At 45.2% G+C, this 144,179-nt stretch overlaps 1 protein-coding gene across 1 annotated transcript; it reads left to right on the top strand.

Annotated features, from left to right (window-relative positions):
• Positions 1-138,167: 138,167 nt before the first annotated feature.
• Positions 138,168-139,562, top strand: LOC135050764 (paraneoplastic antigen Ma1 homolog). The gene has a single exon (XM_063957119.1). The coding sequence runs from the start codon at positions 138,168-138,170 to the stop codon at positions 139,560-139,562; it is 1,395 nt and encodes a 464-aa protein (XP_063813189.1).
• The last annotated feature ends 4,617 nt before the right edge of the window (positions 139,563-144,179 follow it).

Raw genomic sequence — 144,179 nt, 5'->3', positions numbered from 1 at the left:
GTCTCCTGCGGAGCCGCTATTCCCCATGGTCCTTACGGAGTCCCAGCATCCACTAGGACGTCAGAGAAAATAGGAAGCGGAATCTCCTGCATTGCAGATGTTGCGGGAGGGGGGCAGTCTGGCACGTTTAGAGTTGGGAGCTCAATTATAAGTCGCAGTGTTCCTTATGTACTAAGTGGGACATGTATTAAGCAGTGATAAAAGTGGAGAAGTGAGCCAGTGGAGAAGTTGCCCATGGCAACCAATCAGCATTGATGTAACATTTCTAATTTGCATACTATACAATTGTACGAAGCAGCTGATTGGTTGCCATGGGCAACTTCTCCACTGGCTCACTTCTCTACTTTTTATCACTGCTTAGTACATGTCCCCCTAAGTGAGAGTTATAAAGTGGAGTGAGATAAAGTACCAGCCTATGAGCTCCTAACTGCCATGTTACAGGGTGTGTTTGAAAAATGACAGGAGCTTTATTTCCATCCACTTTATCTCTCTCCAATTTTTGATACATCTTCCCCTAGCTGAGGCCCATAGTGTATATCATGTCTAGGTTTACCCCCTGCCTGAATACCATGTATTTGTCATAGTTCCATACACCCGCAATACAATTATGAGGTTAATTAATTATCTGCCTGGCAGTTACCACCACCCACCAGAACCGTCTCGGTCGACTTGGCGTTGTACTGTTCAGATTGACTAATTAACCTCTCCTATTCCCTGGGACTCACTACAAGATCAGCTCCATGTTGATGATATAATTATTATTAATTTAGTTTCTGTGTTTCATTGTCATTGTTAATTACTTGTCGGTAATCAGCTAATGTTTAATCTTCCATGTTAGATAGCTTTTTAAATTGCTGTCTGATGTAATTCTGATGCAGGCTCCAGCCTTTTCTTGATATTAACCTGATAAATACCAGCCCAGCCTTGCAATGCAGTACTGGAGAATCTCCATTGGGCGGGATGTATCATGCATCGCATGTTGCATGCGATACATCCGGTCACTTATCGCATAAATAAATGTGAAGGAAAGCGGAAAGGAAAGCTCTTCCAATAAGAGTTGTCCTTTGTGTTGTGAAGGCTTCCGGGTTAATGACGGGTGTGGATCAGTGGGTCAACCTGAAATAAGTGGACAGTCAGTAGGTCGACCCTATATGGTCGACGTGCTGCAGTAGGTTGACTAGATCAAAAAGGTCGACAGAGTCAAAAGTTCAACATAAAATAGGTAGACACTACCAAAGGTCGATAGGTACAAAAGGTCGGCAGAGTGAAAAGGTCTACATGAAATTGGCCGACACAAAAAATGGTCTACACTATTTTTTTGGTGTGTCATTTTGTATGTTAAACCATACGTAAGCCAAATTAGTGGAAACGTATACCCTTGTGGGCTCGATTCGCTCGCAACGCTCTCTGCTACCATGGAATATGGAAATAGTATATAATACACTGTAAGAACAAGATAAGGCAATTTCATTTGTAGCACAATTTCTTTAAGCTTTGCTTATCTCAAACATGCTTTCTTGCCAATGCTCAGTGACAGAACAGTGCCTTGCCATGGGGCCCCTAAACAAATTTGGGCAGCGGCCCGGCATTGCTGCTCTTGACCCCTGATCCCCCTAATTTGTTCTATAACAAGCACAATGTTTATGTCAGACTAGCGCTTGCTCACAGGAGGTCTCTGCAAGATCGACAGTGGGTGTAGGTGGCACGTGGGCATCAGAGGCGCTGGGCCTACTTAATCTCCGAGCCCTGAAGTGGCTGCACCACATACAGACACTGTAGTTCAGTCACGGCAATGGGGGTGGGGGTACTCAAAAGAATGGAGTAAGGGCCAGAGCCGACCATAGGCCTAGGCAAACTAGGCAATTGCCTAGGGCATTTGATATGCCTAGGGGCATCAGCAGCTTCTGCTGATTAAAATGATATGTGGCATGCCTATATTCTGTATGTAGCATTTCATATGCAGCTACAGTCTCACACAGTATATAAGCATGCTGCATATCAGTTTCATCAGCAGAAGCTGATTGTGCATCCTAGCCACATAGCAATGCAAATAAGATGCATTTTCATTAAAAAAAAAAGGTGCCCGACGTTAGCATTGAGGCAAGATTTATGAGGACACATCTGTATCCAAGCAGAGGAAGAGGTCACAGTGTTAGTGGAAGTGTGAGTGCTGTGTGCATGTGAGTGGGTTGGTTGTGCAGTAGTGTTCGGAATATGTGTAAGGAGCATTATGTGTGTCATGTAAAAATGCATTAATAATGTGCAACATATGTTTAAAGGGGCACTATGTGTGTCATTATGTGTATAAGGGCATTAATAATGTGCGGCATATGTGTAACAGGGTACTACTGTATGTGTGTCATTATGTGTATAGGGGCACTAATAATGTGCAGCAAATGTGTAGGGGGCACTATGTGTGTCATTCTGTGTATAAGGGCATTAATAATGTGCGGCATATGTGTATGGGACATTATGTGTAAAAGGGCATTAATAAAGGTTGTCATAATGTGTAAGGACATTAATGTGTCTCATATGTGTAAGGGACATTACTGTGTGGAATTGTGTATAAATGCATTACTAATGTGTGACATTATGTGTATAAGGTGCTCTACTATGTGGCGTTGCATATAGAAAGGGCACTACTGTGTTGTCTAATGTGAATAAAGAGCAATAGGGTGTGGTGTAATGTGAATAAGGAGCAATACAGTGTGATGTAATGTGAATAAGGGGCTCTACTGTGAGGAGTAACGTTTCTAAGGTAAAGTGATACTACTGTGGGATGTAATATGAATTATGGACACTATTGCATGATAAAATGTGAATAAAGTTACAGTACTGTGTGGCGTAATTGGAATTGGTGTTACTGTTGTGTGGCCATGCCCCTTGCCAGCAAAAACACGCCCCTTTTTAGGATGTGCACCAAATGTGCAAACTGTTCCTATTTAAAATATAGGGGGTGCAAACACCAAAATAAGGACTGCTATGGGTGAGGGGGGATTGTGCTGGGAAAGAGGTGCAAGGTTAGAGGCGGAACCAGCAGTGGTGCTAGGGGGCACCAGCCAAAATCTTACCTAGGGCATCATATTGGTTAGGGCCGGCTCTGAGTAAGGCAAAGATTAAATTAATTTGCAATTAGCCATTGGCTTCTATAGCCGCAAAACCACACAACAGCGCTATACCTGTGTTTTATAAATGGGTTCAGTATAAATTACCGACTGACACAATACCGGCGTTCATAATCCCGACAGCCATTGCCCTACCGTCACAATACCGACACGGTCAAAATACCGACATTCATTATGCCGACATGTTCAAAATGCAGACATAGTCAGAATACCGACATTTGAAATGCCGCCATGTCAAAATACCGACATGGATTTATCTTGTTTTGTGCCAATGTCGACAAATGTTGACGTGGACACCATCTAAGTGTACCGCGTCCCCTCGCACGGCTGGCTGTGCTCGCCATGCATCGGGCACGGTGGTTTGCTGCGCTCGGCACACTATTATATTCCCCCTCCAGGTCCACTTGGATGGTAAAGTATGAACAAGTTTGTTTTTGGGTAAAAACTTCCTTAAAAGTGCAGTTCGGCATTTTGACATGTCAGCATTTCAAATGTCGCTATTCTGTCTATGTCGGCAATTTGAACATGTAGGTATAATGAATGTCTGTATTTTGACTGTGTCGGTATTTTGACTGTCGATCAATGGCTGTCGGGATTATGACTGTCGGTATTGTGTACGTCGATAAATCAGCTGCTACCCTTATTAATAATATTTACACGTTTCACCAAGCAGGTGCTACTTGGCACACATTTATTTATTGCAATTACAGATTTCCTTTGGGTCTTTTAGCACAAATGCAAGATGTTCATCTAGACTGATTACAAAAAAAACTTACAGAGCCGCTAAGTAATATTTGGTACCTGTAGTTATCCTGCTACAACTTAAACAGAACTCGCAGTCTGATATGCCCTATTTTAATAATCTGCCAATTTATTTCACCAGCGTCGGTAGGGTAAGTGAGGCTCATCCTTGCTTAGTTAATGTCTCAGCGTAAAATATGTAGTTTCGCCAGTATAATGTGGTGCAGCTGAATGCAAAATATAATGGGAAATAGAAAAATTGTATTCCTTTTGTTTCATTATAGGAGTAATAAAAATGTGCATGGGCGAACCTATTGCGGAATGCTTTATACTTTACATATCCAGGATGGGATAATAGAATCCAGGACGGCATAAATTACAGCTAGATATTGAGTGAGGTCGAGTTGCAGACTTCTCTATTTCATAATATTCCTCATACTTTAAGCAATGTGACATATCAATTTACTTTTCCCCATTGAAGAACTCAGTATGATGGAACGGAATCCTATTTACCATATAACCTCTTAAAGGGTATAATTAAGGTTAAAATAATCATAACGTAACAAATTGTATTTTCTCCTAGTGCACATTATTAAAGTATGATATGCTCTTAATACGTGAAGAGGGTTCTATAAAGCAATAAGTGAAAAGGGCTAGAAAGTACAGAATTTTGTGATTAAAGGCTTACCTTTCCTGCTGTGGAAAAATCTTACATTCACCGGTGTAATGCTATTTGTCAAAGTAGAAGAAACTTTTTTTGTATGTTTTTTAGATTACACTATTTAATAAGAGAAAATGGCATTGTTTCTTAATACAGTATTTAAGGAAATTCATAATATCGGTAGGATGGGATGGTATCGGGATCCCAACGTTTGAGATGCCGGTGCTCAGAATACCGACATCGGCATCCCGACACACAGGATCCCGACCTACTAGGTAAGTATACTAATCCTAGCCTCTTACCTCGTTAACCCTAACCCTCTCGCCCCACAGCCTGACCCTAACCCTCCCTCCCCGCATCCTGAGCCTCACCCTTCCCCTGCAGCCTAACCCTTCCCTGTGGTGCCTAACCCTCCCTCACCGCAGCCTACTCTAACCCTTCCACCCCCCACAGCCTGATCCTAACCCTCCCTCCCAGCAGCCTGAGCCTAACCCTCCCTCACCGCAGCCTGAGCCTAAACCTCCCTCTCCACAGCCTGAGCCTAACCCTCCCTCACCGCAGCCTAACCATAACCCCTCCCCCCCCCACAGCCTAACTCTAGCCCTCTTCCTGCAGCATAAACCTAACCGACGCCAGCTTTGCGATCAATGTCAGGATCCTGGCATCGGTATCCTGAGCAGTGTCAGGATTCTGGCATTGATATTCTGAGAGCTGGTATCCCGAACTTGGCCCCTCTAATCTGCCCCCTTTTTTTTTATCTTCAACCCTTTTTGACCCTTAGTCCTTGAAAAGATACCGTTATTCCAGCATAGAGGTAGTTTATGCTTAGGAAGGGGTACATGCAGGTCCTGTGTTACTGGCAGCCGGGATCCAATAAGTGGGATTAGTCCCTTTTAGTCAGTATGCCGACAGTTGGGATTGTAATGTTCGGGACGCAGTGGGAGGTATTGTGACCAGCGGTCACATAACTACTTCCCCCTATAGGCAGAGGCACATAGCTGTTTTACCATAAAAAGTAGTACAGTTATGTTTCAGTAGAAAATCTACCATCTCCACTATAAATTTGCAATTCTCCAAATCTCCAGTCCTCACACCTCCCCCCTCCCCCCCCCCCCCCATTAAAAGAACTAGTGTCATCAAGAGCGTAATGGGTGTATTAAACTTCATGGGGAGTATTCAATTGTTTGAAAAGTCGGATGGGTGTCTATTTTTTCCTGTCTATTAGATACCCAACTGACTTTTCAAACAATTGAATATCCCCCCATGTGTGCAGATACGTGTCACAAATATGCTGAAATTGGTGGGACTAAGGGTGTGTACACACGGTGAGATCCTTGCTTTGTTCGATTTTTACTTGCGATTTCCCTTGAACTCCCCGGAGCCCAGATAGGACAGATTTTGACTAACTTTTCTTGAGATATGGACTATGTGTGCTTACGATTTTGGCTTATGTGAGATTTTGGCTTATGTGAGATGAACTAGATAGTACACCGATCTAGCAAGGATTGACTTGCCTGCACAGTCTACCTTTTCTTGCGATGCCGACCTGGCGGGGCCGCGCATCGGGATCGCAAGGTGACTTTCACCTTGCGATTTGCACTAACTTTTCTTGCGATTTTGACTATATAGTCAAAATCTCAAGAAAAAATCTCACCGTGTGTACACACCTTAACAGCTAGGACTGGCTCTACCTGAACCAGAGTCTAACTCACCAGTGGTTTTCACCAGGTGCGCACGTAAGAAGGTTTGTGTGTTGTAACTGGTCGCCCACACAGTTTTCCTAGCATGCTATGCTGTTGTCACAAAGAATTGGGAGCAGTCATCTAGCCAAGCCCTTGTGCAAAGAAAGGGAATGTAGCTTAGAGTATGAAGTCAAAATTTAGAGCCAAGAGAGCCAGGGATCAGTACCAAATATAGATAGGGAAATGGGAGCACAGGATGTGATGTGGATGGGGAAAGGGGAGTCACTGGTGCAAAGAGGGGAACTGGTACTATTTATGAGGTCCCAGGCTTCCTTGAGGGGCCTGGTGGGGGTCCAGGTCCGTCGCTGACCACCATGATGACACTAGGTCACTTTCTATGTATCTAGTTGATTCATAAATAAACACCTGATACATTCACCCTGATTTTTGTCAGTCTAGTTCATGAGTTTCAAACTAGATCTGAACCCCAAGTCCATGACAATATACTGTGCATCCAGACTCATGGAAGGACAAGACAAGGAAAAACAAATGGGAAGCGTAATCTATAAAGAATATAGTTTGTGATGTCAATAGTAACATTATTATAAAAGCTATCTATATATAAACGTCAAAATATCTGATAAAGAAGAAAAATTGGGACTGATAAACCTTATACAAAAATACTAACGCAGTCATAATAAATAGATTTTTTTCCCTTGATTTTCTGGTGTAGAGTTTATACTTGACTTTGTCTACTTATTTCTGTATAGTGTTTATATAGTATCACCCCACACGCATATTGCTTGGGACTTGATATATAACAGTATTGGTCAGGACTCAGACCTTTGCTATTTAGCTGAAGAAACTTCAAGATATTTATTACGAGTTTGATAACAATCTGATTCTACATTGCTTTATCTGATTTCTTTCTGTGTAGATTTTATACATGTTTTTGAATATGTATATGATTTTATATTGTCTCACCTCCACCTCCGCATTTTTGTCTTGATATTTGAGGTTTAATGATATGGGTCTGAACTTGTACCTTTGCTATATTTAGCGGAATAAACTAGGATGTCTAGTAAGCAGTGACGTGCGGACCTGCCTCACCCCACCGCACGTCACTGCTAGTAAGGAGTTTCACTATATGTTTATGTACTTACCTCTGCTTCAGTATGAGTCTGTGAGATTATATTATGAATATCATGTTTAAACAATGTATCAGTAATGTTGTAATCTGTATTGTTAATATTGGGGGTAATTCCAAGTTGATCGCAGCAGGAAATTTTTTAGCAGTTGGGCAAAACCATGTGCACTGCAGGGGGGGGCAGATATAACATGTGTAGAGAGAGTTAGATTTGGGTGTGGTGAGTTCAATCTGCAATCTAAATTGCAGTGTAAAAATAAAGCAGCTAGTATTTACCCTGCACAGAAACAAAATAACCCACCGAATCTAACTCTCTCTGCACATGTTATATCTGCTCCCCCTGCAGTGCACATGGTTTTGCCCAACTGCTAAAAAATTTCCTGCTGCGATCAATTTGGAACTACCCCCATTGTTGTTATCTCGTACTGTTAATCTCTATAATTTTTTCATATTGTTTTTATTCTACTGTTTTTTTTAATAGTTACTATGGCAACCAGGTACAGGCAGGGCTGTCTTAACAGCAGTGTAGGCCCCTGGGCAAACCAATTCACTGGAGCCCAGGGCCGTTTGTAGCCAATTTGGCTCCCAGCGCGAGATTTAAAAAAGCGCCCCCCCCCCCATATTCACATAAGAAAAAATCCCCCCCCATAGATATAAAGAGGAAAACCATGCGAGCGACGAAGGCGCGCGTGCTCCCGGCAAGGGGGCGTGGCCTCGTTAAAATGGGCATGGCTTTAAGGTGGGCGTGGCCTCATCTGATCTCATCATCACGGCCACCACAGGATTAAAAAAAAAAAGGCCTCATTTTACACATTGCGGCAGGAAAGTGCCCCCATTTTACACATTGCGGCAGGAAAGTGCCCCCATTTTACACAGTACGGCAGGAAAGTGTCCCCATTTTACACATTGCGGCAGACACGTGTCCCCATTTTACACATTGCGGCAGGCACGTGCCCCCATTTTACACATTGCGGCAGACACGTGTCCCCATTTTACACATTGTGGCAGGCACGTGCCCCCATTTTACACATTGCGGCAGGCACGTGTCCCCATTTTACACATTGTGGCAAGAAAGTGCCCCCATTTTACACATTGCGGCAGGAAAGTGTCCCCATTTTACACATTGCGGCAGGCACGTGTCCCCATTTTACACATTGCGGCAGGCACGTGCCCCCATTTTACACATTGCGGTAGGCACGTGTCCCCATTTTACACATTGCGGCAGGAAAGTGCCCCCCTTTTACACAGTACGGCAGGAAAGTGCCCCCATTTTATACAGTACGGCAGGAAAGTGCCCCCATTTTACACATTGCGGCAGGAAAGTGCCCCCATTTTACACATTGCGGCAGGCACGTGTCCCCATTTTACACATCACGGCAAGCAAGAGTCCCCAATTTACACATTCCGGCAGACTGCGTCCCCATTTTACATATTATGGCAGGCAAGTGTCCCCATTTTACACATTCCGAAGACAGGTGTCCCCAATTTACACAGTACGGCAGGTGGTGGTGGTGAGGGGGGAGGGACGGAGGGAGAGAGAGAGAGAGAGAGGGAGAGGGGCTGACTTACATTTGAAGCGGTTCTTCCCGCTCTTCAGCCGCCTCTCCCTCATCTGCGTGGCGCCGGCTGGCTTGGCTCCCCCTTCTCCCTCCTCCCGAGCGCCCAGCTCGGGGGGTGGGGTTTCGCGGAATGACGCAATTGCATCGTGACGTCACGACGCAAACACGTAATTCCACGATACCCCTCCCCCCGAGCTGGGCACTCGAGAGGGGAGGGGGGATTTAGTGAAGAAGTGCCGCGGCGGGCGCCCCGTGCGGTTGCACGGCTCGCCCGCCGCAAGAAGCGGCACTGCTGGAGCCCCTAACCATCCTCCAGCAGTAGGGGTGGGGGGTGCTATCAGCGGAAGCTTTGATGTCCTGCGGGCGGTAAGGGGTGTTCTATCTTCCTCTCAGCACGGAGGACCTGGAGCAGTAAGTTCTGCTAAATACTCCTTTACTGCACAGATGGTGGAAGATGGGGCAGGCGTGAGAACACTAAACTATTGAAGGGGGCATTGGGCTGAATGAAGGGGCCCCGGTACATGACTTCCAGGGCGGTAGGGGGTGTATAATACACAGAGGAGAGGTGGATGGTAGACTGGACTTAATATTCATCATTTCGCAGTGGGAGGGCAGCTTGCTTGATTGCAGATATCTCCAGTTCCTGGGAATAGATTTCTTAGCTTTCAATTGGATAAAAACTAGAGAGTCCCACCTTTCAGGAGGTACTGGGGATCAGAGTTCAGGAGTCAGAGCAATGCACCGACGAAAACATAAAACTGCATACCAGGCGTGTGGAGCTGGAGCAGTGACCAGCTGCTGGAAGGCTGATGATATCTCTGGATCTGGGCCAGGGGCGGATTTAGCGGGGGGCGATCAGGGCGAACGCCCCCCCTAGATTTACCGGCAGCGGGATGGAGGCCGGGTCCCGCCGCGGTATTGGGAAGGGGTTGTAGAGCGATGCAGCTCGGCGGCGGAGGAGGAGAGAGAGGAGCGTCCTGACGCGCGTACAGTGGCCTCTGTTGTGAGCACGCCCCCTCCTCCCTGTACGCACGTCAGGACGCTCTCTCTGTCTCCGTTCCTTGGCGCGCTGCACAGCTCTCCAACCGTTCCGAATACCGCGGCGGGACCCGGCCAGGTCTGTACGGAGGAGGTGTGTGCTATGCTAAAAGGTGGATTTAGGATCATTTACTGTGCTGCACTGTTTTTTTTTTTTTGCCTTATTCAGTGTGTGCTGCAATCTGAGTTTTGGATCATTCCGTGTGCTATCATGTTAATTTAGGATCATTCTGTGTGCTATCATGTTAATTTAGGATCATTCTGTGTGCTATCATGTTAATTTAGGATCATTCTGTGTGCTATCATGTTAATTTAGGATCATTCTGTGTGCTATCATGTTAATTTCGGCTCATTCGGTGTGCTACAATGTGAATTTCGCCTCATTCTGTGTGCTATAATGGGAATTTCGGCTCATACAGCGTGCTATAATGGGAATGTCGGCTCATTCGGTGTGCTATAATGTGATTTTCAGCTCATTCTGTGTGCTATAATGTGATTTTCAGCTCATTCGGTGTGCTATAATGTGATTTTCAGCTCATTCAGTGTAGAGATGAGCGGGTTCGGTTTCTCTGAATCCGAACCCGCCCGAACTTCATGGTTTTTTTCACGGGTCCGAGCAGACTCGGATCCTCCCGCCTCGCTCGGTTAACCCGAGCGCGCCCGAACGTCATCATGACGCTGTCGGATTCTCGCGAGACTCGGATTCTATATAAGGAGCCGCGCGTCGCCGCCATTTTCACACGTGCATTGAGATTGATAGTGAGAGGACGTGGCTGGCGTCCTCTCCATTTAGATTATAAGAGAGAGAGATTTACTGGAGCTTAGGACTAGGAGGAGTACTGTAGAAGTGTAGAGAGTGCAGAGAGTTTACTAGTGAGTGACCACCAGACAGTGCAGTTTATTTAATATATCCGTTCTCTGCCTGAAAAAAGCGATACACACAGTGACTCAGTCACATACCATATCTGTGTGCACTGCTCAGGCTCAGCCCAGTGTGCTGCATCATCTATATATATTATATATCTGTCTGACTGCTCAGCTCACACAGCTTATAATTGTGGGGGAGACTGGGGAGCACTGCAGTGCCAGTTATAGGTTATAGCAGGAGCCAGGAGTACATAATATTATATAGTGAGTGACCACCAGACAGTGCAGTTTATTTAATATATCCGTTCTCTGCCTGAAAAAAGCGATACACACAGTGACTCAGTCACATACCATATCTGTGTGCACTGCTCAGGCTCAGCCCAGTGTGCTGCATCATCTATATATATTATATATCTGTCTGACTGCTCAGCTCACACAGCTTATAATTGTGGGGGAGACTGGGGAGCACTGCAGTGCCAGTTATAGGTTATAGCAGGAGCCAGGAGTACATAATATTATATTAAAATTAAACAGTGCACACTTTTGCTGCAGGAGTGCCACTGCCAGTGTGACTGACCAGTGACCTGACCACACTGACCACCAGTATAGTTAGTAGTATACTTATATTGTGATTGCCTGAAAAAGTTAAACACTCGTCGTGTGACTTCACTTGTGTGTTGTTGTTTTTTTTATTCTATAAAAATAAAACTCATTCTGCTGACAGACAGTGTCCAGCAGGTCCGTCATTATATAATATATAATATATACCTGTCCGGCTGCAGTAGTGATATATATATATTTTTTATATCATTTATCATCCAGTCGCAGCAGACACAGTACGGTAGTTCACGGCTGTGGCTACCTCTGTGTCTGCACTCGGCAGGCAGTCCGTCCATAATTGTATACCACCTAACCGTGGTTTTTTTTTCTTCTTTATACATACATACTACTACGACATCTCTTTATCAACCAGTCTATATTAGCAGCAGACACAGTACAGTACGGTAGTTCACGGCTGTGGCTACCTCTGTGTCTGCACTCGGCAGGCAGTCCGTCCATAATTGTATACCACCTAACCGTGGTTTTTTTTTCTTTCTTCTTTATGCATACATAGTTACATAGACATCTCTTTATCAACCAGTCTATATTAGCAGCAGACACAGTACAGTACGGTAGTTCACGGCTGTGGCTACCTCTGTGTCTGCACTCGGCAGGCAGTCCGTCCATAATTGTATACCACCTAACCGTGGTTTTTTTTTCTTTCTTCTTTATACATACATAGTTACATAGACATCTCTTTATCAACCAGTCTATATTAGCAGCAGACACAGTACAGTACGGTAGTTCACGGCTGTGGCTACCTCTGTGTCTGCACTCGGCAGGCAGTCCGTCCATAATTGTATACCACCTAACCGTGGTTTTTTTTTCTTTCTTCTTTATACATACATAGTTACATAGACATCTCTTTATCAACCAGTCTATATTAGCAGCAGACACAGTACAGTACGGTAGTTCACGGCTGTGGCTACCTCTGTGTCTGCACTCGGCAGGCAGTCCGTCCATAATTGTATACCACCTAACCGTGGTTTTTTTTTCTTTCTTCTTTATACATACATAGTTACATAGACATCTCTTTATCAACCAGTCTATATTAGCAGCAGACACAGTACAGTACGGTAGTTCACGGCTGTGGCTACCTCTGTGTCTGCACTCGGCAGGCAGTCCATAATTGTATACTAGTATCCATCTCCATTGTTTACCTGAGGTGCCTTTTAGTTGTGCCTATTAAAATATGGAGAACAAAAATGTTGAGGTTCCAAAATTAGGGAAAGATCAAGATCCACTTCCACCTCGTGCTGAAGCTGCTGCCACTAGTCATGGCCGAGACGATGAAATGCCAGCAACGTCGTCTGCCAAGGCCGATGCCCAATGTCATAGTACAGAGCATGTCAAATCCAAAACACCAAATATCAGAAAAAAAAGGACTCCAAAACCTAAAATAAAATTGTCGGAGGAGAAGCGTAAACTTGCCAATATGCCATTTACGACACGGAGTGGCAAGGAACGGCTGAGGCCCTGGCCTATGTTCATGGCTAGTGGTTCAGCTTCACATGAGGATGGAAGCACTCAGCCTCTCGCTAGAAAAATGAAAAGACTCAAGCTGGCAAAAGCAGCACAGCAAAGAACTGTGCATTCTTCGAAATCCCAAATCCACAAGGAGAGTCCAATTGTGTCGATTGCGATGCCTGACCTTCCCAACACTGGACGTGAAGAGCATGCGCCTTCCACCATTTGCACGCCCCCTGCAAGTGCTGGAAGGAGCACCCGCAGTCCAGTTCCTGATAGTCAGATTGAAGATGTCAGTGTTGAAGTACACCAGGATGAGGAGGATATGGGTGTTGCTGGCGCTGGGGAGGAAATTGACCAGGAGGATTCTGATGGTGAGGTGGTTTGTTTAAGTCAGGCACCCGGGGAGACACCTGTTGTCCGTGGGAGGAATATGGCCGTTGACATGCCAGGTGAAAATACCAAAAAAATCAGCTCTTCGGTGTGGAGGTATTTCACCAGAAATGCGGACAACAGGTGTCAAGCCGTGTGTTCCCTTTGTCAAGCTGTAATAAGTAGGGGTAAGGACGTTAACCACCTCGGAACATCCTCCCTTATACGTCACCTGCAGCGCATTCATAATAAGTCAGTGACAAGTTCAAAAACTTTGGGTGACAGCGGAAGCAGTCCACTGACCAGTAAATCCCTTCCTCTTGTAACCAAGCTCACGCAAACCACCCCACCAACTCCCTCAGTGTCAATTTCCTCCTTCCCCAGGAATGCCAATAGTCCTGCAGGCCATGTCACTGGCAATTCTGACGATTCCTCTCCTGCCTGGGATTCCTCCGATGCATCCTTGCGTGTAACGCCTACTGCTGCTGGCGCTGCTGTTGCTGCTGGGAGTCGATGGTCATCCCAGAGGGGAAGTCGTAAGCCCACTTGTACTACTTCCAGTAAGCAATTGACTGTTCAACAGTCCTTTGCGAGGAAGATGAAATATCACAGCAGTCATCCTGCTGCAAAGCGGATAACTGAGGCCTTGACAACTATGTTGGTGTTAGACGTGCGTCCGGTATCCGCCGTTAGTTCACAGGGAACTAGACAATTTATTGAGGCAGTGTGCCCCCGTTACCAAATACCATCTAGGTTCCACTTCTCTAGGCAGGCGATACCGAGAATGTACACGGACGTCAGAAAAAGACTCACCAGTGTCCTAAAAAATGCAGTTGTACCCAATGTCCACTTAACCACGGACATGTGGACAAGTGGAGCAGGGCAGGGTCAGGACTATATGACTGTGACAGCCCACTGGGTAGATGTATGGACTCCCGCCGCAAGAACAGCAGCGGCGGCACCAGTAGCAGCATCTCGCAAACGCCAACTCTTTCCTAGGCAGGCTACGCTTTGTATCACCGCTTTCCAGAATACGCACACAGCTGAAAACCTCTTACGGCAACTGAGGAAGATCATCGCGGAATGGCTTACCCCAATTGGACTCTCCTGTGGATTTGTGGCATCGGACAACGCCAGCAATATTGTGTGTGCATTAAATATGGGCAAATTCCAGCACGTCCCATGTTTTGCACATACCTTGAATTTGGTGGTGCAGAATTTTTTAAAAAACGACAGGGGCGTGCAAGAGATGCTGTCGGTGGCCAGAAGAATTGCGGGACACTTTCGGCGTACAGGCACCACGTACAGAAGACTGGAGCACCACCAAAAACTACTAAACCTGCCCTGCCATCATCTGAAGCAAGAAGTGGTAACGAGGTGGAATTCAACCCTCTATATGCTTCAGAGGTTGGAGGAGCAGCAAAAGGCCATTCAAGCCTATACAATTGAGCACGATATAGTAGGTGGAATGCACCTGTCTCAAGCGCAGTGGAGAATGATTTCAACGTTGTGCAAGGTTCTGATGCCCTTTGAACTTGCCACACGTGAAGTCAGTTCAGACACTGCCAGCCTGAGTCAGGTCATTCCCCTCATCAGGCTTTTGCAGAAGAAGCTGGAGACATTGAAGGAGGAGCTAACACAGAGCGATTCCGCTAGGCATGTGGGACTTGTGGATGGAGCCCTTAATTCGCTTAACAAGGATTCACGGGTGGTCAATCTGTTGAAATCAGAGCACTACATTTTGGCCACCGTGCTCGATCCTAGATTTAAAGCCTACCTTGGATCTCTCTTTCCGGCAGACACAAGTCTGCTGGGGTTAAAAGACCTGCTGGTGACAAAATTGTCAAGTCAAGCGGAACGCGACCTGTCAACATCTCCTCCTTCACATTCTCCCGCAACTGGGGGTGCGAGGAAAAGGCTCAGAATTCCGAGCCCACCCGCTGGCGGTGATGCAGGGCAGTCTGGAGCGACTGCTGATGCTGACATCTGGTCCGGACTGAAGGACCTGACAACGATTACGGACATGTCGTCTACTGTCACTGCATATGATTCTCTCAACATTGATAGAATGGTGGAGGATTATATGAGTGACCGCATCCAAGTAGGCACGTCACACAGTCCGTACTTATACTGGCAGGAAAAAGAGGCAATTTGGAGGCCCTTGCACAAACTGGCTTTATTCTACCTAAGTTGCCCTCCCACAAGTGTGTACTCCGAAAGAGTGTTTAGTGCCGCCGCTCACCTTGTCAGCAATCGGCGTACGAGGTTACATCCAGAAAATGTGGAGAAGATGATGTTCATTAAAATGAATTATAATCAATTCCTCCGCGGAGACATTGACCAGCAGCAATTGCCTCCACAAAGTACACAGGGAGCTGAGATGGTGGATTCCAGTGGGGACGAATTGATAATCTGTGAGTAGGGGGATGTACACGGTGATATATCGGAGGGTGATGATGAGGTGGACATCTTGCCTCTGTAGAGCCAGTTTGTGCAAGGAGAGATTAATTGCTTCTTTTTTGGGGGGGGGTCCAAACCAACCCGTCATATCAGTCACAGTCGTGTGGCAGACCCTGTCACTGAAATTATGGGTTGGTTAAAGTGTGCATGTCCTGTTTTGTTTATACAACATAAGGGTGGGTGGGAGGGCCCAAGGACAATTCCATCTTGCACCTCTTTTTTCTTTTCTTTTTCTTTGCATCATGTGCTGATTGGGGAGGGTTTTTTGGAAGGGACATCCTGCGTGACACTGCAGTGCCACTCCTAAATGGGCCCGGTGTTTGTGTCGGCCACTAGGGTCGCTAATCTTACTCACACAGTCAGCTACCTCATTGCGCCTCTTTTTTTCTTTGCGTCATGTGCTGTTTGGGGAGGGTTTTTTGGAAGGGACATCCTGCGTGACACTGCAGTGCCACTCCTAGATGGGCCCGGTGTTTGTGTCGGCCACTAGGGTCGCTAATCTTACTCACACAGCTACCTCATTGCGCCTCTTTTTTTCTTTGCGTCATGTGCTGTTTGGGGAGGGTTTTTTGGAAGGGACATCCTGCGTGACACTGCAGTGCCACTCCTAGATGGGCCCGGTGTTTGTGTCGGCCACTAGGGTCGCTAATCTTACTCACACAGCTACCTCATTGCGCCTCTTTTTTTCTTTGCGTCATGTGCTGTTTGGGGAGGGTTTTTTGGAAGGGCCATCCTGCGTGACACTGCAGTGCCACTCCTAGATGGGCCCGGTGTTTGTGTCGGCCACTAGGGTCGCTAATCTTACTCACACAGCTACCTCATTGCGCCTCTTTTTTTCTTTGCGTCATGTGCTGTTTGGGGAGGGTTTTTTGGAAGGGACATCCTGCGTGACACTGCAGTGCCACTCCTAGATGGGCCCGGTGTTTGTGTCGGCCACTAGGGTCGCTTATCTTACTCACACAGCGACCTCGGTGCAAATTTTAGGACTAAAAATAATATTGTGAGGTGTGAGGTATTCAGAATAGACTGAAAATGAGTGTAAATTATGGTTTTTGAGGTTAATAATACTTTGGGATCAAAATGACCCCCAAATTCTATGATTTAAGCTGTTTTTTAGTGTTTTTTGAAAAAAACACCCGAATCCAAAACACACCCGAATCCGACAAAAAAAATTCGGTGAGGTTTTGCCAAAACGCGTTCGAACCCAAAACACGGCCGCGGAACCGAACCCAAAACCAAAACACAAAACCCGAAAAATTTCAGGCGCTCATCTCTAATTCAGTGTGCTATAATGTGATTTTCAGCTCATTCGGTCTGCATTATTTTGTCTCATACAGCGTGCTATAATGTGCATTTTGCAGCATTCACTGTGCTAAAAGGTGAATTTCGGATCATTTAGTGTGCTACAATTTTATTTTGGCCTTATTCAGTGTGTGCTACAATGTGAGTTTTGGATCATTCCGTGTGCTATCATGTTAATTTCGGATCATTCAGTGTGCTACAATGTGAATTTCGCCTCATTCAGTGTGCTATAATGGGAATTTCGGCTCATACAGCGTGCTATAATGGGAATTTCGGCTCATTCTGTGTGCTGTAGAAACAGAATTTGTCGGCAGATAAGAACCACTTGGCCCAGCTAGTCTGCTCCTTTTTTTTCTTTCTTTTTTTTTACATTATTTTTTTATCTCTAACCTTATCTGATCCTTATTTCTTTGTAAGGATATCCTTATGTCTATCCCATGCATGTTTAAAATGCCCTACTGTCTTAGCCTCTACCACCCCTGATGGAAGGAATGGCGATTCGCCAGTCTGTATCACCAGTGCGCAGGGTTCTCTCCACTAACTGGCAACATTTTATTAGTAATGGCAACAATAGGAAATTTTAGAAGCGAACGGGAAGGGCATTACTAAGTGGGAGGGGCTATGATTAGGGGGAGGAGTCATAATTCTTAAACCGCCCCCCCTAAAAGTTAAGTCTAGATCCGCCACTGATCTGGGCATAGTAGAGACAAAAGCTGCCAGTGTCCACCGAAAGGGAAAAGTCTCAGCTTTTTGAGTATACCCTCAGTATACTCTTAGTATACCCTAATCATACAGAACCCGAGATATATGGCTGGTAAGTGCAATTAACATGTTCAAAAGGGGCCACTGATTTGAAGTCAGATATCTCCGGTTCCCCAGGGCCGAATCTCAAAAATCTGGTACCCCTGGAAAAAGGGGGAGTCTCAGCTATCAGCCTAAGGGGGTAATTCAGACCTGATCATAGCAGCAAATTTGTTAGCAGTTGGGCAAATCCATGTGCACTGCAGGGGGGGGGGGCAGATATAACATGTGCAGAGAGAGTTAGATTTGGGTGGGGTGTGTTAAAACTGAAATCTAAATTGCAGTGTAAAAATTAAACAGCCGGTATTTACCCTGCACAGAAACAATATAACCCACCCAAATCTAACTCTCTCTGCACATGTTATATCTGGCCCCCCTGCAGTGCACATGGTATTGCCCAACTGTTAACAAATTTTCTGCTACGATCAGGTCTGAATTACCCCCTAAGGCCCTTATACTCCTGGGGCTATTGGGCAACCTCCCAATGAGCCCATATGAAAAGACGGCCCTGGGTGCAGGAAGTGACATCATCTGTGGACACCTCTCCTCAAGTCCCAAATGCTGCTTATACATGGGGTGGGGTACAGGGAATAAGGTAAGCACACTATTTGTCATGTTGGGGCAGTACAGATGGTGTAATGGTTAGCATTACTGCCTCACAACACTGAGGTCATGGGTTCGATTCCAACCATGGCCCTAACTGTGTGGAGTTTGTATATTCTGCCCATACTTGCGTGGGTTTCCTCCGGGTACTCCGGTTTCCTCCCACAATCCAAAAATATACTGGTAGGTTAATTGGTTCCCAACAAAATTAACACTAGCGTGAATGTGTCTGTGTACATGTGGTAAGGAATATAGAATGTAAGCTCCACTGGGGCAGGGACTGATGTGAATGGGCAAATATTCTCTGTAAAGCGCTGCGGAATATGTGTGCGCTATATAAATAACTGGTAATAATAATAATAATAATGTTTTATTCCCTGACGATGATGATGATGATGATGATGATGTAGTAAAGCAACAAAATGTTGGAATATACAGTATCTGCATGTGTGGACTATTTTATTACCTGAGTGCCACCGAAACTGTTGCTATATATATATATATATATATATATATATATATATATATATATATATGTATAAAATGAGAAAGGCATCTGGCATAAAAGTCTCACTTGACAACGCTCATCGTTTTTACCACAGTCTCCAGAGTGCCGCCTCTTCTTTGATACATTGCATATACAGACTGCATAGCCTGTTAGGAGGGCACCGGAGCATGAGCCTCGCTCAATTAGCCCACGGGGGAGTGCCAGAGATAAAGTCTCACTTGACAACGCTCATCGTTTTTACCACAGTCTCCAGACTGCCGCCTCTTCTTTGATACAATATATATATATACTAGGCGATTCATCGTGCCCTTCACACCTTTGTAAGGGGCTATGCCCCCTTAACCATTGCACGCCCTTGTGGGCAGAGCCGTCTTAACAGCAGTGTAGGCCCCTGGGCACAGCAATGCACTGGGGCCCCTACGCACCCATCAGTGGTAGGGGTTGGGGGTGCTATCAGTGGCAGCTTTGATGTTCCGCGGGGGGTAGGGGGGGGTTCTATCTTTCGCTCAGCATGTAGGACCTGGAGAAATAATTTCTGCTAATTACTCCTTTACTGCACAAATGGGGCGGGAAGGAGAACACTAAACTGTAGAAGGGGACATTGTGCTGAATGAAGAAGCCCTGGTACATGACTTCCAGGGTGGTAGGGGGTGTTTAATACACAGAGGAGGGGTGGTAAGTGGAGTGGACTTAATATTCATCATTTTCTGGTGGGAGGGCAGCTTGCTTTACTGCAGATATCTCCAGTTCCTGGAAATATATTTCTTAGCTTTAATGGGATAAAAAAAAAAAAAACTAGAGAGTCTCACCTTTCAGGAGGTTCTGGGGACTTGGGGATCAGACTTCAGGAACCAGAGCAATCCACCAACAAAAATATAATACTGCATATTAGGCGTGTGGAGCTGGAGCAGGGACCAGCTGCTTGAAGGCTGATATCTCTGGTTCTGGGCATATTAGAGACAAGCTGCCAGTGTCCTCTGAAAGGGGGGAGTCCCAGCTTTTGGAGTATACCCTCAGAAAAAATAAGAATTTACTTACCGATAATTCTATTTCTAGTAGTCCGTAGTGGATGCTGGGGACTCCGTCAGGACCATGGGGATTAGCGGCTCCGCAGGAGACAGGGCACAAAAGTAAAAGCTTTAGGACTAGGTGGTGTGCACTGGCTCCTCCCCCTATGACTCTCCTCCAAGCCTCAGTTAGGATACTGTGCCCGGACGAGCGTACACAATAAGGAAAGATTTTGAATCCCGGGTAAGACTCATACCAGCCACACCAATCACACTGTACAACTTGTGATCTGAACCCAGTTAACAGCATGATAACAGAGGAGCCTCTGAAAAGATGGCTCACAACAATAATAACCCGATTTTTGTAACAATAACTATGTACAAGTATTGCAGACAATCCGCACTTGGGATGGGCGCCCAGCATCCACTACGGACTACGAGAAATAGAATTATCGGTAAGTAAATTCTTATTTTCTCTGACGTCCTAAGTGGATGCTGGGGACTCCGTCAGGACCATGGGGATTATACCAAAGCTCCCAAACGGGCGGGAGAGTGCGGATGACTCTGCAGCACCGAATGAGAGAACTCCAGGTCCTCCTCAGCCAGGGTATCAAATTTGTAGAATTTTGCAAACGTGTTTGCCCCTGACCAAGTAGCAGCTCGACAAAGTTGTAAAGCCGAGACCCCTCGGGCAGCCGCCCAAGATGAGCCCACCTTCCTTGTGGAATGGGCATTTACAGATTTTGGCTGTGGCAGGCCTGCCACAGAATGTGCAAGCTGAATTGTACTACAAATCCAACGAGCAATCGTCTGCTTAGAAGCAGGAGCACCCAGCTTGTTGGGTGCATACAGGATAAACAGCGAGTCAGTTTTCCTGACTCCAGCCGTCCTGGAAATATATATTTTTAGGGCCCTGACAACGTCTAGCAACTTGGAGTCCTCCAAGTCCCTAGTAGCCGCAGGCACCACAATAGGTTGGTTCAGGTGAAACGCTGACACCACCTTAGGGAGAAACTGGGGACGAGTCCGCAGTTCTGCCCTGTCCGAATGGAAAATCAGATATGGGCTTTTGTGAGACAAAGCCGCCAATTCTGACACTCGCCTGGCCGAGGCCAGGGCCAACAGCATGGTCACTTTCCATGTGAGATATTTCAAATCCACAGATTTGAGCGGTTCAAACCAATGTGATTTGAGGAATCCCAGAACTACGTTGAGATCCCACGGTGCCACTGGAGGCACAAAAGGGGGTTGTATATGCAGTACTCCCTTGACGAATGTCTGGACTTCAGGAACTGAAGCCAATTCTTTCTGGAAGAAAATCGACAGGGCCGAAATTTGAACCTTAATGGACCCCAATTTGAGGCCCATAGACACTCCTGTTTGCAGGAAATGCAGGAATCGACCGAGTTGAAATTCCTCCGTGGGGGCCTTCCTGGCCTCACACCACGCAACATATTTTCGCCAAATGCGGTGATAATGTTGTGCGGTCACCTCCTTCCTGGCTTTGACCAGGGTAGGTATGACCTCTTCCGGAATGCCTTTTTCCCTTAGGATCCGGCGTTCAACCGCCATGCCGTCAAACGCAGCCGCGGTAAGTCTTGGAACAGACAGGGTCCTTGCTGAAGCAAGTCCCTTCTTAACGGCAGAGGCCATGGGTCCTCTGTGAGCATCTCTTGAAGTTCCGGGTACCAAGTCCTCCTTGGCCAATCCGGAGCCACGAGTATAGTTCTTACTCCTCTCCGTCTTATAATTCTCAGTACCTTGGGTATGAGAGGAAGAGGAGGGAACACATACACTGACTGGTACACCCACGGTGTTACCAGAGCGTCCACAGCTATTGCCTGAGGGTCCCTTGACCTGGCGCAATACCTGTCCAGTTTTTTGTTGAGGCGGGACGCCATCATGTCCACCTTTGGTTTTTCCCAATGGTTCACAATCATGTGGAAGACTTCTGTGTGAAGTCCCCACTCTCCCGGGTGGAGGTCGTGCCTGCTGAGGAAGTCTGCTTCCCAGTTGTCCACTCCCGGAATGAACACTGCTGACAGTGCTATCACATGATTTTCCGCCCAGCGAAGAATCCTTGCAGCTTCTGCCATTGCCCTCCTGCTTCTTGTGCCGCCCTGTCTGTTTACGTGGGCGACTGCCGTGATGTTGTCCGACTGGATCAGCACCGGCTGACCTTGAAGCAGAGGTCTTGCTAGGCATAGAGCATTGTAAATTGCCCTTAGCTCCAGTATATTTATGTGGAGAGAAGTCTCTAGACTTGACCACGTTCCCTGGAAATTTCTTCCCTGTGTGACTGCTTCCCAGCCTCTCAGGCTGGCATCCGTGGTCACCAGGATCCAATCCTGAATGCCGAATCTGCGGCCCTCTAGTAGATGAGCACTCTGCAGCCACCACAGAAGAGACACCCTTGTCCTCGGAGACAGGGTTATCCGCTGATGCATCTGAAGATGCGATCCGGACCATTTGTCCAGCAGATCCCACTGAAAAGTTCTTGCGTGAAATCTGCCGAATGGAATCGCTTCGTAAGAAGCCACCATTTTTCCCAGGACCCTTGTGCAATGATGCACTGACACTTTTCCTGGTTTTAGGAGGTTCCTGACTAGCTCAGATAACTCCCTGGCTTTCTCCTCCGGGAGAAACACCTTTTTCTGGACTGTGTCCAGAATCATCCCTAGGAACAGCAGACGTGTCGTCGGGATCAGCTGCGATTTTGGAATATTTAGAATCCACCCGTGCTGTTGTAGCAGTACCCGAGATAGTGCTACTCCGACCTCCAACTGTTCCCTGGACTTTGCCCTTATCAGGAGATCGTCCAAGTAAGGGATAATTAAGACGCCTTTTCTTCGAAGAAGAATCATCATTTCGGCCATTACCTTGGTAAAGACCCGGGGTGCCGTGGACAATCCAAACGGCAGCATCTGAAACTGATAATGACAGTTCTGTACTACGAACCTGAGGTACCCTTGGTGAGAAGGGCAAATTGGGACATGAAGGTAAGCATCCTTGATGTCCAGGGACACCATATAGTCCCCTTCTTCCAGGTTCGCTATCACTGCTCTGAGTGACTCCATCTTGAATTTGAACCTTTGTATGTAAGTGTTCAAAGATTTCAGATTTAGAATAGGTCTCACCGAGCCGTCTGGCTTCGGTACCACAAATAGTGTGGAATAATACCCCTTTCCCTGTTGTAGGAGGGGTACTTTGATTATCACCTGCTGGGAATACAGCTTGTGAATTGCTTCCAATACTGCCTCCCTGTCGGAGGGAGACGTTGGTAAAGCAGACTTCAGGAACCTGCGAGGGGGAGACATCTCGAATTCCAATCTGTACCCCTGGGATACTACCTGTAGGATCCAGGGGTCCACTTGCGAGTGAGCCCACTGCGCGCTGAAACTCTTGAGACGACCCCCCACCGCACCTGAGTCCGCTTGTAAGGCCCCAGCGTCATGCTGAGGACTTGGCAGAAGCGGTGGAGGGCTTCTGTTCCTGGGAAGAGGCTGTCTGCTGCAGTCTTTTTCCCTTTCCTCTACCCCGGGGCAGATATGACTGGCCTTTTGCCCGCTTGCCCTTATGGGGATGAAAGGACTGAGGCTGAAAAGACGGTGTCTTTTTCTGCTGAGAGGTGAGTTGGGGTAAAAAGGTGGATTTTCCAGCTGTTGCCGTGGCCACCAGGTCCGAAAGACCGACCCCAAATAACTCCTCCCCTTTATACGGCAATACTTCCATCTGCCGTTTGGAATCCGCATCACCTGACCACTGTCGTGTCTATAAACATCTTCTGGCAGAAATGGACATCGCACTTACTCTTGATGCCAGGGTGCAAATATCCCTCTGTGCATCACGCATATATAGAAACGCATCTTTTAAACGCTCTATAGTCAATAAAATACTGTCCCTGTCAAGGGTATCAATATTTTCAGTCAGGGACTCCGACCACGCCACCCCAGCGCTGCACATCCAGGCTGAGGCAATCGCTGGTCGCAGTATAACACCAGTATGTGTGTATATACTTTTTAGGACATTTTCCAGCTTCCTATCAACTGGCTCCTTGAGGGCGGCCGTATCAGGAGACGGTAACGCCACTTGTTTTGATAAGCGTGTGAGTGCCTTATCCACCCTAGGGGGTGTTTCCCAACGCGCCCTAACTTCTGGCGGGAAAGGGTATAATGCCAATAATTTCTTAGATATCAGCAATTTTTTTTCGGGGGAGACCCACGCATCATCACACACTTCATTTAATTCTTCTGATTCAGGAAAAACTACGGGTAGTTTTTTCACACCCCACATAATACCCTTTTTTGTGGTACTTGTAGTATCAGAAATATGCAAAGCCTCCTTCATTGCCGTGATCATGTAACGTGTGGCCCTACTGGAAAATACGTTTGTTTCTTCACCGTCGACACTGGAGTCAGTGTCCGTGTCTGTGTCTGTGTCGACCGACTGAGGTAATGGGCGCTTTAGAGCCCCTGACGGTGTTTGAGACGCCTGGACAGGCACTAACTGACTTGCCGGCTGTCTCATGTCGTCAACAGTTTTTTGTAAAGTGCTGACACTATCACGTAATTCCTTAAATAAGACCATCCAGTCAGGTGTCGACTCCCTAGGGGGTGACATCACTAATACAGGCAATTGCTCCGCCTCCACACCATTTTCCTCCTCATACATGTCGACACACGCGTACCGACACACAGCACACACACAGGGAATGCTCTGATAGAGGACAGGACCCCACTAGCCCTTTGGGGAGACAGAGGGAGAGTTTGCCCGCACACACCAGAGCGCTATATATGTATAGGGACAACCTTATAAATAAGTGTTTCTCCCTTATAGCTGCTATATATGTTTTTATATGCCAAATTAGTGCCCCCCCCTCTCTTTTTTACCCTGTTTCTGTAGTGCAGGACTGCAGGGGAGAGTCAGGGAGACGTCCTTCCAGCGGAGCTGTGAGGGAAAATGGCGCTTGTGTGCTGAGGAGATAGGCTCCGCCCCCTTCACGGCGGCCTTTCTCCCGCTTTTTATGAGGTAAAATGGCAGGGGTTAAATACATCCATATAGCCCAGGAGCTATATGTGATGTATTTTTTTACCATAAATAGTGTTTTCATTGCGTCTCAGGGCGCCCACCCCCAGCGCCCTGCACCCTCAGTGACCGGAGTGTGAAGTGTGCTGAGAGCAATGGCGCACAGCTGCAGTGCTGTGCGCTACCTTTCTTGAAGACAAGATGCCTTCTGCCGCCGATTTCTGGACCTCTTCACTCTTCTGGCTCTGTAAGGGGGCCGGCGGCGCGGCTCCGGGACCCATCCATGGCTGGGCCTGTGATCTTCCCTCTGGAGCTAATGTCCAGTAGCCAAGAAGCCCAATCCACTCTGCACGCAGGTGAGTTCGCTTCTTCTCCCCTTAGTCCCTCGATGCAGTGAGCCTGTTGCCAGCAGGACTCACTGAAAAAAAACAAAAAACCTAAGTCTATACTTTTATTCTAAGCAGCTCAGGAGAGCTACCTAGATTGCACCCTTCTCGGCCGGGCACAAAAACCTAACTGAGGCTTGGAGGAGGGTCATAGGGGGAGGAGCCAGTGCACACCACCTAGTCCTAAAGCTTTTACTTTTGTGCCCTGTCTCCTGCGGAGCCGCTAATCCCCATGGTCCTGACGGAGTCCCCAGCATCCACTTAGGACGTCAGAGAAATGCTAAGTCAGACAGAACCCGAGATATCTGGCTAGGAAGAACAATTAACAGGCTTGGATGGGGACCACTGCTATGAAGTCGGATATCTCTGGTTCCCCAGGGCTGATTTTCAAAAATATGGTACCCCTGGAAAGAGGGGACCCTCAGCTATCAGCCTAGGGTCCTTTTACTCTTGGGGCCCTTGGGAAAGAGCCCATTGAGCCCATACAAAAAGACGGCCCTGCTTGTGGGGGTGCCGCGGATGAGGCCCAGGGGTACTGCGAGTGGGGGAGGGGCGGGTAATGCCCCCCCTGCGCCTTCTTCTGGAAGCAGCTAAGCTGCTGTCCTCCCTTTGGCAGTTCGAATTTGAAGCGATTTTTATGTGTAAATTGTTGGAGGGTTGGTTGCTGCAGATGCAGTGGGCCTATTTTGGGGTGTGGACCTGAAGCTGCAGCTCTATCGGCCCCATTGTTAATCCTGGTCTGGGAACACACAGCAGCCAAAGGGAAGAGCCTCCCGTTGGATGTAACCTGTGAGGTACTGGGTGTGATAGACCAGCTGCTAACCCAATGAGAGCTCCAAGCCACGCCCAGCGTTTACACACAGGCACAGCGTCACAGATCTGGGCTATTATATAGGAGTGGTAAGTGCATGGCTGTGCCCCGCTTCTGGTGTGGTGAGTGCTGTGGTTTTTTCTCTGTGTGTATACGATGGGGTTAATCTATGGTTAGCTCTTATTAACCGTGGCCACTAGCTTTCTCATGCACCCCTGTGTGGACTTTATTATCCTGAACCCGTCTCAGCTGTTCCTTAGCAATCATCTTTGAGCCAGTGCAATAGGTGACTAGTGTGCCTTTAAAAGCCATAAAGTCTGTGGCAGGTACACATTAAATCTAGCAGGCAGATGATGTGTGTAACAGCAGTGAAGTAGTCAGGTTTTAAGACTCTGTGATAGTGTAGGACCTGCATGAAGGTGGGGTACCTTGAAAATCGGTATGCAGGCTTCCGTGCATTGGCCAATCCACCAACTAAACCCCCATCATTTATTTATTGAATTGTTGAGGATAAGTGAGTTTACTTTGGTGAGTGCTGGGTTCTTTGTTTGTATTTATTAGAGCGATGTGGTCATGGGCTACATGCACCCCGCCCTGTGAGTGGTAAGTACAGCTGTGTACCCCGCTTTTGTGGTGGAGAGTGCTGTGTTACATGCACCCCACCCTGTGAGTGGTAAGTGCATAGCTGTGCCCCGCTTCTGGTGTGGTGAGTGCTGTGGTTTTTTCTCTGTGTGTATACGATGGGGTTAATCTATGGTTAGCTCTTATTAACCGTGGCCACTAGCTTTCTCATGCACCCCTGTGTGGACTTTATTATCCTGAACCTGTCTCAGCTGTTCCTTAGCAATCATCTTTGAGCCAGTGCAATAGGTGACTAGTGTGCCTTTAAAAGCCATAAAGTCTGTGGCAGGTACACATTAAATCTAGCAGGCAGATGATGTGTGTAACAGCAGTGAAGTAGTCAGGTTTTAAGACTCTGTGATAGTGTAGGACCTGCATGAAGGTGGGGTACCTTGAAAATCGGTATGCAGGCTTCCGTGCATTGGCCAATCCACCAACTAAACCCCCATCATTTATTTATTGAATTGTTGAGGATAAGTGAGTTTACTTTGGTGAGTGCTGGGTTCTTTGTTTGTATTTATTAGAGCGATGTGGTCATGGGCTACATGCACCCCGCCCTGTGAGTGGTAAGTACAGCTGTGTACCCCGCTTTTGTGGTGGAGAGTGCTGTGTTACATGCACCCCACCCTGTGAGTGGTAAGTGCATGGCTGTGCCCCGCTTCTGGTGTGGTGAGTGCTGTGGTTTTTTCTCTGTGTGTATATATATATATATATATAGAGAGAGAGAAGGTGTGGGCCGGCACTCCTCCCAAATGCTTAAGATTACCCTGGTGCCTTCTAGTGAGAAATTTTGCAGAGTCCCAATACAGAAGACAGCGGCACTCAGGGATTTTAGAAATGTAAAGTTGTATTCAAAAAGTACAACAAAAGCCGACGTTTCGGGGCTCACCCGCCCCTTTGTTACACACCTTGACAAAGGGGCGGGTGAGCCCCGAAACGTCGGCTTTTGTTGTACTTTTTGAATACAACTTTACATTTCTAAAATCCCTGAGTGCCGCTGTCTTCTGTATTGGGACTATATATATATATGTGTGTGTGTGTGTGTATATATATATATATATATATATATATACATACATACATACATACATACATACATACATACATACAGTATATTTATAAAATGGTATGCTATAATGACAGAGATCTCACTAACATGATTGGACACGCTAGATCACATGAATACATTATTTCTAAACTGCTGCCCACCTCGCAGTGTAACCACACACCTGCACTACTTCCAACTGTCACCAAAATCTCATCACAGCCACAGCATCACTCACAGAGACACAGCACATCCCTGCATCACTGACAGCGGTCCATCTCCGCCTTACTGACAGCAGCACATTCCTGCCTTACTGACCGCAGCACATCGCCACCTCCCTGACAGCAGCACATCGCCGCCTCACTGACAGCAGCACATCGCCGCCACACTGACAGCAGCATTTCCAAACCTCACTGACAGCAGCACATCTCCACTTCACTGACATTAGCACATCCCCACCTCACTGAAAGCAGCACATCCCCACCTCACTGACAGCAGCACATCCCCTCCTCACTGAAAGCAGCACATCTCCACCTCACTGAGAGCAGCACATCCCCTCCTCATTGACAGCAGCACATCACCGCCTCACTGACAGCAGCACATCCCCTCCTCACTGACAGAAGCACATCACCGCCTCACTGACAGCAGCACATCCCCACCTCCCTGACAGCAGCACATCCCCTCCTCACTGACAGCAGCAAATCACCACCTCACTGACAGCAGCATAGCCCCTCCTCACTGACAGCACCACATCCCCGCCTCACTGACAGCAGCACATTGCCGCCTCACTGACAGCAGCACATCCCCGCCTCACTGACAGCAGCACATTACCACCTCACTGATAGCATTACATACCGCCTCACTGACAGCAGCGCATCCCCACCTCACTGACAGCAGCGTGTCCCCTCCTCACTGACAGCAGCACATCACCACCTCATTGACAGAAGCACATCACTACGTCACTGACAGCAGCACATCGCCGCCTCACTGACAGCGGCACATCGCTGCCTCACTGACCGCAGCACATCACCGCCTCACTGACAGCAGCACATCACCGCCTCACTGACAGCAGCACATCACCGCCTCACTGACCGCCGCACATCCCCACCTCACTGACAGCAGCACATCACCGCCTCACTGACAGCGGCACATCGCTGCCTCACTGACCGCAGCACATCACCGCCTCACTGACAGCAGCACATCGCCGCCTCACTGATAGCAGCACATCCCCACCTCACTGGCAGCAGCACATCCTCGCCTCACTGACAGCAGCACATCCCTGCCTCACTGGCAGTGGCACATCACCACCTCACTGACAATGGCACATCTTCGACTCACTGACAGCGGCACATCTCTGCCTCACTGGCAGAGGAACATAACCACCTCACTGACAGAAGCACATCGCCGCCTCACTGACAGCAGCACATTGCCGCCTCACTGACCGCAGCACATCACCGCCTCATTGACAGTAGCACATCACCGCCTCACTGACAGCAGCACATCACCGCTTCACTGACCGCCACACATCCCCACCTCACTGACAGCAGCACATCACCGCCTCACTGACAGCAGCACATCCCTACCCCACGGAGAGCAGCACATCACCACCTCACTGACAGCAGCACATCACCGCCTCACTGACAGCAGCACATCGCCGCCTCACTGATAGCAGCACATCCCCACCTCACTGGCAGCAGCACATCCCCGCCTCACTGACAGCAGCACATCCCCGCCTCACTGACAGCAGCACATCCCTGCCTCACTGGCTGTGGCACATCACCACCTCACTGACAATGGCACATCTTCGACTCACTGACAGTGGCACATCTCTGCCTCACTGGCAGAGGAACATAACCACCTCACTGACAGCAGCACATCCCAGCCTCACTGATAGCAGCACATCCCACCTCACTGACAGCAGCCCATCCCCACCTCACTGACAGCAGCACATCCCAACCTCACTGACAGCGCCACATTTCCGCCTCACTGGAAGCAGCACATCACTGCCTTACTGACAGCAGCACATCACTGCCTCACAGAGGATACTCCTCTTGGCCCATGATCTCTGTGCCCATGGTTAAGCAGGCACTAGGCCATGGGTGATTAGACTGGGCACTAGGCCTGTGCTACTGTGACCTCATAGGTTTGTGGAAAGTGTGATGCTGCTTTGAGTTGGCTTCTGTTATCGGGATGTGTGGGGGAAATGGGACAACCTAACGGTAAATGCTTGCCTAGGGCCGGCCCTGACTTTATAAACTAGGTTCACGTACTGGTATTGTTCTTAAATACAGAGGTAAGGGTGACATGGAGTGACATGGTCCTTATTATGGCAGAATATTATATGTAAGAAATAATTTGATAATTATCTAATACAATTAGCTATAAAATACTGTCTAATAATCTGTTACATATTATTTCTCAAAAAACTACACAAATCTTTACTTTCTGCATTGGATGAAATGCTTATTTATAAAGAAAGAATAACATTTTGAAATATCGGATGATCATCAACTGTCAATAATATCTATTGTTCACAAATACAAAGAAGAACATATTGACCCAAGGCTGCACCAACTGAGACTATTACTAAATACAATAGGTGTTCATCTTATAACCCTACTTATTGATTTAACTTAATTTATATGTGGTAATGGGAATGGTTGACTTTGAATTCCCATTTAGGGATTTTTATGTGTTTTGGGTAGCCTAGAGGATAAATCTCTCTATACATCCTGCACGACTCTGGAATCTCCGTTTTTGGAAAAGCAAGGATTTGAGATGGGAAAACAAACTTAATTTAGAGTATAGTGGCTTAATTTTGTCCTCATGCATAGTTATTGCTGGTAGATTTTGGAAGAAAAGTATCAAAACTTCCAAAAGTGTAAGCAACCAATCCGCTCCTACCTACCCTTACATAATAATAAATGCTAGCTAGATGCTGATTGATTGCAATGTATAACTTCTCCACTCTTTAGAAGGAATGATACATTTCCCCCACAGACCCCAAAGTATAGCAGACCAACCAGATAGCTTACCTCAATGTTAATTGGCAGTTGATACCTTAACCTGACTGTCTTTGCCTCATTGTGTAGACTGCAAAGAGCACAAATCCACAGCATCGCCCTAATAAATGCTGGTTACACACTGGCAGATATGTTGGCTAATCAATTGATTGGCCATTATAACTTTTGCTGATCTGCAGGTGTGTACAAACAATTTGTATGTGAACAATGGGGGTAATTTCAAGTTGATCGCAGCAGGAATTTTGTTAGCAGTTGGGCAAAACCATGTGCACTGCAGGGGAGGCAGATATAACATGTGCAGAGAGAGTTAGATTTGGGTGTGGTGTGTTCAATCTGCAATCTAATTTGCAGTGTAAAAATAAAGCAGCCAGTATTTACCCTGCACAGAAATAAAATAACCCACCCAAATCTAACTCTTTCTGCACATGTTATATCTGCCTCCCCTGCAGTGCACATGGTTTTGCCCAATTGCTAACAAAATTCCTGCTGCGATCAACTTGGAATTACCCCCAATATCTTTCACAGATATATTGCATCTGTTGTACAGCACATCTTTCAGGTGCATCTTTCTGTGTGTATAAACAACCACCACGGATATATCTGCAGATTGATTGAACTGTAGATATATCTGCCAGTGTGTTCCCAGCTTAAGGTATCTCAGCATCTCACTGATGCTGGATACACAAACATATATATATGCAGATCATTTGATCTGCACATATATCTATGAATGGACCGGGCAGTGTGTTGAGCATACCCACTGCCCGATCGGTCAGGACTAATGTCATGAACTGGGTGGGGGCTTACATGCGCCCGCCCAGTTCAGCTGTCAATCACCGTCGGCTGGTGCAGCATGTACAGATGGAGCTACACTAATCGTGACTCCATCTATGACTCGGCACACCCGGCAAGGCTGACCGCCAGGAACGAATGGGACGCGCACACGCCCCATTCACTTTGAATGGGAGTGTCTCTGGATCAGGTTCTAGATTTTGCACTTGAATTATACATTATGCATATGTTATATTATACTGCTCAGGACTATGGTGTATTTTCTGCAGTGCATTGCTGTTATTAATCTGGTACATTATCATGCATGCACCAGCCTTATTTTATATATATATATATATATATATATATATATATATTGTATATCTCTATATACAGTATATATATTTGTATATATTTATTAAGGGACCCAGCCCAAGCACTAATGGTTAGCCAAACCTCTAAGCATGGGCCCCTACCACTGCATTTCCCCGGTGGGCCCTTCATGTCCCAGTCCGGCACTGTCTCCATCTGTCCTTTTTAGGTGTGATACTTCTCCCGCAATTGAGCAGTAACTCAGGGTAGGTACCTGCATGTGAATTTCTAGTTTTCTATCTCTAGTACTAGCACAGGGACCTAGGTCATCTTAGTGTCTTCCTATCCCACTACTCCAACTACCTCCACTCCTCCCCCACCCTGTATTGTTGCCTCCCCCACACACTCTCAACCCCCCCTCCCACACTCATTCCAGTGCTCCCCTGCTCAGTAACGCTGCTCCCTGCTCTGAAACGACTGTTCCCACACACACACATCGTTATGCCCCCATACTCACCGTGTTCTTGGCAGCACATTCGTCCTCCTCTCTTGGCTTTTGCTAGGCTAAGGTCTGTCCCATCGCCCTAGTAGTGGGAGCCGCTGCATCTCAGACTCTTGGTGACGAGTGTTCCCTTCTTTCAAAAAGTAGAATCGATTGGTTCACGCCAGTTTTCTCTTTTCTGTTACCACAGGTGACCCTTAAATCTAAGTGGAAACAAATTGAAAAAAGTGAAAAAGATTGCAACCTTAATTTTAACAGATTCAGAAAAAGTGTAATGAAATATACAGGAGAAGGGAGGGTGGTAGGGAAGGAGAGAGGAAGGAGGGAAGGAAGGTTAATTAAGGCAGGAAGGAAGCCTGACTGCCAGGAGCCTGACCGTTGTAAGTATAGCTGCCGGGGAAGGGGGGGGGGGGTTAGCCAACACTGGGGGTTAGGGTTAGGCTGTGGACGGGTGGGGTGCAAGGTTAGGGTTAGGCTGTGGACGGGGGAGTGGGGTGTAAGGGTTAGGCACCACCGGGGGAGGTTAGGTTTAGGCACTAAGGTGGAAGGGTTAGGGTTAGGCTGCAGGGCAGGGGGGGGGTTAGGGTTAGGCACTAAGGGGGGAGGTTAGGGTTAGGCTGCGGGAAGGGAGGGTTAGGGGGTAGGGGACAGGGATTAGCATAGTAAAGTCACCTCTGTCGGGATTTTATACTTCTGGATGCCGGCGGTCATTTATATCAAGTCCCTTGATTAACCCATTTACCTTGTAAAGACTTGCTTGAGCACAGTTTTAACAAAGTCAACGTAAAATGGTTACATTGCAAAAACATCGTATTAGAAAACGCTGGCTTTCATTATACTGCTTAAATCTTCCTTTTTCTACTTTCACGAATGGATTCTTGATAAAACTTGTGAATGATTTTAATTACAGATAAGTTTAGCTTTAAAGGCCAATGTCTTACTGCTCTGCCTGCTAAGCTGAATTCAATATATCTATATGTTAAAGGTAGCAAGCTAATGTGTAAACAAAGAAAATATTGGAGCCCATTGATGTTAATTTAGTCTCAATCAATTCACATTGATCATACTTTACATGCAAATTAAAAGGGGAATCATTTTATCTCCTTCTAAACCCTGTGAAATCTCCGGTCCTCGCATACTAGGAACCTAACAGGTATTGTAACCAATGCATCTTTTTTATAACCTTGTAAAAACTAGAACGACCATTTGGCTAACTACAGGTTTTTTTTAAAAAGAAATAAAATAGATCCTATTTGAAAGTTAACAAGTAAGTAAATGTATTCTCAATATAGAACCTTAATTGTATAAATGTTTGAGATGAATAGCAGGTCTAGCTTGCAGCCAAATTATCATTGAAAAAAGGTAATTAAGAGATGAGCAAAATATTGTCGTTCGTGTACATTGTCCTGGAAAAAAAAAATGAAGTAGCGAAATTGTTTTTGAACAAAAATTGACTTGAACAACAAAATAAAATAAATAAAAACTTAAAAAATACCAACAGTTTCATCAAACGTGGAGTGGAATTGTAATAGGTTCAGAGCATATGGAACCAGCGAACTTCCAGTAAGTTTGACACTAAATTTAAAGCGGCATTTAGTTATGAGGTAAAACCAGCCTTATAACTACAATAATTGCTGCTTTAAGTGTAGCAGCAAACTCGCAAAAAAACACACTGGTCTCTTAAAACCTATTAAATAATCTCCTCAATGTTAATACATTTTTATATAATTTTTAAACAACTGTTCAGTTGAACCAATATAGAAGTATTGGTCCAATATCATAGGGTCTAATTCAGACCCGATTGCTGCTGTGCTTTTTTGCGCACAGCGAGCGATCGGGTCTGTACTGCGCATGCATATGCACCGCAATGCGCCGGCACGTCGGACGACTGCACCAGGCATCGGTGCATACCGACGGGATGGGCGTAAAAAGCGATCGTATGGGCGATCGTAAGGTGACTGACAGGAAGAGGGCATTTGTGGGTGGCAATTGACCGTTTTCAGGGAGTGTCCGGAGAAACGCAGGAGGGACCAGGTGTTTGAAGGGAGGGTTTCTGACGTCAGCTCCGGCACCGATCATCGCACTGGAAGATTAAGTCCTGGGCTGTGCAGAGACTGCACAAACTTCTGCAGAACAATATTCAGAACATGGACGTATTATGCTTTCTTCCACCAAGAACGCTGCTCTCGGACATGTGGTGTCTTCTGACCATGCAATCGCACCCCTGCACACCAAATTCTCCCTCCCACTGTAGGCGGCGACTATCTGATTGCAGGGATGCAAAAAACGCACCCTAGCGATCAGGTCTGAATTAGGCCCATAGAGCAATGGATTTCATTAACACTGCGGATATGTCCAGATGTAGGGGCAGATTTATCAACTTTTTTTTTTTCAACGAAAATAATGTGAGAAAGGGTGTTTTCACATACTTTTCATAATATTTTAGTTTCGCTTACACGTATTAAAGAGCTTGGAGCAGTTTTCGTGAAAAACTGCTTCAAACTAGAGATGTGCGGCGGGCACTTTTCGTGTTTTGTGTTTTGGTTTGGTTTTGCCAAAACCACCCTTTTGTGTTTTGGTTTTGGATCTGGATGATTTTTGGGAAAAAAACATAAACAGCTAAAATCACAGAATTTGGGGGTAATTTTGCTCCTACGGTATTATTAACCTCAATAACAATCATTTCCACTCATTTCCAGTATATTCTGAACACCTCACACCTCACAATATTGTTTTTAGGCCAAAATGTTGCACAGAGGTTGCTGGATGACTAAGCTAAGCGACAAAAGTGGACAACACAAACACCTGGCCCATCTAGGAGTGGCACTGCAGTATCAGACAGGAGGGCAGATATAAAAAAAAGGCCCCAAACAGCACATGATGCAAAGAAGAAAAAGATTTGCAATGAGGTAGTTGTATGACTAAGCCAAGCGACACAAACGATTGGCCTAGGGCCGTTTCTAGACAATTTGGCTCCCAGTGCGAGATTTCAAAATGCGCCCCCCATTGCTATAAAAAAGAATGCTCCCCCCCATAGCTAAAAGCATGTGCGTGAAGGGTGTGTGGCCTGCTTAAAATGGGCGTGGTCTAATTAAAGTGGGCGTTGCCTCATCTGATATCATCACGCCCACCACAGGGGGGAAAAAATGAAAATCAACAGTCCCCATTTTACACATTACAGCAGGCACGTGTCCCCATTTTACACAGTGCGGCAGGCAGGTGTCCCCATTTTACACAGTATGGCAGGCAGGTGTCCCCATTTTAAACAGTATGGCAGGCAGGTGTCCCCATTTTAAACAGTACGACAGGCAGGTGTCCCCATTTTACACAGTGCGGCAGGCAAGTGTCCCATTTTACACAGTACGGCAGGCAGGTGTCCCCATTTTACACAGTGCGGCAGGCAGGTGTCCCCATTTTACACAGCACTGCAGGAAGGTGTCCCCATTTTACACAGTGCGGCAGGCAGGTGTCCCCATTTTAAACAGTGCGGCAGGCAGGTGTCCCCATTTTACACAGTACGGCAGGAAGGTGTCCCCATTTTACACAGCGCAGCAGGCAGGTGTCCCCATTTTACACAGCGCGGCAGGTAGGTGTCCCCATTTTACACAGTACGGCAGGCAGGTGTCCCCATTTTACACAGCACAGCAGGCAGGTGTCCCCATTTTACACAGCACGGCAGGACACCATTTACACAGCGCGGCAGGCAGGTGTCCCCATTTTACACAGCGCGGCAGGCAAGTTTCCCCATTTTACACAGCACGGCAGGCAGGTGTCCCCATTTTGCACAGCACGGCAGGCAGGTGTCCCCATTTTACACAGCGCGGAAGGCAGGTGTCAAGTGGGGGGGGGGAGGAAGGGAGAGGGGGGGAGAGAGAGAGAGACTACTTACATAGAAGATCTTCTCGCTCTTCGGGTCGGGCCGCCTCACCTCCCTCGCGCCGGCCGCCTCCTCCTTCCACTGGCTTGTCTGCTCCTCCTCCCTCTTGAGTACTCCTGCTCGGAGGGCGGGGTTTCGTGGAATGAAGCAATTGCGTCGTGACGTTACGACGCAAACGCATCATTCTGCGAAACCTCGTCCCCCGAGCAGGAGTGCTCGGGAAGAGGGAGGAGGGGTAGATAAAGACACGCAAAGTGCCGCCGCGGGCGCCCCGTGCAGTTGCACGGCTCGCTCGCCGCTAGAAACGGCACTGAATTGGCCCATCTAGGAATACAGTGCAGTGGCAGACAGGAGGGCAGATATAAAAAAAAGCCCCAAACAGCACGTCATGCAAAGAAGAAAAAGAATTGCAATGAGGTAGTTGTATGACTAAGCCAAGCGGCACAAACAATTGGCCCATCTAGGCGTGGCACTGCAGTGGCAGACAGGAGGGCAGATATTAAAAAAAGGCCCATAACAGCACATGATGCAAAGAAGAAAAAAAGGTGCACCGAGGTTGCTGTAGGACTAAGCTAAGCGACACAACCACCTGGCCCATCTAGTAGTGTCACGCAGTAGCTGAATGTCGAGAGTGGGCCGCAATTGTTCGGTCCACTGACAGCATCTCCAGCACGCTCCAGTCACTTTTAAAAAAATCTGCAATTGGTGGATTTATACAGCAGTACCCCAGGACTAATACAGCAGTACCACTGGACTCATACGGCAGTGTCACACAGGATGGCACTTTTCAAAAACTAGGCCCCAAACAGCACCTCATGCAAAGATGTCGAAGAGGTGCAATGAGGTAGCTGTATGACTAAGCCAAGCGACACAAACAATTCCAACTGGAATTATACGTCCAAATCACTGGAATTAATTGGCAAGATCACTGTAATTAATAATAATTGTAAATCACTGACATTAATTGGCAAAATCACTGTAATTATACGTCCAAATCACTGGAATTAAATGGCAAGATCACTGTAATTAATAATTATAAATCACTGACATTAATTGGCAAAATCACTGTAATTATACGTCCAAATCACTGGAATTAATTGGCAAGATCACTGTAATTAATAATTAGAAATCACTGACATTAATTGTCAAAATCACTGTAATTATACATCCAAATCACTGGAATTAAATGACAAAATCTCGCTATCACAGACAAAGGGTGTGCAGATGCACTAAACGATCATTACAGTATAATAAAATATAATATGTCATAAGAGGTTGTTAGTATATAGTTGGCCAATGATATCGGCCTGCCCACCAATCGTCCAGGTCACCTCTTGTCGAGCAGATTCCTAACACTGTGGGGCCTATATCCGGAATGCAGGGAACCCCCAAACATGATCCAGCAAAGGACCCCCCCAGGGCATCACACTAAAAAATAGTGATAGTAAAGTGATATAAAGTGTAGATATATGAAGGTCCCTACTAGGAGTTTAAAGGCAGAGAGTATGTGAAAAAAATGTGCATACATAAATACTAGACAAACAGGATATAAAAGGTGACTGTGTATTTAAATGGTGATGCCCTGAGACAGTCCAGCCAGAACAGGCATGGGGGACCCTACGTCCAAATGCAAACCCCAAATTTACTGACACTATATATAAATAAATAGGACTTGCTTAGAATTATGCCTGTGTCACTGTGCAGTCCATGATGGTTTCCCTGCTTAAAAACATAGAGGGTGGTGGGGGGAGGGGTGACAATCTAGATTTGAGGCATTCTCAGACCTCAGGTGTGTATTTCTACACATATACATAGAAGGGTGTGCAGATGCACTAAACGATCATTACAGTATAATAAAAATATAATATGTCATAAGAGGTTGTTGGCAGAGGCGTCACAAGGGGGGTGCGGGGGGTGCTGCCCGCACCCGAGTGTCACTTCCAAGGGGGTGACACCAAAAGCCGCACTCACCCGCACCCCCACCCCCTGCTGACATCATTTGCTGCAGTCGCACAGGACAGTGCTGCTGCTGCCTGGTGACGGTGAGCAGTTCCCTCCCAGGAATGCCAGTGCCGGCGTGACATCATCGCAGGCGGCATTCTGGGAGCGGCTGCAGGGAGAGAAGACGGAGGAGCACAGCGGCAGCGCAGCATAACACACAGACTCCCGCCCACAAGTACCCGGCGTGCAGCAGCCGCCCTGGCTACCTCTTGTCTGCTTGAACCCCCTGCCCTAAAGAGAAAGAGTCTCATCACGGCCAGGATGTCCTGGATGCTGGCACCTAGAGCAGCACACCCCTGTAAGTTATATGCTCCTGCTCTGTCCCACATATTGTAAGCTTGCATATTATACATTACACATTATATATATATATATATATATATGTTCCCCACGGACCGGCACTCCCTCCTCCGTTTGCTGGGATAGCTCCGGTGCCCTCCAGGAAGATCCACATAAACAGAAAGCAGGAGGCGGCACTCGGAGACTTTAAAATGCAAATAGTGTATTCAGCAAAAAACCAACGTTTCGGGGTCAGATGTAGAGATGAGCGGGTTCGGTTTCTCTGAATCCGAACCCGCACGAACTTCATGTTTTTTTTCACGGGTCCGAGCGACTCGGATCTTCCCGCCTTGCTCGGTTAACCCGAGCGCGCCCGAACGTCATCATGACGCTGTCGGATTCTCGCGAGGCTCGGATTCTATCGCGAGACTCGGATTCTATATAAGGAGCCGCGCGTCGTCGCCATTTTCACACGTGCATTGAGATTGATAGGGAGAGGACGTGGCTGGCGTCCTCTCCATTTAGATTAGAAGAGAGAGAGAGAGAGAGATTGACCTGATTTACTGGAGATTAGGAGTACTGTAGAACTGTGTAGAGACTGAGTGCAGAGTTTACTAGTGACTGACCACAGTGACCACCAGACAGTGCAGTTTTATTTAATATATCCGTTCTCTGCCTGAAAAAAACGATACACAGTGACTCAGTCACACACATACCATATCTGTGTGCACTGCTCAGCCCAGTGTGCTGCATCATCTATGTATATATCTGACTGTGCTCAGCTCACACATCTTATAATTGTGGGGGAGACTGGGGAGCACTGCAGTGCCAGTTATAGGTTATAGCAGGAGCCAGGAGTACATATTATTATTAAAATTAAACAGTGCACACTTTTGCTGCAGGAGTGCCACTGCCAGTGTGACTGACCAGTGACCTGACCACACTGACCACCAGTATAGTTAGTAGTATAGTATACTATATTGTGATTGCCTGAAAAAGTTAAACACTCGTATCTGACTGTGCTCAGCTCACACATCTTATAATTGTGGGGGAGACTGGGGAGCACTGCAGTGCCAGTTATAGGTTATAGCAGGAGCCAGGAGTACATATTATTATTAAAATTAAACAGTGCACACTTTTGCTGCAGGAGTGCCACTGCCAGTGTGACTGACCAGTGACCTGACCACACTGACCACCAGTATAGTTAGTAGTATAGTATACTATATTGTGATTGCCTGAAAAAGTTAAACACTCGTCGTGTGACTTCACTTGTGTGGTGTTTTTTTTTTATTCTATAAAAAACTCATTCTGCTGACAGACAGTGTCCAGCAGGTCCGTCATTATATAATATATACCTGTCCGGCTGCAGTAGTGATATATATATATTTTTTATATCATTATTTATCATCCAGTCGCAGCAGACACAGTACGGTAGTTCACGGCTGTAGCTACCGCTGTGTCGGCACTCGGCAGTCCGTCCATAATTGTATACCACCTACCCGTGGTTTTTTTTTCTTTCTTCTTTATACATACATACTACTACTACATCTCTTTATCAACCAGTCTATATTAGCAGCAGACACAGTACAGTACGGTAGTCCACGGCTGTAGCTACCTCTGTGTCGGCACTGGGCAGTCCGTCCATAATTGTATACCACCTCCCCGTGGTTTTTTTTTCTTTCTTCTTTATACATACATACTACTACTACATCTCTTTATCAACCAGTCTATATTAGCAGCAGACACAGTACAGTACGGTAGTCCACGGCTGTAGCTACCTCTGTGTCGGCACTCAGCAGTCCATCCATAATTGTATACTAGTATCCATCCATCTCCATTGTTTACCTGAGGTGCCTTTTAGTTGTGCCTATTAAAATATGGAGAACAAAAATGTTGAGGTTCCAAAATTAGGGAAAGATCAAGATCCACTTCCACCTCGTGCTGAAGCTGCTGCCACTAGTCATGGCCGAGACGATGAAATGCCAGCAACGTCGTCTGCCAAGGCCGATGCCCAATGTCATAGTACAGAGCATGTCAAATCCAAAACACCAAATATCAGTAAAAAAAGGACTCCAAAACCTAAAATAAAATTGTCGGAGGAGAAGCGTAAACTTGCCAATATGCCATTTACCACACGGAGTGGCAAGGAACGGCTGAGGCCCTGGCCTATGTTCATGGCTAGTGGTTCAGCTTCACATGAGGATGGAGGCACTCAGCCTCTCGCTAGAAAAATGAAAAGACTCAAGCTGGCAAAAGCAGTAGCACCGCAAAGAACTGTGCGTTCTTCGAAATCCCAAATCCACAAGGAGAGTCCAATTGTGTCGGTTGCGATGCCTGACCTTCCCAACACTGGACGTGAAGAGCATGCGCCTTCCACCATTTGCACGCCCCCTGCAAGTGCTGGAAGGAGCACCCGCAGTCCAGTTCCTGATAGTCAGATTGAAGATGTCAGTGTTGAAGTACACCAGGATGAGGAGGATATGGGTGTTGCTGGCGCTGGGGAGGAAATTGACCAGGAGGATTCTGATGGTGAGGTGGTTTGTTTAAGTCAGGCACCCGGGGAGACACCTGTTGTCCGTGGGAGGAATAGGGCCGTTGACATGCCTGGTGAAAATACCAAAAAAATCAGCTCTTCGGTGTGGAAGTATTTCACCAGAAATGCGGACAACAGGTGTCAAGCCGTGTGTTCCCTTTGTCAAGCTGTAATAAGTAGGGGTAAGGACGTTAACCACCTCGGAACATCCTCCCTTATACGTCACCTGCAGCGCATTCATAATAAGTCAGTGACAAGTTCAAAAACTTGGGCCGACAGCGGAAGCAGTCCACTGACCAGTAAATCCCTTCCTCTTGTAACCAAGCTCACGCAAACCACCCCACCAACTCCCTCAGTGTCAATTTCCTCCTTCCCCAGGAATGCCAATAGTCCTGCAGGCCATGTCACTGGCAATTCTGACGAGTCCTCTCCTGCCTGGGATTCCTCCGATGCATCCTTGTGTGTAACGCCTACTGCTGCTGGCGCTGCTGTTGTTGCTGCTGGGAGTCGATGGTCATCCCAGAGGTGAAGTCGTAAGCCCACTTGTACTACTTCCAGTAAGCAATTGACTGTCCAACAGTCCTTTGCGAGGAAGATGAAATATCACAGCAGTCATCCTGTTGCAAAGCGGATAACTGAGTCCTTGACAACTATGTTGGTGTTAGACGTGCGTCCGGTATCCGCCGTTAGTTCACAGGGAACTAGACAATTTATTGAGGCAGTGTGCCCCCGTTACCAAATACCATCTAGGTTCCACTTCTGTAGGCAGGCGATACCGAGAATGTACACGGACGTCAGAAAAAGACTCACCAGTGTCCTAAAAAATGCAGTTGTACCCAATGTCCACTTAACCACGGACATGTGGACAAGTGGAGCAGGGCAGGGTCAGGACTATATGACTGTGACAGCCCACTGGGTAGATGTATGGACTCCCGCCGCAAGAACAGCAGCGGCGGCACCAGTAGCAGCATCTCGCAAACGCCAACTCTTTCCTAGGCAGGCTACGCTTTGTATCACCGCTTTCCAGAATACGCACACAGCTGAAAACCTCTTACGGCAACTGAGGAAGATCATCGCAGAATGGCTTACCCCAATTGGACTCTCCTGTGGATTTGTGGCATCGGACAACGCCAGCAATATTGTGTGTGCATTAAATATGGGCAAATTCCAGCACGTCCCATGTTTTGCACATACCTTGAATTTGGTGGTGCAGAATTTTTTTAAAAACGACAGGGGCGTGCAAGAGATGCTGTCGGTGGCCAGAAGAATTGCGGGACACTTTCGGCGTACAGGCACCACGTACAGAAGACTGGAGCACCACCAAAAACTACTGAACCTGCCCTGCCATCATCTGAAGCAAGAAGTGGTAACGAGGTGGAATTCAACCCTCTATATGCTTCAGAGGTTGGAGGAGCAGCAAAAGGCCATTCAAGCCTATACAATTGAGCACGATATAGGAGGTGGAATGCACCTGTCTCAAGTGCAGTGGAGAATGATTTCAACGTTGTGCAAGGTTCTGATGCCCTTTGAACTTGCCACACGTGAAGTCAGTTCAGACACTGCCAGCCTGAGTCAGGTCATTCCCCTCATCAGGCTTTTGCAGAAGAAGCTGGAGACATTGAAGGAGGAGCTAACACGGAGCGATTCCGCTAGGCATGTGGGACTTGTGGATGGAGCCCTTAATTCGCTTAACAAGGATTCACGGGTGGTCAATCTGTTGAAATCAGAGCACTACATTTTGGCCACCGTGCTCGATCCTAGATTTAAAACCTACCTTGGATCTCTCTTTCCGGCAGACACAAGTCTGCTGGGGTTGAAAGACCTGCTGGTGAGAAAATTGTCAAGTCAAGCGGAACGCGACCTGTCAACATCTCCTTCACATTCTCCCGCAACTGGGGGTGCGAGGAAAAGGCTCAGAATTCCGAGCCCACCCGCTGGCGGTGATGCAGGGCAGTCTGGAGCGACTGCTGATGCTGACATCTGGTCCGGACTGAAGGACCTGACAACGATTACGGACATGTCGTCTACTGTCACTGCATATGATTCTCTCAACATTGAAAGAATGGTGGAGGATTATATGAGTGACCGCATCCAAGTAGGCACGTCACACAGTCCGTACTTATACTGGCAGGAAAAAGAGGCAATTTGGAGGCCCTTGCACAAACTGGCTTTATTCTACCTAAGTTGCCCTCCCACAAGTGTGTACTCCGAAAGAGTGTTTAGTGCCGCCGCTCACCTTGTCAGCAATCGGCGTACGAGGTTACATCCAGAAAATGTGGAGAAGATGATGTTCATTAAAATGAATTATAATCAATTCCTCCGCGGAGACATTGACCAGCAGCAATTGCCTCCACAAAGTACACAGGGAGCTGAGATGGTGGATTCCAGTGGGGACGAATTGATAATCTGTGAGGAGGGGGATGTACACGGTGATATATCGGAGGATGATGATGAGGTGGACATCTTGCCTCTGTAGAGCCAGTTTGTGCAAGGAGAGATTAATTGCTTCTTTTTTGGGGGGGGTCCAAACCAACCCGTCATATCAGTCACAGTCGTGTGGCAGACCCTGTCACTGAAATGATGGGTTGGTTAAAGTGTGCATGTCCTGTTTTGTTTATACAACATAAGGGTGGGTGGGAGGGCCCAAGGACAATTCCATCTTGCACCTCTTTTTTCTTTTATTTTTCTTTGCGTCATGTGCTGTTTGGGGAGGGTTTTTTGGAAGGGACATCCTGCGTGACACTGCAGTGCCACTCCTAAATGGGCCCGGTGTTTGTGTCGGCCACTAGGGTCGCTTATCTTACTCACACAGTCAGCTACCTCATTGCGCCTCTTTTTTTCTTTGCGTCATGTGCTGTTTGGGGAGGGTTTTTTGGAAGGGACATCCTGCGTGACACTGCAGTGCCACTCCTAAATGGGCCCGGTGTTTGTGTCGGCCACTAGGGTCGCTAATCTTACTCACACAGCTACCTCATTGCGCCTCTTTTTTTCTTTGCGTCATGTGCTGTTTGGGGAGGGTTTTTTGGAAGGGACATCCTGCGTGACACTGCAGTGCCACTCCTAAATGGGCCCGGTGTTTGTGTCGGCCACTAGGGTCGCTTATCTTACTCACACAGTCAGCTACCTCATTGCGCCTCTTTTTTTCTTTGCGTCATGTGCTGTTTGGGGAGTGTTTTTTGGAAGGGCCATCCTGCGTGACACTGCAGTGCCACTCCTAGATGGGCCCGGTGTTTGTGTCGGCCACTAGGGTCGCTAATCTTACTCACACAGCTACCTCATTGCACCTCTTTTTTTCTTTGCGTCATGTGCTGTTTGGGGAGGGTTTTTTGGAAGGGACATCCTGCGTGACACTGCAGTGCCACTCCTAAATGGGCCCGGTGTTTGTGTCGGCCACTAGGGTCGCTAATCTTACTCACACAGCTACCTCATTGCGCCTCTTTTTTTCTTTGCGTCATGTGCTGTTTGGGGAGGGTTTTTTGGAAGGGACATCCTGCGTGACACTGCAGTGCCACTCCTAGATGGGCCCGGTGTTTGTGTCGGCCACTAGGGTCGCTAATCTTACTCACACAGCTACCTCATTGCGCCTCTTTTTTTCTTTGCGTCATGTGCTGTTTGGGGAGGGTTTTTTGGAAGGGACATCCTGCGTGACACTGCAGTGCCACTCCTAAATGGGCCCGGTGTTTGTGTCGGCCACTAGGGTCGCTAATCTTACTCACACAGCTACCTCATTGCGCCTCTTTTTTTCTTTGCGTCATGTGCTGTTTGGGGAGGGTTTTTTGGAAGGGACATCCTGCGTGACACTGCAGTGCCACTCCTAGATGGGCCAGGTGTTTGTGTCGGCCACTAGGGTCGCTTAGCTTAGTCATCCAGCGACCTCGGTGCAAATTTTAGGACTAAAAATAATATTGTGAGGTGTGAGGTATTCAGAATAGACTGAAAATGAGTGGAAATTATGGTTTTTGAGGTTAATAATAATATGGGATCAAAATGACCCCCAAATTCTATGATTTAAGCTGTTTTTTTAGGGTTTTTTGAAAAAAACACCCGAATCCAAAACACACCCGAATCCGACAAAAAAAATTCGGTGAGGTTTTGCCAAAACGCGGTCGAACCCAAAACACGGCCGCGGAACCGAACCCAAAACCAAAACACAAAACCCGAAAAATTTCAGGCGCTCATCTCTAGTCAGATGTACCCCTTTGTCAAGGTGAATAACAAGTGTGCAGTGTGGTAACATACCTTAAATAGAGAGATATCCCTCCGTGACTTCCGCCCGCCCGACCACGCTGATTCCCGCACCATTTCCGGCTGCCTGTATCTGACGTCAGCGCTGTCGTGTGCGGTCGCCGTAGCAACCAGGAAAACAGTCCGTCCTCTCTGCTGTCTTCCGGCTGTCGGGTCTTTCGTGGTCGCGTCTGGTTGCTATGGTAACCAGGCGTGCAGAGCGGCCGGGCTGCGGCGCTATGTGAAGAAAAGAGAAGTAGGAAAAAGTGAACCGTGTTAAAATTAAATGTAACAGTACCCTATCACCACTAACAGAGCTAGCCATAGGAGAGATCTCCACAAATTCTAAATGCAGTCAGCTATACTCAACAATTGCATTGCCGACCCTGCTGTTAGTCTAAAGGGGCTGGAATACCGCAAAACCGTGTAGGAGGATCGAGAGAAGGGCGAAAGGTCTGGATCACTGAGTCCCTACTAATAATCTGGGGGAGCTATCCATGACTGATCACCGGAGGAAGACATTAAATCACACAGTGATTGCAAACTCAATAGACATTTGCGCGTTATCCACAACGACTTGTGGAGATACCTCTAGGCTAAAGATGAAGGAATGTGCAGAACAGCTTATAGTGGCAAGAAGAAAGAGATGCTAACAGCGACATAATTAAAAGATATTAAAGCTCAATTTTTCGTTGAGGCCATTTGGATTAGTGGTCCCCAACTTAAAAATCCACCGAGTTTCCAACTGCAGCAGTCTTCCATCCCTATCTCCTCCTCTAACATGTTTGGGGACATGATCAATAATCAGATAACGTAGATCCTTCATGGTGTGTCCAGCTAGTGCGAAGTGTCTCGCTACTGGTTGATCCGATTCTTTACCCTGTAGCGCTTGCTTGATGGCCGAACGGTGGAGAGCCATTCTTTCCCGGAAGGATCTTATAGATTTTCCCACATAATGAAGATTACAGGGGCATTTGATGATATAGATTATGTGGGTGGTTGTACATGTTAAAACGTATTTAATACTAAAGATCCTTTCGCTATGAGGGTGCTTAAAGTTTGGACCCGTGATCAAGTACTCACATGTTGTGCATTTTATGCATTTATAGCAGCCAGGTTTCTTTTCTAGAAAAGCACCTTGAGGTCGACTCTGCCTGTTTGCCTCTACTTGAAAACCGGTGACGTCCGAGTGGACCACTCTATCTTTGATATTCCTGCCCCGTTGGTAGCAGACCATAGGTCTTTTGTTGCGGAGAGAATGGAGGGCTTGATCCGAGGCCACTAGTGGCATTTTAAAGTCTCCGAGTGCCGCCTCCTGCTTTCTGTTTATATATATATATATATATATATATATATATATAGAGAGAGAGAGAGAGAGAGAGAGAGATTGTATATATATAGTATATGTGTATATATATATATATATATATATATTTATTTATAGTCATCACACTGTGGATATAATATATGATTGGGTATAATATATGATAATTATCTGATGATATAGGTCACATGTATATGTGTCGGGATGTAGTTATGTAACCAGCATGTAGTTAGTTACCACCCACAAACTGCCTCTTCCTGTAAATCACCTTGCAAGCGTCCGTGCTATCGAAATTTTCGCACCATTTTCTCACTGTTTGGCGACGCATGGTCCATACGCATGCGCAGTCGTTCAATGATTGGCCGCTGTGCGAAAACGCACAGCAGCGATCAAGTCTGATTCCGGCCCTATATCATTGAACGCTATACCATTCAACAATATAGTCGTCCATCGCCGGCAATCCCGAATTGCGTAGTGTGCACCTGCCTTTAGGTACTGTCAACCATTTCAGCTGCTAGCTGAACTGAGATTGTGACTTATTTTTTGGAGCAAGTAAGAGAGTCTGTGTGGAAACAAATTGTGGATTGTTATTAGTGATGAGCGGGTTCGGTTCCTCGGAATCCGAACCCCCCCGAACTTCAGCCTTTTTACACGGATCCGAGGCAGACTCAGATCTTCCCGCCTTGCTCGGCTAACCCGAGCGCGCCCGAACGTCATCATCCCGCTGTCGGATTCTCGCGAGGCTCGGATTCTATCGCGAGACTCGGATTCTATATAAGGAGCCGCGGGTCGCCGCCATTTTCACACGTGCATTGAGATTCATAGGGAGAGGACGTGGCTGGCGTCCTCTCCATTTAGATTAGAAGAGAGAGAGTGAGAGTGAGACACTTGATTTACTGGAGCTTAGGAGTACTCAGAGAGTGCAGAGTTTACTAGTGACTGACCAGTGACCACCAGTGCAGTTTTATTATATTATTATTTAATATAATCCGTTCTCTGCCTGAAAAAAAACGATACACAGTGACACAGTAACAGTATACCATATCTGTGCTCAGCCTCAGTGTGCTGCATCATCTATGTATATCTGACTGTGCTGAGTGCTCAGTGCTCACACAGCTTAATTGTGGGGGAGACTGGGGAGCAGTAGCAGGAGTACATATTATTTAACAGTGCACACTTTTGCTGCCAGAGTGCCACTGCCAGTGTGACTGACCAGTGACCACTGTCTGACCACCAGTATATTGTGATTGTCTGCCTGAAAAAGTTAAACACTCGTCGTGTGGTGTTTTTATTCTATAAACGCATTCTGCTGACAGTGTCCAGCAGGTCCGTCATTAATTATATAATATATACCTGTCCGGCTGCAGTAGTGATATATATATATATTTTTTATATCATTATCATCCAGTCTATATTAGCAGCAGACGCAGTACGGTAGTCCACGGCTGTAGCTACCTCTGTGTCGGCAGTCGCTCGTCCATCCATAATTGTATACCACCTACCTGTGGTGTTTTTTTTTTTTCCTATCTTCTTGATACTAGTAGCTTACTTTAGGAGTCTGCAGTGCTGACAGTGTCCAGCAGGTCCGTCATTATAATATATACCTGTCCGGCTGCAGTAGTGATATATATATATTTTTTATATCATTATCATCCAGTCTATATTAGCAGCAGACGCAGTACGGTAGTCCACGGCTGTAGCTACCTCTGTGTCGGCAGTCGCTCGTCCATCCATAATTGTATACCACCTACCTGTGGTGTTTTTTTTTCTTTCTATCTTCTTGATACTACTAGTAGCTTACTTTAGGAGTCTGCAGTGCTGCTGACAGTGTCCAGCAGGTCCGTCATTATATAATATATACCTGTCCGGCTGCAGTAGTGATATATATATATTTTTTATATCATTATCATCCAGTCTATATTAGCAGCAGACGCAGTACGGTAGTCCACGGCTGTAGCTACCTCTGTGTCGGCAGTCGCTCGTCCATCCATAATTGTATACCACCTACCTGTGGTGTTTTTTTTTTCCCTATCTTCTTGATACTACTAGTAGCTTACTTTAGGAGTCTGCAGTGCTGCTGACAGTGTCCAGCAGGTCCGTCATTATATAATATATACCTGTCCGGCTGCAGTAGTGATATATATATATATTTTTTATATCATTATCATCCAGTCTATATTAGCAGCAGACGCAGTACGGTAGTCCACGGCTGTAGCTACCTCTGTGTCGGCAGTCGCTCGTCCATCCATAATTGTATACCACCTACCTGTGGTGTTTTTTTTTTTCTATCTTCTTGATACTAGTAGCTTACTTTAGGAGTCTGCAGTGCTGACAGTGTCCAGCAGGTCCGTCATTATATAATATATACCTGTCCGGCTGCAGTAGTGATATATATATATTTTTTATATCATTATCATCCAGTCTATATTAGCAGCAGACGCAGTACGGTAGTCCACGGCTGTAGCTATCTCTGTGTCGGCAGTCGCTCGTCCATCCATAAGTATACTAGTATCCATCCATCTCCATTGTTTACCTGAGGTGCCTTTTAGTTGTGCCTATTAAAATATGGAGAACAAAAATGTTGAGGTTCCAAAAATAGGGAAAGATCAAGATCGACTTCCACCTCGTGCTGAAGCTGCTGCCACTAGTCATGGCCGAGACGATGAAATGCCAGCAACGTCGTCTGCCAAGGCCGATGCCCAATGTCATAGTACAGAGCATGTAAAATCCAAAACACCAAATATCAGTAAAAAAAGGACTCAAAAATCTAAAATAAAATTGTCAGAGGAGAAGCGTAAACTTGCCAATATGCCATTTACCACACGGAGTGGCAAGGAACGGCTGAGGCCCTGGCCTATGTTCATGGCTAGTGGTTCAGCTTCACATGAGGATGGAAGCACTCAGCCTCTCGCTAGAAAAATGAAAAGACTCAAGCTGGCAAAAGCACAGCAAAGAACTGTGCGTTCTTTGAAATCACAAATCCACAAGGAGAGTCCAATTGTGTCGTTTGTGATGCCTGACCTTCCCAACACTGGACGTGAAGAGCATGCGCCTTCCACCATTTGCACGCCCCCTGCAAGTGCTGGAAGGAGCACCCGCAGTCCAGTTCCTGATAGTCAGATTGAAGATGTCAGTGTTGAAGTACACCAGGATGAGGAGGATATGGGTGTTGCTGGCGCTGGGGAGGAAATTGACCAGGAGGATTCTAATTGTGAGGTGGTTTGTTTAAGTCAGGCACCCGGGGAGACACCTGTTGTCCGTGGGAGGAATAGGGCCATTGACATGCCTGGTGAAAATACAAAAAAAATCAGCTCTTCGGTGTGGAAGTATTTCAACAGAAATGCGGACAACATTTGTCAAGCCGTGTGTTGCCTTTGTCAAGCTGTAATAAGTAGGGGTAAGGACGTTAACCACCTCGGAACTTCCTCCCTTATACGTCACCTGCAGCGCATTCATCATAAGTCAGTGACAAGTTCAAAAACTTTGGGCAACAGCGGAAGCAGTCCACTGACCAGTAAATCCCTTCCTCTTGTAACCAAGCTCACGCAAACCACCCCACCAACTCCCTCAGTGTCAATTTCCTCCTTCCCCAGGAATGCCAATAGTCCTGCAGGCCATGTCACTGGCAATTCTGACGAGTCCTCTCCTGCCTGGGATTTCTCCGATGCATCCTTGCGTGTAACGCCTACTGCTGCTGGCGCTGCTGTTGTTGCTGCTGGGAGTCGATGGTCATCCCAGAGGGGAAGTCGTACTCGTAAGACCACTTTTACTACTTCCACCAAGCAATTGACTGTGCAACAGTCCTTTGCGAGGAAGATGAAATATCACAGCAGTCATCCTGCTGCAAAGCGGATAACTGAGGCCTTGGCATCCTGGGCGGTGAGAAACGTGGTTCCGGTATCCATCATTACTGCAGAGCCAACTAGAGACTTGTTGGAGGTACTGTGTCCCCGGTACCAAATACCATCTAGGTTCCATTTCTCTAGGCAGGCGATACCGAAAATGTACACAGACCTCAGAAAAAGACTCACCAGTGTCCTAAAAAATGCAGTTGTACCCAATGTCCACTTAACCACGGACATGTGGACAAGTGGAGCAGGGCAGGCTCAGGACTATATGACTGTGACAGCCCACTGGGTAGATGTATGGACTCCCGCCGCAAGAACAGCAGCGGCGGCACCAGTAGCAGCATCTCGCAAACGCCAACTCTTTCCTAGGCAGGCTACGCTTTGTATCACCGCTTTCCAGAATACACACACAGCTAAAAACCTCTTACGGCAACTGAGGAAGATCATCGCAGAATGGCTTACCCCAATTGGACTCTCCTGTGGATTTGTGGCATCGGACAACGCCAGCAATATTGTGTGTGCATTAAATCTGGGCAAATTCCAGCACGTCCCATGTTTTGCACATACCTTGAATTTGGTGGTGCAGAATTATTTAAAAAACGAGAGGGGCGTGCAAGAGATGCTGTCGGTGGCCAGAAGAATTGCGGGACACTTTCGGCGTACAGGCACCACGTACAGAAGACTGGAGCACCACCAAAAACGCCTGAACCTGCCCTGCCATCATCTGAAGCAAGAAGTGGTAACGAGGTGGAATTCAACCCTCTATATGCTTCAGAGGTTGGAGGAGCAGCAAAAGGCCATTCAAGCCTATACAACTGAGCACGATATAGGAGGTGGAATGCACCTGTCTCAAGCGCAGTGGAGAATGATTTCAACGTTGTGCAAGGTTCTGCAACCTTTTGAACTTGCCACACGTGAAGTCAGTTCAGACACTGCCAGCCTGAGTCAGGTCATTCCCCTCATCAGGCTTTTGCAGAAGAAGCTGGAGACATTGAAGGAGGAGCTAACACAGAGCGATTCCGCTAGGCATGTGGGACTTGTGGATGGAGCCCTTAATTCGCTTAACAAGGATTCACGGGTGGTCCACCGTGCTCGATCCTAGATTTAAAACCTACCTTGGATCTCTCTTTCCGGCAGACACAAGTCTGCTGGGGTTCAAAGAACTGCTGGTGACAAAATTGTCAAGTCAAGCGGAACGCGACCTGTCAACATCTCCTCCTTCACATTCTCCCGCAACTGGGGGTGCGAGGAAAAGGCTCAGAATTCCGAGCCCACCCGCTGGCGGTGATGCAGGGCAGTCTGGAGCGACTGCTGATGCTGACATCTGGTCCGGACTGAAGGACCTGACAACGATTACGGACATGTCGTCTACTGTCACTGCATATGATTCTCTCCCCATTGAAAGAATGGTGGAGGATTATATGAGTGACCGCATCCAAGTAGGCACGTCAGACAGTCCGTACTTATACTGGCAGGAAAAAGAGGCAATTTGGAGGCTCTTGCACAAACTGGCTTTATTCTACCTAAGTTGCCCTCCCACAAGTGTGTACTCCAAAGAGTGTTTAGTGCCGCCGCTCACCTTGTCAGCAATCGGCGTACGAGGTTACATCCAGAAAATGTGGAGAAGATGATGTTCATTAAAATTAATTATAATCAATTCCTCCGTGGAGACATTCACCAGCAGCAATTGCCTCCACAAAGTACACAGGGAGCTGAGATGGTGGATTCCAGTGGGGACGAATTGATAATCTGTGAGGAGGGGGATGTACACGATGATATATCGGAGGATGATGATGAGGTGGACATCTTGCCTCTGTAGAGCCAGTTTGTGCAAGGAGAGATTAATTGCTTCTTTTTTGGTGGGGGTCCAAACCAACCCGTCATTTCAGTCACAGTCGTGTGGCAGACCCTGTCACTGAAATGATGGGTTGGTTAAAGTGTGCATGTCCTGTTTATACAACATAAGGGTGGGTGGGAGGGCCCAAGGACAATTCCATCTTGCACCTCTTTTTTCTTTCATTTTTCTTTGCGTCATGTGCTGTTTGGGGGGTGTTTTTTGGAATGGCCATCCTGCGTGACACTGCAGTGCCACTCCTAGATGGGCCAGGTGTTTGTGTCGGCCACTTGGGTCGCTTATCTTAGTCACACAGCTACCTCATTGCGCCTCTTTTTTTTCTTCTTTGCGTCATGTGCTGTTTGGGGAGTGTTTTTTGGAAGGGCCATCCTGCGTGACACTGCAGTGCCACTCCTAGATGGGCCAGGTGTTTGTGTCGGCCACTTGGGTCGCTTATCTTACTCACACAGCTACCTAATTGCGCCTCTTTTTTTCTTTGGGTCATGTGCTGTTTGGGGAGTGTTTTTTGGAAGGGCCATCCTGCGTGACACTGCAGTGCCACTCCTAGATGGGCCAGGTGTTTGTGTCGGCCACTTGGGTCGCTTATCTTAGTCACACAGCTACCTCATTGCGCCTCTTTTTTTTTTTTTTCATCATATGATTTTTATTTTATGTTAGAAACAGATGAGTCAATTGTCGATATACAAGCAGTAAACAAGAGATTGTAAAAACAGAGGGGTCATTACTAAAACAAAACATGTAAGTAAGCTTCTTTGAGAGAACAATGAGAAAGTGTGGTATGGTTGATAGGGAGAAGAACTGGAATCCAAAGAATCCAGATCTATGTGGGGAGGGAGAAAGCAAGGGAATTGAACAGCGTCTTTAATGGGACGTGAGTCCAAAGGATAGGAGGAAAAAATAAGAGTGAGAGGATAGGGTAGAGAGAGAGGAAAAGAAGAAGTGAAGAGAGAGAGAAAGAGGAGAGAAAAAAAAAATTATAAGAAGAAAGATAGGGGGGAGGGGATGTTGAAGGAGGGGTTGTGGTTGCAAGGTGGGGTCTTTAATTAGTTTAGTCCTGGGAGGGGGCGGTCGTGGAGCCTGTACCATGGGAGCCAGGTGGAATGGAACTTTTTAACTGTGTTATGGCGTAGGCTAGTGATGTATTCCATGTTTGCCACAAACCAGATTCTATTTGTGAGGGCCTGGCTGTTGGGGGATTCGGGTTTCTTCCAATTACTTGCTATTTGGTATTTTGCTGCGCAAGATATGAAGAGGACTAGGTTTTTAGATTCCTTGGAGATGTGCTCGGGCGGAGAGCAGAGGAGGAGGTTCAAGGGCGATAAGGGCTTTGGTAAGTCGATTAGTCGAGAGATAAGCTTACGGACCTTTGCCCAGTATTGAACAATCACTGGGCAGGTCCACCAAATATGGTAGAATGTGCCTACTTGGTCGCAATTTCTCCAGCAGAGGTTGGAGATGTCTGGGTAGATCTTTTGCAGTCGGTCCGGTACCAGGTACCATCTAGTGTATATTTTGTATGAGTTTTCCCGTATGGCTACGCTGATGGAGCATTGTGAAATTGCGGTGCGGATTGCATCCCAACCCTCGTCCTCTAGGTGGCACCCCATGTCAGCCTCCCATGCTATCTCGTGTGGTTCAAGAGGTGGGGGTGTGGGGCTGAGGATAGTTTTGTAGAGGAGGGAGATGGTGCCTCTACTGGTGGGGTTGTAGATGCAGAGTCTCTCGAGAGGTGTGGGGGTCGATAGAGGGAACTTTAATTGTAGAGAGGAAAGGAAGTGGCGGATTTGTAGGTACTGATAGAACAGTGAGTTAGGTAGGTTGTGCGCCGTTTGTAGGTCAGAGAATGATTTAATAGAGTGCGTCCCTGTGAAGTGGTGTATTCTGGTAACTCCTGCCATGATCCAGGGGCGGGCCATTTCCCGAGAAAGTCCCGGGGTAAATGCAGGGTTGCTCCAGATGGGAGTCAAGGGGGAAGGGTGGCTTGATAATTTTAATTTCTTGTTCAGGTGTCACCAATGTGTAAGTGTCAATTCTATTGCGGGGGAGGTACGATAGGATGGGGTGCGTGTATTGCTAGAGAGCCAGGGCAAGTAAGAGATGGAGGGGAATCCCGACAAATCGCTCTCTAGATCGACCCATCTTTTAGTGTGTTCTGGGGCATGCCAGGCAGCCAATTGGCTTAGTCTGGCCGAGTCATAATAGCGTTGAAGGATAGGGAGGCCTAGACCCCCGTTTTTAGAGTGTTTGGCTAAGATATCTCGTCGGATTCTAGGTTTTTTGTGGTTCCAGATAAATTTACAGAGGGAAGACTGGAGTTTGTTAAGAGTCTGGGTGGGCACGGAGATTGGGAGTGTCTGGAATAGGTAGAGAAGTTTGGGAAGGACATTCATTTTTATAGCGTTAATTCGTCCCACCCAAGAGAGAAAGTAAGATTCCCATTGTTGGATATCAGTGAGGATTGACGTGATGAGAGGGGGGTAGTTAGCTTTGTAGAGTGAGTTGTAAGATTTGGTGATGGAGATTCCGAGATATTCGAGAGAGCGTCTGCGCCAGGAAAAGTTAAAATTCTGTTGTAGTTGTAGCTTAGTTAGTTTGGGGATATGCAAAGAGAGGGCTTCGGATTTAGTCTGATTAACTTTATAACCCGAAAGATTGCCATATATGGCTAGTTCTTGGAAAAGGTTTGGGAGAGAAATAGTTGGGTTTGTCAGGGTCAGGAGAATGTCATCGGCAAAGAGGGAGATGGTGTATTGAGTATGGTTGACTTGGACTCCCGTGATGTCAGGGTTAGTCCGGATGTGGCTTGCAAGGGGTTCGATGATGAGTGCGAATATAAGGGGAGATAGTGGGCATCCCTGTCGTGTGCCATTTGAAATTTTGAGGGGGTCCGAAAGTAGGCCATTAGAGAGAACCGAGGCCGAGGGGTTTTGGTATAGTGCTTGTATGGCTTGGAGAAATTTACCTTGAAGGCCAAAACGTTGTAAAGTCTGTTGCATGAAGGGCCAAGAAACTCTATCAAAGGCCTTCTCTGCGTCTAGGGCAAGGGTCAGGGATGGGATCTTGTGGAGATTAATGTGGTCGATGATATCCACGACACGTCTAGTGTTGTCGAGTGCCTGTCTGGATTGAACAAAGCCCACTTGGTCGGGGTGTATGAGCGTGGGGAGAATAGGGTTAAGTCTATTAGCTAGTACTTTAGCGAAGATTTTCAGATCTGAGTTTAAAAGTGATATGGGTCTATAGTTAGAAATGAATTGGGGATCTTTATTGGGTTTTGGGATCACGGTAATGACGGCCTTGGTGGTGTGGGGATGAAAGGAAGATCCATCCAAGATAAGGTTGAATAATGACGTGAGGTGGGGGAGTAGTGCGGGTTGAAAAGTTTTATAGTATGACATTGGGTAGCCATCCGGGCCCGGGGCCTTAGATGGTTTCTGACTACTAATGGCAAGGGATAATTCCTCGGGGGTGATGGGTTTGTTCAAGGCCGTGGAGGTGTTGGTGTCGATATGAGGCAAGTCTGCGGAGGCTAAGTAGTCTGTAATCGTGGGGTGGGTCGGGTCTATTGTGGAGGAAGTGTCTGGTAAGTTGTAGAGCTGCTCATAATACGTTCGAAAGAGAGAATTGATAGTCTTTGGGTTGTATTGGAGGGTGTTATGTTCGTCTTTGATAGCCGGAATAGCAGTGTGCGCTTTCCGAGCCCTCAATCTGCCGGCCAATAGTGAATCGGCTTTATTACTTTTTTCGTAGAATTTTTGTTTTAGCCAGCGGAGTGAGTGCTCGGTTTTTTCGGCTAGCAGCGCGTTCAAAGTGGCCCTGGTGGAAGTGAGCTTTGAGTAGAGAGGTTGCGAGGGTCATTGCTTATGTTGTGTTTCCAGGTTGTGGACCTCAACTGTGAGGGACGATATTTTTTGTTTGCGATCTTTGTTCCTGTGTGACGCGTAGTTAATGATGTGTCCCCTGATTACAGCTTTATGGGCTTCCCATATTAGTGGGGTGCACATAGAGTCAGTCATGTTTAGGGAAAAATAGTCGGCTAAAGCTAGCTTGATCTTTTCCTGGAATTGAGGGATTTTTAAGAGCGTTTCGTTTAGTCTCCAATTGGGGCGAGTAGTCGGGGTGTCAAGGAAGTCGAAGGAGGCGGTGATAATAGAGTGATCAGACCAAGGATTAGTGAGGATAGATGAGTCTAGTACGTGTTGGGAGAGCAATGCGCCGCAGTAAAATAGATCGATTCGGGAGTATGATTGGTGTGGGGTCGAGAAGAAGGTATAGTCTCTGGCTGTTGGGTTGAGAGCTCGCCAAACGTCGAAGAGACCAGATTCGAGGATGTGTTTATTTAAAGAGCGTGAGGGGGAATCTCGGTGAGGGCGGGATTGACCAGAGGATTTATCTAGATCGGTGTCTGGGACAGTGTTGAAATCCCCTCCTAATATTAAGTAACCTTTTCTGATTTTGTTTAGATCTGAGAAAAAGGTGTTAAAAAAGGAGGGTTGCCCTGAGTTGGGGGCGTAGACAGTGGCAATCGTGCATTCTAGATGTCCGAGCGTCCCCGTCAGAATGATATATCGGCCATCTGAGTCTGTGTGGGTCGAATGGAGTGTGAATGGGATTTTGGAGTGGATCAGGACGGCCACCCCATTGTGTTTCGATTGACTTGAAGAGTAAAAGGCCGTTGGATAGCGTTTAGTGGTTAGGGAAGGGTGCGATCGGGATTTGAAGTGAGTTTCTTGAATGAGCACGATTCCCGCTTTTAGGGTTTGAAGCGAGCGGAACAGGGACGAGCGTTTCTGGGGGGTATTGAGACCCTTGGTGTTCAAGGACGCCAGGAGCAGGGGCATCTTTTGTGGCGTTAGGAGAGTGCACAGAGGAGAAATGGAGGAGAAGGAGGGGGGCGTAAGAGGAGAGGAGGATGAGAAAATGGAATGTAAGTGAGAAAAAGAGAAGGGACAGGGAAAAGAAAAGAGAAGAAGAGAGAAAGGATTAAAAAAAAAAAAAAAAAAAGGGGGGGGGGGGGGAGGTAGGGTGAGCCTGTGTAGGAGTTCCTTACGACCAGCGAAAAGGAACGGGCACAGAGAGTGGGATCAAAGGATCCAAAGTGGAGGAGCGTCGGGTAACGATCGTTCTCCCTCCACGGAGGGGAGGAGGTGGGGGGGGGGGCCTAGATGCTTGAAAACAACAGTGTGGGCCTGTGTGGGCTTGTGTGGTAAGTACAGGGGTTGAAGGAACACGTCCCTCCAGTGGTGGTCTGTGTGATAGAGGCACTAGTAGCTGAGAGGCGGATGAGTCTTTGTGTGGGTGGTGTGTGGTCAGAAGGTAACATGCAAGGTCAAACAATAAGTACGGTAATAGCAATACTACATCAATACCAACAGAACTAAAATGTAGTTAGATTTTCGAATTGAACATCTTAGTTCCCATATAGGGATAGCGAGTGTGTGTTGGTTGTCTGTGTGTGTTGCATGAGATATGTTTGAGGGCGGGCCCAGGGGGGTAGCTTAAACCATGGGGTTTCAAATAGCGGGGCTAGTGAGTTGGGCTGTAGAAAGGTGAGGGTAGATAATATACAGTATGTAGGTGGAACGGTCAAGATGTAAAACTAAAACAGATAGTCAACAGGAATATTATAACAATATAATGAACGAGTTGTCAATGTGGTTATAGGTGCTGAGATAATCAGGGTGGGTGATGCCCAGAGCTGTGGTCGGCAAGTGGGTCAGAGTCCTCCAGGTGTGATAGGAAGTCATTTCCATCTCTCGGGTCTTTAATGATGACTGTTTTCCCATTATATTCGACCAGGAGTTTGAAGGGGAAACCCCAACGGTAGCGTATACCACGTGTGCGAAGAGCTGATGTTAGTTCTCTGAGTTCCCTCCTTTTAAGTATAGTGGAGGGGGCTAAGTCCTGAAAAAATTGTAGTTTGACATCCTCGAACATTATATGTGGTTTGCCCCGGGTCGGGAGAAGGACCATCTCTTTATCCTTGAAGTTGAGGAAGCGCATGATAACGTCTCTCGGGGGTTCTCCATCTCGGGGTCTAGGGCGGAGGGCTCTGTGAGCTCTCTCTAGGGGCAGCTCTCGAGAAGCTGCACTTGGCAAAAGAGTGGAGAACAGCCTTTGGAGATATGTTTCGAGGGTTGCCGGGAGTATGGACTCAGGAATGTTGCGAATTCTGAGGTTATTTCTCCTTTCGCGATTTTCCAAGTCCTCGTTCTTGGATCGGAGCTCTGTTATGTCTTGGATTAGATGGTCTATATCTCTGACCGTTTCTATATGGTCTTTTTGGAGGACGTCTTGTCTGGCTTCCAGTTTGGAGGTTCTGGAGGATAAGGATGAGATATCCGATCTAATAGAGGTAACTGCTCTGTCGAGCTTGGTTTCTAGTGATTCTTTAAAGTCCATTATGAGCGACTTTAGAGCCATGATATCCTCTTTGGTCGATGGGGCGGGCGAGGGTAGCGGGTCATCTCCACCTGGAAACGATAGGCTGGGAGAGGGAGGGCCAGAGGGCTGGGAGGGTTTGTCGCCTTTGTCGGTTTTGGTGAAATGTTGGGAAATGTCTGTACCCGCACGTCTTCTTGTGTTCGGGTTGGGTTTGGACATGTTTGCGCCTTGGTGGGTGGGTATGGAGGGAAAGGGAACCACACGAAGCGTTAGGGTAGGACTGTAGGTTAGGATTATTTAATTGCCAGAGAGGGAACCACTGGAGGGTTGAGTTATGATGTGATCAGTGGAACATGAGAATTGGTGGGTGTTTTAGAGAGTTGAAGTATACCCAATCGGTGCCGCTTGTGAGTATGTTAGTCACCGCGGTAGAGGAGGTCCGCGGGCTGCGGGTCGGGCGTCACAGTCGTGGCCGTGGGTGACCGTTGGTAGATCAGAGGCAGCGCTCCGTTGCCGCGTTGTGCGGTCGCGTATTGTAGATAAGTGAGTGCCACAATGAGAAAAATAGGTGCGGAGCTGAAGGCTGAGGCGGCCTCGCTCCTGTGGGGAGACTTGGACCGGAGGGGTGGTACGTTTAGTGTCCAGAAGCCACCTAGGAGGGGAGACCGGGTGTTGGATTGTAACAGCAGCAACAGTTGCCCGGTGTTATGGGTAGTGGCCGGCGTGTCCCTGCCAATCTCCACTAAAAGCCTCGGAGTTGATGAGGATTTTTGAGTTGCGGGTGGTGTTTAGCGCCTCTGGTGGTGAGTGCGAGGGAGAAACAGTTGGGGGGGTCGCCAGGTCGTGGGCGGGTCAGGGTGGACCAGCGGGCCTCAACAAGAGATCTAGCCTTTGGGGTAGTGAGGAGAGGCCTAGCAGATCTTCCGGCTCTGCTGTCTCTGTAGTGCAGGAGGTATAAGCTGTGGAATAGATCTTGAGGTGACGCCAATCACAAGATGGCCGCCGGAGATGTCTGGTGCTGCTGGTCTTATCTGTTTCAGTGGCCACCAGAGCACTGGGTCAGCATAGGGAGGGCGCTGGGGGTGAGGTGTCAGGTCCGGGGACCCCAGAAAAACGTCCCAGCGATTGCAGCACTTGCAGCACTGTTAGTGTATACGGCGGCGCCAACCGCAAGATGGCCGCCGCCGCTCGCAGCAGCCCTCACCTCAGGTGGTCCCGGCTCTCCTCGGCTCCCGGCTGTGTCCACCGGCAGTGCGACGGCGACCTCCGCAGCGGTGGGTGTCAGCCGAGCAGGCGATCCGCTGTGGGTGGTGGGATGGTCCGGGTTCTGCGATCGGTTCACGTCGGCGGCCCGCCACAAAAATCGAGGCCCCGGCTCCAACACCAGAGGTAGGCCGCAGACTGCAAAGGGCGAAACGGGGCCCCCCCGACTCCGCAGCACCCGGCTCCCGGCGCCGGACGGGTCAGCAGGTTTGGGTGTATGAGAAAAAGGCCGGCAGAAAGTATTTAGGGTAGGCTTGGGCACATTTATTAATAGATTCAGCCTGGAGCTCCAAAGAATCACAGCCTTCCCTGTTGCACGTTAGGCCTGCGCCTCTTTTTTTTCTTCTTTGCGTCATGTGCTGTTTGGGGAGTGTTTTTTGGAAGGGCCATCCTGCGTGACACTGCAGTGCCACTCCTAGATGGGCCAGGAGTTTGTGTCGGCCACTTGGGTCGCTTATCTTACTCACACAGCTACCTCATTGCGCCTCTTTTTTTTCTTCTTTGCGTCATGTGCTGTTTGGGGGGTGTTTTTTGGAAGGGCCATCCTGCGTGACACTGCAGTGCCACTCCTAGATGGGCCAGGTGTTTGTGTCGGCCACTTGGGTCGCTTATCTTACTCACACAGCTACCTCATTGCGCCTCTTTTTTTCTTTGCGTCATGTGCTGTTTGGGGAGTGTTTTTTGGAAGGGCCATCCTGCGTGACACTGCAGTGCCACTCCTAGATGGGCCAGGTGTTTGTGTCGGCCACTTGGGTCGCTGAGCTTAGTCATCCAGCGACCTCGGTGCAAATTTTAGGACTAAAAATAATATTGTGAGGTGTGAGGTGTTCAGAATAGACTGAAAATGAGTGGAAATAATGGTTATTGAGGTTAATAATACTTTGGGATCAAAATGACCCCCAAATTCTATGATTTAAGCTGTTTTTTAGGGTTTTTTGAAAAAAAAAAAAACGAATCCAAAACACACCCGAATCCGACAAAAAAAATTCGGTGAGGTTTTGCCAAAACGTGTTCGAACCCAAAACACGGCCGCGGAACCGAACCCAAAACCAAAACACAAAACCCGAAAAATTTCCGGTGCTCATCACTAATTGTTATATTGTAAGTTAGTAAACTACACTGTCACTTCATCAAATAGATTTTTTTTTCCTGAAGTAAAAGTGGATTGTATTAAAATTAACATTTATTTCTAAAAAAAACAAATGGTACATTTCAATACACTCCACTATATTTGATATTGAAAAAGTTTTCGGGGAGTAATTTAAGATAACTTCGGTGGTCATTCCGAGTTGATCGCTCGCTAGCAGTTTTTAGCAGCCGTACAAACGCTATGCCGCCTACCACTGGGAGTGTATTTTAGCTTAGCAGAAGTGCGAACGAAAGGATCGCAGAGCGGCTACAAAGTTTTTTTGTGCAGTTTTAGAGTAGCTCAAAACCTACTCAGCGCTTGCGATCACTTCAGACCATTCAGTTCCTGATTTGACGTCACAAACACGCCCTGCGTTCGCCCAGCCACGCCTGCGTTTTTTCTGGCACGCCTGCGTTTTTCCGAACACACCCTGAAAACGGTCAGTTGACACCCAGAAACACCCACTTCATGTCAATCACACTGCGGCCACCAGAGCGACTGAAAAGCATACGCATGCGCAGAAGTGCCGATTTTTTTGCCTCATCGCTGCACAGCGAACAAATGCAGCTAGCGATCAACTCGTAATGACCACCTTCAATCGGTAATTCTCCCTGATGCATGGGACAGCTACACAAATTCAAACAACATACTTCTCCAAAATACCAAGATTTTAGTGGGTCTTAAGTTATAGGGTAAGGCATTGCTACTAAGCAATTACGTTTTCATGTACAGTAACAACAATTTCTTAACAGACCAGTTTAAAGGGATTTTTTTTTTTTTTAAAGCGTGTGATGCACAGGACTTTATGATCACTTTCTGGAGAATCACCCTAATATTTTTTCGAATAATCATCAGAAGCAATTATTTTTAGGAAAACATAACTATGGATTTGTTGTGGTATGGCGTGATACGGGAGGGGTCCATGGGGGTGACACCATGAGTTACCCCACCGGGTGACACCAACCCTAGTGACGCCTCTGGTTGTTGGTATATCGTTGGCCAATGATATCGGCCTGCCCACCAATCGTCCAGGTCACCTCTTGTCGAGCAGGTTTCTAACACTATGGGTCCAACATCCGGAATGCAGGGAACCCCCAAACATGATCCAGCAAAGGACCCCCCCAGGGCATCACACTAACGCGGCAAAACGTCATCATCCCGCTGTCGGATTCTCGCAGGATTTGGATTCCATAAAAGGAGCCCCGCGTCGCGGCCATTTTCACTCCAGTCTCGGAGAGTGTATAGAGAGGACGTGTCCTCAGTGTTCAGTGTCTGTGTGGGGGCGGGAAAGTGGGGTGGCAAGTGTTGTGCTGCTCAATCCAGTCCAGTGTAGTCAGTATATTGTGCTGCATCAGTCCAGGCAGTCACAGTGTTGGTGTTCTCTGCTGCCATATATCCAGTGTAGCTGTATAAAGTGGTGCTGTGTTGTGCAGACCAGTGGTAGTGTCTTGTCTAATCAGTAATTCCAGTGATGATATACGCTGCTGCTATATGTCCACTGATGCAGTATAATAATTATAACAACAACCTGTTGTGCTGCATCAGACCAGTGGTAGTTTCCTGTCTCATCAGTAATTCCAGTCAATCTTGTGCCGCATATTGTCTCATATAACTCCCAAAAAATAATGGAGAACAAAAATTTTGAGGATAAAATAGGGAAAGATCAAGAAGAACCACTTCCTCCTAGTGCTGAAGCTGCTGCCACTAGCCATGACATAGACGATGAAATGCCATCAACGTCGTCTGCCAAGGCCGATGCCCAATGTGATAGTAGAGGGCATGTAAAATCCAAAAAGACAAAGTTCAGTAAAAAGACCCAAAAAAAGAAATTTAAATGGTCTGAGGAGAAACGTAAACTTGCCAATATGCCATTTACGACACGGAGTGGCAAGGAACGGCTGAGGCCCTGGCCTATGTTCATGACTAGTGGTTCTGCTTCACATGACGATGGAAGCCCTCATAACTGAGGCCTTGACACTTATGTTGGTGTTAGACGTGCGTCCGGTATCCGCCATTAGTGCAGTGGAATTTAGACAATTGATGGAGATATTGTGTCCCCGGTACAAAATCCCATCTAGATTCCACTTCACTAGGCAAGCGATACCGAGATTTTGCCATTTAATTCCAGTGATTTGGACATATAATTATTAATTAAAGTGATTTTGCCAATTAATTCCAGTGATTTGGATGTATAATTCCAGTGATTTGGATGTATAATTTCAGTTGGAATTGTTTGTGTCGCTTGGCTTAGTCATACAGCTACCTCATTGCACCTCTTCGACATCTTTGCATGAGGTGCTGTTTGGGGTCTAGTTTTTGAAAAGTGCCATCCTGTGTGACACTGCCGTATGAGTCCAGGGGTACTGCTGTATTAGTCCTGGGGTAATGCCATATAAGTCCACCAATTGCAGATTTTTTTTAAAATGACAGGTTCGTGCTGGAGATGCTGTCAGTGGAACAAACAATTGCGGCCCGCTCTCGACATTCAGCCACTGCGTGACACTACTAGATGGGCCAGGTGGTTGTGTCGCTTAGCTTAGTCATACAGCAACCTCGGTGCATCTTTTTTTCTTCTTTGCATCATGTGCTGTTTGGGGCCTTTTTTTGATATCTGCCCTCCTGTCTGCCACTGCAGTGCCACTCCTAGATAGGCCAATTGTTTGTGTCGCTTGGCTTAGTCATACAGCTACCTCATTGCACCTCTTCTACATCTTTGCATGAGGTGCTGTTTGGGGCCTAGTTTTTGAAAAGTGCCATCCTGTCTGACACTGCAGTGCCACTCCTAGATGGGCCAGGTGTTTATACCGCACACTTGTGTCGCTTAGCTTGGCCATACAGCCACTTCGGTGCAACTTTTAGGTCTAAAAACAATATTGTGAGGTGTGAGGTGGTCAGAATAGACTAGAAATGAGTGGAAATGAATGTTACTGAGGTTAATAATACTGTTGGATCAAAATTGCCCCCAAATTCTGTGATTTTAGCTGTTTTTATGTCTTTTTTCCAAAAATCATCCAGATCCAAAACCAAAACCAAAACATGAAAGGGTGGTTTTGGCAAAACCAAGCCAAAACCAAAACACGAAAGTGGAATTAGAACCAAAAACCAAAACACGAAACACGAAAAGTGCCAGCCCCAAATCTCTAATTCAAACCAGCCGACTAGCTGGCTGGTTGGAATGATAATCGGGCAGTGTGTGGGATCAAACTATGGGCCTAATTCAGACCTGATCGCTGTGCTGCAAAATGCACTATCCTGCGATCAGATAATCGACGCCCAGGGGGAGTGAAAATTCGTCCAGTGCAAGTGTGCGAATGCATGTGTACGCTGTGCGAAAATTACCCTCAGTCAGCGGACAGCTGCAAAACCGTTCACATCACACTCACCATCAAATGTTTTTCCCATTCTGTGCAGTGTGTGCAGTCTGTGTGTAGCTCAATACTTACTCCTCCAGTACGAAGAAATCAAGCTGATCAGGCCCGGAGCTGACATCACACACCCGCCCTGAAAATGCTTGGGAACGCCTGCGTTTTTCCTGACCAGAAAACAGCCAGTTACCACCCACAAACATCCTCAATCACCTTGCAAACGCCCATGCATTCTAAATTTTTGCACCATTCTGTCACTGTTTGGCGACGTGTGTGCACATTGTGGTACATATGCATGCGCAGTCATTCGATAATCGCCCGCTGTGCGATTTTGCACATCGATCAGGTCTGAATCGGGCCTTATAATCGTTTGTTTGCTCCTTAAAGCCAAGAGATGAACAGAGAAGGGGAAGAAACAGATATGGAGAGAGAGAGGGGGAGAAAGAGAGACATGAGAAAGACATATGGGGGAATATGCAATAGGGTCCAAGTTTGCAGGAGGTGCGGGATGCCGGTCGATCTCGGACGTTCTTTTAAATGGGCAATTATTTGCAAGGCATGGTTTTGCCTTGTAAATGCCGCTTTAAAAAAAAATATCTGAGATCGTCCGGCATCCCGCACTGCTGACTGCTGTCTCCCTACCTCCTCCCTGCTCTCTCCTCCTTCTCCCTACTCTCTCCTCCTTCTCCCTGCTCTCTCCACCCCCTTCTGTGGAAGCAGCCAATCAGAGGAGCCAAGAGCATATGCAATTATCCTCCTCCTCCTGACTGTACACTGCCCCCGTGCCCTCTCGATGTGCTCTTACACCCTGCCGCTACTATAACTTGACCAGACATATGCATATGCCGTGTCACCTCCTCCTTACTGCCCCTGCTGCCCCCTCGTTCTGCCCCTACCCCGGTGCAGCTATATGCATATGCCGGGTCACCTCCTCCATACTTTCCCAGTGCTCCCTCATTCTGCCCCCACCCCACTCTAGCTGCCTGCTGCTGGCTATCCCCCCCTCCTCGACACACACACACTGTCGCTCTGACCTGTAACCCACCACCGCTGCTGCTGCCACGGCTCTTACCCCAACGCATGAGTAGTAAGAAAAAAGAAGTAAAGAAGCTGAAGAAGCACAGAAGAACAGGGAGAAACTGGGATCACCAAAGAGCCGGATACCGGATCACATCAGGTTAAAGGTAAGTGTTCATGAATTGTGAAAAATAATTGAAAAAAACCCTGTAAGAGATGTACTAAATGTGATAAAAACCACCCTAAAATCCAATTATCTGGGCTTTTTACTGCATTTCCATATGTACCAACTTCCAGAATGCGATGCATTCCAGAGCTTGGACCCGGTAGGTATTGCCATCTTTGGGTCACAGGCTATAGAAGTCTATGGGCTTCTTTTTGCAACTCCCCTTGAGAAGGATCCAATCAGATCCCTCCCAGTACCCTCTGCAGCCACGGTGTTACTCTATGCATGTGCTGGGGTGACTCCCAGGTTCTAAACCCGTAAGTCTATACACTGCAAAGGACAGTTCTTATCGGGAGAGCTGACTTTACAATACTACAGTAGTTGCATTTGTAAGTACTGTAGATCTGCTATTAGTATCTATGCGGTAAGTGGTGGGATGCAATGCCAATCCCGCCTATAGAGAGGTGGGGGGTGTGGGGGGGGGGGGAATAGATGAGAAGGAGAGAGAAACTGAGGGAGACAGAGAGAGGGAGAGTATGAGATATAGATAGGGTGAGGAGAGAGTGATAGAGAGTGGATGAAAGAGAGGAAAGGTCAATGTTGGGTCAATTTTTGATTGATTTTTGTGTTTCAGGACCTAAACTGCACATTAACTAACATGTTTTTTTTTACATCCTTTTAAAACAAAAAAATCTAAACTCATCTGTTAGTAAATGTGCGATTTGGCTGTACATTTACTAAAAATCAATTTTTGGTCAGAAGTTTGGTCGATTTTGTATTTCAGGGTCTAAATGCCCCATTTACTAAAAGATGATTTTTGACAGTAAATGTGGGATTTAGACCCTGAAACACAAAATCGAGCAAAAATTGACCAAGCATTGACCAAACCGGCCAAAATAGACTTTAGTAAATATACCCCTGGGAATCCACTGAGTAGCATGTTGGCACTGTACCATATCTAGCAGGGCCGGCTCTAGGCATGTTCGAATAGAGCGGCCGCGCAGGGCGCCACTCTTAATGGGCGCCGCCATATTCGAGGCAGGAGCCGGCCCTGTGCATTGTTGGCCCGGCCGCCGTGACCTCTTGTGTGCGCTATGCGCGCTGCACGGCGCCGGTGTCTAACGTCAGACACCGGCGCCGCGCAGCACGCATAGCGCTCACAAGCGCCTTGGAGGCCGCCCGCCCGTCCGCCCTCACCTGGACCCGAACCCGCACTCGCAGGCCATCCGCCCGCCTGCCCGCCATCGGACAGCAGTACTCCTCCCCCTCTCAGCGCCGCAGGTATTTTGGGGGAGGGGGGGAGGCACATTTATGGATGGGTGGCACTGTGGGGGCATTTATCTGGCACTGTGGGGGTATTTATCTGGCACTGTGGGGGCATATCTGCACTATGGGGGCATTTATCTGGCACTGTGGGGGCATATCTGCACTGTGGGGGCATATCTGGCACTGTGGGGGCATTTCTGTATCTGGCACTGTAGGGGCATATCTGGCACTGTGGGGGCATTTATGTATCTGGCACTGTGGGGGCATATCTGGCACTGTGGGGGCATTTCTGGCACTGTGGGGGCATTTCTGGCACTGTAGGGGCATATCTGGCACTGTGGGGGCATTTATGTATCTGGCACTGTGGGGGCATTTCTGGCACTGTGGGGGCATTTCTGGCACTGTAGGGGCATATCTGGCACTGTGGGGGCATTTATGTATCTGGCACTATGGGGGCATTTCTGGCACTATAGGGGCATATCTGGCACTGTGGGGGCATTTATGTATCTGGCACTGTGGGGGCATATCTGGCACTGTGGGGGCATTTATCTGGCACTGTGGGTGCATTTCTGTATCTGGCACTGTGGGGGCATTTCTGGCACTGTAGGGGCATTTATGTATCTGGCACTGTGGGGGCATATCTGGCACTGTGGGGGCATATCTGGCACTGTGGGGGCATTTATCTTGCACTGTTGGGGCATTTATCTGGCACTGTGGGGGCATTTATGTATCTGGAACTCTGGGGACATATCTGGCACTGTGGGGGCATTTATGTATCTGGCACTGTGGGGGCATTTATCTGGCACTGTGGGGGCATTTATCTGGCACTGTGGGGGCATTTATCTGGCACTGTGGGGGCATATCTGGCACTGTGGGGGCATTTCTGTATCTGGCACTGTGGGGGCATTTCTGGCACTGTAGGGGCATATCTGGCACTGTGGGGGCATTTATGTATCTGGCACTGTGGGGGCATATCTGGCACTGTGGGGGCATTTATCTGGCACTGTGGGGGCATATCTGGCACTGTGGGGGCATTTCTGTATCTGGCACTGTGGGGGCATTTCTGGCACTGTAGGGGCATATCTGGCACTGTGGGGGCATTTATGTATCTGGCACTGTGGGGGCATATCTGGCACTGTGGGGGCATTTATGTATCTGGCACTGTGGGTGCGTATCTGGCACTGTGGGGGGCATATCTGGCACTGTGGGGGCATATCTGCCACTGTGGGGGCATTTCTGTATCTGGCACTGTAGGGGCATTTATGTATCTGGAACTGTGGGACATATCTGGCACTGTGGGGGCATTTATGTATCTGGCACTGTGGGGGCATTTATCTGGCACTGTGGGGGCATTTATCTGGCACTGTGGGGGCATATCTGCACTGTGGGGGCATTTATCTGGAACTGTGGGGACGTATCTGGCACTGTGGGGGCATTTATGTATCTGGCACTGTGGGGGCATTTCTGTATCTGGCACTGCTGGGGGGCATGTCATGTGTAGCTGGCACGGCTGGGGAGCATATCATGTAGTGTTCCCGCTAGGCGTCTGTGGCTAGGCAATGAGTCTCAGTGCTCTTCCTGGCGCAAAGTGTCTAACGTGCTCTGCCTGGCGCAAAGTGTCTAACGTGCTCTGCCTGGCGCAAAGTGTCTAACGTGCTCTGCCTGGCGCAAAGTGTCTAACGTGCTCTGCCTGGCGCAAAGTGTCTAACGTGCTCTGCCTGGCGCAAAGTGTCTAGGAGGTTCTACCTGGTGCAGTGTGTATTAACTGCACTACTGTATGGGGTAATGCGAATTGCCACTATTATGTGGCCACACACCTTTCCCACGAAGCAACACCCCTAAATTTTAGCTGCGCGCCTTCGGCGCGCACTGTCCATGCTTTACCATGTAGGTAGATGAGCACCAAGCATTACAGTATGTACATCATTTTGCCTTCCTAACTTAAAAATGTGCCTTCCCTGTGATCAGCACCCTGCCCTAAAAAGTGAACACTATCATGTGTAGCTGGCACTGCTGGGGGGTATATTGTGTGTAGCTGGCACTGCTGGGGGGCATGTCATGTCATGTCTATCTGGCACTGCTGGGGGGTATATTGTGTGTAGTTGGCACTGCTGGGGAGCATGTCATGTCTATCTGGCACTGCTGCGGGGCATGTCATGTGTAGCTGGCACTGCTGGGGGTATATTATGTCTATCTGGCACTGCACATTATGTGTATCTGGCACTACACTGGAGACATTGTGTGTAAGGAACACTACTGTGGCTGTTATGTGTAAGGCTGCTAATTGTGTGCGTAGAGGGGGTGTGAAAATATATTTATTTATAGTCTAATAATATAAAGTTATGAGGCCAGGCCCACTTTTCCAGAGGCCACTTTTCCTGGAGCGCGCCTTCGACGCGCGCATGGGGGGGGTGCTTTTACATGTTCTCGCTCAGGGTACTAGTAGGCCTGGAGCCGGCCCTGATATCTAGGCTGCTCTTTACAAAGAAACATTCCTCTTATGTTGGCCACAAGGGATCTGGTCAAGAACCCAGTTTTTCGTAATCCCCGACAGTCGTAATCCTGGCAGTCATAATCCCGACACTGCTCGAAATACTGACGTCAGGATGCCATCATGGATCACAATGCTGGCACCAGAATCCCGAACGCCGGGATCCCAAACGTACGTATGCTGGGCTGCTTAAGGTCAGGCCACGGAGGGGAGGTTAGGTTTATGCTGCGGGGGAAGGGGGTGGGGGTGGGGGGGAGTTAGGCCGCGGTGGTGGGAGGGTTAGGTTAAGGCTGCGGCGGGAGAGTTAGGCTGCGGTGGTGGGAGGGTTAGGTTTAGGCTACAGGGAGAAGGGGGCTAAGTTTAGGCACCACTGGGCTGAGGGGGTGGTTAGGATTATGGTGCGGGTAGGGAAGGTTAGGGTTAGGGGGTTTGGTGATTACAGAAAGCATACTTAACTAGTAACATTGGTGGTCATTCCGAGTTGATCGGTAGCTGCTGTTGTTCACAGCGATCAGGCTAACAATCGGCACTTCTGCGCATGCGGCTCAATGCGCACGCGCAACGTACTTTCACAAAAGCCGATGCAGTTTTACACAAGCTCTAGCGACGCTTTTCAGTCGCACTGCTGGCTGCAGAGTAATTGACAGGAAGTGGGTGTTTCTGGGTGGTAACTGACCGTTTTCGGGGAGTGTGTGTAAAAACGCAGGCGTGTCAGATACAAACGTGGGCGTGCCTGGAAAAACGCATGCGTGGCTGGCCGAACGCAGGGCGTGTTCGTGACGTCAAAACAGGAACTAAACAGTCTGTAGTGATCGATAGCTAAGAGTAGGTCTCGAGCTACTCAGACACTGCACAATCTTTTTTAATAGCAGCGCTGGGATCCTTTGGTACACACTTCTGCTAAGCTAAGATACACTCCCAGAGGGCGGCGGCCTAGCGTTTGCACGGCTGCTAAAAGCAGCTAGATAGCGAACAACTCGGAATGAGGGCCATAGTTAATGAGATTGAAAAAAGACAAGTTGTCCATCGAGCTCAACCTTTATCTTTTGATCCTATACTATTCTGTATATAACCATAGATTTACCCATAATGACTGTGATAGTTGCCGACTAGAATGCATACTTTTTCTAAAATACATTCATTTTAGATGCTATATCCTTGGATATCTTTTTCAGTTAAAAATTTATCTAACCCATTTTTAAACTTGTTGACTGAGTCCGCCATTATTACTACCTTCTCTGGCAAAGAATTCCAAATCCTTACTGCCCTTACTGTGAAGAACCCCCTCCTTCGTTGGGTATGGAATTTCCTCTCCTCTAACCTTAGAGGGTGTCCACGTGTCCTATGCAGAGATCTCTCAATAAACAAATTGCCTGATAGCTCCATGTATTGTCCCTTTATATATTTATAAATATTAATAATGTCTCCTCTTAGATGCCTCTTTTCAAGTGTAAACATATTTAACCTAGTAAGCCTTTCCTCATAATCCAGTAACTCTAGGTGGAGGGTTCCTGAGCAACCAGGATCCCAATACCATTCCACAGTGCCTCCACAGTAAAATGTCATGGGCTTGGTCCCTGGGCCACTATCCTTTTTATAAACCTACACTGAGGATAAAACAGCAATCTCAATCATCTTCCGTTCTGACAAGCACCTTTCACTTTCGCACACACATTAAAGGTTAGTAGTACACTAGTCGTTCTTTTCTATAAACGCACTTGTTTTTTATGTTTACTTTCAGGGCCTTTCAAATGTGATCTTGGATGATCTTGACATTTATTATTATTATTATTATTATTATTATCCTTTATTTATATGGTGCCACAAGGGTTCCGCAGCACCCAATTACAGAATACATAAACAAATAATCAAACAGGAAAACAGCAACTTACAGTTGATGACAGTATAGGACAAGTACAGGGTAAATAAACATAGTTACATCAGCAGATGACACTGGAATAAGTATCAATTGGCAGAAGACTGCTGGATGTGGTGCAGTTGAAGATTATTAAAGTAAGAAAGGATAAGCACATGAGGGAAGAGGGCCCTGCTCGTGAGAGCTTACATTCTAAAGGGGAGGGGTAGACAGACAGGGGTGACACAGATGGGGTACATAGAGAGCGTAGAACAGAGGGTTAGGATGAGATTTGGCTGGGTTTGGTGAAGAAGTGGGTCTTGAGAGATCGTTTGAAGTTTTGTAGAGAGGTGGAGAGTCTGAGGGGGAGAGGCAGGGAATTCCAAAGAAGTGGTGCAGCACGTGAAAATTCTTGGAGGTAGGAGTGGGAGGAAGTAATCCGTAGGCAGGAGAGTCGGCGTGCATTAGCAGAGCGAAGAGGACGGGTGGGAGTGTAAAGGGAGATAAGGTCAGAGATGTAGATGGGAGAGGAGTGGGTGAGGGCTTTGTAAGCGAGTGTGAGAAGCTTGAAATGGATTCTGAAAGGGAAGGGGAGCCAGTGAAGGTCTAGTAAGAGAGGAGAGGTGGACGTAGTGCGTTTGGTGAGGAAGATGAGCCGGGCAGCAGCATTGAGGATAGATTGGAGTGGAGAGAGGTATTTGTAAGGAATGCCAGTCAGGAGCAGATTACAGTAGTCCAGTCTGGAGATGACCAGTGAGTGTATAAGAGTCTTAGTAGCATCCTGGGTCAGAAAGGGTCTGATCCTGGAAATATTTTTTAGATGAAAATGGCAGGTTTGTGAGAGGTGCTGAATGTTTGGTTTGAAGTAGAGGGAGGAGTCAAGGATTACTCCAAGACAGCGCACTTGGAGGCTAGAGGAGATAGTAGTGCCATCAATAGATAATGAGATTGTAGGAGGTGAGGTTATGCGGGAGGGAGGAAAGATGATCAGCTCTGTCTTAGACATGTTAAGTTTAAGAATGCGCTGGGACATCCAGGAAGAGGTAGCAGAGAGACAGTGAGGAGAGCAGGGGAGAGGTCTGGAGAGGAAAGATAGATTTGGGTGTCATCAGCATAGAGATGATATTGGAAACCAAAAGAACTAATGAGCTTACCTAGTGAGGACATATAGAGAGAGAAGAGAAGAGGACCAACAACAGAACCTTGGGGTACCCCTACAGTTAGTGGAAGTGAGGGGGAGGTGGAGTCATGAGAGGAGACAGAGAAAGAACGGTCAGAAAGGTAGGAGGACAGCCAAGAGAGGGCAGTGTCCGAGGTTCGGTTTTACTCGGTTTTACTCGGTTTTACTCGGTTCTCAAAACGGCATCTTATTGGCTATCCAAAACACGTGACATCCGAGAGCCAATAAGATGCTGTTTTGAGAACCGAGTAAAACCGAGTAAAACCGAGTAAAACCGAATCCGCTCATCACTAAGTGTCACGCAGACCAATGGAGTGAAGAATTTGCAGTAGGAGTCAAAAGCAGCAGAGAGATCAAGTAGAATAAGTATAGAGTAGTGTCCCTTAGATTTAGCAGCATGGAGGTCATTGCATACTTTTGTAAGGGCAGTTTCAGTGGAGTGGAGAGGACGGAAGCCAGACTGGAATGGGTCAAGCAGTGAGTGTGAGGAAAGAAAGGAAGTAAGGCGGTTGTAGACAATACGCTCAAGGAGTTTGGAGGCAAAAGGGAGGAGAGAGATGGGTCGGTAGTTGGAGAGAGTGTTTGGATCAAGGGTAGGTTTTTTAAGAATAGGAGAGATGAGTGCATGCTTGAAGGCAGAGGGGACAGTGCCTGATGAGAGGGACAGATTGAGAAGGTGGGAAAGATGGGAACAAGCAGAAGGAGAGAGGTAGCGGAGGAGGCGGGAGGGGATAGGGTCAAGTGGGGAGGTGGTGAGGGGACAGGAACGAATGAGGGCCATGACTTCCTCTCCAGATGCATGGGAGAAAGATGTCAGAGTAGGTGCAAGGGATGGGGAGGGTTGGTAAGGGATGGGAGAAAGCTGGTTACTGATGGTCTGGTGTGATGTGATGTCCTGACGTATGGAGTCAGTTTTGGATGTGAAGTAAGTGGCAAAGTCAAGAGCAGAGAGTGAGGAAGGGAGACGAGGTGGAGGTGGGCAGAGAAGTGAGTTGAGAGTGGCAAAGAGGCGCCGGGGGTTGGAAGACTGGGAGTAGATGAGGTTCTTGAAGTATGACTGTTTAGCAAGAGAAAGGGCAGCACTGAAGGATGAGAGCATAAGTTTGAAATGGAGGAAGTCTGCCTTAGAGCGTGATTTCCTCCAGTGTCGCTCAGCAGTTCGTGAGCATTTTTGCAGATATCTGGTGCATCTGGTGTGCCAGGGTTGAGGTGTTAATTTGCGAGGGTGAATAGTGGTTGGTGGAGCAACAGAGTCAAGAGCAGAAGTAAGGGATGCATTGTATATGGAAGTGGCTTGTTCAGGGCATGAGATATTTAATCTATAATCTTAATCTATATTCTTTTATAAGGAAGACAATAGTAACCATGAACATATTAATTTCTAAGCAGTTAATTACAGATAAGAATCGACTAATGGGAACAATACAATTTTTAATAACTCAGAGCTCACACTTAACTCTGTTCTCAGAAAATGCATCACGACAGTAAGAGCAGATATTTTCAGCCCTTCTATTTCTGTATCTTGGAAATATAATGAAAGTGTGTTTGAATGTATAAGATGGAAACAATAAAGAGAGAAATTGAATATATTAAGTTCATCTAGCGACCTGCCTCTGATTACCTCTGACTGACGAATATTTGGAAACCACTAGGGTCCCTTCAAGTGTTATGATTTGGTAAATTCAGCCCCCGTGTGCTATGAATCAAGCTCCTTTATTGAAATTGAATTGATATTTTGCAAACTTCATTTGTGTGTAATGTGATCTGACAGGGACAAACGCGAGAGAGAATTGTTTCCAAACCCTCTGCAAATGAAACGTATTATTGGATAAATACGTATTTCTTTCCCTCTCTTCCTCTCTCGTATCTACAGCGTCTTCATGGCTTGAATATGTATCATGATATTTTTTTTTTTTCCATGGGTAATTGAATAGATTCAATCATGAGTGGACCATTGCCGTAATAACAACATTGAAATCGAAAAATAATTTTAGTCTTGAACGTCGTGGGAAGTGTCCGGTGTTGTCCGTGAATGAAAGGGATACACTGAGATTCTTTTTTGATTACTGAAGCCTTTCTCAATAACAATCCTCAGATATAATGGCAGCTTTTCCAATTTTACAGGCCCGCGGCAGGACTCAGATGTGCTACATATTAATTTCCCTTTGCAGAAAATTTGCTCAGCTTTGCCTCAAATTCAGTTAGCCGGATTGATGAAAGTGGCAAAAGGATACGACATTTACTGATTCACTCTTTTCACCTTTGATTAGTTCAACCAGTGAATTATTCTTGCCCTGTCAGTGTGCGATTACAGAAGGTAGGACAGAGGGCGAGCGCTCATACTTCCTCATTGTAATGGAGAGAGAATAAGCTGCGCGGCAAGGGGCGGGGAGGACACCTAGGATCGGTTCAATGCTGCTTCTCTAATATTTTAACACATCGGCCTTGAAGTAAACATTTCTCATGCTGTCCAATGCTATGGGTGCTGAAACGCCAAGAATCTTAGATTTGTAAAGCAAACTAAATATGTGACATTAGACACAAGATACGGGTTGGTAATTAGATATTTAAGAGAAATAATTGCATTGGTGGGGAGATGTAACAAACATTGGAGAAAGATAAAGTGGAGAAAGATAAAGTACCAACCAATCAACTTCCATCATTTTTCAAACAGCCTGAAACATGACAGTAAGGAGCAGATTGGTTGGTAGTTTATTCTCTCCACTTTATCTCTCTCCAAGGTTTGGTACATTTACCCCACAGATTTATACATTGTGCAGAACTCCTTACAACATCTAAATGTAGCAATTATCACACACACAATTACTTTGTTCTGTTGTACATCAAGTTACATGGATATACTTTCACTCTCAGTATGTGGCCTCTTGTTTGCCCCAAATGCCCTGCTTACATAATTTATTCTCTAACCATTTCTTACATATTGCCTACTTATTATGCAGGGCTTTTACACAGGATATTCAGTCATTTGTATCAGTTCCTGTTCCAGCAGAGCTTGCAATCTACTGTATATACACTACCAAGGAGACACAAACACTAGGGTAAATTCTGCCAGACGCCAGTTAATTAGTACCGAGGAAACTTGTCCATACAAACATAGGGAAAAAGTACAAACTCCATACAGATAGGGTCTTGGTTGGAATCAAAATATGACCCCAGCGCCTTAAGGTGTCAATGCTAACCACTGTGTTATAGTGCCAACCGTTAGGTGCAGCCCTGTCCATTTTAACATAATTACTTAAGTGGACAGGTTAGTGCCTCTAATATGCTGTAATTACTCCTCTCGTCTTTTTCAGTGGTCGGTGCTGCTGTGAATATTCCAATGAGCTCATCGGTCACAACGTGGCTATAACTAGGGGAGTGCAATTAGTGCAGTTACCCACAGATCAAGATTGAGGGGGCATCCCGATCACTACCCCGCTGGCACTTGGCACTAGTGTTTGATATTGCCGATTTCCTTCAAAAACTGTGTGCAAGTGTACCTAGAAGAACTGATGCTGTTTTGAAGGCAAAGGGTGGTCAGACCAAATATTGATTGATTTAGATTTCTCTTCTGTTAATTCACTTTGTATTTTGTTCACAGATAAAATTAAAATATTAACACTTTTATTTTTGAAAGCATTCTTACTTTGCAGCATGTTTTTCGTGGACCCCCAAGAGAGAGAATAGTTATTGGTATGCCAGGTGTCGGGATTCCGGCGCCGGTATACTGAGCGCCAGGATGACAGCAGCCGGCATACTGAATACCACCTGTTTTCCACACCTGCATAAAACTTTTGCACAGTATTGTACATTTTTGGGACCAGTTCCAAATCAACAAATGTAGTGTTGCATCTATATATACTTGCGCGGGTTTCCTCCAGGTACTCCGGTTTCCTCCCACAATCCAAAAATATACTGGTAGGTTACTTGGCTCCCTACAAAATTAACCCTAGCGTGAATGTTTGTGTATGTACATGTGATAGGGAATATAGATTGTAAGCTCCACTGGGCAGGGACTGATGTGAATGGCCAAGTATTCTCTGTAAAGCGCTGCGGAATATGTGTGCGCTATATAAATAACTGGTAGTAATAATAATAATATACACATGAACGTGGGGGGTGCACAAAACGGATAATGAGGCGTAATCTTACAGAGATGCACTTTTGCCTGGTTTCTTTTTTATTTCTGATGTCTAACTTGCACTATATAAAAGCTAATTGCCAACTGGTTATTATGATTTTCATTATTTTAAATCTGTCTTATAGAGTATATCATACACAAAATAAAATGCCCATAACGTATTCATTTGTATATAAAGAAAGATACAATAGATGGTTACGGATATTCACACTTCCCCAGTGATACAGTATATATTGCGATTTTATATTTTTGTCACCGAGACATTAATGAAACAAGTTGTTAAGTATCTCCCTAAGTAAAATGACTCTTCCATTCGATACAAGAGAACAGTTTGCAAGCAAGGGTAGTTTAGTATTAATTAAATGATTTGGGGAAAGCAATTTTCAGAAGACGACTAGAGGACACAATCACCAGAGTAATAAAAATTGACTTTGGTTTGTTACACGCAGTTCTTCCGAAGCCATAAAGAATACCCTCACCTTTCACGTGTCCAAGTTCCAGCAAACTCCCTGTTAACACTGCCACTTGTGTTATGTCATAAAATACTAATTGCCTATTGACCGGGGAATAGGGCCGTGGCATCCTCTTGGTAGGTTGTACATTTATTTAGCCATGACTTTGCCACTGTAGCATGGGAGTTTGTTGCAGAGACCTGAGATAGACTTTTCCATGTGTTCTGTTTAAGCATTTATAAGTGATCCATCTGTTTCTCAAACTGTGATACTGCTTATTATTTATTAAGCATTCCTATCAATAAGTTCCCTTCTAATGTACGACTGACCTAAGAATGACTATAAGGCTGTGAGGGTGGGATGCATTAAGCCTTGAAAAGTGATAATTTCACGGTGATAAAGGACCAGCCAATCACCTCCTGTCATTTTTTAAACCCAGCCTGTGACATGGCAGGTAGGAGCGGATTGGCTGGTACTCTATCACAGTGAAATTAGCACTTTTCTAAGCTTAGTACATCCCGCCCATAGTGTTACAATGATAGGGTTGCCTTGGGAGTCATTCTGTAGACTGTAAACACTCTTATCTATGAAGTCAAGGAGAAACTACTCTAGGAATGAAGGTAAAATGTATGGTGGACAAAAACCTTATTATAACCTATACAAAACAATTCTCATGGCTCTGATGCAACACTACAACTGGAAAGGCAAATGGGGTTTTTGCCCAGGATAAATACAAGTCATGAGAGTTGATGACCTCCTGGAAGCCGGAAACCTGCTGTAACACCATAGAATCACTATGCAGCAGGTTATAGTGGCAGTCTAGGAAGCTGCTACTAGGATGGGTGCCAGATGATTTTATTTATAAAGTGAAACTGGAAATCCAAGTCCAGATTCTCTACGTATGTGTGACCTGAATAGTTGGATCAGAAGAGTCAGACTGTGGGCGGGATGTACTAAAGGAAAAATGCGATTAAACCCCCGAAAACGGGGGTTTTACAGCATTTTCAAATGTACTAAGACCCTACCGCCTGTTTTCGCCATCCAGGGTATCACCATCTCTGGATGGCGATACTCTATAGAAGCCTATGGGCTTTTTATCGCCGACCGCCACAACCCGTCGCCTCCGCCGCCCTCCGCCGCAGACGCCGACCCCCCTCCCCCCGGCATACCGTCCTCCAGGCAGCCCAGGACTCGGAAGGTAATCTCCTCCTCCCCCTAGCAACGCAGCCGGAGGTCCTTTCCGGCTGCAGGGGGGAGGAGGAGGTGCCGGGGGCAGCCTGCTGCTGTTTCCCGGTGTTGGAGGAGTCTGGGGAGCCAAGGGAGATGACGGAGACCCCCTGCAGACCACCTCACAGGTATCGCGGAGGGCCTCCATCACCGCATTGCGATATTGATCGCATATGTTAGTACATATGCGATCAACATCGCTGCGATAAGCGGCGAGGGGTGTCGATGTATCTTAATACATCCCGACCAGAGGCTGCTTTAACACAACTGCCTTGGCCAGGGCTACCGGGAGATCTTTTTGGCCCTGGTAGCTGGGTAAGCACAGCCAAGTGTGGAAGAGTGTGGAAGAGTGTGGCTTTGCCATCTTGGGATCATGGCTGGTCCTCCCTGGCAGCCTCTACTACCTCTCAGCACTGTTAGCCTCAGCGAGGATTTAATGCTAAATATCAGCAATAGCTTGTATCTATCGCTGTCATAGCAAACCAGTTCTATTGCTGTCTAATAGTAAATAGACCAGTTAGCGCTCCGAAGAGGCTGACACATTTGCAAATTATCATGTTATCAACTGGGAAAAATGTTGCATATGTGAAAACCGAAAAACTGATGGGAAAGATTTATCAAACCTTCCAAAGAGAGCAGGTGAAGTTGCCCTTAGCAACCAATCTGCTCCTAGCTATCGGTGCATAGAATGTACTTGGTAAATGATAACTAGAAGCTGGTTGCTATGGACAATCCACTTGTCCGCTTTTACAAGGTTTCATACAATGAGTTAGCTGTCTACATGTATCCATTACATCATAGGCAATCTGAACCCTGCCATCACTCAGTAGGGATGAGCGAAATATCTATTGATCCCTATAGCATGGAAGTGACAGTGACAAAAAATGGTGCCTGAATCAATTCATTAATCCTTTACAGTTAGTATACACAGGGTTTTTAATATGATACAAGTATTATTATTTCTGCAGCGGGGTACACTGGTATTCCACAGGGAATAACATCGGGGTGTAGAGTAGGATCTTGATCCGAGGCACCAACAAGCTAAACGCTTTGACTGTTCTAAATATGCTCAGCGCCGCCTCCTCTATAACCCCGCCTCCGTGCACAGGAGCTCAGTTTTGTTAACCAGTCCAATGCAGTAGCAGGTAAAAGAGACGACATCAGTTAGTAACCACAGACACTACATTCTCACGATAGGAGAAGGTATCAGCGGCAAATGCCATACCAACCGAAAGAAGCAAAGTGTGTCAGGGTGGGTGCCCTGTGGAATCCAGTGTACCTCACAGAAAGCGATTTAACAAAGGTAAGTTCTTACCATAAATCTCATTTTTTGTCCTTTGTTTTTATAACGCCAACATAATGCATAGTGCTGTACATTCTGGTTTGGTGGATATGTGTATAGCCAAAGTAAATATAGATACCGTAATGGAATGCTATAGCAGCTGAATATAAAATGCCTTAGCTTGCACTGCTGTAACTTCTAATGTATTACTGAACAGTGACTATACTACCATCACTTCATTTAGCCCGTCATCCCGCTGAAAGTTTTAAAGGGGTTAATGAGCTATTTATTCTTTTATTGTTATTGGAAATTACAGTGTCTAGAGCACTTATACAAGAAGATTAAAGATGGATGCTCTGGAACACTTTCTATCGGCTGATAGGCTATTATTTTCTGGTTCATAACACAAAATAGTACTTTTCATCAGCAAGCTCATATTCTCTAGATGATTCAGGACTTCACAGAGCAAAACCAATGTGAAACATTTGGTTCATTTTAATACTTGTAACCTGAAGAACTACAAAAATAAAGTTAGATAGTATATATAAAATATATTGAGAAATTAACACAATAAAGAAAGTTGGGATATGGAGCTGCAGGGTAAAATGAAAAGTACAGCACGGTTCCATTTTGCTCTTCTAAAAATAAATGAATTATGTTTTGTAATTAATAAATAATCAATCAATCAATCATTAAATACAACGATTAAAATATCACCTATAACACTTAGGGGGAGATGTACTGAGCAGTGAAAAGATTGGAGATGTGAGCCAGTGGAGAAGTTGCCCATGGCAACCAATCAGCATTGAAGTAACATTTGTAATTTGCAAACTATAAAATTATACAGAGCAGCTGATTGGTTGCTATGGGCAACTTCTCCACTGGCTCACTTCTCCACACTTTTCACTGTTTAGTACTGTACATCCCGTTTATAATTTTATTTATTTATTACCAGTTATTTATATAGCGCACACATATTCCGCAGCGCTTTACATAGAATATTTGCCCATTCACATCAGTCCCTGCTTACAATCTATATTCCCTATCACATGTACATGCACACACGTTCATGCTAGGGTTAATATTGTTGGGAGCCAATTAACCTACCAATATATTTTTGGATTGTGGGAGGAGACCGGAGTACCCGGAGGAAACCCATGCAAGTACGGGGAGAATATACAAACTCCACACAGTTAGGGCCATGGTGGGAATTGAACCCATGACCTCAGTGCCGTGAGGCAGTAATGCTAACCATTACACCATCCGTACTGCCCAGTAATAGGAATTTTATTAAAGTTGAAGAATCACATATAAGGTATATGGTAGTAAATTCATTTTATAAAAAAAAAAAGATCTATCACTTGTTTTGGTAGTTTCTATGGTCCATTGTCACGTCTGGCACAAATCACTTCAGATAACACCTGGCATTGTAGGGTTGTCCTTCAATGCAGAAGCTGCCAACAGGGTCAGTGCTCCCATTGGTGATACTCAGGGGCGTTTCTACAGAGGAGTGGGCCAGTGTGCACCTCCGAGTGGGCCCCCTCCTCTGAATGGCGCGTTAGACTCCGGCTTTGTGCTGGAGTCTATTGTGCATGCGCTGGTCTCCGGAAACATTGTGCCCGCCATAATCCGGAGACCAATTTGGCTACCACGCATGCGCGGCGGGCATTTTTGGCGGTGACTCCGGTAAGGTAAGTATTTAAATAGGTGCAATGTGTGCGGTGTGGCCCCCCCTGGACCCAGGGGCCCGTGTGCACCACACACATGGCACCCATTATAGAAACGCCAATGGTGATACTAGGCTCCAATGGGTAGAGGGAAATACATCTATTGTGTTTGATGCCACTGTGAAGCCACTGATTGCTGCTCTTCAATGTCAGTGCTTAGCTGGGAGTGTGGCACTTGACTATGAAGTCAATGCCAAGAGCCACACTCTGAGGTTAAGAAGTGGAGGATGCAGCACCTGCCTGTCTGCTAAAGGAAGAAGCAATGGGAGTGGGAATGCAATACCCAATAAGGGGTTCGCCAATGAGGGAGCCCCAAGGACTTGACCCTGCCCTGGCCACTAGCATCATGCTGCCCAACCAAAAAACAGCTTTTGTGCTAATGGACACATGGTAAATGTACTTTTGAACACAATTTAATATCAAAGTTATGTTTTCAATGAGTTCTCATTAAACCATCACATTTATACCATATGCACACATCCCATTTCCCATTGTTCGAACAGCAACCAGCATCAATACTTTACACTGTACAATTATGATCGTCATGTACGTTCTTTATGACGTCCAAAGTACATAAGTAAAAGAAATGCTCAGACCGGCCAAGTTCCAAACCCTAAACCAGTTAGACAAGTCGGTTCTAAGATTCCAAAATTTGCTTGACTTTCTCGAATTTCATAACTGTTAAATAAATAAAGTCTAACAGGTTTGACCATGTTTGAAACTGTTTGGTGATCTTTGGGGTCTATTCATGCAGCGGTGAAAAGCCCTTTATCAGTGATAATAACAGGGCTTTTCGTAACTATCTCCTATTCACAGAAGGGGTTACCGTGGAGAAATCCCAGATTTATCCAGCCGTGCCTTTGATTAGCGCAAATATCGCTTCCCCATACAGTATCTCAGCTTTCTGGCGTAATGAGTCTTCAGCCTGTAGTAGAGCAGAAAAGAATGCTCCCCGCCCCCTTTTCCATCTTCCGCCAATCAGAGGAACTCAGGGTGGGGGGGGGGGATCTCCTCCCCCGCCACTGCTGCTCTGAACTGTGCCAGGTCACAAGTGGGTGCCCACTGTCAGCTCACTCTGCCCCCAACCCCACTATATATTAGAGAAGTGACCTGACATGTGCATATGATGGATCACTGCTGACTTCTTGCTGCCCCATGGCTGATTCACTCTGTGCCTCCCCTCCACCCGGACACTCTCCCCTCTCACTGCTGCTGCCACAGCGACCTGTGCAGAAATGACCTGCAATTCGACTCTTTGATTACACAGAGGACCGTAAGAGAAGAAAGGTCGCTGAAAACAGGAAGGTACAGTAAGTGTGCATGAATTTCTAATTAACAAAACTATACTGTATATTGGGGGTCATTGCGAGTTGTTCGTTCGTTGCCGATTTTCGCAACGGAGCGATTAAGGCAAAAATGCGCATGCGCATGGTGCGCAGTGCGCATGCGGTAAGTATTTTAGCACAAAACTAAGTAGATTTACTCACGTCCGAACGAAGAATTTTCATCGTTGAAGTGATCGGAGTGTGATTGACAGGAAGTGGGTGTTTCTGGGCGGAAACTGGCCGTTTTCTGGGAGTGTGCGGAAAAACGCAGGCGTGTCAGGTAAAAACGCGGGAGTGTCTGGAGAAACGTGGGAGTGGCTGGCCGAACGCAGGGCGTGTTTGTGACGTCAAACCAGGAACGAAACGGCCTGAGCTGATCGCAATCTGTGAGTAGGTCTGGAGCTACTCAGAAAGGTTCCGGTATGAATGGTCGACCATGTCATGGTCGACAGTCATTAGGTCGACCACTATTGGTCGACATGGACATGGTCGACATGGACACATGGTCGACACATGAAAGGTCGACACATGAAAGGTCGACGTGATTTTTTTTTTTGGTGTCGTTTTTTGCGTAAAGTGACTGGGAACCCCAATTAGTGCACCACGTCCCCTTGCATGGTGCGTTCGCTTCGCTCGGCACAGATTACCGTTCCAATCGTAGTCCACGTGGATCGTAAAGTATGGAAAAGTTCCCCAAAAGGAAAAAAAGTTAAAAAACGCATGTCGACCTTTTCATGTGTCGACCTTTTATGTGTCGACCCTGTGTCCATGTCGACCATGCCAATGTCGACCAATAGTGGTCGACCTAATGACTGTCGACCATAACATGGTCGACCATGTGAACAGATACCACTCAGAAACTGCTAAGAATTTTCTATTCGCAATTCTGCTAATCTTTCGTTCACACTTCTGCTAAGCTAAGATACACTCCCAGAGGGCGGCGGTCTAGCATGTGCAATGCTGCTAAAATCTGCTAGTGAGCGAACAACTCGGAATGACCCCCATTGCATCGAGCTTATGTGATATTATATAGTGAAAAGTAACAATTCCGTTTTCACGTTCTTTATGGATAGAGTCCCTTGAGTTAACCAGAGGTATGAGGCTCTTGTGACTATGGCCTAGACATAATTTTAAGTATTTCAAAGAAAAGTCCTCCGCTCACTCAGATTGTACACTTCCCCGAAGGTCGAGTGTCTGCTGTTCTTACATTATGATAATGTTGCCTTTTGTTCGATCAGGACATACTGTATGAAAATCTTCGGAAAGAGAAGGACAATCTCCAAGGATAAATCTACGTGTATTTACATGCGTAAAGTCCTCATTTATAAAGGCACTAGAAACAGAGGATAAAAGATGGCGTGTGCGATCAGGTTCAGTTTTTGATATCCCCTGCCTAATGCTGGGTAAACACTAGTAGATTGGACGGACCGGGTAGTGTGTTGAGCATACACACTGCCCAATCCGTCGGAACTGATATCACAAAATGGGCGGGCATTTACATTTGCCCGCCCAGTTCAGCCATCAATCACTACCAACTACTGCAAGTTGCCCATACACACACAGCGATGCACCAATATGTCGCTTTGCTACAGGGCCAACGTGGTATGTCTGTGAATGACGACGTTCACAGACATATTGTTCATACACACTGGCCCGCGATATATCAGCTGTTCAATAGAACGTCCGATATATCAACCAGTGTGTACACACCATTAGGCTCAGACTACTATGGTTACTTTAATAAGGTTCTGCTTCATAAATGGGGCCATAATGTAGAGATTTTTATGTTAGTTTCCACTAGGCAGCAACTGCTGAAATTAGGGCCTTGCTGTATACTTACCTACTTTTCTGATCTACCCTCGGGAGATCAGGGGAGGGGATGATCCAGTTTGGACAGGTATTAGCATAGTGCAATTCGGTTGGGTTTGATTTGCCGGCGTTTGTGATGCCGGCGGTCTGTATACCGAACACGGCATCCCGATGATCAGAATACCGACAGGGAAAGGTAAGTATACTTCCCCTCCACCCCCCAGGCTCCCTAATCACCTCTCCCTGCAGCCTAACCTTAACCCTCCCTGGGTGCCTAACCCTAACCCCCCTCGCTGCAGCCTAATACTAACCCCCTTCCCCCGCCGCCTAAACCTAACCTCCACCTGCAGCATACCTGTCCTGGGTCCAGGTGGCTTGCCGTTCGGTATCTTGGCTGTCGGGATTCCGTCGTTAGGATGGTGAACCAATTTGGGGAAGCTGGTGCCGACATTCCGACTAGTGTTGGGATTCCGGTGTCGGTATTCCTGATATCCCCAACAGCTGGGATCCTTACCGGATCCCGTGCAATTAAACTGCTTAATCGTGACCTTGCCTGTTTGCAGTTACATACCTCCCAATATCTTTATGACGGGAAGCGGAACCCTATCGGGGCATGGTCTATAAAGGAGGGGTCATGGTCTATGAAGGAGGGGGCGTGGCTTTGTGGGAGTGCCGTGATCGCGATCGGCACTGAGGGGGCATGCTCAGCACTCTGTGAGCTGCTGGCGTGTCCCCAGTTCTTCTCTGTCCCGTGAATAGACGCTGTGCGCATATGCACAGCGTCTATTCACCGCTGAGCAACAAGTGACAGGAGCCTCCCAACTGCCTCCCTCCACGGGACACTGCGACCTGCAGGGTGGGAGAGCGGGACTGTCCCCAAAAAACGGGACTGTCCTGCGAAAATCAGGACAGTTGGGAGGTCTGCAGTTTTTACTGGCAATATGCAGCGGGAGCAGATCCACAAAGACGTGATACTCGTACATAGCATCATCATTGTGCCCCCTCCCTCTTACCATTTCACTGGAGAAGTGGTGGGATATAGGAAGGTTGTTCACTCTCCCAGAAACCCTAGTAAGAACTGCCCCAAATTCAGGTGTGCCCTGGAAATTCCAGTAGGATGGGGAGGCCTTGCTGATGAAAATGCAATAGACACTCCTTATATGGAATATGTTTGATCTTTTTATGCTTAAAACCTCTTTAAAAACAAAGGGGGTCATTCCGAGTTGATCACAGCTGTGTTAAATTTAGCACAGCTACGATCATTCACACTGACATGCGGGGGGATGCCCAGCACAGGGCTAGTCCGCCCTGCATGTCAGTGCCGCCCCCCTCCCCCGCAGAAGGGCAAAGGCATTGCACAGCGGCGATGCCTTTGCACTACAAGAGTAGCTCCCGACCAGCGCAGCTTTAGCGTGCTGTCCGGGAGCTACTCGTCGCTCCCCGGCCCGCAGTGGCTGCGTGTGACGTCACGCAGCCACCGCGGCACGTCCCCCCAACGGTCCGCCACACCTGCATTGGCCGGACCGATCCACTTAAACGGCGGCTTAACGCCGCCGTCCATCCCCCTCCCGCCCAGCGACCGCCTCTGTCTCAGAGGCGACCGCTAGGCAACGACGGCTGCCATGCGCCGGCGAACTGCGGAACCGGCGCATGCGCAGTTCCAACTCGATCGCTGCGCTGCGACAAACTGCAGCGAGTGATCGGGTCGGAATGACCCCCAAAGTGCTGAAATGATTAAGCATATCATGATTTTTATTCATATGTTATCCTATATCAAGCATATAGTGCTGTGAATCTTTGCCCGAAAATATTTCTAAAAGTTATGTTTTAAAAAGTGGGAGTTTTGAAATAGTTTTGGAACGGCTGTAATACAGATGTATTTATAGAAGATATACTGCAGGCAATAACAGTTTCAAGTGACCAGTACATCTGTGTCACTATTTCATCTTCCATGGTAGTTTAAACAGGAGAAGAAAAGCTTTTTCCAGTTCAGAGCACTGCTGCACACCCTGCAGAGATTGAGTAGATTTGTAATAACTCATAGACCTTTCACTTTCATTTTTGGAGAACAGAAGAATTGCATTGTGGCCTGAAAGTGGCTGTATGAATTGCCTAGAACACTGCTGACATTTAGCATGAAAATAAAAGATGTATGTTTTATTACAGGCCGAGAGGGGATGTTAATAAACCTGTGGTATACTATGAATCATGGGTTTAATCATTTAGAAGGGTGGGTAGACTATGATCGTAAGTTTTGAAACTTTTTAAATTCACTGCAAAAGTTTTATTTTGCATACATAATATATACATTGGCTTGCAAAAGTATTCAACCCTTTAAAAAGTCAACACTTTTGTCTGTATTACAAGACTTACACAAATTGTTCTAGACAGTGTTTAATTGCAAACCACTAGGCTCATAATTCAGTATTTTTCTGCAGATTACAAAATGAATATACTTTAAAAAAAAAAAGTTCTAAAGTTTTCAACTCCTGGAGACGGGAGTTTTAACAGAGGAGGGGACCCACGTGAAGCCTCCATTGCGGGCCCACTCCTGTCCAGCAGCTAGTAGACTCTGGCGTATGCGCAGATCTCTGGGAACATGGTGCCCACGTCTTGTTCCTGGGGACATCTCCAGTGCACATGCGCAAATCATTCGTAAATGGCCTCCAGAGGGGTAAGTATACTATATGGGTGCACTATGGAAACGCCTATGCCTGGAGACTAGTACTTGGTTAGAACCATATTCTGTTGCAGTAACAGCTTTAAGTCTCTTGGGGTTAGTTTCTACCAGGCCTGCACACTGTTTGGGAGTGATTATTGCCCACTCTACCTTATACAGGTACTGTAACTGAAACTTGTATGTGTATCTTAACTAAAACTTGTATGTGTATCTTATATGTTGCAGTAGACGTTGAGTGATAGCCAGTATACCACAGTACACCTTCCAGGAACGTGTTTGGTGTGTGGAACATTATTTACAAAGTTACGGGACAGGACGGAATGGCGAGCCATTCCTGGCATCCGTAACAACTGAGTTAGAGGACAATTTCCAGAGATCCGCACCACCAAACAAAACTAGCCTGTCTTGGGTGGAAATGTCCCGACAAAATGGCTCCTTGGCTAATCATAATAAAGGATATTAAGTCATAACCCGCGGCACCATGAACAATTTGTGAGGATGGAAAAAAGTTTCAGTTACTTTTTAGTCTTAAACACCCTGTAGATTTGCTTCAGGTTCTTCAGGTTGGTTAGATGGCACTTGTGGACCGTAATTTTCAAATAGTGTAATAAATTCTCAATTGGATTAAGATCTGCACTTTGACTTGGCCATTGTAGAGAATTCACCTTTTTTTTGTTCAACCACACCAGTGTTGCTTTTGGGATCATTGTCCTGCTCAAAGGTGAACTTTCTTCCAAGCTTTAGTTTTCTCATAGACTGAATGGTGCAGGTTGTCTTGCAGTATCTCCCTGCAGTTTGCACCATCCATCCGTCCTTTCATTGTTACAAGATGCCTTGTCCCTGCTGAGGAAAAGCATCCCCCAACGTGAAGCTCCCACATTCTAAAGTCTCTGTTGGTATGCTGTTTGCTTAGGGGTGGGCAATGTTAGGTTTACGTCACACGTAGCGTTTTGAATTGGGATAAAAACTTAATTGTCTCATCTGAGCACAAAATCTTATCCCACATTTTAGCTGGGTCACTCAGCAGACGTGCTTTGGTGTCATTTATCCTCAGTTATGGCTTCTTTGTAGCCACTCTTCCATGCATCCAAGTTGTATGCAGAGCTCTTGATATGGATGATTGCTGCAAAAGTCAGTCCCAGTCTCTGCCATAGAACTATGTAGCACCTTAATAAGTTTCCCACACGTCATTCGATAAGGTGTGGAGTCCGTGGCTAGCTTCCCAAAACGCCTTATCTTTGTTTCTTTGGTAATGGCCCATTTCAATCACTTTTTTTTAAATTAATTTCTGGCCTGAGGTCCCTCCCCATGTTTTTTTTTCAGTGTTCTCTTCTTTCTTCTTCCTTTTTTTTTCTGTCTTCTTTCTGTTCCTTACCAGATTGCCACGCCATTCTGCGTGAGAAAACTTTCTCACCTTCTATTGTTCCTTAAATTGGATCACTCAACAGCTTTTATTGTACAGATTTGACACCAGCCATGTATATCCATTTTGCATTTGTAATCTTTGTACATCATGGTTATTGTAACATACAGTGATCTTGCTAATAAAAAGTATTTACAAAAAGAAAAAAAAAATCCCAAGTTTCTCTTTTTGCTCTGATGGTGAGTTTTGAGGGATGGCCTTTTTTAGGCAGTGACTGGATGGAATGATGTAGCTTCCATTTTCTCACAATTGATCGAACATTGCTCACTGGGATATCCAAAAACTTGGATATTATTTGTTAGCCTTTGCCTATCTTGTGCCTATCTATAGCGTTATGTTTTATTTTCTTATAATGCTCTTTGGTCTTCATTTTCACAGCTTTCTGTCAGATTCCCAGTATGACCAATGTTATTTGATCTAGAAGGTATTTTATCAATAAAACCTTTTTTTTTTTATAATTCACAGGCAGAGGCTAATTGAAAGCCAATTATTAGTGCAATATCTTTCATCAGTGTAAAATAAGAGTTTGCACAGCATAAAGGTTGAATACTTATGCAAGATCGTGTTTCCGTTTTTATTTATACAAAAAAAATCTGAAGACAAATAATGAATTATGAGTTTGAAAATGTACTTTAAGAGCCAACTGTTCTGCAATAAAATTACTGTCTGGAACAATCTGTGCAATACAAACAATTCTGTTGACTTTCTTAGGAACTTTTTAGGAAGTTAAATACTTATCCAAGAATTATTCGTTGTAGCGCCCCCTAGTGTGATAAATAGGAATAAAATATATTCCAATTAATTACTATTGAATGCTTTCTGCCTAAACGACATTAAAAGGAGTGTCACCAACTGTATATATTATGAAGTGCACCTGTACTGGTTAAAATCAAGTTTATTCCACAGTCTGTATGTCTGAGAATCAGTCAGAGAATCAAATTGTGCTACATTAGTCAACACTCTACAGCTTTAATTACTATTCAACTATTGTATATCCCTTTAAAGCAGTAAATATATTTTATTCCAAATTTAATTGTGAACTAAGGTACACATTGAAATATGCCATCGTTCCTCAGTAACCATGTTAATTAGGGGTGAATTTTTAATTTCTTGCTAGTGCAGCTATGTAAATATTAATATGACAAATCTATTAAGTAATTGACACATTTTCAATATAATTAACACCATTAATCCCTTGCAGATATGTAAATGAGGAACAACTATCTAAATATGAAAATTACTGATATATCCTTCAGCAAAAAAAAAAAAAGGAAAAAAAAGGGGGAAAAAAGCACTAGCCACATTGATAAAAAGGAATAACATTAAAATATTTTAAAATAAATCCTACTTAAACACAATTAAAATTAAATGGAATCCTAAACACACTACCTTTGGTACTCACAATATCGGATTCATAATTTGTATTGGACATAAAAAAAATTGCGGGGGTTGGGGATGTTAGAAATATAATACATTTTTCATTTTTTTTAACTTTTTTTATTTATGAAATCTTTAAAGATGATTTTAGCGAATTCATTTCTCAAAATATTTTTCTGACAAACTCCTCTCATTTACTCTCTTATTTGAAAGTCCAACAAATTCTAAATACTAACAAATATTTTTGCACATTTCTGGCCAATAAATGTTTAAGTGGCATTTTGAATTTAATCCCTGGAAATGTAAATACATTTGACATCCCTTTCTGAGCAATGCAAATACAGAAAAGCTGTTAAATACAATTTTTTACCATTGCTACAAAACTTCTTTCTTTATCCTAATACTCATGTGATACAGACTTGGGTTGTTTTTAAAACCACTTAACTGGCATGGTCAGATTTCATGCTACTGCGTCGTCCCACCCTGTCCCCCTGTTTTTTACGAGGAGATCCGTTCTGCAGATGTGCATAATATAATGTTTAAATATTTGAAAAAATACTTTTTCAACTTTATTAAATAAAATAAATGTTAAAAAATAATGTTGTTAACGCTTTTGAAGAGTTAAGTGGTTTTTTAAATGGGTGTCCAGACATCACAGAGGCAAATCACATGTAATCGTCTCTGTTGCAATGGCACATTTTAATTGTACTTGGTATATTTTTTAAATATTTCATCACTGGTTCAATGAGCCGATATAAAAAAAAAATAAACAATAATAATCTCGGTATACAGCACTCAGCCTGTGCTAAGCAGCTAGGATGGACCTCTGAGTCTAAATATATGTGAAATGTTTTTTTTTGTCTCTTATCACCATTAGCCATTTTCACTGGATAGAGATACAAAATAACTAGCCTTTACAGTGAGCCATTAAACTGTCATTTGGGCAACTGTGCATGAAGAGCCATCAGATAACGGTCAGTGCTAGAGCAGAACAGAGTTTGTGAATCATCCCTGTCTTCACCGTACTTAAATCACATTCACCACTGGAGCAGTCAAGGGTTTTATTAAAGAGAGAAGCATTCATCTAGAGCAACGTATCAAAAAAATGAGAGTAAATAAAATCCTTACACTTTCCCTATTTCTTTTCATGTAATATTTATCATAATGGAACCATAACAAGGGAACAAATGTAAGAACGAGGCACGATAACAGCTAGGAATATACAAGGCTACTGACCATGAAAATGTAGAAAGAATTTTTACATTTCTGTGGGTTTTGTTTTTCTGCGCCCATTGTGGCCGTAAAATGATATGATTAGTTTCAGTCTAGTAAGATAACTTAGTAAATCACCCCAGCGACAGTATGTGTTCATGTAGAGCCTCACAAGCTCATGCTGTGTGTACACTAGTATTCGGGTTGGGTTTGGGTGACCGGCGGGGGGTCCAAAGCTTTAGATTGCCAGCAGATAGGGAGGGGGGGCAATGCAACAAAGCCCCTTTTGGGCTTGCTGCGCTTGCCACATAGCGAGCTCGGTTTGGGAATAGTTCCTATTAGTCGGCATGCCAACTGTCGGGCTTTCAATCACTCGGGATACCGGCATGGGTATAGTGACCGCCGGTCACATAACTACATCCTGAATAGACACCACAAAGGACACAGCTAGCATATCAGAGGGATTGTAATATGATAAAGTTACGCACTAGATGTCTCGGAGTCCAATTATATAGCAGCACTTGTAGATTCTACTTGCCTTCTTTTTGAACCTCCCCTCCAGGAGGCCCTAAAGGTAGACGAAAACATCAGGTCTCGCAGACCACTATACAATGGATGCAGATTGGTTCTTCACTATCTAAATCCAGTCATTAAGGCCCCTGTCCACTTCACAAGAAGAGAAAGGGGATAGAAGAGGGTGGCCTATTCTCCCAGGTGTTCTGGTGGACTCTCCAAGGCATCTGGTTCCATGCCGACTGGGACATTTTTTATGCTTCCAACCCCTTGCACTTAACAATAAGGTTGCAGGTGGTGTGTAATAAGTTTGACCACAGTACAGAAAATGCATAACCATACTGATCACAGGTCCCATATGCACCTTTTGGAGGCAGATTAATTACAGGTGTTTGTCCACTGGTGCAAAATACAAAGTGATGATAATGACAATCGACTTACACTTCTGATTGGATGTATGAGGTTGAACTCCTATTATACATAGTAACATAGTTTCTAAGATTGAAAAAAGGCAATTTGTACATCGAGTTCAACCTATTAGTGATCTCCTACACTATAATATTTTTAATACTAATTTAACTGTGGTAAATGTTTAGCCATTATGTCAATTCCTTTTTTTTAACTTTTTTTATTTTAATACTATATTGCATGATTTACCCACCATAACCCTGTATACCCTTATCCAATAGGAATTTATCTAGCCCATTCTTAAAAGCAACATCACTACTCTCTCAGGCAGGGAATTCCAAATACGTATGACTTTATGATGTATGTATTACTGTGAATAAACCATTCCGTCTCTGTGTGATCTGATCTGATGATCTTGCCATAAACAATTCCCCTGTTAGCTCTGTGTATTGACCCCTTATATATTGCTAAATGTTAATCATGTCCCCTCTTAATCTCCTTTTTTTCCAGTGTAAACATGCCAAGCTTAGCAAGCCTTTCCTCATATTCTAGCATCTCCATCCCCTTAATCAATTTTGTCGCCCGTCTCTGTACCTTTTCTAGTTCCAGGATATCCTTTTTGCAGTATGGTGCCCCAAATTGTGCACAGTATTTGAGATGTGGCCTCACTAGTGATTTATATAACGGGAGTATAACACTGTTATCCCTTGCTTCAATTCCCCGCTTTATACATGCTAATACCTTGTTTGCCTTTTTGGTTGCATTCCTACTTTGGGTACTACTGCTCAGTTTGTTATTTATGTGAACACCTAAATATTTTTCTAGTACAGAATCCCCTAGTTTTTCCCCATTTAGTGAGTAGGTATACTATTAATATATTGTATTTTGACTTCTGCAACCTTTTTGTATTATGACATCAATATCTGTAATTTCCCTATGCAAAGAAAGTACTGTCGATTCCTATGAGACCTTGTAAAGGGCAAGACAACACATGTGCTTTGATTGAACATAATTAATTTTGGATTTGTGCCACAGTGAATAGTCACTATATTAGTAACTAGCTGTTGTTTCCACCACTGTCTAGTGCAATTATTTTATATTTGTGGCAGGGTGGGGTACTCAGAGTGTCACAAAGTCAGAGTGTGTGGAAGGTATTAGTATCAATATGACGCAGCAGTAGATGCGTGGGGCGGAACTACCACTGGTGCAACAGGTGCATTGCACCGGGGCCCCTGAGGACTAAGAGGGCCCACTGCTGCCCAGACCAGCAATGAGATATCCCCTGGAACCCCACTGCAGACAATTTTTAGCAATGTCAGATAAATGGTCAAGTGCAGGGCTCCATTGTCTGAAGGATTGGCCCCTTACCGTAGGTAGGCAGGACTGAGCTTGTGTGTGCCAGACTGATAGAGGAGTCCTGGCACCCATCAGCGCTGATGATCACAGTCACTCACTGCAACTAATTAACAGACAGCTGTACATTTTTTTCTGATTTACTGCTGTCTGTGAATTCATGAAATCTCACAACCGGTGTAACTGTCATTGTAAGAGTCTGCCTGACTGAGTGCCAAACTGACATCGACAGAGCAGAGGTTACTGTGTTCCTGTCCCCACCAAGGTACATGCCCCCTGTTCTCTGCACCGCACAGGGCATTGTGCATGTATCCCTGTCATCGGCTGTCTCTCCCTGTCACCCTCTCCCTGTCACCCTCTGCCTCCCCCTGCCTTTCGCTGTCACCCATTGCCTCTTCTTACCTTCTATTGTTGCCCTCTATGCCAACCTCTGCCTCCCCCTGCCTTACGCTGTCAACTTCTGCCTCTCCTTGTCATCCACTGTTATGTAACACATTGTGAACTTGGGTTGGGGTGGAGGAGGGGGGCCCAAATTATATATTTGCACCTGGGCCCACCACTCACAAGTTCCACCACTGGTGCCAAGCACGTTCAGTGTGATTTGCACATGCCAAACTAATGATAGCAATTTGTTTTTGTTCAATCTTTATTAAGGCATGTGTACAGTATATATAAAATGATTAATACAATGGCAGAGTAGTGGTAGAACAATACAATTGTATATGACACAAAGACCATAAGCTGTAATAAATATAGGTCAAATGCTTATGATTAATATATATAAAAACAAAGACGTGGCAGGAAGACACACAGAGGTGGAAGAGAGGGGTGAGGGAGGGAAAAGAAGGGAAGGAGAGAGACTCCCCCAGTGTCATCAGCAGGTCATTTATATGAAGAGGTCAAAGTGTGAGAGCATGAAGCCTAAGGAAAGCCACAGCATCTCCAGTTGGCCAAGAGTGGATGATGGAACCCCTGAGCACAGTAATGGGAAGATGTACTAAGCCTTGGAGAGAGATAAAGTAGAGAGAGAGAGAGAGATGAAGTATCAGCCAATCAGCTCCTAACTGCCATGTTACAGGCTGTGTATGAAAAACAGCAGTTATGAGCTAGTTGGTTAGTACTTTGGGGTCTATTCATGAAGCAATGAAAAGAGTAGAGAAGTGAGCCTGTGGAGAAGTTGCCCATGGCAACCAATCAGCTGCTCCGTACAATTGTATGCAAACTATAAATGTTACTTTAATGCTGATTGTTTGCCATGGGCAAATTCTCCATTGGCTCACTTCTCCACACTTTTCATTGCTTCATGAATAGACCTCTTTATCTCTTTCCAGTTTATCACACTCCAAGGCTTAGTACATCTGCCCCTGAGCATTAATAATTAGAGTCCTTAGAGTAAGGCTACCACAAATATATTGCATTGTATACAGTGCATCTAGAAAATATTCACAGCGCTTCACTTTTTCCACATTTTGTTATGTTACAGCCTTATTCCAAACTGGAATAAATAAAAAATTTCCCTCAAAATTCTACACACAATACCCCATAATAACAATGTAAAAAAAGTGTTTTGGAGATTTTTGCAAATTTATTAAAAATAAACTAAGAAATCACATATAAATAAGTATTCACAGCCTTTGCTCAATACTTTGTTGCTGCACCTTTGGTAGCAATTACAGCCTCAAGTCTTTTTGAATATGATGTCACAACCTTGGCACACCTATCTTTGTGCAGTTTCACCCATTTATCTTTGCAGCACCTCTCAAGCTCCATCAGGTTGGATGGGAACCATTTGTGCACAGCCATTTTCAGATCTCTCCAGAGATGTTCAATCGGATTCAAGTCTGGGCTCTGGCTGGGCCACTCAAAGACATTCACAGAGTTGTCCTGAAGCCACTACTTTGCTATCTTGGCTAAGTGCTTGGGGTCGTTGTCCTGCTGAAAGATGAACCGTTACCCCAGTCAGAGGTCAAGAGCGCTCTGGAGCAGGTTTTCATCCAGGATGTCTCTGTACATTGCTGCATTCATCTTTCTCTCTATCCTGACTAGTCTCCCAATTAAAATGAAAGACATCCCCACAGCATGATGCTGCCACCACAATGCTTCACTGTAGGGATGGTATTGGTCTGGTGATGAGCAGTGCCTGGTTTCCTCCAAACATGACGCCTGGCATTCACGCCAAAGAGTTCAATCTTTGCCTCATCAGACCAGAGAATTTTGTTTCTCATGGTCTGAGAGTCCTTCAGGTACATTTTGGCAAACTCCAAGTGGTCTGTCATGTGCTTTTTACTAAGGAGTGGCTTCCGTCTGGCCACTCTACCATACAGGCCTGATTGGTGGATTGCTGCAAAGGTGGTTGTCCTTCTGGAAGGTTCTCCTCTCTCTTTAGAGGAATGCTGTAGCTCTGACAGAGTGACCATCGGGTTCTTTGTCACCTCCCTGACTAGGGCCCTTCTGCCCTGATCACTCAGTTTAGACAGCCGGCCAGCTCTAGGAAGAGTCCTGTTGGTACCGAATGTCTTCCATTTCTGGATGATGGAGGCCACTGTGCTCATTGGGACCTTAAAAGCAGCAGATATTTTTCTGTACCCTTCCCCCCAATTGTGTCTCAACACAATCCTGTCTCGGAGGTCTACAGACAATTCCTTTGACTTCATGCTTGGTTTGTGCTCAGACATGCACTGTCAAGTGTGGGACCTTATATAGACAGGTGTGTGCCTTTCCAAATCATGTCCAATCAACTGAATTTACCACAGGTGGACACCAATTATGCTGTAGGAACATCTCAAGGATGATCAGTGGAAACAGGGTGCACCTGAGCTCAATTTTGAGCTTCGTGGCAAAGGCTGTAAATACTTATGTACATGCGATTTCTTAGTTTTTTATTTTTAATAAATTTGCAAAAATCTAAAAAAAAACTTTTTTCATGTTGTCATTATGGGATATTGGGGGTAATTCCAAGTTGATCGCAGCCGGAATTTTGTTAGCAGTTGGGCAAAACCATGTGCACTGCAGGGGAGGCAGATTTAACATGTGCAGAGAGAGTTAGATTTGGGTGTGGTGTGTTCAATCTGCAGTGTAAAAATATTTACCCTGCACAGAAATAAAATAACCCACCCAAATCTAACTCTTTCTGCACATGTTATATCTGCCTCGATTGTGCATAGAATTTTGAGGGAAAAAATGAATTTATTCCATTTTGGAATAAGGCTGTAAAACATTACAAAATGTAGAAAACATGAAGCGCAGTGAATACTTTCCGGATGCCCTGTAATTATTCCTGGTATTGGTCAGCTGAGTACATAATGAGATCATCGATACTCATATAATAATCTAACCTAGCGAACCACTCTATGGGGTGAAGATGAGGTGATCTCCAGTGTACTGGTATGACAGCCTTTGCTACGCTAAGAAGGTGTTGCAAAAGAAAATGTATTAAATTGCACTAATGAGAAGGTTTCAAAGCCAGAAGCTGGGAGTAGCTGGCAAATATATCTCCAAAATTAGGTTGAAAGCAGCTATTACTCCCTTTTAGAAGGAAAAAGCTTGTGACATTCCCACCAGATGTGTAAATGTGTCCCTATCATCTCATTGTTCCTACAACAGGTTTTGGGAACACCTGGGTATATTTTCGCCAAGAAGATGGGGCACTGATACCACCAGGATGGAACTTTTTTTAGTAGAGATGTGCGAGTTTGGATTTGCTTGGTTCTCAACGTCAAAATTAACATGAGTTCGGATTTATCTGGATTTTTCTTTTTGGCTATCCAAAACAAGTGACATCCGAGAGCCAATAAGATGCTGTTTTGAGGTACGGGGAAATCCAAACCTGCACATCTCTACTTTTTAGTAATGACATTATTTTTATTAGCATTTGGTGTTTTTATATAGAGTATCCTTAGCAATTACCTTTTTTTTTTCATCTTTACTATGGTACCTTTTGGGATGCCCTTAATTTTTTTTCCTTTAGAGGCATATTATCTAATAAGCAGGTTTTAGACTCGATAATTACAATTCATTATCGATTTGCTGCAACAAGAAATTGACACTTACCTGAATGTACTAAAAATCACATACAGGGACACGGACTCTTGAAGGAGCCCATCCATGTGATGTGTATAGAAGTGAAATGATCACAAAAGCAATGATTTCCCTTCTGCTTTGGGAGCGCCGGCTGTTCTGCGCATACGCAGTCTGCTAAACATGCACAGGCCATGTGACGGCCATTGCTGGGCATGTTTCTGGAGGTTCCCTCTCCCGGTGTATTCTGAAATCTGTAGCCCATAGGCTACAGCAGTAAACACCATCTGGAGATGGCGTTAGGATGCTGGGGCCAAACTTGGCAAATCTGACAGTTTTGCAGCTTCCACAGAAACCTATTGGGGCTCCGGCTACTGTTGGAAGTGGATGGACTGTAGCAGATACAGTATAGGAAATATATGCTGCAGTCCCACCTTCATAGATCAGGGGATCCTTAATGTTTTTGGTATCCCATGAATACGTGTGTTTTCGATGAATATGCAGCAAATATTCAATGATAAATATTTCCCTTAGAGAGAATTTTGCATTCTGTATTTGGCCTATGCATACCTGTGTGCCTTTTTCCTTTCTTGTGTTATATATTTTGCAGGCCAAATTTCATTAACTGCCAACACATTGCGGCAGGATTCCCAGACATCTGCTATTAGTCTGCACCTTCCCCCCTCCCCCCCCCCCCCCATCTTTTATGCAGTCCGGAACTGCTTTCTTACGTCACAGTGAAGCTGGGCTGACAATTATATCGGGGAGGGAGAGGGGGGGGGGGGTGAGAGAGCGAGCAGACGGGGAGACCCCTGCAATGGCCACAATAGCTACCACCCGCGAATGGCGGGTCTCAGATACTAGTATAGATTAATGACACTGTACAGACATGAACAGTATTGTGTATGAATTGACTATTGTATTTTTAGCATTTACTACTATCATTGTGAAGCCACATCTCCTGGTGCAAACCGGTATCCTTTCAGATGGTCGAAAAATTTAAGGTCAACACTCATTAGGTCGACCACTATTGGTCGACAGTAACATGGTCGACACATGAAGAGGTCGACTTGGCTTTTTAAACAAAAAAAAAGATTTTTAACTAATTCATACTTTACCATCCACGTAGACTACGATTGGGAATAGTAACCTGCGAGTGAAGATTCCTGGGGTTCATTGGGGTTCCTGCTCATGTTACGGAAAAAATGACACCAAAAACAGTTGAAAAATCCATGTTGACCTTTTCATGTGTCGACCTTTCATGTGTCGACCATTTGTTCATGTCAGTGTTGATCAATAGTGGTCGACCTAATGACTGTCGACCTTAACAGTCGACCATTCACACCGGAACCGTGTAAACCAGACACATAAACTACTATATGCTTTCCTTACTGACCTGCAAGCATCTTGCGTAAAAATACAGGGCCGTAACTAAGTGTGTGCGGAGTGTGCTCCACATATAGCGCTGCAGGATAGGGGGCGCTGATGGTGCACTTGTCAATTATGAATGATCTAATTACTTTCACTTGCCGCTTCTCCCCATTTAGAAGCTCAGCATCTCCTGACCACTCCTGTCTCCTACCCCCACCCCCTTTGTCGCTAATACCTTTACAGCATTCATGGACTTGACTCAAGAGCTCTTTGTAGTTTATTACATTTCGAGATGCTGATGTGCTCAGGATTCAAACCGGTTACCTATAGTATTGCAGTCGGACTCTCTATTCATTGAGCTATCTGCCCTTGTATAGAAAGGTAGAGAATTCCAAGCTGGAGAGTTTTAACTATTTGAAGCTTACCTTGTACAGTACTTTGTGAAGAGGTGATCAACATTGCAGCCTGGCAGATCTATGTGGTGTGTGGCTGCAAGGGATTGGATGTGTGGCTGTACACTGCATGGATCTGCTCAATTATATGTGTGCGTGTGTGTGCGTGTGTGCGTGTGTGTAAAGGGGCATCATAGCATGGGAATTCTCTGGAATCAATTTTGTCATGCCTCTTTCCCGCGAGGCATGCACCTTATGTCCCTATTGGCAAAATGAGTGGGCGCCAATTGTCTATTTGGCACAGAGCACCAAAAAGTCTAGTTATAGCCCTGCACCAATATACAGTATATATACTGTAGATTTCAGTTGCCCTTTCATAAATTTTGTGTGCCCTTGACCACCTTTAGTAGGTGTTGAAGTACTATCATCATGACTGGCAACAGCTGCAGTACTAGTACTGAGTTGCTGCTCCTGCTCTTCTCTCAACTGATCCATATTGACTCACAGCGCTTCTAGTAATTGTGGCGCCTAATGAACATTATTTTACAACACACTGCCTGAACCTGAACACACAGAAGTATTTTATTTTTTTAAACATTGCAACTCATAGCACTTCTAATAATGGTGGCACCTAATGAACATTATTTTTCAACACAATGCCTGAACCTGAACATACAGAAGTATTATTTGTATTTTTTTTTAAACTTTGCATCTCACAGCGCTTCTAATAATGGTGGCACCTAATGAACATTATTTTACAACGCAATGCTTAAACCTAAACAACACACATATTTTTTATTCATTAAACACTGCACCTCACAGCACTTCTAGTAATGGTGGCACCTAATGAAGGCAATTTTACAACACAAAGCCTGAACCTGATCACCGCACACATTTAATTTTTAAAAAAAAATGTTTTTCAGTTTTTAACACAGTGCCTGCCCTGCACACAGAACACAGTGACTCATAGTGCTGCAGCACACAGTCCACAGTGCTTCTATGTTTGATTATTTAATGACACAGCGCCCTTTTAAGTTGTAATAATACAGAGCTCCTATTACCATTTTTTTTACATAATAGACACAGTGCCCCTTTAAATATAGTAATACAGAGCTCCTACCGGTGTTTTTTTTTTTTTTTTTTTGTAACTAATAAACGCTGGCACAATGCCCCTTTAATACAGTGCTCCTTACTGTTTTTTAATAAAAAGGAAGAAAATGATTTGACAGTGACACAGTGCACCTGGGTGTAGTATGGGATGCCGGCGGCCGGGCTCCCGGCGGCCAGCATACCGGCCCCTGGAATCTCGAACGATGGCTTACCGACAGCTGGGCGAGCGCAAATGAGCCCCATCCTCATACCCAAATAATACCCTAACCCAGGGCCGTAACTAGGTGTGTGCTGAAGGGGCATTGCCCACAGCGCATTTGCCTCGTGGGCACACCTTCCACATACACCCCGAGTGGCCGCATATTCCTCCTGCTGACAGCCGCACTTCCCGATCTCCCTCCCCTGTGTGCTTCTTCAGCATCTGGCGCCTGCAGACAAGCTCTAACCAGCGAAAGACTCTGCCGCATACTGTTAGCGCTGGCTATCAGTAAATCGCCCGTGTGTTGCACTCCCACGGTTTGCCCCTGTGTACTGCGCTCCCGCGGCCCACCCCCTCTCTTAGGCCCTTTCTGTGTACTGCGCTCCCACGGCCCCCTCCTCTCGGCCCCCATGTTTCTTGCACACAGCGCTAAAATGTCTAGTTACGGCACTGCCCTAACCCTCCTATGTCCTGTGGGAAATGGAGCCTGAGTCACCAAGTGAGGGACTTTTATGGAATCCAAAAAACGCAAGATCAAACTTCGGGATGTTGACGTTTTGCCTTGTTTTGAAATTCGAGCCTGGTGGGAAAACCTGTGTCGGCGCTCAAATTTACTCGGAAACGACAAGTTTGGGTGTGTTCTATTTCCAGAACACAGATCTAGCACATCTCTACAAAAGATTTAACTCAAGTTATATGCAAAACAGGATATACAGTATATTTGTGGACCTATCTGCATATTCCTGAGCTGTATAGAAAGTAAAATCCTGTTGGTTTATATTTATAAATGAAAATAAGAAATAAATACAGGTTGACCATGCTACATTTGGGAAATGTAATGATAGCAGTACAATAAAAAAAAGTCCAATCACTTTAAAGAAGAAAAAAGCAGTTAAAATAAATGCGTTTACCAATTCCATATTTCAAAAAAAATAGTATCGTTATATCCTTGCGTTCATCTCACCCTATTTGTCCTCTTTTTGGGAATGTGAATTTGTAATTTTGAAGCAAGCAAATAAATTCCATTTATTAAAAAAAAAAAAGGCAAAAAAATATATTGTTACTTAAAAAAAAAAAAAATTGACTATTGAAGTTCCCAAATGTAAACACGTTTGATCCTGCCTCTACGTGCACCCTTCGTTTTATATCTAAGCCCTTTGCTTGCTAGAGGTATAAAAATAAATGTAAATATAATCTTACCCATTGAAATTTGTTAAACTGGCTCTCTAATGAATGATGGAGAGATGTGTGGCAGAATACCGATGCTGCATTACACAAGCCCCTACACTAACTCCGTACTTCAGTTACAAGATATGCAAGTACCTCTTTTTTTATTTTTTTTTAAAGGCTTTTGTAAACTGTGGGTTGTTGAGCCTGGAAATATGCTGCTGAATTGAAAACGGGTCTTTTAGCTTGTTCTTGTTAGAAAAGAAATTCAATTAAATGGGATTTTAGAAGTTTCAATAAAATTGTACGCTCCCCTTTTAAAGATAAGAAAACCTGAGTAGCTAAAGGAAGCTTTATGTAGAATGGATATCCCCTTCTGCTAAAAGTATAATCCTAGTTTAGTGCACAATGCAGACAACAGGAAATCAATGTATGTTGAAATCAATCTGAACACATAAAAACGAAGCAACGTAACAGAAAAATATCAGCACTCAATGGATTAAACGTACCCCGGCAGTACTCAAAAACGTATTGTGTGGATGATAGGAATATTCCTTCATTTTTGGGGAATACTTCTTATAGTTATAGTGTATTCAATTGAACATGAAGACCATAGCATCAAAGAAATTCTGTGATTCTTTGGCATTTGTATTTATAGTTTCTTGAGTTGTGCTATCTGAACTTTTTTCTACCAGATTGCAATTTTATTAATAATCTTATTTAATATTCTTTCATTTGACTTTACTAGAAAGTATTGCAGAATGTGTACTAATGATGATACCACTATCAAAAATAAAGGCACTGTCATTATTACTACAGTTCTAGTCTTTAATAAAGTTTGATCTACACTCTTCTGCTCAAATAATTGAACTGCTGTATCTATGGAGGTTCCCACTCTACTGTTGATATTTACTAATAACTCCTCTCCACGCATTTGGTTAATGGGAATGACTGTGTATCGGATCTCAGCCTGTGACTGTGGCTCATCCAATCAGCTGAGACTTGATTCAACTTGAGTCAAACTTGATTCAAACCAGGGACGGACTGGGGTCTCTTTTCGGCCCTGGCATACATGTGCGCGCACACATGAATGGGGGCGCACGTGACGAAAAAGGGGCATGCGGACACTGCAAATGGTGGTGTGCCATGAGTCAGGGGGGCGTGGACTCGCGGCATGCCCCCATATTGCTTAGCAACGGGGCACTACGGGCGGCGGCGGCAGCAGGGGACAAACCAGAGAGCCGAAAGCTGCACTGCGAGTGGCCTTCCTGGCTCTCTGTTGACCAGACCGGCCCACCAGCCCATCGGTCCTTCTGGCATTGCCAGAAGTGCCAGATGGACAGTCCGGCCCTGATTCAAACTAATACTAAGTGATACTCTGATCAGTGGCGGCACCTTGCCAGTGACACTCAATGCGGCCAACAGTCCCCATGCATGTGACTTCAGCGCATGTGGCCCAGCAAAAAGGGGGCCTGGCTTTGTGGGAGCCCTTGTTCTACAACACTATGGGGGGCCTCATGTAAGTCCCCATTCTACATCACTCTGGAGGCATGCCCAGCATCACCTATTGCAGTGCTGGTTCCTTCTTAGTTACAGGAGCCCGGTGCTACAGTATAATGTCCCACTACAGCACATGGTTTCTGTCACCACGGAGTATCCAACACTTTGGTGTCACCCCCTCCAAGAGTGACACCCAAGTGCAGCCCACACCCTTTGCACCCCCCGTGTGACGCCACTTCTTCTGATCCCACTACTCAATTTCATTGCTGACCATGGGGTGGTTCCCTGAATCCAGCTCTGGGACACAGCTCGCTAACATTACATAGCCAAAGCGATGTTATCTAAGTAAACAAGTATGAAAAACTGTTTTATAATTGTATCATGCGAAAAAGTACTTTGAATAGATTTAAGGCTGTATGAATCTTATTGTCGGTATCTTTTTTTGCCATATGCAAATGATGCATCTTTATCTTCAAATCAGAATCAGGCACTAGAGTGGATTACCATTGTAATGTTACTTTTTGTATTGTATTAATTATTATGAATGAATATTGGGTCTACTACATATTGTGTAGAACTTTCATCCCTGTAACATTTCCAGGATCAGATACTTCCTCACTATGGAGGCAACTAAGGCCTTTATTCCGAGTTGATCGCTAGCTGCCGTTGTTCGCTGCAAAGCAATCATTTAAAAAAACGGCAAAACTGCGCATGCGTATGCACTGCAATGCGCACGCGCGGCGTATAGGTACAAAGAGCATCGTGGTTTTGCACAGGTTCTAGCAATGCTTTCAGTCGCACTGGCGAACGCAGGGAGATTGACAGGAAGTGGGAGTTTCTGGGTGGCAACTGACCGTTTTCTGGGAGTGTTTGGGAAAACACAGGCATGGCCGGGCGTTTGTAGGGCAGGTATCTGACGTCATTACCGTGTCATTCCTCGCAGCGATCATCGCACAGAATAAGTAACTACAGGGCTGGTCTTGTTCTGCACAAAATGTGTTTGCTGCCGCTCGGCTGCACATGCGATCGCACTCCTGCAAAGCGAAAATACACTCTCCCGTGGGCGGCGACTATGCGTTTGCATGGCTGCTAAAAGTAGCTAGCGAGTGATCAACTCGGAATGAGGGCCTAAATCTCTTATTCATGCTTTTGTCATCTCCTGCCATGACCATTGTAACCTCCTATTTCCTGGTCTTCCTCTCTTCCACCTACACCCTCTCAAGTTTATCCTCAATGACGCTACTTGTTTTATCTTCCTTTCTCATCACTCTGATTCCACCTTTCCTCTCCCTTAAGTCCATTTTACTACAATCTAGTTTAATCTCCACACCCTCACTTTTCAAGCACTCTCACTCCTACATCTCAGACCTCCTTCTATTCTCTCTGCTCTTCCTTTGATTGTCATTCTAACTACTAATTGATTACGTCCTCCCACTTACAATCCAAGACTTCTTTCATGCTGCTCCTCTCCCCTGGACCTCTCTCACCTGCCTACAAGCACATTCCATTACAGGTAACTTACTTAGCAGCCAACCTTCAGACATTGGGTGTGCCTCAAAGTTCTTGTAAAGGGATGATTGTCTAAGGATGAAAGGGTCTTGACAGGAACTAGGGTACCCAGCTACAACACACATATTTTTTTTTTTTAGTTTTATCAGCATCAAACCCACCTTTGGGCATGGTGGTGATTTCAATAGACCTCACTTCTCTGCTTAGGCAGTCTCAGCTGAATGTGTGCAGTCTATAGCTGCGAGTACAAAGGGCATGCCTGCAAAACTATAGAATCGGGCAGGGTGAGAGAGGGCAGGAGCCTCCCTGAACCCTCCGCAGACCAGTGCACAGCAACATGTGCTGAGCTGGGGAGGAAGCTGCTGAAATGCAGCAGTCCCTTGTCTCTCCCTGTCCGATGTGACGCTGTTGCTGTGCTGATATACAGGTGGCCCTGCACAATGCTTATCAGCGGTGAGCACATGCAATGCTCATAGATTAAGCTTTGATCATTAGAATGTTTTTCTATTATTTACGAGATAATAATAAGAATAGATAGCTCTCAGAAAAAACATTGATTTAACAAATGGAACGATTTCTCAATTTTGTTTCGGAGAGAATTGCATTAAGGGCAGACTTTGCTGGGGTGAGCTGTTTGTAGATTGCAGCAGTAGGGGTACATTCGTGAAGGGAGTCCAGCTGATGAACCTGGTCCAGGGCCGGTGCAAGGTCTCTCGGCACCCTAGGCAAAACTTCTGCCTACTGCCCCTTCCCCCTACCTGCCCTTCAGGAGAAAGGCATACTGTTGCTCTCCCCCACCCCGTCTGTTGTATGGCTGCTCCCTCTCCCCATCTTCCCAGTCTGTGCGGTCTCCTGCTGCCCCCCCCACCCCACTCTTTTAAATGTCTTCTGTTCTATCCCCTCCACCATCTGCGTGCATGCCAGCTGCTCATCTGCGTTCCCCCCCCCCCCCTCCCTTAGACTGCTGCTCTCCCCCTCTTTTCTTATTAAATGCAGAGAGTGCACTGTGCAGCCACCTTACCTGCAGGCTGCATTGCAGAGTTGAGACTGAGTAGTCTGTGAAAGAGCCTGGAATGAAGAGCAGTGCTCCATGTCACCCCCGGCCAGGAGTCCAGGAGCTGTCAAAGTTACTGCCTGTGCCAGGTGGAGCTGGATGCTGCAATACAGAAGCTTGGCAGTCACGGCTACTGTAGATACGAGTGCCAGGGGGATTGAGGCGGCTGTGAGAGGTAGGACCACACTACCTTTTTCATGAAGCTATAGCAGACCGCCCCTTCAGGTCCCGGCGCCCCTAGGCAGCTGCCTAAAGCTGCCTAGTGGAAGCTCCGGCCCTGACCTGGTCCATTAAGTGTTCATAAGAGTTGTTTCTGCTCTTTGTTCCTATGTGAGGCATAACTTATAATGTGACCCTGGAGAACAGATGTATGAGCTTCCTACACTATGTTAGCATAGATGGATTCTGGAACATTAAGAGAGAAATAGTCCTTCAGAATCTCAGTAATCTTCAATTGTAACTGATGGGATTTTCAAGTTTTATTAAAGAGGGCCGAGAGATCAGGTGTCCAAGAGATCAAAGTGGAGGTGGTCAGACCAGGGGTTGGGGATAATTGCGAAGTCAGTTAAATGCTTGGAGGTTAATGAACTTCAACAAAAAGTCAATCCTGGAGTGCTGTATGAGCGGTGAGAGACAAAGTAGAGGGAAAGGTCCTGAGAAGAGAGACGCACACAGGTCACAAAGGTTAGCTTCTTTGATGTGTTTGGTAAGGGATTTGGAAAGAGGACATACAGTACACTGGGTGGGCCTGTGAGGTAGTTTTGACCAAAGCCAGATCTATGGGGCCAGATGGGATACATCCAAGGATACTAAAAGAACTTAAAGAGGTGCTGGTACCACCATTGACAGAATTATTCAACCAGTCATTAGCTACAGGAGTAATTCCAGAGGACTGGAAAAGAGCAAACGTAGTCCCACTGCACAAAAGTGGAAGCAAGGAAGAGGCAAACAACTACAGACCAGTGAGTCTTACATCAGTAGTAGGGAAATTGATGGAAACACTCTTAAAAGAAAAAGTTGTAGATTATCTTAAATCCGGCAATTTACAGGATCCCAAACAGCATGGATTCACTGGGGGGAGATCATGTCAAACAAATCTTATTGACTTTTTTGACTGTGTGACTAAAGTGATTGTTACGTTCCTGATGCTCAGAACTAGAGAGATGTTGTGTAGAGAGTCCAGAGCACCAGGACGTGACGCTGAAATAAGGGATGGTACGGGAATAGCCCCTAGCACCCTACCTCCGTTGTTTTACGCGTGTGGTCAGTTCACGCCTGAGTGACTATGGTTTCTTGGGCCCACGGCAGCCGCGTTTGAAGGGCGGATTAGGTCTGCCCAACTCCGATGCCCCCAGGTCTTAGAGTGTGACAAGGCGTGAACCGAGACAGGATAATAACAAGGGGACCTCTAACTAAAGCAAACAGAAGCTAGGGGCTACTAACTACCCTAAAACTAAATATATGTGCGGCATGCCGCCAAAGGAAAAGAACAACAAAAGATACCACTGTCCACTCCCCCTCACGGCACCGCCGAGTTCCGGGGAGGACAGTGAAAAGCGGAAACCTCCGCAAAAACCACCAATACAAAAGTAAAACAGGGACTAAGCGGCCTAGGCCGCAACACGCGGCAGGAGCCGCTACTCAAGAAACCGGGAGAGAACCCCAACAAGCGAGAACCCCCAGATGACCGCAACAGGTTCACTTGGACAGGAAGGATTCCCAGGACCGGCTTCAGAACTCCAGAACTCAGGAGCACAGGGAGCAGGATCGATCAGATACAGCTGACCAGGAACAGACGTTGCAAGGCAGGAACAGCATACACGAAGCTATCACCGGCAAGACTGCAGTGTGCTGGCTCCCATAAAAAGACCCTGCTGGCCAATGACAGGAGGGCCAGCAAGACCCGCCCCCAGACCCTAATTACTAGTTGCCGTGCAGCTGCCCTGCAGCACGAGCAACTAATCAATCCTATCTGGCAACGGGGAACGCGGTCCGCCAATGGCGTCCCCGTTGCTATGGACCCAGCGGCTGAGGACGCCCGGCGTCCTAGCGTTGCCAGGGACCCGGCGGCTACAGTACGCTCGGCGTCCTGGCATTGCTAGGCACCGGGCGGGCAGGGAGGGAAGTGCGGCGGCCGTGAGCGTCGCTCGGAAGCAGACCGAGCGGCGCCGCGGACCGCGGCACCTAACAGTACCCCCCCCCTTGAGGAGGGGTTAAAAAAACCTAAAGCCGGGTTTCTGAGGAAATTCCTGAAAGAATAATCTCTTAAGTTTAGGGGCATGTAAATCGTTATCCAGGACCCAAGACCTTTCTTCCGGGTCATAGCCTTTCCAGTGAACCAAAAAATAAAGCCGGCCCCGAGAAACTTTGGAATCTAAAACCTTCTCCACCAAGAACTCTTGTTGCCCCTGAACATCCACCGGAGGTCTACCCTGGGAAGTCTTCCGAGGGAATCTCCTGGAAGAAAAATACTGCTTCAGAAGGGAACAGTGAAAAGTATTGCCAATTTTGAGTGATTTAGGCAAGCGTAGCCGAAAAGCAACTGGGTTGACCTTCTTAACGATAAGGAACGGTCCAATACATTTGGGTCCCAATCTAGCCGAGGGTTGTCGGAGCTTGACGTTGCGGGTTGACAACCACACCTTATCTCCCACCTTAAAAGTGCATGGGCGTCGGAACCTATCAGAAATTTTTTTTTCTCGGAAGGCAGCCTTCTTAAGGGCAAGGTGCACCTTTTTCCAAATCATTCTGAGACGGGAAGTTAAGGTCAACGAGGAGACTGGAAAATGAGGGTAAAAAGAATTGGCTCTAGGATGAAAGCCCAAGACCGAAAAGAATGGGGACTCCTTGGTGGAAGAATGACAAGAGTTATTATAGGCAAACTCGGCCAAAGGAAGAAATTCAGACCAATCATTCTGAAGTTTGGCCGAATATAGCCGTAAATACTGTTTTAACGACTGATTAACACGTTCAGTTTGTCCGTTAGACTGTTGATGGTACCCAGATGTTAAAGAGAGTTTCATATTTAATGAGGCACAAAAACGTTTCCAGAAACGGGCGATGAATTGCGGTCCCCGATCAGAGACAATATCCCTGGGTAAACCATGGAGCCTGAACACATGGCGGAGAAATAAAACTGCCAACCCTTGAGCAGAGGGTAATCGGGGGAGAGCAATGAAGTGGGCCATCTTACTAAAACGGTCTACTACCACCCAAATGACTCGAAATCCAGCTGAAAGAGGAAGGTCCACCACGAAATCCATGGATATATGTGACCATGTCCTGAGAGGAACGGCTAAAGGCATGAGTTGTCCGACCGGCAATGATCGAGATACCTTGTACTGAGCACAAACCTGACAGGAACGGACAAATTCCCTTACATCTTTAGAAAGATTAGGCCACCACACTGAGCGAGAGATTAACTCCAAGGTCTTAGTGATACCCGGATGACCAGAAACCTTATTATCATGAAACTCAGCTAGAACAGTGCCTCTCAGAAATTCAGGGATGAAGAGACGATCTGCAGGAGTGACTTTGGGAGCCTGCTGCTGAAGCTGGACTAGCTGTGTAAATAAATCCTGTGTGAGGCCAGCCTGGATGACAGACGATGGGACTATGGGGGTAGTAGCCGGGTGGTTATTGTGAACCGGAAGAAAACAACGTGACAGGGCATCGGCTTTTGTATTCTTGGAACCGAGCCTGAAGGTGATAATAACCCTGAAACAAGTAAAAAACAGCGCCCAACGTGCCTGTCGAGCATTAAGCCGTTTAGCTGACTCAATATACTGCAGGTTCTTGTGGTCAGTAAACACCGTAATGGTATGCCTTGCTCCTTCCAGCCAGTGCCTCCACTCCTCGAAAGCCCATTTAACTGCCAACAATTCTCGATTACCAACATCATAGTTGGATTCTGCGGAGGAGAATTTTCTGGACATGAAGGCACATGGGTGTAATTCCTGAGACTCCTGGTCTTCCTTAGAAAGGATAGCCCCCACTCCAACCTCTGAGGCATCTACCTCGACAATAAAGGGGAGATCCGGGTTAGGGTGTCTGAGTACTGGAGCTGAGACAAAGGCCTGCTTTAAGGCCAGAAAGGCAGACTTGGCTTCAAGCGACCAATTGGAAGGGTCCGCTCCTTTTTTAGTCAATGCCACAATAGGAGCAACCAAATCTGAGAAGGTATGAATAAAACGCCTATAGTAATTTGCAAACCCTAAAAAGCGCTGAATTGCTTTTAAGTTCGTGGGTTGTGCCCAATTTAGGATGGCCTGGAGTTTTTTTGGTTCCATGAAAAACCCCTTAGGAGAAATAATATACCCCAGGAAGGACACTTCTGTGATGTGGAAATCACATTTCTCCAGTTTGGCGTATAAATGATTTTCCCGTAACTTCTGAAGGACCAGTCGCACATGGGTAATATGTTGTTCAAAAGACTCAGAGTAAATCAAAATGTCATCTAAATAAACGACTACGAACTTTCCTAGAAAGTCGCGAAGGACGTCGTTAATGAGATCTTGAAATACAGCAGGAGCATTAGACAGCCCAAACGGCATCACCAGGTATTCATAATGTCCCGACTGTGTGCTGAAAGCCGTCTTCCACTCATCCCCAGATTTTATTCGGATGAGATTGTAAGCCCCTCTAAGATCGATCTTGGAAAAGATAACGGCAGTCCGGAGCTGATCAAACAGTACTGAAATCAGTGGCAAGGGGTAGGTGTTTTTAACAGAAATTTTATTCAGAGCCCGATAATCAATACATGGTCTGAGCGACCGATCTTTTTTCTCAACAAAAAAGAACCCTGCACTCAATGGAGATTTCGAGGGCCTAATGAAGCCTTTTTTTAGGCTCTCCTGTACATAATCATTCATTGCCGTAGTTTCCGGCCCAGACAGGGCATATAGTCTCCCCTTAGGCAAAGAGGCACCGGGAACTAAGTCTATAGCGCAGTCATAGGACCGATGAGGAGGCAGAATATCCGCATTACCCTTGGAGAAAACGTCGGCAAAGTCCTGATATTCCAAAGGAATAAGTTCTGGGGTGACTGCCGCAACCCGGACTGGACGGGAAATACATTCCTTAACACAAAAGGGACCCCATCGGGAAATCTCCCCAGACCGCCAATCTATTGTGGGATTATGAAAGGCAAGCCAGGGGTGACCCAAAACTATGGGGACAGCCGGACAATGGGTAAGGTAAAATTCGATTTTCTCCGAATGTAGGGCCCCCACTGTCAGTTGTACTGGAGGTGTGCGGTGAGTGATTACCCCATTAGAAAGCGGATCACCATCCAAGCCGTGCATGGTGATACGTTTTTCCAAAGGTATCTGTGGAACGCCCAAAGCCTGAGCCCAACCAAGATCATTGAAATTTCCCGCAGCTCCACTGTCGACGAAGGCCGACACCAACGAACTGAGGCTACCAAAGGAAATTTTTACAGGAACTAATAAGGAATCATTAGAGGAGATCAACTGCAGACCCAAGTGAACCCCCTCACAATTCACTGGGTCAGAGCGTTTCCCTGCTTATTCGGGCAATTACGTGCGATATGTCCCTTTTCACCACAATACAAGCAAAGACCAGAATTTAGCCTTCTGGTTCTTTTCTCTGGGGACAGCCGGGAGAGACCCATTTGCATGGGCTCCTCGACGTCCTCAGGGAAAGTATACACACATGGACAAGGCCTGAAACTAGCTCCTCTTTCAGCCCTCTGCTCCCGGAGACGACGATCAATTTTAAAAGCAAGCTCCATGAGTTTGTCTAAAGTCTCTGGAGCGGGGTACTGCAGGAGACTGTCTTTAATAACTTCAGACAAACCGAGGCGAAACTGACTGCGCAGGGCCGGGTCATTCCAGCCACAGTCGTTCGACCATCGGCGAAACTCGGTACAATACGCCTCTGCTGGATTTTTCCCTTGCTTAAGTGCACGCAGGTGGCTCTCAGCTGACGCTTCTCTATCAGGGTCATCGTACAAAAGGCCTAGAGACTTAAAAAAGGCATCTACAGATAGCAAGGCAACATCATCGGCTTTTAACCCAAAAGCCCAGGTTTGCGGATCGCCTTGTAGTAAGGACATCACAATCCCGACCCGTTGAGACTCAGTACCAGAGGATCGGGGCCTTAAACGAAAATAAAGCTTACAAGCTTCCTTGAAATTAAAAAAATCCTTTCGGTTACCTGAAAAATGGTCAGGAAGGTGCATCTTTGGTACTGGAATCATACTCGGGGAGGCTCGCAAAAGATCTTCCTGCGATCTCACCCGAAGAGTAAGATCCTGAACCATCTGAGTTAGTTCCTGAATCTGGTTGGCCAAAAGCTGGCTGGGATTCGGTCCTAATACTGCCGGATTCATGAGGCCGAATTTCAAGGCCCACCAAAAACAAATAACTCTTAATATTATTCTTTTTTTTTGTTTTGTTTTTTGGCCGGCGATAATGTTACGTTCCTGATGCTCAGAACTAGAGAGATGTTGTGTAGAGAGTCCAGAGCACCAGGACGTGACGCTGAAATAAGGGATGGTACGGGAATAGCCCCTAGCACCCTACCTCCGTTGTTTTACCCGTGTGGTCAGTTCACGCCTGAGTGACTATGGTTTCTAGGGCCCACGGCAGCCGCGTTTGAAGGGCGGATTAGGTCTGCCCAACTCCGATGCCCCCAGGTCTTAGAGTGCGACAAGGCGTGAACCGAGACAGGATAATAACAAGGGGACCTCTAACTAAAGCAAACAGAAGCTAGGGGCTACTAACTACCCTAAAACTAAATATATGTGCGGCACGCCGCCAAAGGAAAAGAACAACAAAAGATACCACTGTCCACTCCGCCACACGGCACCGCCGAGTTCCGGGGAGGACAGTGAAAAGCGGAAACCTCTGCAAAAACCACCAATACAAAAGTAAAACAGGGACTAAGCGGCCTAGGCCGCAACACGCGGCAGGAGCCGCTACTCACGAAACCGGGAGAGAACCCCAAGAAGCGAGAACCCCCAGATGACCGCAACAGGTTCACTTGGACAGGCAGGATTCCCAGGACCGGCTTCAGAACTCCAGAACTCAGGAGCACAGGGAGCAGGATCGACCAGATACAGCTGGCCAGGAACAGACGCTGCAAGGTAGGAACAGCATACAGGAAGCTATCACCGGCGAGGCTGCAGTGTGCTGGCTCCCATAAAAAGACCCTGCTGGCCAATGACAGGAGGGCCAGCAAGACCCGCCCCCAGACCCTAATTACTAGTTGCCGTGCAGCTGCCCTGCTGCACGAGCAACTAATCAATCCTATCTGGCAACGGGGAACGCGGTCCGCCAATGGCGTCCCCGTTGCTATGGACCCAGCGGCTGAGGACGCCCAGCGGCTGAGGACGCCCGGCGTCCTAGCGTTGCCAGGGACCCGGCGGCTACAGTACGCACGGCGTCCTGGCATTGATAGGCGCCGGGCGGGCAGGGAGGGAGGTGCAGCGGCCGTGAGCGTCGCTCGGAAGCAGACCGAACGGCGCCGCGGACCGCGGCACCTAACAGTGATGGATAAAGGTAGAGCCATGGATATAGCTTATCTAGACTTTAGTAAGGCTTTTGACACTGTTCCACGTCGCAGACTGCTAAATAAACTTGAAAATTTGGGATTGGATATTAGGATTATTGAATGGATAAGATCTTGGTTGAAGGATAGAAAACAGAGAGTTGTGGTAAATGGAGTGCATTCACAGGAGGGAAATGTTACCAGTGGAGTACCCCAGGGATCTGTACTTGGACCAGTGCTTTTTAATATCTTTATTGGTGACATTGCAAATGGCATTAAAGGGAAAGTATGCCTTTTTGCAGATGACACAAAGTATGCAACAGGGTAGACACACCAGGTGGGGTAAAACAAATGATTGAGGATCTAGGTAGACTAGAGGAATGGTCAAGAGTGTGGCAATTACAGTTTAATGCCAAAAAATGCAAAATCATGCACTTGGGTCTCAAAAATCCAAAGGCTAAATATAGTATTAATGGCACTATACTGGAAACTACTGAGGAGGAAAGGGATCTAGGAGTCACTATTTCAGATGACTTAAAGGCAGGTAAGCAATGTAACAAAGCAATGAGGAAGGCTAGTCAGATGCTTGGCTGCATAGGGAGAGGAATCAGCAGCAGAAAGAAGTAATAATGGCACTGTATAGGTCATTGGTACGGCCTCATCTAGAATACTGTGTTCAATTCTGGAGGCCATATCTTCGAAAGGATATTAATACATTAGAGACTATACAAAGAAGGGCAACTAAAATGGTGCATGGCCTACATCACAAAACTTACCCAGAAAGACTAAGAAATCTCAATATGTATAGTTTGGAGCAGAGAAGGGAAAGGGGGGACATGATAGAAACTTTCAAATATATCAAGGGTTTTAACAAAGTCCAGGAGGGAAACATTCTCCAAATGAAGAGAAGCAATAGGACACGAGGATATGCACTGAGACTGGAGGGGGGGGGGGGGGGTTCAGGGGAAATTTGCGGAAAAATTACTTCACAGAAAGGGTAGTGGACAAGTGGAATAGCCTCCCATCGGAGGTGGTAGAGGCTAAGTCAGTAGAGCAATTTAAACATGCATGGGATAGACATAAGGATATCCTTACAAAGAAATAAGGATCAATTAAGGTTAGAGATTTAAAAAAAAAAAAAAAAGGGGGCAGACTAGATGGGCCAAGTGGTTCTTATCTGCCGACAAATTCTATGTTTCTATGTTTAGGACACAGTTAAAAATTCAGCAAAGTAACAAACAGAACTAACATCGCTTATGGACTGGACTAAATAAAAACGATTTAAAGAAGTTCTGTTGGCCTACATTAGAGGCATAGACATTAGCAATAGTAATATCCAGGTGTCCCTGCCTGCTAGTAAAAACAATATGATGACCGTCAGAGTCAGTGTGAACAGAGCATTGAGTGAAGGGTAACCTATTATCGCTCAGGATAGTTCCGCCGGTGTGCTTGGTTTTGCTGTAAGAGCTACAACACAGTAAAAATAGTGCTTGGCTTTTGAATGGGGTGGCCAGGATCATGAAAATGTATTTCTTGAAGCAGAACTACAGTATGTCCGCCTTTAGACTGCATATTGAATGAAACAGGTGCAATCGTTCCTGGGGGATGTTGGGGCCCCAAACATTCATGGAGGCTACAGATAAATGGCAGTTCAGGTGAGGACAATGATAGCAGGGAAAGAAGATTAGGATCCCCAACTTGCTAAAGGGAGGGGAAGAGGGGCAAAAGGAAAGTGGGGGAAACAGAGTTAAGAAGAGGAGTAATAATAAAATAAATAAAAAAATGAGGACAGGGTGCATTACCTCTGTTTAGCAATTGTCAGGGGTGTGAGGTCTTGGTATAACTGAAGCTTGATAATGATGTAAATTATGTAGGGTTCTTTTCTAAGAGTGTTTATTCCGAGTGCCCATTCCAATGGTAATTTCTCTAGACCAAGGTTGGGGATAAGGAAAGAAAAGAGGTTGTAAATAAAGGGTTCTAAGTCCTCTGGGGTGACAGATTCCAGGATATTGTGCAATGTTGATTCTGCGCTCTGGGTTTTCAAGATCCCCGTTCTTAGGCCAAGATTTATGAAGCCTTGGAGAGTGATAAATTGCATGGTGATAAAGTATCAACCAATCAGCTCCTTACTGTTTTTCAAACACATCCTGTGACATGGTAGTTAGGAGCCAATGGGATGGTACTTTATTACTGTGCAATTTATCACTCTCCAAGGCTTGATAAATCTGGGCCTAAATATGTACAGTAGATCTGAGAGTTCAGTGATGATATGATCCAGATCTCTGCTAGTGTCATTGAGAGCTTACCCTTTCTGCTTTAATACAGTAATGGTCATTTTACCAGTTTCTATAGCTAAATCCACGGATTTATCTTATGAGCCAAGTTGGCGCTGTCGGCAGGGATATGAAATTTAGCCTCTTCTGTTGGGTGGTAAAATTTCACAAGTCCTTCCAGGCGATGGAAACCAGTTCTCTCACTATACTTTGAATTGTACCTTCCAAGTAAACTGTACAGTACTGCATATGGGCAAGCAGTTTTGAAGGTGCATTTAAGTAGACTAATTTATTGAAAATCTTCAAACACACAAAAGTGACCCATGTAATAAAGTCACTTCCAAAGTCATCTCACTTATGACTAATTTATTACATAAATTAAGTAATTTTAGGAGTTATAATATGTGAAAGGTGAAACTAATGAAGTGGATAATCCCAAACTGATAGGAGACGTTACCGTGATGGCTTTACAGTTTTAACTTAATGCATATTTCCATCCAAACCTGCAAGTCATTTTGCACAGAGCTCTATTACCAGGGCACTTACAAAGGTGAATTTAAGCATTAGATGACTTGTGCCTATTGTAGATATTGTCATCAACCCCTCTACCATTCCCTACAATGACCCATGAACTACTGCAACTAGTGTTTCATGCTGCCCCTACTCATCACGGTGAGTGCGGCATCCCACCAAACATTGCTAGGTGACAAGTAAGTTTGCATAAATCAGTTCTGTCCCACCTAGATTGGGACATTCCGCAGGTATGACTAAAGATGTGATGCTCTCCAGGTTTACTCTCTGTTATCCGCAAAGCAAAAAATATATTTCCATTTCTGTCCAGCATATTGGGTGGTTCTAAAATAGTCTTTATCAGTAATTTATTTATGGACCCTTGGAACAGTAGAGAAGAGGTTCTCAAACATGGTCTCCAAGGCACCACAAGAGTCCAGGTTTTAAGTTTATCCATGCTTAGCCACAGGTGACTAAGGGGTCTATTTACTAAGCCTTGGATGGAGATAAAGTCGCTGGAGATAAAGTACCAGCCAATCGGTTCCTGTCATTTTTCAAACACAGCCTGTGGCATAGCAGTTAGGAGCCGATTGATTGGTACTTTATCTTCAGCGACTTTATCTTCATCCAACGCTTAGTAAGTAGACCCCTTAATGAGTACCTCAGTCAATTTGATTTAACCATCTGTGTTGAGCTATAGATATATCTGGACCGTTGGGGTTCCTTGAGGACCACGTTTGAGAACCTCTGCAGTAGCATAACCATAGCTAGCTTAAAAAAATCACCTCTGATTCATCCAGAACGATACACAGTGAAATCAGACATTTGATTGACTACTATGGCTTATTGGGCACCTTATTAGTAATAAACTGTATAATAAGTAGACAACCCTTTAAGATTTTAAAGACCCCAGTTTTGATTTATGTCAGGATGACTAGTCCTCTTCAAGTTAGTAAATCAGTGTGATATTTTCTCGGAATTTAATTAAAGAAGTGACTGAGATTTCAGCGTATAAGACAGAGATGTATTTGTTTGCTAAAATCTGCTAACTACACTGTTTTGATTGGAAATGGCTGCAATTGTTCTCGGTAACATTGTGCAGATTGGGCTTTTTCTCTTCATGGTAATTTAATGACAGTTCACAGTGAGCATTGTTCAAGGCAGTATACAAATTTGAGCTCTTAATTTAGAACAAAATTTCCCTGTCAACCACAAAGTATATTTGCCAAATGTTTATAAATTGGGTGTTTAATCTTCATCTCTAAATAGCGGTTGTTCCATATGCCTTCCAGTTAATATGTGTACATTATGGAAATGATGAGTAGTAAATAGATATTAAGCCTTTTCTACCCAGAAGCTGCATTGAGAGTTACAAACCACTTTATTTTACATTTCAATCACAGACCTATTTTGAATCTATTAAATAGCTTTTTATCCTGGTGTTTTTGTTTTTTTTTAACTGTGATTGCTTATAATCACGGCGCCATTTAGAAATCATGGATTTAAAATAAGAGAGAATGATATGCATGATTGTGTTGCATTACTGTAGAATAGGTCATGAAAAATATTTTCAATATTATTCGGACCAAATCATTTGGTCATGGTTCTGAGAAAATTACTTTAACTGCGCCCCCTTGTGGCTTGAAGCAGAAAGTGGGCGGGCCTAGTAGAAAATAGACGTGGTTTATTGGCAAACCCACAGTATTTACAAAAAATAAATAGCACCTGCAGATAAAAACAAAATTGCACAACCATGGCCTAGGTTATGTCAGAGCTGGCTTAGAGCAAGCAATAGACTGGGGAAAGGGGGGGAAGGGTAGATTTACTAAAGCTTATATAGATGAAAAGTGTTGGTGTAGCCCATAGCAACCAAAACATATTCTGTCATTTTATAGGGTAAACCTACCCTTAGGTATGGACCTGTAAACATTGTACAAAGAGTTTTCTGTACAAACTAACAGGGCTACCAAGACTGCAACACAGTTTGTTTAATATACTGTAAATAAAAAATAAAAAAAGAGAAGACACAATGGAATTTCCCTTTTTGAGGTGTTTAACTCTTCTTATAGCAGTCGTATTCTATTGCTATTATGACTTTTTCTATTGATATTCTTTTGCTGTATGATACATTGAGACCTCTGCGCAGGCCACTTCTTCTATGTTTTCTATGTATCTCTGTCATCTTGCAAATAAACTTTATTTAAATAAATATACTGTAAATGACTCTTTTTTATATTTGTATCCTGTGAATATACGTGCATTTCTATATGGTAAGTATTAACTTCCAAAATCCAATACTACTTCAATAATATGTCACAAGCCATGCCCACCAATTCTAAAATAAAATAAAAAATTCAAGTGAAAACATCATTATAATATGGCTTTTGTTATGTCCCTGTTGCTGAGTATCTCAGATATACATTGCAAAAATATTATTTTAAGTTAAAGCCAAGACAGTACTCTGCCAGAATAATTTAGCCACTAGGGGAGCTGTTGTGCTGGAATATGCCTTCATACATGCATGACAATGCGTCTTACACTGGAATACTTTGTGGTCTATTTACTAAACCTGGGAGAGAGATAAAGTGGATGGAGATAAAGTACCAGCCAACCAGCTCCTAACTGCCAGTTTTTAAACACAGTCTGTAACATAGCAGTTACAGTAGGAGCTGATTGGCTGGTAATTCATCTCTGTCCACTTTATTTCTTTCAAAGGCTTAGTAAATGTGGTCATTAAATTCTATTTATAAAAAATAATAAAAAGTACATTTAAAAAGCATTCTGATCTTACACTCATAACCTACCACATCATCCTTGACTTAGTTTGGTGTTATAATCAGAGGCATTTTTAAATGAATGCAAATGACATCTGAAATTTGTGGGGCAATTTCTGGCCCACGGTGCATCTATAACATACTACAGAGCTGATTCTGTGTCGGACACACCTGCGGTCCTTTTTTCAGTATGGCTGCTGCAGCATACTTGCCTACCTGACCCTCTCCATGAGGGAGAAAATGCTCTGTTCCTGGACTTTCCTGGTAATGTATGATTGCCATCACCTGTGGTGAGCTACTTAATTGATAAGAAAGGTGTTTCACCACAGGTGATGGCAATCATACATTACCAGGAAAGTCCAGGAACAGAGCATTTTCTCCCTCATGGAGAGGGTCAGGTAGGCAAGTATGTGCTGCAGCCCACCTACAGTACTACCTTATGCTAATGGGAGATTTCACCTGTGTATGCAGGGTATCCGCACATCTGCATGCAGGAGGTCAGCCAGTCCACTCTTTTCCTGTTCACAGCTACGGCAGTAGAGAGATCAATAGGACCTGGGCACTGGGGGTGTGGCCAACTCAGGGAGGTATGGCCACACTTCCTTAATAAATAGGACCTGAAAAATACTATTTGTTGTGGAAACAGCGATCGCAGTTTGCAGATATCCACAAGTTCCATCTGTAGTTTCACTTCCGCCTGACTCACTATCAGGCCCCGTTTTCTATTCAGTTATAAATTAACTAGAGATGTGCACCTGACATTTTTCGTGTTTTGTGTTTTGGTTTTGGATTCGGTTCCGCGGCCGTGTTTTGGATTCGGACGCGTTTTGGCAAAACCTCCCTGTAAAATTTTTGTCGGATTCGGGTGTTTGTTTTATTCAAAAACCCCTCAAAAACAGCTTAAATCATAGAATTTGGGGGTAATTTTGATCCTATAGTATTATTAATCTCAATAACCATAATTTCCACTCATTTCCAGTCTATTCTGAACAACTCACACCTCACAATACTATTTTTAGTCCTAAAATTTGCACCAAGGTCGCTGGATGACTAAGCTAAGTGACCCAAGAGGGCGGAACAAACACCTGACCCATCTAGGAGTGGCACTGCAGTGTCAGACAGGATGGCAGTTAAAAAAATTGGCCCCAAACAGCACATGATGCAAAGAAAAGAGAAAAAGAGGTGCACTGTGGTCGCTGGACGGCTAAGCTAAGTGACACAAACACCTCAATATCACAGGAATTATTTGTTCTAATCATTGGTATTATTGGTCCAAATCACTGGAAGAAAATGACAAAATCACTGGAATTATTTGTTCTAATCAATGGTATAATTGGTCCAAATCACTGGAAGAAAATGACAAAATCACTGGAATTATTTGTTCTAATCAATGGTATTGAAGTTATCGATTATTTTTATTTTATTTTATTTTCCCCTATTTTTTATTTTCTCCTGCATAGTCCAGTAAAATGTTGCAATGTTAAGTATTGACTTGTGCCTTCTGGGGGTCCACTTCTTCACCAAACCCAGCCAAATCTCATCCTAACCCTCTGTTCCACGTTCTCTATGTACCCCATCTGTGTCACCCATGTCTGTCTACCCCTCCCCTTTAGATTGTAAGCTCTCACGAGCAGGGCCCTCTTCCCTCATGTGCTTATCCTTTGTCTTACTTTAATAATCTTCAACTGTACCACATCCAGCAGTCTTCTGCCACCTGATACTTATTCCAGTGTCATCTGCTGATGTAACTATGTTTATTTACCCTGTACTTGTCCTATACTGTCATCAACTGTAAATTGCTGTTTTCCTGTTTGATTATTTATGTACTCTGTTATTGGGCGCTGCGGAACCCTTGTGGCACCATATAAATAAAGGATAATAATAATAATATAGGGTGTATAATCCCCAGGTGTATCTCACACATCACACAGTACAGTATATAGGGTGTATAATCCCCAGGTGTATCTCACACCGCTCAGTACAGATTACAGGATGTATAATCAGTATCACCAGGTGTATAACACACGTCGCACAGTACAGTATACAGGGTGTATAATTAATTACCAGGTGTATCACACACATCGCACAGTACAGTATATAGGGTGTATAATCCCCAGGTGTATCTCACACATCACACAGTACAGTATATAGGGTGTATAATCCCAAAGTGTATCTCACACATCGCTCAGTACAGTATACAGGGTGTATAATCACCAGGTGTATCACAAACATTGCACAGTACAGTATACAGGGTGTATAATCCCCAGGTTTATCTCACACATTGCTCAGTACAGATTACAGGATGTATAAAATCACCAGATGTATAACACACGTCGCACAGTACAGTATACTTACATACTGCTCACAATAATGCAGCACAGAGATAGTATACTTGACACAGAGCTGCAAGATACAGCAATGGCCTACTGTACTGTACTACTATAATTATATACTGGTGGTCTCCAGTCCCCACAATGCAGCACACTGAGCACAGATATTTGCAGCACACTGAGCACAGATATGGAGCGTTTTCAGGCAGAGAACGTAGATATTTTCAGCATACTGAGCACAGATATTTGCAGCACACTGAGCACAGATATTTGCAGCACACTGAGCACAGATTACGGAGAGAATGCAGCCACGTCCTCTCCATTCAATCTCTAATGCACGAGTGAAAAAAATGTCGGCGACGCGCGGCTTTTTATATAGAATACAAATCTCGCGAGAATCCGACAGCGGGATGATGACGTTCGTCCGCGTTCGGGTTAACCGAGCAAGGCTGGAAGATCCTAGGCTGCCTCGGACCCGTGTAAAATAGATGAAGTTCGGGGGGTTTCGGATCTCGGAGAACCGAACCCGCTCATCTCTAAAATTAACTGTTATTATTTAGTTTTTTATGTTACGATAACAGCATCTCCAGGCAGCTGTGCCAAATCTGTTCTCCCATGTGTCTTTCTTACCCTGCAACTTGGTATGATCCCAACAAGTGGCGATATCTGCGTTCTCTCCTTTGCATAGAACCCATTTTACTTATTTCTGCACAGTTGTAAGAAAAAAAAAATGCAAAAAGAAACAGAAATAGATGCTCCAGCTATCCAACCACTCGACCATTTCAAGCAGACCTTTAAAGTGTCGATTCTGCATGACTAGCTAATTGATTGTTTCAGCTGAGGTTAATTCATTAATTAGTTGCAGACTTGAATTAAAGATTGCAGTCCTTCTCGGCTTTCCATTAATGGGCGTGAAGAAAAGAAAAAAGAGAGAAGACCTTTATTAGTACATAAATGAGTGTTTAAAATCCTTGCATAAAGTAATACGTCCTCGGTGCTTTCATTAAACAAACCTATAAAATTACTTGCTTCATTATGTATTTTAGTTATTTTCTCTTCATCCTCTGATATCTGCTCACCTTATTTTTCCCTTTGCAAGCCAGTTTTAAATGCCTATTTGAAATCAATTTCTCTAATAATGGGTTTAATGAGCTCATCAATTAAGGCTGCCATAATGGATTGTAAGTGTGTGGTTTCAGTTATCAGTTAAACTCTGTAACTAATTTCCATGCTTCATCTATCAAGAATGAATGGCTAATATTGTTTTGCTTCTGCTATAGCACGATAGGGAGACCCGTAGCCCTTCTCCTCTAATGTCCAAGAGTCCTAAATGTCTTCTCAAAGGGAGGGGGGGGGGATCTGGGATAACAATGAGGATCTGTCCTGTACACACAATCCAAGGAGATGCGGTCCTTACAGCGCAAGTGGCAGCATCGTAACTAGTAATAATGAAGTACATTTTTACACTTAGTAGATACACTGATGGCTGCACGTGGGAAATGGCTTATTACCTTTCCCAGTGTTACAGAAGAGCCAGCCTTTTCTCCTGTGAGCCATCTGGCAATCAGCTAAAGTGTGCAAGTGTGCAATTGATTGCAACAAGCCCTGGGAGCTGGGATTCCATTTATTGCATTATCAAATATAATTAGAAAAAAAAAATATTGCAAGTAATCAGTGTGTTTAATTGTGAGCATTTGTTTAATGCTAAAGAGCAGTGCGCACTGACAGTCAGGGCCATTTTTGTGTTTTTATGTTAGTGAAGACGTTTTTCCTGTTAGGCGCCTATAATTATTCTGCATCTATTATTCAAAAAATTCAGAACACAGGAATAAAGGCAATTATCTGTGGATGAAATTAAAAAGGTGATATACAGTAACTGCAGTGCTATTTCTATCAACCAGGCATACTGTGGGGCCTTTTCATATGTGTAAGAAAAGAAGGGAGAAAAAAAAAAATCTCGGCGCATCTCTTTAGCCACCGCACAGTCACTGCCTAGGAACATCCAGCACTATTCCAAGACATCTCTGATACATTGCATACCGCCCAACTTTTTAACAGGACAAAGTGGTACTATGCTGCACGCGAAGCGCACTCCTGCCCGAAAATAGGGCGTGGTCTATGTGAAAGGAGTCACGCCCCCTTTTACTGTCACCTGAGGGGGCATGCTCTGCACTCTCTGTCCCTCTGTCACTTGTGAATAGATGCTATGTGCATACGCACAGCGTCTATTCACGGCTGAGCAGCGAGTAACAGAGCCTCCCAACTGCCCCCTACCCCACCGCGGGACACTGCAGCCCATGATTCGAGCTGAAAATCCCATTTGGGCACTGTCCCAACCACGGGCCGTAGTGTCTTGTGGGCATAGGAGAAGTTTGTGGGAGCCTTTGATCACCTGTTGCTCTGCTCTGCAAAGTAGCGAGTGATCCCTGTATAGATGATGTGTACACGTGCACAGCATCTAATCAATGCAGGAATGTGAGCCAAGGACGTGCCCAGCTGATCGAGAAGCGCTATAGATGCCCCCACTCACCCAAGGCCACATCCACCTGAAGCCATGTCCCTCTTTCGGGCCGTGCGCACTGTATCTTCCGATTTCCATGGACCAGAAGTTGGGAGTCATGTAGAAGCAAAGCTCCGTCAACATCATCATTACGTGTGGCCCTGAATCAGACCCATTGGTTTTTAGAGCTGTAAAATACACAATGAAGGGTTTAATTATTTTCAAGATGTGTTTTTGTTGGAGGCAAGTTTGAAACCACCACACATCGCCATCCATGTTGTCCTCCAAATGCTGATGTATTATATATAGCAGTTTGGAGAGTTACATCTAAATTGAAACTAAAATTACTGACATGTATAGGGAGAATCTATTTTTCTTTTTCTTCTTCTTCTGATTGGCTGATTACAAACCACTCCAAATATGCACTATTTCTACCTCCCCTGCACTATACTGTATATAACACTGCCTACTGCTTCCTATTAGCATACCCTCCATCTGTTCCTTTTTGGCAGGTACGGTACCTTTTTTCTATGGTCTGTACCAATTTGTGACTCTCCATTTTTCTATAGTGAAAGTATAGGAAAAAAGATGTGGCCCCGCCCCTTTACCCATGGCCACGCCCCTTTTCTAATTTATACCGATTTTTATGTGTAAAATGTTGGAGGGTATGTATTAGTTGATAGCAGTTATAGGAGTTAGTGGTTGCAGAGAGAGTAAAGAGAGGAGAGGACAGAGTAGTGGAGATTTCAAAGTTCCCTAATGATTTTTCAGAGATTTTTTATTTATTTTTTGTAATATAAATGTATTAGTCATTGTGTTTCTGGTTTAGTGTTGTGTCAGGGACCTCAGTAGGTATCCTTTCTGACTCAGACTAGATCAGAACCAATAACTTTATCACCCTGACTGGTACTACACTAATGACAGGACTGCGATTGCCCAAATCCCCAGTCCTGATATAGGAAGGGAAGAACCAAATATAATACACCTATCTTGTCTGCCACCGCCAGTCAAAAATACTAAAGGACCACATGTCTGTGAAAGTCCATTATTTCAAATAAACCTTTAAATACCAGCGTCAATATATACTGCGGACGCAAGGTGCATCTTATTACCAAATACATTAATAGTGCGCTAAATGTTGCAGCACTATGTCCCTTAAGAGAAAGCAAGTAGTCACACACATTGTATTACTGAGGTCCAACGCTCAGAGATATATAGATGTATTTGATATTAAAAGTTATGCATACAAAATAACATATGTACAGTATATCATGCAGTATAACATGTATAAGCCTAAGCGAGTGGTACAGCATTACAATAACATAAGAAGCAGTTACAGCCAGTATACATCATCCTTTGCTCAGTGGACAGTCATCTCCATTTAGAATCAGCACCAACTGAGCTTCCTGGGTGAGGGAGAATACTTATATACTGTGTATTGGAGAAGGTACATGTCTGGGGCTGGGTCTTCTGCTATTGGTCCAGAGAGGGAGGTTTCTCATTCATTGTATGTTATTGGTCAGTTTATATGTAAGCAATGTCCAGTATGAAGATGCAGGTACAGGGGTAAACCACTGGGATTCCGTCCACATGCTTTCTCAGGAAGTCCTTTGTTCTCGTAGAATGTGACTTTATATTTATACATTTGGTCATAACTAACCGCTGCAATGTGCTACAATTTACCCATAGCTATCAAATTAATCCACACATTCTCCTGACCATTTTGACACTTAGAATGATAAACTTAACTTGTTCCATCCCAATAATACATATATATCTGGTTTTACACTCTATTATATAAATACAATATAATACAAGTCTGGTGCTGGACATGTTTTGTCTATGTGTAATTTATGTGTTGTATGAATATGTGTCTGTGTGCATCATTATTGTGTTTCTCAGTGATTACACCTTTTTCCGTATATACACCCACCACACTGCAACATGCATGCCATGCGACTCTATGCATGATGTACGGTAAAGAAGCATGATGCATCCATATACGTCAATTACGTCCTTATGCCACCACCGAGAAGCACCACTCTGTGTGCAGTTTGTATTGTCTTCTGTTTCCGACTTTGACAGGTCCCCTAACATGCTATCAAAATTGAGAAGTCTCTGCGACACAAACTAGCAAGTATTTAGTTGGTCTCTCCCCACTTCTAGCAATAAATTACAGTTATAGCATGCCTCCCAACTGTCCTGATTCTAGCGGGACAGTCCCACTATTCGGACACTGTCCCGCTCTGCAAAGCAGCCGGTGATCACTGAATTAGATGCGGTGCGCAGGGGGCGCTGGGCATGCCCCCAAAATGATGATGGGGGTCGTGCAGCGAATCCCTGCCCCCTTCTGATGCGACCCCACCCCTTATTTGGAGCCACACCCACTTTTCCGACAGTTATAGTGTAACCTTAGCAATCTAATAGTTTTCTCAAAGACTGGGTTCTAAAGCATTTATCAAAATAGACTAATAAAGGAACACTTTATTTACAAAGGAAGTACAATGCTTAGTTACAGAAATCATATAATTAAATAGGGTTACACAGATTACTACCACAATTGTGTATTGCAATCTATACATATAATAAAACTGTAAGGGTTGTGTCTGTACATAGCAATTTCTTTTTTTGAGAAATATACTTCTTAGGATTGTTTATGAACTATGGAGTATGGAGACAAAAAAAATCTGAATATTTGTCAGTCTGTTGGTTCTGGCATCATACAAAAACTTCTGGATGAAATTGGATTGCGTTTTCACTATAGTATACTGTAGCTTAGAGACCTAAAAAGAAACTGAGGTATGTATGATCTCTATGTGACATAAGGGAGAGGAGCATTAAGGAAAAACCAGATGCTTGACACTCTGCACACTGAAAGTTGGTGTTGCGATCATGCTTCTGTGGAACTTGACTCCGCCCAAGTTATGCAACGTAACCCAACTTAAACTGACTGCTCTGCAGAGGATTTGGTTTACCCGAGGGTACTCAGGCGCTTTGGGTAAGAGGTGTTTCACCGAGCTGCTGCCTTAAATTAGGGGGAGTCACCCCCACAAAGTAGGAAAACAAAAGAAAAATGGAAGGCTGCGCTAAATGAATATACTGTAACAACAATAATAATTAGTATGTTAATAGTACAATTTATTTAAAAGATAATATCACTAAATTCTTGTGATCAATATATCATAAAATGCATGCAACATGAATAAGGCTTGATAAAATCATACAGTAGAGATATAAAAAGGGGTTACCCAATTAGCCAGCAATGAAGAAAATTGGTGGATGGAAGAGTCCGTTCCAAATTGATCCCCCAGATCGATCTGAGTCCGGTATATGTAGATGTTTAGGAGGTAAGCAGTGTCCCTTATGATGGAAAATTACCGCTAGAGGAATTGATGCTCCTGGATTTTGGATGGTGAGCTCCTCATGCAATGCGGAATGTAGAGGTTATCGGTCCAATCTGCTATTTAAGTCCTCCAATTGCATATAACGATCCGGAATTTGTATGGGGTGGTTCGGTCTTCCAATTGGTAGTATCTGGCTTTGGGTCCCTTGTGCACCTGACGCGTTTCGCTGCGTTCTGCTTTAATAGGTTCTGCAGAGGAACCTATTAAGGCAGAGATTCTAACGAGATGTAGTGCAGGTGAGACTGTGTTTATACCACGTTTATGCCTTAACTGCAACAATTTTCTTTTTCAATTCAATTGCCTGCAGTTTTCTGTAAGAATCTGCTTTACTTTGACAATTAACAAGTCACAGGAAAAAATGTTCATGGCTGCAGGCATAGATCTCAGAACCAGCTGCTTCTCCCATGGGCAGCTTTATGTGGCTTGCTCAGGAATTAGTAGCCCCAAGCATAGTTTTGTGTTAATCTCTGAAGTAAAAACTGCAAATATTGCTTACAAAGATATTTTGTGTGTAATATAAATATACATGACAATATTAGATGGCATTAGTGGCTTTGTAAAATTAGTTAATCTGAGCAATAACAGACATCCACACAAGTGAAGTCATGGGCAAACACAGAATTACACTCAACTTATTCTATGGCCAGGGGGAATGACAGGAAATGTATGTACTGTAAGTTAGAATTGATCCCCAAAGTCTGAGAAAATGCTCCCATACCTTTTATCAACTCCCCTGATATCATGCCCAGTCCCTGATGACTGGCTTGCCAGTTAATAACCTAGGGCCCATGCTATGATCGACCATGTAACTTTTAACCTAAGTATAAATAACTGTACATAATTTCCCCAGTGTAGTAGCCACATGAAATACGATGTGTTCACATTAATCTCCATTGTTTATGCTATAAAACAAGACTGCTCTGGGATGTGTGATTGTTTAAATACCTACTTTTAAATCAAAAGCAGACAAAATATGGGAATGCCCTTGATTCAGTCACACCTTCCGGTCACATGGCTCTTTGAATCTCCCTGCTTTTTGTTGTGACAAATAAGCAGCGTGGAAAGCTTACATGTATGCTTACTTAAGCACAGTGATAGTATGCTCATAATGGGGTCTTTTGTGTCTTCCTGATGTTTAAAATAGGTTAATCGTGTATCACAGCTTTCCACTCTGGCAAAATAAAACCTAAAAAATCATAGTGCAATATCTAAAGTGCAAACCACAATATTTTTTGTTAAAAAATTTAAATGGAGGAAGTATCTGTACCATATAGATGCATATCATATAGTCCGCTCAAATAGGTAGATGGAACCCAGGTGTCACTATTAGCAGGGGAAATGGACTGATGGATAGGATGCTGCATCCCAAAAAGTAACACTCCTTCTATGCATTTTGATGCACTTCGGAATCTCTTCCAAGATGACTGTGCCTAGCAGTAAGGCTATACGACAAATAATGTGTAAATACATAAAACATGAAATATGAGGAAATAGTGACAAGCAACAGGTTTACCGCACTCTTAAATCGCAGTCAATAAAGTTATATATGAAGTCTCGCCCATAATGTAGCACGGTGTGTATGAGTGCTGCAATTGCCTAGTAACCGTATGTATCATCCCGTGGACACTAGAGTTACACACATGGGCGGACAAGACGTCATGCAAATGTAACCCATGGAATAAAAATATTACTGGCCACAACATAGGGGAATCTGAACCAGGGGTATAAAACTAGAAGTTTCTAGTAGCCCTCGTGCCCTGTCAGCGGGGGGACAGGAAGAGTAAGCCTCGAGGCAAGAAAAAAAAAACGACAGTTAAACTGGCAGGCTGAGAGACGGAGGGAGAGGACGGTATCATGGAGGAGGGAGCAGTGAGCTTGAACTCGATCTGATGGGAAAACCCCCGAAATCATACCCGGTATACACAATAAAGGTAAAAGACACCTTTGATCCTAAACAAAACAAAGTATCCCACAAGCCTTACCTAGGATCCGACCCTGTCCTGACACGGTGAATGAGACCGACGCATTGAGCCGAAGTCGGAGCGGTGATGACGGAGCGGCTTGGACTCATGGCTAACTCCCATAGTATTCAACAGTGAGGAGAATAGTGAATAAGAGACCGGCATTGTCATCACCCGTGGAGCTAACAATACAGCCTTGTCGCTTCGGGACTTCGAGTAACAGGCTCCGGGTAAGAAATACTACACGTCAGCTGCGTCCTCCATCCCCCCTGGGCGGTTCCCTCTGAGTCATTTCATTCCCTCCCCCTCTGAAGCAAGGAGGTGACTAAGTAGGAGTGGAAAGTAGCGATATGTCAGTGGGGAGGATGCGGTAGGGGGACCTGTGATAGGAATACACCTCTGTCTAAAATAACTAATGTGTATTACCACTAATTGAAGCCAGCAGTAAAAGGACAGTAAAGGTGGTAGTGAGTTGGGGGAGTGGTACTGCAAATGGACTGGATGAGAGGAGGTTATAACAGATATATTGTACTGAGGAGAGGTCGGCATGAAGAACAGGAGCATCAAAGCATAGATCCTAATACCAGGCGATCAGGAAGATTATAAGGATTATACTGACACCACTCCTAGTGAACTATAATTGAAGGATTTGCTTCTATAATATAATCCTAGTCAGATACCTCCTACCCAAGTATAATCCTGTAGGAAATATATGGATACAGCTCCATGACCAGTTCTACCCCATAAGGTAGATATACCAGAAATCCTTACAGTTGTTTATTAATTAATGGGAGAGAACTTCCTATATTAGCCATTAACTCTGCCGTAAGGATGGTGAACTGATTATATATATTCTTATCTAGAGTAAATATTACTGAGATACTTGGACTAATTAGGGGCATTGTCGGGATAGAGATAATATATATTTGCTGGAGCTAATACTGGATCTATATTCTACTATCCCTAATTTCGGCTACCTAAAACTACACCAGAGGATTACTACCATCAAGTTCCAGTACAAGACAAGACGATCCTAACTACGTACCCAAGCTATTTAGGATATACATAAATATATCTATATATATATTTTTCGGGATTTTACTTCCTATTTCGGAGTATAGAACATAAAGGATGTTTTAGGAGGAGAGACCATTGCACTGATATGAACAGGATCTAATATCAGAGGTATATGATCCATAATAGAGTGACATAAAAGGCGCCAGGTAAACTATGAGCTCATATTTTTTTGGTACCAAGGTAAAGGAATATACATTTTTTGTAATGCATGCATAGGCATTTGTATAGGCCAACCAATATATTGTTAATGTAATTTATCAAAGGTTGATTTATAAAACCATTAGTTAATCGTATTGTACAGTGTAAGTCGTATTGTTTATTTATACTTACCCGGATTGAAGAAGGTGATCCAGAAGAGGACTTCTAGTAGAACCTTACTGAAAGACAAAAGAAAAGAGAAATGTATTATAAATGGTAATTGTACTAAGCTAATATAAACGTATAACTATTATATGTTTCCGGCTTTCCCAAGCAAGCCCTGGTTTAATTTGAGCTTGGGTGGAGGCACGCCTTAAGAAGGAAATTAGTAACCCCCGCTTACCAGTTAGTACTAGAGGAGGGGTTACATTTTGGAGGCACTGCTGAGATTCTGCCTCTGGGTCTCCTGTTTACTAGATAGGAAGAATGGATGGGGTTAGTAAAGAAAATGTTTTTCGCTGGTGTAGGGAGAAGGAAATAGACAGTGAATGTAGCTTTGGGCTGAGAGGAAATTTGACCCAGGCCAGTGAAGATAGTATAATTAAAGCTGTAAAATTTCTGTATGGAGTCAGCGAACCGAGGATTGTGGACACATGGAAAGGACCAACAGGCACTATTACAGCTGTCTTAATAACTAACCAGAACCAGCTAGACTCAACGTTGCTTCCTAGCATGGTGGTAGTAGAGGGAGTACCGGGATGGAAAGTACAACTCCTGTGTCCTGAAAGGAAGGATAGTGGGGAAGAAGGTTGTATCACAGGGGAAGAACAAGGGAACGGAGAACCCCAGTCTAGAGATGTATTCACTAATCCCAGCCAGGACACTGAGGTACCTATCCACCATGATGAAGTGGTGGATAATCAGGTGGAAACCGTAGTAGGCAAGATGGTCAGCCAATTGGAACGGTGGCACTTTGAAGGAGGATATCGACGGCTTAGGATTTTCTCAGGAATCCTCCCTGTGCCAGCTGGAGAAGAGAACTATGAGTTGTGGAGGGAGGCAGCCACGCAACATTCAGAAGAATGGCAATGCCCCGAACATATTAAAAGACAGCGGGTGGTTGAAAGCCTCAGAGGGCCGGCTATGGGAGTTATTCAAGCCACTCGGAGGAGTAATCCTACTGCTACACTGAAAGAATACATAGAGGCTTTAGATTTTTCCTTTGGTACCTTGGAGGATGTAGGTGATCTACTGGCAAGACTCAATCACACCTATCAAGAGCCAGGAGAGACATTGACTCATTATGTTTATAGGGTCGACAGGCTAATTTATAAAATCGTAGATAAAGGGGGTATTGAAAAATGTGAAGTGGACAGAAGGAGACTAATACAGGTGCTGAAGGGAGCTTTAACCAGTAATCCTGTAGCTCAAAGGATGCGATGTACAATGAATACTAGTCAGCCTCCCACTCTGAATGAACTGGTGCGAGAAGTGAAACTGGAGGAGGTACAAATAGAGAATAGGGAAAAAACAAAAAAAAAGGTCAAAGTGGTTGTACCAGCGACTGCCCCTCCCTCTATAGATGAAAGGCTACTGAAATTAATAGAAGAACAAAATAAAAAAATTGAACAACTAATAGCGCTTCAGACTAATCTTCCGTACAGTCAGGGGGAGAGTTCTGAATTTGGGCGAGGAAGAAGGAGGGAAGGTAGATTCCCCATAATTTGTTATACTTGTGGACAATCGGGTCATCGGTCCTTTGAATGCCCCATGTATCATAATAGAAGAGGGGGTAGTAATAATCCCAGTTATAGGAGAAGAACTTCCCCTCCGGAAAACGCCAACGGGAGCGCTGTGAACCCCTCACAGACTCCCCAATAATTATGGTACATGCTATGGGGAGTGCTCAGTGGTCAAACGAAATTCCAGACAGCTTGATGGGTAAAGCCCCTAGAATTAAAGCGATGATTAACGGACATGTCTGTACTGTACTGTTGGACAGTGGGTCACAAATATCAATTGTGTTTGAATCTTGGTACCAGGCCCATTTAGTGGATGTACCCATCCATCCTCTGAGTGGCCTCACTATTTGGGGGCTGAGTGAGCAAAAGTACCCCTATTTAGGATATATCATCACTCAAATTACTTTTGACCCTGGATTGATATCTCACAATGAAATGGTCCCGTTTGTGGCGTTGGTTTGTCCCGATTCACCAGGAGATAATGGAGAGCTACCAGTAATAGTAGGAACCAACACTAATATGTTTAAAAGTCTCATTAAATGGTGTGAGAGACAAAATTCGACTGAGTTGAAACTACAGATGGATATACACACTATGCAGTGTAGGCCGGAGGAAGTTACATCTGATAATTCTAACCAGATTCTCCAGTCAGGAATAAGTAAGCTGGATTCCTGTTTCCGAGGTAGTGATATAGACTCCGAAAGTAAACGACTGCTAATGGAACAATTAAAGTTAAGAGAAGCTGTATTTTCCCAGAGTGAATGGGATTTAGGAACGGCTAAGGATGTTGAACATCATATTAAGTTAACAAATGAATCGCCATTCCGGGAAAGGTCACGGAGACTCGCTCCCGCAGATTTTGAGGACGTACGGACACATCTAAGAAACTTGTTAGAAAATCAAGTAATTGCCGACTCAGAAAGCCAGTATGCGTCTCCCATTGTGGTGGCCCGAAAGAAAAGTGGAGAGATCCGATTGTGTATTGACTATAGGACTCTAAATCGACGTACTGTTCCGGACCAGTATACAGTCCCGAAAATCGATGAGGCCTTGGATTGTTTGCAAGGTAGCCAATGGTTTTCCGTTTTGGATCTGCGGTGTGGTTACTACCAAATCCCAATGAGTATTGAAGATAGAGCTAAAACTGCTTTCATCTGCCCGATAGGGTTCTTTGAATTTCTAAAAATGCCACAGGGTATCACTGGAGCTCCCGCCACCTTTCAGAGGACCATGGAAAAGACGGTGGGCGATATATGCTATCGAGAAGTCCTTGTGTACATAGATGACATCATTGTATTCGGGAAGACACTGGAGGAACACAATACAAGACTTTTGAAGGTATTGGATAGACTGCAAAATCGAGGATTAAAGTTGTCAATTGAAAAATGTCAACTTTGTAGATCAACAGTAAAGTATTTAGGACATATAGTCAGTAGAGAAGGGGTTGCTACCGATCCTGATAAAGTGGCCACTGTCAGCAACTGGCCACGACCCAGAAATCTTAAAGAACTCCGATCCTTTCTGGGATTTTGTGGTTACTACAGGAAATTTGTGCCACATTATTCTAAATTGGCTAGGCCTCTAACCAATTTGACTAAAGGGTACCCCCCGAGTAGTAATAGTAGAAGGCCCCGATCCACGGATTCCAAAGACTATTTTTGTCCTCGAGAGGCGTTTGGAGACAGGTGGGATGTCGAATGCGAGGAGGCATTTATAAAGTTAAAGGAGAGCCTGTCGCAGTCGCCGGTTTTAGCGTATGCGGATCCAGAGCTACCTTATGAGGTTCATATAGACGCTTCCCAGGAGGGCCTTGTGGGGAGTACTGTACCAATGGAGGGAGGGACAACTTAGACCCATCGCATATGTCAGTCGAGGATTATCCGGGAGTGAGAAGAATTATCCTGTGCATAAACTAGAATTTTTGGCCCTTAAATGGGTAGTCAGTGAAAAATTCCATGATTACCTATATGGGGCCTCATTTACGGTACATACGGATAACAATCCATTGACATACGTTCAATCAACGGCTAAGCTAGATGCTACGGGACATCGATGGCTAGCAACACTCTCTAATTATAACTTTACGATTAAATATCGCCCGGGTGTAAACAATCAGGATGCTGATGCCCTGTCAAGAAGAGCTGATAATAAAGTATATACCCCCGATGAGGAATGGATTGAAGTCCCGGCTGTTATGGTAATGGGAATATGTCATCAGGTACAGGTAACCTCGTCATTACCGGGGGCAGCTATAGTAAATATTGGAGCATCGGTACAATCCATCCCGAATAACTATCAGTGGTTAGAACCTTCAGCTTTGTAAGGATTGGAGACGATTCGGCGAGATACATTATCACAAGATCAGAGGAAAGATATCCATATTGGTCCAATCATACAACAAATGGAACGAAAATCCTCTGCTGTTCCTATGTCAAGCCTATCGTATGACACAAAACTATTACTTAAACAGATGAATAAATTACGGATAAAGAAAGACTTGTTATACCGAGTTACTAAACGACCGGAGGGTACTACTAGATGGCAGTTAGTATTGCCTTACAAGTATAAGAAGATGGTACTAAAGGCATTACACGATAACCATGGTCATTTGGGACAGGAGAAAACCCTGGGACTAGTCACCGACCGATTCTTCTGGCCATTCATGAGTAGGGATGTCGAGCAATTCTGCAAGTCTTGCGGAAATTGTGTGTTACGGAAAACGATACCCCGGACGGTGGCCTCCCTAGTAAACATCAAGAGTGATGGACCATTCGATTTAGTTTGTATCGATTTTCTATCACTGGAAGGACCTGATGGGAGAGATAGTCAAATATTAGTAGTCACAGATCATTTTACTAGGTATGCCCAAGCCTATGTAACAGCGAACCAAAGAGCAGTGACTGTGGCTCGGACTTTATGGGAAAAGTTCTTTGTGCATTACGGACTGCCAGCGCGGATTCACTCCGATCAGGGAAGAGACTTTGAAAGTCGGCTTATCAAAGAACTTTGTCAATGCTGTGGCATTAAGAAATCGCGGACAACCCCCTATCATCCCCAGGGGGATCCCCAACCTGAACGCTTTAATCGCACACTATTGAATATGCTAGGAACCTTGAATCAACAACATAAGATGAAGTGGAAACAACATATTACCTATTTAGTACATGCCTATAATTGCACCAAGAATGAGGCAACTGGGTATTCACCTTACCTACTCATGTTTGGGCGAGAAGCCAGGTTGCCAATCGACGTGTGTATGCCCACGCAAATTAACCCTTCTTCCAGGGGTTCTCATTCGCATTATTTGAAGAAACTTAGGCAGCAATTACAAGAGGCCTACACGTTGGCACGGAAGAGTTCTGACAAGATGGGAGAAAAGAATAAAGTAAGGCATGACCGGAAAGTGATAGAACATTGCTTACAACCCGGAGACCGGGTGTTACTCAGGATGTTAGGTGTACCTAAAAGGCAGAAATTGAAAAATCGGTGGAAAGAAGAACCCTATATTGTAGTGAAACAACTACCAGACATTCCGGTGTATCAGCTAATCCCTGAAAACCGAGACGGATCTGTAGTAACTTATCATAGACAGCATCTTTTACCAATTGCTAAAGATATACGGTGGAGTGAGTCTGAGCACATGAGTGATCATGAGGACGAATACCGAAGCCCTCTTTCTTCCCCATTAACTGATTCTCCATATATTGAGGAGGAAGAGGAGGAAAGGGACTCTGAACTGTTTGGACATGGAAGGTACTATAGGGTAGATAACGGTATTGAAGAAAGTAAGGTGAATATGAGGGACCTAGAACCTACACAAGAGCCCTTAGTTCAGTCAGACTGGGGGAGTGATGATTTGACTGGTAGCCAATGCAAGAATTGGGATGGATATACAAATTCAGGAAAGACTAACACTGAGTATACTAGGGAAGGCAGTACCTATACTGAAGAAGGTACCCACCCAGATACACTAGGGAGAGGAATACAGTCTCCAAGGCCACAGAGAATTAGGATACCGCCTCGAATACTTACCTATGACCATTTAGGCTCCCTTACTGAGGTTCCCCTTATAATACATCCTAGTGTCATAATGCCTTGGCCTTATTTTGGATGTGGAATCTGAAAAATATAAGTATAAATAATAGACCCTACTAACCTACAGTTGGTGATACCGATACGGTGTATTTCGGAATCCCCAGGGGGAGAATGTAACCCATGGAATAAAAATATTACTGGCCACAACATAGGGGAATCTGAACCAGGGGTATAAAACTAGAAGTTTCTAGTAGCCCTCGTGCCCTGTCAGCGGGGGGACAGGAAGAGTAAGCCTCGAGGCAAGAAAAAAAAAACGACAGTTAAACTGGCAGGCTGAGAGACGGAGGGAGAGGACGGTATCATGGAGGAGGGAGCAGTGAGCTTGAACTCGATCTGATGGGAAAACCCCCGAAATCATACCCGGTATACACAATAAAGGTAAAAAGACACCTTTGATCCTAAACAAAACAAAGTATCCCACAAGCCTTACCTAGGATCCGACCCTGTCCTGACATGGTGAATGAGACCGACGCATTGAGCCGAAGTCGGAGCGGTGATGACGGAGCGGCTTGGACTCATGGCTAACTCCCATAGTATTCAACAGTGAGGAGAATAGTGAATAAGAGACCGGCATTGTCATCACCCGTGGAGCTAACAATACAGCCTTGTCGCTTCGGGACTTCGAGTAACAGGCTCCGGGTAAGAAATACTACACGTCAGCTGCGTCCTCCATCCCCCCTGGGCGGTTCCCTCTGAGTCATTTCATTCCCTCCCCCTCTGAAGCAAGGAGGTGACTAAGTAGGAGTGGAAAGTAGCGATATGTCAGTGGGGAGGATGCGGTAGGGGGACCTGTGATAGGAATACACCTCTGTCTAAAATAACTAATGTGTATTACCACTAATTGAAGCCAGCAGTAAAAGGACAGTAAAGGTGGTAGTGAGTTGGGGGAGTGGTACTGCAAATGGACTGGATGAGAGGAGGTTATAACAGATATATTGTACTTAGGAGAGGTCGGCATGAAGAACAGGAGCATCAAAGCATAGATCCTAATACCAGGCGATCAGGAAGATTATAAGGATTATACTGACACCACTCCTAGTGAACTATAATTGAAGGATTTGCTTCTATAATATAATCCTAGTCAGATACCTCCTACCCAAGTATAATCCTGTAGGAAATATATGGATACAGCTCCATGACCAGTTCTACCCCATAAGGTAGATATACCAGAAATCCTTACAGTTGTTTATTAATTAATGGGAGAGAACTTCCTATATTAGCCATTAACTCTGCCGTAAGGATGGTGAACTGATTATATATATTCTTATCTAGAGTAAATATTACTGAGATACTTGGACTAATTAGGGGCATTGTCGGGATAGAGATAATATATATTCGCTGGAGCTAATACTGGATCTATATTCTACTATCCCTAATTTCGGCTACCTAAAACTACACCAGAGGATTACTACCATCAAGTTCCAGTACAAGACAAGACGATCCTAACTACGTACCCAAGCTATTTAGGATATACATAAATATATCTATATATATATTTTTCGGGATTTTACTTCCTATTTCGGAGTATAGAACATAAAGGATGTTTTAGGAGGAGAGACCATTGCACTGATATGAACAGGATCTAATATCAGAGGTATATGATCCATAATAGAGTGACATAAAAGGCGCCAGGTAAACTATGAGCTCATATTTTTTTGGTACCAAGGTAAAGGAATATACATTTTTTGTAATGCATGCATAGGCATTTGTATAGGCCAACCAATATATTGTTAATGTAATTTATCAAAGGTTGATTTATAAAACCATTAGTTAATCGTATTGTACAGTGTAAGTCGTATTGTTTATTTATACTTACCCGGATTGAAGAAGGTGATCCAGAAGAGGACTTCTAGTAGAACCTTACTGAAAGACAAAAGAAAAGAGAAATGTATTATAAATGGTAATTGTACTAAGCTAATATAAACGTATAACTATTATATGTTTCCGGCTTTCCCAAGCAAGCCCTGGTTTAATTTGAGCTTGGGTGGAGGCACGCCTTAAGAAGGAAATTAGTAACCCCCGCTTACCAGTTAGTACTAGAGGAGGGGTTACATTTTGGAGGCACTGCTGAGATTCTGCCTCTGGGTCTCCTGTTTACTAGATAGGAAGAATGGATGGGGTTAGTAAAGAAAATGTTTTTCGCTGGTGTAGGGAGAAGGAAATAGACAGTGAATGTAGCTTTGGGCTGAGAGGAAATTTGACCCAGGCCAGTGAAGATAGTATAATTAAAGCTGTAAAATTTCTGTATGGAGTCAGCGAACCGAGGATTGTGGACACATGGAAAGGACCAACAGGCACTATTACAGCTGTCTTAATAACTAACCAGAACCAGCTAGACTCAACGTTGCTTCCTAGCATGGTGGTAGTAGAGGGAGTACCGGGATGGAAAGTACAACTCCTGTGTCCTGAAAGGAAGGATAGTGGGGAAGAAGGTTGTATCACAGGGGAAGAACAAGGGAACGGAGAACCCCAGTCTAGAGATGTATTCACTAATCCCAGCCAGGACACTGAGGTACCTATCCACCATGATGAAGTGGTGGATAATCAGGTGGAAACCGTAGTAGGCAAGATGGTCAGCCAATTGGAACGGTGGCACTTTGAAGGAGGATATCGACGGCTTAGGATTTTCTCAGGAATCCTCCCTGTGCCAGCTGGAGAAGAGAACTATGAGTTGTGGAGGGAGGCAGCCACGCAACATTCAGAAGAATGGCAATGCCCCGAACATATTAAAAGACAGCGGGTGGTTGAAAGCCTCAGAGGGCCGGCTATGGGAGTTATTCAAGCCACTCGGAGGAGTAATCCTACTGCTACACTGAAAGAATACATAGAGGCTTTAGATTTTTCCTTTGGTACCTTGGCGGATGTAGGTGATCTACTGGCAAGACTCAATCACACCTATCAAGAGCCAGGAGAGACATTGACTCATTATGTTTATAGGGTCGACAGGCTAATTTATAAAATCGTAGATAAAGGGGGTATTGAAAAATGTGAAGTGGACAGAAGGAGACTAATACAGGTGCTGAAGGGAGCTTTAACCAGTAATCCTGTAGCTCAAAGGATGCGATGTACAATGAATACTAGTCAGCCTCCCACTCTGAATGAACTGGTGCGAGAAGTGAAACTGGAGGAGGTACAAATAGAGAATAGGGAAAAAACAAAAAAAAAGGTCAAAGTGGTTGTACCAGCGACTGCCCCTCCCTCTATAGATGAAAGGCTACTGAAATTAATAGAAGAACAAAATAAAAAAATTGAACAACTAATAGCGCTTCAGACTAATCTTCCGTACAGTCAGGGGGAGAGTTCTGAATTTGGGCGAGGAAGAAGGAGGGAAGGTAGATTCCCCATAATTTGTTATACTTGTGGACAATCGGGTCATCGGTCCTTTGAATGCCCCATGTATCATAATAGAAGAGGGGGTAGTAATAATCCCAGTTATAGGAGAAGAACTTCCCCTCCGGAAAACGCCAACGGGAGCGCTGTGAACCCCTCACAGACTCCCCAATAATTATGGTACATGCTATGGGGAGTGCTCAGTGGTCAAACGAAATTCCAGACAGCTTGATGGGTAAAGCCCCTAGAATTAAAGCGATGATTAACGGACATGTCTGTACTGTACTGTTGGACAGTGGGTCACAAATATCAATTGTGTTTGAATCTTGGTACCAGGCCCATTTAGTGGATGTACCCATCCATCCTCTGAGTGGCCTCACTATTTGGGGGCTGAGTGAGCAAAAGTACCCCTATTTAGGATATATCATCACTCAAATTACTTTTGACCCTGGATTGATATCTCACAATGAAATGGTCCCGTTTGTGGCGTTGGTTTGTCCCGATTCACCAGGAGATAATGGAGAGCTACCAGTAATAGTAGGAACCAACACTAATATGTTTAAAAGTCTCATTAAATGGTGTGAGAGACAAAATTCGACTGAGTTGAAACTACAGATGGATATACACACTATGCAGTGTAGGCCGGAGGAAGTTACATCTGATAATTCTAACCAGATTCTCCAGTCAGGAATAAGTAAGCTGGATTCCTGTTTCCGAGGTAGTGATATAGTCTCCGAAAGTAAACGACTGCTAATGGAACAATTAAAGTTAAGAGAAGCTGTATTTTCCCAGAGTGAATGGGATTTAGGAACGGCTAAGGATGTTGAACATCATATTAAGTTAACAAATGAATCGCCATTCCGGGAAAGGTCACGGAGACTCGCTCCCGCAGATTTTGAGGACGTACGGACACATCTAAGAAACTTGTTAGAAAATCAAGTAATTGCCGACTCAGAAAGCCAGTATGCGTCTCCCATTGTGGTGGCCCGAAAGAAAAGTGGAGAGATCCGATTGTGTATTGACTATAGGACTCTAAATCGACGTACTGTTCCGGACCAGTATACAGTCCCGAAAATCGATGAGGCCTTGGATTGTTTGCAAGGTAGCCAATGGTTTTCCGTTTTGGATCTGCGGTGTGGTTACTACCAAATCCCAATGAGTATTGAAGATAGAGCTAAAACTGCTTTCATCTGCCCGATAGGGTTCTTTGAATTTCTAAAAATGCCACAGGGTATCACTGGAGCTCCCGCCACCTTTCAGAGGACCATGGAAAAGACGGTGGGCGATATGTGCTATCGAGAAGTCCTTGTGTACTTAGATGACATCATTGTATTCGGGAAGACACTGGAGGAACACAATACAAGACTTTTGAAGGTATTGGATAGACTGCAAAATCGAGGATTAAAGTTGTCAATTGAAAAATGTCAACTTTGTAGATCAACAGTAAAGTATTTAGGACATATAGTCAGTAGAGAAGGGGTTGCTACCGATCCTGATAAAGTGGCCACTGTCAGCAACTGGCCACGACCCAGAAATCTTAAAGAACTCCGATCCTTTCTGGGATTTTGTGGTTACTACAGGAAATTTGTGCCACATTATTCTAAATTGGCTAGGCCTCTAACCAATTTGACTAAAGGGTACCCCCCGAGTAGTAATAGTAGAAGGCCCCGATCCACGGATTCCAAAGACTATTTTTGTCCTCGAGAGGCGTTTGGAGACAGGTGGGATGTCGAATGCGAGGAGGCATTTATAAAGTTAAAGGAGAGCCTGTCGCAGTCGCCGGTTTTAGCGTATGCGGATCCAGAGCTACCTTATGAGGTTCATATAGACGCTTCCCAGGAGGGCCTTGGGGGAGTACTGTACCAATGGAGGGAGGGACAACTTAGACCCATCGCATATGTCAGTCGAGGATTATCCGGGAGTGAGAAGAATTATCCTGTGCATAAACTAGAATTTTTGGCCCTTAAATGGGTAGTCAGTGAAAAATTCCATGATTACCTATATGGGGCCTCATTTACGGTACATACGGATAACAATCCATTGACATACGTTCAATCAACGGCTAAGCTAGATGCTACGGGACATCGATGGCTAGCAACACTCTCTAATTATAACTTTACGATTAAATATCGCCCGGGTGTAAACAATCAGGATGCTGATGCCCTGTCAAGAAGAGCTGATAATAAAGTATATACCCCCGATGAGGAATGGATTGAAGTCCCGGCTGTTATGGTAATGGGAATATGTCATCAGGTACAGGTAACCTCGTCATTACCGGGGGCAGCTATAGTAAATATTGGAGCATCGGTACAATCCATCCCGAATAACTATCAGTGGTTAGAACCTTCAGCTTTGTAAGGATTGGAGACGATTCGGCGAGATACATTATCACAAGATCAGAGGAAAGATATCCATATTGGTCCAATCATACAACAAATGGAACGAAAATCCTCTGCTGTTCCTATGTCAAGCCTATCGTATGACACTAAACTATTACTTAAACAGATGAATAAATTACGGATAAAGAAAGACTTGTTATACCGAGTTACTAAACGACCGGAGGGTACTACTAGATGGCAGTTAGTATTGCCTTACAAGTATAAGAAGATGGTACTAAAGGCATTACACGATAACCATGGTCATTTGGGACAGGAGAAAACCCTGGGACTAGTCACCGACCGATTCTTCTGGCCATTCATGAGTAGGGATGTCGAGCAATTCTGCAAGTCTTGCGGAAATTGTGTGTTACGGAAAACGATACCCCGGACGGTGGCCTCCCTAGTAAACATCAAGAGTGATGGACCATTCGATTTAGTTTGTATCGATTTTCTATCACTGGAAGGACCTGATGGGAGAGATAGTCAAATATTAGTAGTCACAGATCATTTTACTAGGTATGCCCAAGCCTATGTAACAGCGAACCAAAGAGCAGTGACTGTGGCTCGGACTTTATGGGAAAAGTTCTTTGTGCATTACGGACTGCCAGCGCGGATTCACTCCGATCAGGGAAGAGACTTTGAAAGTCGGCTTATCAAAGAACTTTGTCAATGCTGTGGCATTAAGAAATCGCGGACAACCCCCTATCATCCCCAGGGGGATCCCCAACCTGTACGCTTTAATAGCACACTATTGAATATGCTAGGAACCTTGAATCAACAACATAAGATGAAGTGGAAACAACATATTACCTATTTAGTACATGCCTATAATTGCACCAAGAATGAGGCAACTGGGTATTCACCTTACCTACTCATGTTTGGGCGAGAAGCCAGGTTGCCAATCGACGTGTGTATGCCCACGCAAATTAACCCTTCTTCCAGGGGTTCTCATTCGCATTATTTGAAGAAACTTAGGCAGCAATTACAAGAGGCCTACACGTTGGCACGGAAGAGTTCTGACAAGATGGGAGAAAAGAATAAAGTAAGGCATGACCGGAAAGTGATAGAACATTGCTTACAACCCGGAGACCGGGTGTTACTCAGGATGTTAGGTGTACCTAAAAGGCAGAAATTGAAAAATCGGTGGAAAGAAGAACCCTATATTGTAGTGAAACAACTACCAGACATTCCGGTGTATCAGCTAATCCCTGAAAACCGAGACGGATCTGTAGTAACTTATCATAGACAGCATCTTTTACCAATTGCTAAAGATATACGGTGGAGTGAGTCTGAGCACATGAGTGATCATGAGGACGAATACCGAAGCCCTCTTTCTTCCCCATTAACTGATTCTCCATATATTGAGGAGGAAGAGGAGGAAAGGGACTCTGAACTGTTTGGACATGGAAGGTACTATAGGGTAGATAACGGTATTGAAGAAAGTAAGGTGAATATGAGGGACCTAGAACCTACACAAGAGCCCTTAGTTCAGTCAGACTGGGGGAGTGATGATTTGACTGGTAGCCAATGCAAGAATTGGGATGGATATACAAATTCAGGAAAGACTAACACTGAGTATACTAGGGAAGGCAGTACCTATACTGAAGAAGGTACCCACCCAGATACACTAGGGAGAGGAATACAGTCTCCAAGGCCACAGAGAATTAGGAAACCGCCTCGAATACTTACCTATGACCATTTAGGCTCCCTTACTGAGGTTCCCCTTATAATACATCCTAGTGTCATAATGCCTTGGCCTTATTTTGGATGTGGAATCTGAAAAATATAAGTATAAATAATAGACCCTACTAACCTACAGTTGGTGATACCGATACAGTGTATTTCGGAATCCCCAGGGGGAGAATGTAACCCATGGAATAAAAATATTACTGGCCACAACATAGGGGAATCTGAACCAGGGGTATAAAACTAGAAGTTTCTAGTAGCCCTCGTGCCCTGTCAGCGGGGGGACAGGAAGAGTAAGCCTCGAGGCAAGAAAAAAAAACGACAGTTAAACTGGCAGGCTGAGAGACGGAGGGAGAGGACGGTATCATGGAGGAGGGAGCAGTGAGCTTGAACTCGATCTGATGGGAAAACCCCCGAAATCATACCCGGTATACACAATAAAGGTAAAAGACACCTTTGATCCTAAACAAAACAAAGTATCCCACAAGCCTTACCTAGGATCCGACCCTGTCCTGACACGGTGAATGAGACCGACGCATTGAGCCGAAGTCGGAGCGGTGATGACGGAGCGGCTTGGACTCATGGCTAACTCCCATAGTATTCAACAGTGAGGAGAATAGTGAATAAGAGACCGGCATTGTCATCACCCGTGGAGCTAACAATACAGCCTTGTCGCTTCGGGACTTCGAGTAACAGGCTCCGGGTAAGAAATACTACACGTCAGCTGC

The sequence above is a fragment of the Pseudophryne corroboree genome, chromosome 1 (assembly GCF_028390025.1).
Source record: "Pseudophryne corroboree isolate aPseCor3 chromosome 1, aPseCor3.hap2, whole genome shotgun sequence".
In the NCBI taxonomy this organism is placed as follows: Eukaryota; Metazoa; Chordata; class Amphibia; order Anura; family Myobatrachidae; genus Pseudophryne; species Pseudophryne corroboree.
This window is presented reverse-complemented; position numbering and strand designations above follow the sequence as displayed.

Coding starts and splice junctions, on each gene's coding strand:
- LOC135050764 (XM_063957119.1), top strand. CDS start 138,168: ATGGATGGGGTTAGTAAAGAAAATGTTTTTCGCTGGTGTAGGGAGAAG.